The 144179-nt window shown below is 38.0% G+C and overlaps 1 protein-coding gene across 2 annotated transcripts; it reads left to right on the top strand.

The window, feature by feature from the left end:
* Nucleotides 1–60361: 60361 nt before the first annotated feature.
* LOC108712411 (protein INSYN2B) lies at nucleotides 60362–138096 on the top strand. Of its 2 annotated transcripts, none has more exons than XM_041588753.1 (4): nucleotides 60362–60547; nucleotides 111956–113971; nucleotides 117235–117309; nucleotides 137711–138096. In XM_041588753.1, exons 2-4 carry the CDS (start codon nucleotides 112683–112685, stop codon nucleotides 137895–137897), a joined length of 1551 nt encoding a protein of 516 aa, XP_041444687.1. In that variant the 5' UTR covers nucleotides 60362–60547; nucleotides 111956–112682; the 3' UTR covers nucleotides 137898–138096. The 2 variants fall into 2 exon arrangements, with proteins under 2 accessions (XP_041444687.1, XP_018110118.2); XM_018254629.2 differs by having other exon boundaries at nucleotides 60362–60569.
* Nucleotides 138097–144179: the final 6083 nt, after the last annotated feature.

The following is a 144179-nucleotide window of genomic DNA, read 5'->3' as shown; positions in this document are numbered from 1 at the left end:
AAACTCACTGAACAGTTTTGTCCCATGTGCCCCCCCCCCCCCCTTATAGTCACTGACTAACTCAGTGTTAGAGAGCTGAAAAGCAGGAAGTAGTGTTCTGGCTATTATGTTACACATCCAGTCACTCCAGCCTTTATACATTACATTTTTGGCTAACTAACTAAATTAGAAACATTTTTTATTTTGCACAGCCTATCTATTTACCCAGTTTTTATTTTTTCACTGAACTGTTCTAAAAGTGTCATTGTCCTCCACTGAGCAACAGCACATTATTCCTTTCCCTCCACACGATCATCAGTAATAGCACAGAATAAACTTTTTTTGTAAGAGTAAATGTACAAGACAGATAATAAATGTATGTGTACAAGACAAAATCTCCAGAGAAGGTGAGTAGAAAGCTCAAGCTAAGATGTTCTTACCATGCACTGACTAGTAGCTCATAATTAAAGATTTCCATTTCATACTGGTCTGCCAGTTGCTTGCACAGTGCAATTGCTTCTTCCCACTTCTATAATTACATAACAAAACATGGAACTAGGCTCCCTGCACACATCACACTTTTAGAGACTTCCTGTATATTTTATATTTGTAAATGCAAAAAGGTGGCAAATTAAAATTAAACCTGTCTCTAACATTCCTAATACATTAACAGTTTTGTCAGTTGCAAATATAGCTTGTGTGTAGAAACCAGTTAATTAGTGATGGGCGAATTTGGGGCGTTTTGCTTCGCCTAAAAATGAGCAAATTTCCTGCAAAATTTGCAAAACGGTGCTGGCGTCTCGTTTTTGAGGCCGGTGTCCATTTTTGGCAAAATTAAGCCGGCGTCCATTTTATTTTGACACCGGCGAATTTTCACTTCGGTTTTGAGAAATTATTCGGGCACGGCGAATCACGGGAATTCACCGCGAATTTGCGCCTGGAGAATAAATTCACCCATCATTACTGTTATTATAAATCTTACAGGGATTATAATAAAAATAATCCAGATGCTACTGAGAATCATTAAATGGAGGACACAAATGACATTCAAAATTTGGTCTGTAGTGTTCAAATAGCAAACGACAGAAGCTCTTGTCTTATTTCAGAAGACAGCATTGCTAAATATAATTGCTTGTTGTTTAATAGAGCTTTCGTTGCAGTTGGATTGTAAATTAATCTTTGGACAGATACAGCAAACCAGATGGCACCTACTAAATATATTATTGGATAGAGTGTTGGCACTTTGGCTAACTGGCCCTGGTAACTGTATTCATTTCCATTACACAAAGAACAAGATCTGGATTGTGATCACACAATTGATCAGACTCTATTTATTAGTGCTGTACTTCATATTCATGAATAGGCTCTAGGTCTATTCCTGATACATGTGGGGGTGTCAAATGGGAATGTTGGGACACATCATAAATCAGAAAAAGGAAGCTGCTTACTTTAGAATAGATCATCTCCAGCCTCATTTGCTGGCAGGCTGTAAGGTCATTTAAATTCTCTCCTTCGTTTTATAAGAACATAAATATTGAGGTATAAAAACTGAGGGACTGGAGCTTAAAGGAGAACAAAACCTTAAAAAGGAATTTGGCTAGAATTGCTGTATTTTATATATTGATCATATCAATCAGCCTAAAGCTTCAGTGTCAGTAATGATCCAGGCCTTCAAAGTTGTTGCAAGAGTTTTTCATCTTGGATTTTGTTAAGAGTGTCTGTGACATGCACATGCTCAGTGCGCTTTGCGTGACTGTTGAGAAGCTAAGCTTAGGGGTTGTCGCAAATCATCAAGCAGAAAATTAGGTTTGCCTGTCCGATAAGCTGATGCTACAAGGCTGATTACATTCAGATGCTAATTGTGGTGGTTTCTGTGCTGCCATGTACTAATAATTATTTACTAATCAGCCTCAGCCTTATATTGCGACATTTATATTTTGATGTGTACTGTATATTTTGAGTTGGTCCCTAAGCTCAGTAAGTGACATGTGCAGTGAATCAGCAGAAAAGAAAATGGAGAAGAGATGGGAGGCTACAGGGGCAACTTTAGAGGCACAGACCTTTACTGCTAAAGGGCTCAGGTTGTCTTTGCCCGGTATAGAAACCCAAAACATAATGTTAGGGATTCGGCCTTTTTCAGCAGGATTCTGATTCGGCCGAATCCTTATGCCCAGCCGAACCGAATCCAAATTTGCATATGCAAATTAGGGGCGGGGAGGGAAATCGCAAAACAAGGAAGTAAAAAATGTTTCCCCTTCTCACCCCTAATTAGCATATGCAAATTAGGGTTCGGATTCGGTTTGGTATTCGGCCGAATCTTTCGCAAAGGCTTCGGTGGTTCAGCCAAATCCAAAAAAGTGGATTTGGTGCATCCCTACATAACGTACAACATTTCTGCCATACTTTTTGTTACACTTCAGTTCTCCTTTTTTAAAGGAAAAATAGCCCTGTATTTATATTATCAATACTTAGTTTATCAATCTATGACTATCAATGCCCATATCAAATATTGAAAATAAAATCACGTTGGAAATCATACCTTTCCTTTGTCAAAGTAGCCAAGAATGACCCCATGTAATGTTTGTTTGAGGTGGCAGTGTGTTTGTGAACTCTGGAATTCAGTCTGCATAACCTGAGGGAACACTGCTCATCAGACCACTATGGAAACATTACAAGAATTAATTAAATAAGAAATGCACTGGTTAGCCGTCCAATCTCACAAAATCATACTGTACATATAGATGAAGTGAAGTGATCTCATTATTTTTGTCATCTTCAGAAACTTATTGTTACAACAAAACATCACTTCTCACTAAGATTGTTGCAGTTATTATGAAATGAAAAGTGAACGAGGGCTTCTTCTTACAGAAGCTGAGTTGCTGTGGTCCGTGATCAACTAGTAGTAAAGAATATTTTAAATAAATAAGTAGATTGCACACCTACCAATAATCACATGTTTAAACACCATTCCCAGTATAATCACTGTTGGCGGTGCCCATAGGTAGAACTTATCTGGTTCCATTGGATAAAACTGGGATATTTTATGGAATTTGGGATAGGAATTTGCAAAAATAGGTTCACTTTCTTATTGTATATTATGAGTTATTTTATTCTGTGATGATGGTATTTTTAATTTCACTGTCAGTGATTAGTATGTACATGAGTGCACAGGTCACTGTTTTTTTCTTTTTACAATCTAAAGCTTCCTCAGTCATGTCCTTTCCCACTCCATCTGTCCCAGAATCGCTACATAATCGTTCTTTCTGTCATGCAAAAAGCAATGTTTTAAAAGTACTATAATGATCTTTCATTCAGATTGTGTCTATCTCAAATTCCATTTGATACAAAATTAAAGGACTTATTAAAGTTAAGCAATAAGATATACTATAAGGGGCAGATGTATTAAGGGTTGAATAGTAAATTTCAATTTTCAAAATTTTTTTTGGTTTCCAAATTCACACATTAGAATTTCAATCCCCTAATTCAAATGTGAATTTGATTGTGAGATGTATCACACCTCAACCATGGAAAACATTTCTCATTTTTATATGCGCCTAAAACCTGCCAAGTTCATTTACAAGTCAATGGCAGAGGACCATTGAACTACTTGAATATGTTAATTTCCTTCTTGACATTCGAGTTTTTTTCGGAGGAAAAACTAGAGATTCAAATTTTCGGGTCGGGACTATTCGACCGAATATTAGACGTTTTAATTTTTTTCTTACATATCCTCCCATTCTAGTTCTGAGTATATTTGAATTTATTCTAATTTATTACAGTAAAAAAAAAAATTCACATAAATTTGAAATTTGATAAACCTGCCCATTAATTCTAAAGATAGAAATAATTAACTAGAAGTTCACAGGATAAACTAAGTGAATAAAAAATGCTGTGTTGTAGCTTAAACATAAGCAGATATAACATTACAGGGTTTCTATGCCATAATTCTTGTTATCTATTTTCTTAAGCTATTTATGGGCCACTTGTACGGCACTAGAAATACATTCTCTTCCTTCCACAATACCGGGTAATCGCTTCATTTACACCAAGGACACAATGTATGTTTTAAAATCAGCCGATTCCTGTACTTAAAGATAATGAGGCCAACTTGTGACATTTCAGGAAATACAAAGTTTCTGTGTTCCAAAATTATACAAAAATATGTAAATAAATCATCTACTGAATTTAACAAACACTTTCTAGTTACTAAAGAATAAATTCTGATATAGATCAGGGGGCCGATTCACTAAGGGTCGAATTTCGAAGTAAAAAATACTTTGAAATTCGACCCTCGAATTGAAATCCTTCGACTTCGAATATCGAAGTCGAAGGATTTAGCGCTAAACGTTCGATCGAACGACCGAAGGATAATTCCTTCGATCGAACGATTAAATCCTTCGAATCGAACGATTCGAAGGATTTTAATCCAACGATCGAAGGAAAATCCTTCGATCAAAAAAAGTTTAGCAAGCCTATGTGGACCTTCCCCATAGGCTAACATTGACTTCGGTAGGTTTTATCTGCCGAAGTAGGGGGTCGAAGTTTTTTTTAAAGGGAAAGTACTTCGACTATCGAATGGTCGAATAGTCGAACGATTTTTACTTCGAATCGTTCGATTCGAAGTCGAAGGTCGTAGTCGAAGGTCGAAGTAGCCCATTCGATGGTCGAAGTACCCAAAAAATACTTCGAAATTCGAAGTATTTTTCATTCGAATCCTTCACTCGAGCTGAGTGAATCGGCCCCCAAATGTAATAACCAAAAAAGGGATTTTATTTTCAGCCATACATGTCATTCATTCTGAGAGACAAAGTATAAGCTTGATGTAAAAGAAACTCCTTTTTATTTTTCACTCTGACAATTCTCTCTCCCCCTGTCAATGCAGTTAAACTGATAAGCAGCACAAATAAAATAAGTGGTCGCTGGCACAGAGTGGTACAGGAATTAAGTAGAGACCAATGCTACATATTACCAATACTCATCAACATTTATTTCAGTGGAAAATGAGTGTCTAAGATTCTGAAAAGAAAAAGGGAGTATAAAGTATTTTTGGAAAGTGGATGCATAGTGATAGGTGAATAATTTCACCAGAAGCGAATTTGCGACGAATTTCCACGGTAAATTCGCCGGCAAGTCAAAAAAATTTGGACGCACATCGGAAAAAATGATTGCGTCATAACCTTTATGCATCAACACCCATTGACTTTAGCCCCGGCGTCAAAATTGACGTGGGGGTCAAAATTTCACAAATTTTACACTGTTTTGCGAATTTTGGGGAAATGTGCACATTTTTCACCAAAGCGAAACAGGAGAAATTCGCCCATCACTAATGCTCAACTTTTAACTAGACATAGTAGTCCCCTATTTTAGTAAATAGACATTTTTTTTACAAATTCCCTATGCTTTGTGCCCAGTAGGTAAAAAACTAGTAATTTTTCACTGATACTTTATTATTTATATTGGGAAACTTTTAATGCAATTAACATATTTATCTATTATCTATCTGTCTTGTGTACAATATGAAAAGGAACTGACAAACAGAAAAAATATTATCCTTTATCTAAGTTATTACACATATATATAAGATCTATTATCCAGAATGTTTGGGACCAGGTGCTTTCCAGTTAAGGGATTTTTTCTATAATTTGGATCACCATACCTTCAGTGTATCCCTTGAATTAAGAAAAAAAAAGATTTTGTTTTAAGATGTAAAAAACATGTTTTAAGGACCAAATATGAAGCTGCAGAAATCTCTTCCTGAAACCACCTAATATTGTAATAGTACTGTAATATTATTTACCAGTCAACACTATAATCCTATTTTTCTATCATATACAGGTATGGGACCTGTTATCCAGAAAGCATGGGACCTGGGGTCTTCAGGATAATGGATCTTTCTGTCATTTTGATCTTCATACCTTAATTCTACTAGAAAATCATGTAAAAGGGGCCGATTCACAAAGGGTCGAATATCGAGGGTTAATTAACCCTCGATATTCGACTGGGAATTAAAATCCTTCGACTTCGAAGGATTTTAATCCAACGATCGAAGGAATATCCTTCGATCAAAAAAACTTAGGAAAGCCTATGGGGACCTTCCCCATAGGCTAACATTGAGTTTGGTAGCTTTTAGATGGCGAACTAGGGGGTCGAAGTTTTTTCTTAAAGAGACAGTACTTCGACTATCGAATGGTCGAATGGTCAAACGATTTTTAGTTCGAATAGTTCGATTCGAAGTCGTAGTCGTAGTCGAAGGTCGTAGTAGCCCATTCGATGGTCGAAGTAGCCCAAAAAACACTTCAAAATTCGACGTTTTTGGCCCCTAAGTAAACCCAATAGGCTGGTTCTATTTCCAATAAGGATTCATTATATCTTAGACTGGATCATGTACAAGGTACTGTTTTATTAAAATAGAGAATAAAATCAGTTTTAAAAGTTTTTGCATTATTTGGAGAAAAGTGATTCCACTGGAGATGGCCTTTCCGTAATTCAGATCTTTCCAGATAACAAATCTCATATCTATATATATATATTTCTGCCAACAAAACCAACACGTTTCCTCTCTATTGCTTGGACCAGTTCTAGGGTCTTGATTTTTTTTAATTGTCCATATGTATTACTTGTCTTGTAATCATCTTGTATCATTGTCCACATTTTCCTAAAAGCATCTGTCCAATATTGTTTCATATATAAACTGTAGATTGTTGCCAAGTCTAGCCTGAAGTAGAATATCCATTATTTTCATGATGCTTTTCTGTTAGTTTTCAAATGCCATGATGAAATTACATTTTTCCACTAGTTTCAACATCATTACGGTATAATAAACTGCCACCAATGTGCATAAATAAAATGCAGAAAAAAGAGTACAAAAAGAACACCCAAATAACTAGCAGGAACATTTCTTCAAAATAACATTTTGCCAGTTGAAAAATAAAGACTTTGTAAAGCCTGCTTCAACGTCCTGCAACTTGTTATTGCTTTCCTGTACTTCTGTTACACTTTATTCCTTCTATATTACTTTTCATGTCTCAGTAATAATTAATCGGGCGTGTAAAAATGATTTCTTACCTTCAGGAAATGAGAAAACAAATGATGGCAATTTTACTCTACACGTACATTAAGTTGAAACTGATCAAAACCCAGAAGAAGCTGTTTTAACAACTAAAGTGCTGCAGTTTGTAGGCCAATCACATTTTGCATAAAAGTAAGTGGTAACAGCAGTGACTATAAATCTACTAAAAAAAAACTTTGGCGCCAGGGCCCCCCTTACAAGTTAAAAAGAAACACTGGGGCCCCAGGGAATATTTTTTTAAAAAACATTTGTAACATTATTTAAAATAATAGATTGGTGGCCAGGGGTTTAAAGGAAAACTATACCCCCAAAATGAACACTTAAGCAACAGATAGTTCATACCATATTAAGTGGCATATTAAAGAATCTTACCAAACTGTAATATATATTTAAGTAAATCTTGCCCTTTTACATCTCTTGCCTTGAACCACCATTTCGTGATGGTCTGTGTGCTGCCTCAGAGATCACCTGACCAGAAATACTACAGCTCTAACTGTAACAGGAAGAAGTGTGGAAGCAAAAGACACAACTCTGTCTGTTAATTGGCTCATGTGACCTAACATGTATGGTTTGTTGGTTTGTTTGTGAGTACAGTGAATCCTACGATCCCAGGGGGCGGCCCTTATTTTTTAAAATGGCTGTTTTCTATTTATGATTACCCAATGGCACATACTACTAGAAAAGTATATTATTATGAAAACGGTTTATTTACATGAAGCAGGGTTTTACATATGAGCTGTTTTTTGCAATATCTTTTTATAGAGACCTACATTGTTTGGGGGTGTAGTTTTCCTTTAATAAAATTAAACAAAACACATTGGTGTTCAGCAGAACTAAACTCGTTGCTTCAGGACTTTAACTTCAGCTCCTTTCGAGGCTTCAGGACTTCAACTTCGGCTCCTTTTGTGGCTTTGGGTCTTTTTGCTGCTTCGGGACTTCAATTTGGCTCCTTTCTTGGCTTTGGATCTTTTCATGGCTTCGGGGCTTCAGCACTTCGTCGGTTTCGGCACAGCTTCACTGTTGTCAGCTTCGCTGTTGGCACTTTTAGAAATAACCGGGCCCCCCTTGACAGCGGTGAAGCCGTGCCGAAACCTCCTTTAGGCTGGGCCTGGTACAACAGTACCCCCTATGAACCCCTGATGGCAGCCCTGACTAAGACCACCATATGTAGGGCCATATTTATAGAGAGGCACCCGAGAGCCTTTTCCTATGACGGCAGCTTTTGGGGGGGGGGAGCCCTGCATGCTTATATAATTGATACATTTTTTTAAGAAACCCAAATGGTGCGGGAGACTTTCTGCATCAATCCAATGGTGGAGCTGGGGGGTGAGGGGCACAAGGCTTATAACAGTGAAACCAGAAGTGATGTTTGTCAAAAGTGATGTCACGCATACCTATGTCACTTCTGTATGTTGGGGGCATCATTAGGTCCAGTGTCTAGGGTGGCACCGGACCTAAATATACATCCCTGATGTGATGAGGTATGGTGGCTTGCCAATTTTATACTCTTTATAGTATAAAAAAATGGCCACAGACAATATTGGATAGTTACAAAAAAGTCTTGCGGTTTGGAAATTTGTTGCATGGTTTGACACCCATTGACTTCAATGCATTTGACAACTTTTTACAGTTCACAAATTTTTGGTTCAGAGATTCGCCCATCTCTAATACTCATAATTGTTTTTGAAATTTTTGCTGTTGAAAAAGTAATTGAAGATTTATATCAGTAACATATCATGTTACATTTCCTGTATATAAAGAGTCCAGTTAATACACTTACATTTTTTTTAAAAAAAAAAAAGCCCTACATTGTTTCAAATAGTTTCATATATTGCCAGTCGCCCCGTCCTCCTTCAACTTCATTATGATTTCATTTTCAAACTGCAAGAGAAAGAAGGTAGATTTCTTTTTCTATTAAAAACAAACATCAATTTGTCAGCATGACACAATAATGACATTTTGTAGTCTGTGAGCATACCAAATGTTACTTTCAGAATGTGTATCAAAAAAAGGCATGTCAATAAGAAAAATGAAGTCATCACATGGGTCTGGAATTGCAATGAGGTTGATGATGAAGGGTATTTTTAACTATTTCTTAGTCATACAACGCACAGAGCATTGACCAGTTCTTGCATTTTACTGAATCCAATTTTAGTAAACTTGGCCAGTTCTTCCAGGGAGATCTGCTTCAGGTAGTTTTCAAAAAGTAACATTGATTCTTATTTCAGCTTATATTAGGGTTTTGACTGTATCATTTTTGGACTTAGGGGCAAATTCATCAAGGGTCGAATTTCGAGGGGTTAAATCCCTCGAAATTTGACTGGGGAATAGAATCGAATCAAATAGGCAATTCGGGCGAATTTACGCACTGGCGAATAGACGAATTGGCGAATATTCGCCAGGCGAATAAGCGCTCGATCGAATATTCGCTCGAAGCATTTCCATTCGATCTAATGCCTTTTTATTCGATCAAAAACTTGGAAAACAAGCCTATGGGACTTTCCCATAGGCTTTTAAAGCAATTCGGTAGGTTTTAGGTGGCGAAGTAGGCAGTCTAGGTATTTTTAAAAGAGACAGTACTTCGACAATCGAATGGGCGAATAGTCGCAGCGTTTTTGCGCTCGATCTATTCGAATCATTCTACTCAGGCGAATTTACGCCAATTAGATAGTCGAGGAGCACAAAAATTCGAAGTTTTTTTACTTCGAATCCTTCACTCGAAGTTAGTGAATCGGCCCCTTAATGTATTCCATTCCAGCTTATAAAGAGCACATGTTTATAACACTACATATTTAAATACATGTTCACAATGGACAAAGCTCCATTAATAAAGTGAAAAGAAAGCTTTATACACACCAATAGGCGACAATTTCAGAGCTTGGATAGTTACAGTAGTTGCAGGTAAAATGTATTAGGTAACCCGTCATTGTACCTTGCCTAATAGTTTGTAATTGTTTAGAGGCAAGTACAACTTTACCTATTGCTTTACATAGTTGAAGGCTTAAATAATTGTCCTCTTAATTTGTCTATATTATTAAATAGTGGGGTTTCACTTAGCGAATGTGTGTGGTGGATAAAAAAGAAAAGAATAACTGCAGTGTTAGGAAAGGCAGTGAATTTAAGAAAATTAGAAATATTGTAGATGGATGAACCTAATTATAAAGAAAATATGTTGGTAGCAAATGCTCGCACATTGTTTTTGGCTGTAAAGCAGGAGATGGAACAGCTCAAAATAATGAACAGAGCAAAATCAAGAACAAACGTCGCCTGGAAAAGAAGCACAGATAAGTGGAAAAGAAAATGACTTTCCTTAGAGCAACATAATCAATGGCACAATTATTTCTGACACTGTACTCCAAATACTTTAGCATGCAGTATACAAACCTATATACTGTATTTTTTATTTTGCATTGTATCCATAGAAGAATAGTCAGGCACACTATTTAGTGAAAAAAGAATGGCATAGACGTATGTCCTCTTAACTGACATATCCAGAATGAGAGGTCCAATTTATTTCTCTTCTCTTAATTGCTCCCTATTATAGTAGGTGCAGAAGGTGACAGATGGCATAGCAGATCTGTAGGGTTTTTCTGACTTTGGGAATACATTTTAGAGTGGTTTTGTGGAATGTTTAAAACATATTTTGGATTTAAAGGACGGTTCAATGTAAAAATAAAAACTGGGTAAATAGGCTGTGCAAAATAAAAAAATGTTTCTAATATAGTTAGACAAAAATGCAATCTATAAAGGCTGGAGTGAGCGGATGTCTACCTTCCTGCTTTGCAGCTCTCTAACTCTGAGTTAGTCAGTGACTTGAAGGGGGGCCACATGGGACATAACTGTTCAGTGAGTTTGCAATTGATCCTTACCATGCAGCGCAAAAGCAAACAGGGTAAATACCCCTGGAAATGTATTACAAATACATCTGGAAATGTATTTAACTAGTCCAAGACAATGAGTTTACCATTTTTCAGAACATTTTTCCATTTATTATAATCAACACCCAGGGGCACATTTACTAATGGTCGAATATCAAGGGTTAATTAACCCTCGATATTCGTCCGTCTAAGTAAAATCCTTTGACTTCGAATATCAAAGTCGAAGGATTTACCGCATTTCCTGCGATTGAAGGATCGAAGGAAAAATCGTCGAACGATTTTCCTTCGATCAGAAATTTGTTAGAAAGCCTATGGGGACCTTCCCGATAGGCTAACATTGATGTTCGGTAGGTTTTAGGTGGCGAAGTAGTTGGTCAAAGTTTTTTTTAAAGAGACAGTACTTCGACTATCGAATGGTCGAATAGTCAAATGATTTTTAGTTCGAATTGTTCGATTCAAAGTCGTAGTCAAAGGTCGAAGTAGCCAATTCGATGGTCGAAGTAGCCAAAAAAAACATTCGAAATTCGAAGTATTTTTTCTTCTATTCCTTCACTCGAGCTAAGTAAATGTGCCCCCCAGTATCCATGAGCTCAGTTTATATTTCCTCCAGCATTACCTCACTTTCTCTGGGGTAAACTTTCTCAAATATGAATTAAAATCTTTGACATAATATGTAGCACAAAAGTCCTTTGGAATATTTTCAAAAATATTTTCCAAGCTTCATCTTGAGAAGAAACATCTCAAAACTTTTGGCAACTTAAACCTAGCTAGCTTTTTTTTTTTAATCAATGGGAGTGTTTGTTTTTTTAACATATAGACTATTTTATAATTCGAAAAAAAGCTGCCACATCTTTGCCATGTATTAAACATAACCTTTATCTATTTTACATTTTTAAATTTATTCAAATTGTCTGTGAAAATCAATTTAACTTCTATATGTGTTTTATTATTTGAACAGAGACAAGGATTTTTTGCTACTCATATACAGAATTATGACCCTATTTTTTTTTTATTTTTTTTGCTCATACCATCTAATGATAGAATGTTAACATCTTTAATTCTGCAGTGCTGCTCAAAGTTCAAAGCTATGGTAGTGTATCAGGGCACAGAAGTATTTTTCTATTGCTCTTAGTATGCGGTGCGTGTTCCTGATGTTCTTCCAAGTTTCTTGTATTATGGAGATCTATTAGTTTTTTCCCAGGACATAAAGAACATGCCAAGAGTACAGAATACATTTTATAATGCAAACAAGTACTTTACAGGATTGGAAGGGAACAGATGTACAGGAACAAGAAGTTTTTTAAAGTTAATTTTGTGCCACATGTTGCAATGTTATAAGACTGACCAAAGTCACATCTGCCAGTGGCAACACAAGCAAGTACAATGCAAACAACATTATAAATATATATATCAAGTTTTATATTTGCCCCTATTGACACAAGTAAAATATACAGTACATTACTGAGTTAACACTGTAAAACCTTTCAGTCTCCACTGTGGTTATATTCACACAGCATATATCATAAGAAGTGGCATCTCTAGAATTGGAAAAGAATAAAGGAGACTTTGTTGTGACCTAAAACAAACATGTAGAATGAGAATTAGAGACAGTGAATAAAATACAACTCATTAGATGAGGGTTTGATTTATGATCCGGGCTCCCCAGCACAGCCATCCCTCCATCCATAAAGTATGGCAGGAACTATGCAAACTATCCCTGGGCCCTATGGGAACATATTCCTCCCTCAACACTAGGGATGTCGCGGACTGTTCACCCGCGAACTAATTCGCGCGAACATCGACTGTTTGCGTCCGCCGAATGTTCGCGAACGTCGCGCGACGTTCGCCAATTTGGGTTCGCCTTAGCTGGCGCTTATTTTTGACCTCTCACCCCAGACCAGCAGATACATGGCAGCCAATCAGGAAGCTCTCCCTCCTGGACCACCCCCACACCCCCTGGACCACTCCCCTTCCATATATAAACTGAAGCCCTGCAGCGTTTTTTCATTCTGCCTGTGTGTGCTTGGAAGAGCTAGTGTAGGGAGAGAGCTGTTTAGTGATTTGAGGGACAGTTGATAGTAACTTTGCTGGCTAGTAATCTACTTGATACTGCTCTGTATTGTAGGGACAGAACTCTGCAGGGATTTGAGGGACATTTTAGGTTAGGTAGCTTTGCTGGCTAGTAATCTACCTTCTACTGCAGTGCTCTGTATGTAGCTGCTGTGGGCAGCTGTCCTGCTGCTGATCTCTCATCTACTGACTGCTGCCTGTAACCCAATAGTCCTTGTAAGGACTGCTTTTATTTTCTTTTTTGTTTTTTTTACTTTGCTACTGTAAGAGCCCAGTGCTATTAGTCTAGCTGTGTTGGGGAGTGGGACTGGTGTGCTGCTCCTCCTAGTAGTTCACCACTACCAGCACCAACCAGAGTCAAAATTGTTACAAAGTATCTTATTTGCACCTGTTAGCTGTTCTGAGCTCTCTGCCAAAAGCTAATTAAGTTAGAAACTGTTTTTTTTTCTGGCTGTTCAGTTCAGAGAAAAGAGGGACTGGTGTGCTGCTCCTCCTAGTAGTTCACCACTACCAGCACCAACCAGAGTCAAAATTGTTACAAAGTATCTTATTTGCACCTGTTAGCTGTTCTGAGCTCTCTGCCAAAAGCTAATTAAGTTAGAAACTGTTTTTTTTCTGGCTGTTCAGTTCAGAGAAAAGAGGGACTTTCCAGTACAAAAGAGGGACAGGGGGTTGAGTGGTCAAAAGAGGGACAGTTGGGAGGTATGCAAGTGCCACCTAGCTGTGTGAGCTTTTTCACATTCTGTCTAAATAACAATAATAATTCCGTGTCCGTAAACATCACCTGAGTGATGTTTTTACAGCAGCAATAATATATTCCGTATCCACTACTGTATACGTTGCCCTTGCAGGCATTGTTTGCCCAGTCTTTAACCAAGTGCCACCTAGCTCTGTGAGCTTTTTCACATTCCGTGTCCAGAAACATCACCTGAGTGACGTAGTGTGATTTCTGCCCTTTACAGCACAAAATGCAGCGCTGTGTCAACAATGTATTTTTCAGATACATTTTTGCCCTTGATCCCCCTCTGGCATGCCACTGTCCAGGTCGTTGTACCCTTTAAAAAACTTTTAAAATCATTTTTCTGGCCAGAAATGTCTTTTCTAGCTTTTAAAATTCGCCTTCCCATTGAAGTCTATGGGGTTCGCGACGTTCGCGAACCGTTCGCATTTTTGACGCAAGTTCGCGAATATGTTCGCGAACATTTTTTCCGCCGTTCGCTACATCCCTACTCAACACATCATTTACCAATACTGGAACTTCATGAGCTGGGAAATTAAGCCCACTGGTCCCCTACATACTTTTCTTAAGTATTGCCTTGAATAATTGAGAGATAAAACTACCTTAAATTTTCAGCAGTGACTCACACAATTAATTTCACTCACCTCCTAAGAGACTCCTGTTTTCTATGCATAAAAATATGCTGTCATTATTTTGTATATTTAACTTAACTCTAATAGTTTCTCACTACTTTCTGTTTAATGCTGGGGAAATACATTTCAGAGTAACTGAAAACAACAAATTATAAGGCAGAACTGAATACCTATCGATAAAGACTAAAGATGCTCTTGCAAGCAGAATTGAATTTGCAATTATTTAGAGAAACTTCATTGCGTAAAGCAGGTAAATAACACATTTTCCTCTCCAGCAGATTTACATTTTTGCTGCTTTTAAACAACAAAAAATGTACACTTTCTTTTTATGTCCAGAATATAGTATTCCCTAATAAATTTACCTCCATGTTTTGATGATACTTCTTATCTTTTTTATCCTTTTCCACTAAAGCATTTAAGGATTTACAAGCTTTTCTACATATGTTTATATGGGGTAACAAATGTCATCGAATATGCAAGGCAACGTTAACAACCTCGAAGAAAAATGGAGGTTTGGGAGTCCCAATTAGTGATGGGCGAATTTGGGTCATTTTACCGAAAAATTTGCAAAACGGTGCCGGCGTCTAGTTTTTGATGCCGGCGAATTTTTGCGGCGGTTTTGTGAATTTATTCGCTGGCAGCGAATCAACGGAATTTGCTGTGAATTCGCGCCTGGCGAATAAATTTGCCCATCACTAGTCCCAATCCTACAAAAATCCTATGAGGCGGCACACATATGCCAGTTACTGGCCTGGTCTCATTGGGACCCCAACTCGACATGGTCACACATAGAAAAGGACATCTCTCAGAGAGGTCACCTCAACTCAAGAATATGGTCTCCTAATAAAGCCTCTATAACCGACCTTCTTAAAACTACACAACAAACTTTAATGGTTTGGAATAAATTAAAAATCAGAGCTGGACTAAAATCCACATATTCGCTGAATACTACATACTTGAATAACTCAAACTTTATTCGTGGGAGCCAACAGGACTTTTGCACTAGATGGCAACAAACAAACCTCTTCACAGTAAGAGACCTGATTGACAAACCTGCAATTACTTGTCTGACATTTGAAAATCTGAAACAAAAAACTCCAAATACTACAATAAAGCATTTGAATACTTTCAGCTACGTCACTTCCTCCAGACTTATATCTTTCAAGCAAAAACATCACCACCTACACCTTTTGAAACTCTAGCAACAGTGGATCTACCACAAAAAGGACTAATATCAAAAATCGACAAAATGTTGACAGGGCCACCAGCGGTCAGAATTCATAATCATCCATTCCAAATGGAACCTGGCTCTCACACAACAGCCAACTGACGAGGACTGGACTTTGATATGGCCAAATGCTGGAAAAATGGTTGAATGCATTAAACAAAAAGAAAGTGCATACAAAGTTCTTATGCACTGGTACCAAACAGCAGAAAAGATGCATGCAATCTTTCCGAACCATTCCAATTCTTGCTGGAGACAGCGTGGTAAAGTAGGAACCTTGCTTCATATTTTTTGGACTTGTCCCAGGATACAGAAACTTTGGGATGATAAAGCGGACTTACTAACTAAACTACCCAACTGCATCGTTACTAGGGATCCAATCACTTACCTTCTGGGAAAACCTTTCCCTGAGCTACCTAAGCAGACCCAATCTCTGGCCAACCACACACATGGCCATAGCAGCCAAATGGAAGACCTCAAATCCCCCAACAGAATCTGAGGTAATAACCAGGGTCAATAACAACAGAATTTTTGAGGAAAGAATAGCTTTTCTATAAAATAAAACTCCTAATTTCCTGAATCTTTGGTCTGTTTGGGTGTTCAGAGGCCTCACGACACAAGTGTGAATTATATTTATGGGTTTGTATAACAGAAATGTACCCTAACAAAATTACAATTGCAGAACATCCTTACTATTCCTCTTTTTCTTTCCAACTTGAAGGCTGAAAGTTCCTATTATATTTTTTCTTTGCTTTGTATTTCAATTTTACTTTCTGACCCTGTTTTATACCCCTCCCCCAAAAATCTTTGCATTGCTATATACTTGTGAAGTTCTCTTTTTATTGCAAAATAAAATCATAATGTAAAAAAAGAAAAATCTTTTTTATCACTATTGTTTTTTTCATTTGTGTGGTTCTATTTATTTTTTAAATTTGTCCTGAAAGCCTGGAATAGCAAGTTCATCATCCCCACCTTGTTCCCGTTCTTCAACTCGTTCTAAAATTAGGTATTTTACATGAATAACATTTCTTTTACACACAGCCCATACATCTCAACACCTTCCTTGTGCCAAAAAAAACCGAATTATGTTCGGGAAAGTATGGATCTTACACTCCGATTAAACTACTACTCTTTATTGTTCCTGAAAGCCTGGAATATCAAGCTCCTCATTACCTCATTGTTCCCATTCTTCTACCTGTTCTAAAATTATGTATTTTACATGTATAACATTTCTTTTATAAACAGCCCATATACCTCAGGGCAGATTTACATTGGGTCAAATATCGAGGGTTAATTAACCCTCGATATTCGACTGCCGAATGTAAATCCTTCAACTTCGAATATCAAAGGATTCGAAGGATTTTAATCCATCGATCGAATGATTTTTCTTCGACCTAAAAATTGATAGAAAGCCTATGGGGACCTTCGCCGTAGGCTAACATGGCACCTCTGTAGGTTTTAGGTGATGAAGTAGGGGGTCAAAGTTTTTTCTAAAGAGACAGTACTTCGACTATCGAATGGTCGAATAGTCGAACGTTTTTTAGTTCGAATCGTTCATTTCGAAGTCGTAGTCGAAGGTCGAAGTAGCCAATTCGATGGTCGAAGTAGCCGAAAAAATCATACGAAATTCGAAGTTCTTTTTTCTTCTATTCCTTCACTCGAGCTAAGTAAATGGGCCCCCTCAAGTCCTAATATTTACTAGTAAAACCACATGGACCATCCTTGGTTTAAAACAAAACTAGATTAGAGGTCATTTTAGGGGCTAGTCTCTATGGAATTAATAAACAGTTGCTCCATTTTCATGTTTGACTACAATGTGCCCAGTATTCTATTGATCAGAGTTTTCAGCCGTTACTCCTCTATCCTATTGATTTCAAATGTAATTGCTGTACACAGGCACCTTTGTCAATTTCCCTGTTAATTGCAAGCTCTGACAATGCAGGCATCTCTGTTTCAAGCAAACACATCCTTTTGCAAACCAAATGGATTTCCAATTAATATCATTGGGCCTCTGCAGTGTATGCTTGTAAAATGTCCTATCACTTCCAGCCAAAGCTGTGATTGCCTGTAAATCCTCAGTATTGCTGTTTACAGAGAAAGATATTGTATATATTCTCCCCCATATGTAATAAAAGTTTGCCCAGATGCAGTAACCCACAGAAACCAATAAGATATTTGCTTTTAAACAGGTGACCAGTAATGATGGATGAATTTGTCCTGTTCTGCCTCGCCAAAAAATTCACAAATTTCCCGTGAAATTTGCGAATTGGCGAAAAATTTGAGAAAATCTACGCCGGCGACAATTCCGGCACCAGCGCCAATTTGACACGAATTAAAGTCAATGGCCGTGCGTTTATTTGTCGACGGCTTCAAAATTATCACAGGGAAATGTGGAAATTTGCAGCAAATTTAGTGCCTGGCGAATAAATTTGCTCATCACTAGTGACCAGTAAATCACCAATATAAGTGATAAGAGCATTCACAAAAGCTGCCCCTTTTATTGCATTTCCCTATGCGTCAATCTTAATCAAGTTATACATCTGTTATACATACACATAAATAATATATATAGTTATTATATATAAATATAATGCTATGGCTAATTTACCGAGGTGATAAATTACCCCAGTGTGCAGTTACCTATAGAAACCAATACAATGATTTTTTTCATCGAAAATGAAGTAGACTGATCAAAACTACTTGCTGATTATTTACTATTGATAAAGGAACTTGCAAAGCTGGGCCAAGTAGTACAATACTACCTGTCCTGGCACTTCACAGCCTGTTCCACGCAGGTTGGCACCCACAATCCCCAAACATAGCTACCCTCCAAATGTCACCCACTCATTCCCTCACTTCTTTGTCTAATGATCTCCAACATTGTTCAGAACTGTGTGCCCTAGACATGTGCCCTACCCCTCGTTTCAACCACGGAAGCCAACTTGGCAGATTTAGTAAGTGCAAAATTTGCCATATATTTATTATAGACCGTTTTCTTGAAAGATAATGACCTGCCTAGCTGACTACACTGCATAATTCACACGGTAACTTACAGTACTAGATTGGTTTATAACTTGATTATGATCATTGTTCTCAGGCTCATGGGCACATTTAGGTTTAATGAGAGTATTTGTTTAAAAAAAAAAAGGAATGTGAGTCTAGAATAAAGTATTTTTTTTAAATAAAATCAGCATAAAGAATGTTAATGCATTTAGCCGGAATCAGAAAAATGTTACTCATTTTGCATATAAAGGTAAAGCAATGCTACAAGACTAGAGACAAATATAAAACTAGGTCACAAATGTGACAAGCGTACACTTATTTTTCTAACTTACAACATAAATCTTCTGCCAGACAGAGCCTACGTGAGATAGATCAGGTAAAATTCAGGGCAACATGAATAATATATACATTTATTCCTAAATTATAAGGTGAAAAAAAAATCAAATCAGCATGCTGTTCCTTTTCTAGGCAGCTTGGCTTCTCACTCCTTCAATTTGGCACCATTTTCAGCCTAAAATAGATCCTGAGGAAAGCTGGTCAACTGATGGGTGAGCTGCGACAGCTCTACATATAATGGTTTATATATTACATCTTAAAGGAGAAGGAAAGGTAAAAACTAAGTAAGCCTTATCAGAAAGGTCCATCTAAATATACCAGTAAACCCCCAAAGTAATGCTGCTCTGAGTCCCCTGTCAAAAGAAACACTGCATTTCTTTCCTTCTATTGTGTACTCATGGGCTTCTGTATCAGACTTCCTGTTTTCAGCTTAAACCTCATTGGCCTGGGCAAGAGCATGCTCAGTTTGCTCCTCTTCCCCCACCCCCCTCCCTTCTCTACTGTAATCTGAGCCCAGAGCAGGGAGAGACTCAGGCAGGAAGTGATGTCACACCATGTTAATACTGCAGCTCCTATCCTAAACAAACAGACAGCTTCTAGAGCTTTTTACTCAGGTATGGTAAAACATTCTACAGAATAAATATAGCATTCTAGATTGCACTGTTGCAGCAAATCTATTGGCAATAAAATGTCTCCATAGCTTTCCTTCTCCTTTAAACAAATAGAAAATGTTGTACACGGTGGAGTGCTTTACATCAGGCTAGGTGAAACTGTTTTATGCTTAATTTTTCCCAAGTATCTAGCTTATATTTCATTAAAATGATGTGAATGATGATGGTGATGATGATGATGAATAAACAAAGTATGCATTGTTTATGTTGTGTGAATGTGTATGCTGAGGGATGGTTTGTATTCACTAGCACAGCATTGCTGCCTTGTAGCACTAGGGTCCTAGGCTTGATTCAAGCCAGGGCACTCTGAAAACATTTTGTATGTTCTCCCGGTGTTTGTTTCCTCAGGGTACTACAGATTCCTCCCAGACTCTTAAAACATACTGGCAGGATTATTGGCTCTTGATATTATAGTGTGTGTGTATGATAGGGACCTTAGATTGTAAGCTCCACTGGGGTAGGTCTTGACATAAATGATAAATAATTAGTGATGGGCGAATTTGTCCCGTTTCGCTGAAAAATTCGCAAATTTCCTGCGAAACACTTATTTTGACACTCGCGTTAATTTTGACGCCCGCGGCAATTCTGATGCTCGAAATTTGATGCTGGTGTTAAAGTCAACGGGCATCCGAATAATGTTGACGCGTGGCGGTTTTGATGCAAGCAACTTTTCCGATGTGCGTCCAAAATGTTTTGATTTGCCGGGGAATTTTTGAGGCAGTTTCGCAAAATTTATTCACCGTCGGCCAAACTCACCGGGAATTCGCGCCTGCCGAAATTTTTCGCTCATCACTATAAATAATCTCTGTAAAGTGCTAAAGAAAATGTTAGCACCATAAGAATATACAATATATAGTTTTGTATTTAACATATGAAAACTTTAAAACCATGCAAGACATAATAATTCCTATTTTTCTCTCTTGTGGGGCAAACTTTTCTCATTAAAATGCTACATTTTTCTGGCAGATTTTTTTCACCTTCATAAAAACTTGTTGCATTTTTTTCTCATCCTTATTTATAGCCATTTGTGCTGTCCAACGTAAATGGTTAACTCAGATATTTATGAAGGCTAACTTCATAGAAATGGATTAAAACACATTAGCTTTTATTTTTTAAATGTCATAACTACTTGTCAATTCAATTCTGTTTTTTGTTTAGCTTTTTCTCTACCTTGAGTTTATCTGCTATGGCTATTGACCCATGAGTCAAGAAACAGATTTAATAACACAGACTTTTATTAAAATCATTATTTTTAAAACTTATATTTCTATCCAGGCACTTCTACTCATCTTTCAGTGTAATATCTAGGGGGTTATTTATTAAAGTCTGAATGCTATAAACGTGAGGGATTTTTTTTACTACAAAGTCCAAATTTTTATTGAAAAAAAAACCACTAAAAACTCAGATTTATTAAACTCAGAGGATGGAAAAAGTCAAAATCCGAAAATCCTCCATCTCAGACCTGCCGAGGTTATATATAAGTCAATGGGAGAGGTCCCTATACTATTTACAAGTTTCTGTGGTCTGCACTGGAATCAACACTAAAAATCTGACTAATTCTGACTTTTCAGGAATAAGCCAGAAAAAAATCGAACAATTCAGATTTTCGCTCGTTTTTATCCCTGATCCAATTAAATTGTGATTTTTTTAATAATAAATAAGGTCCAATAGTGGATTCTAGTTTGGTCAGACTTTTTCCATTTAAATAAGGCTGAATAGTTTGAATCCAAAAATATTAGAATTTCAAAGTAATTTTTGAGTACTTCGACCATCGAATTTGTCAAATTCGATCGAATCGATTTATTCGAATGATTCGAAGTAAAAATCGCTCGACCAATCGACCATTCGATAATCAAAGTACTGTCTCTTTAAAAAATCCTTCGATTCAATACCTTGCAAAATAAAAGTTACCGAATTGAATGTTAGCCTATGGGGACATTATAGATAGCACTTTTTATAATCAAATAAAAATCATTTGATCGATCGCTTAAAATTGTTCGAATTGTTAGATTAGAATGATTTCTATTCGATCGAACCTTTTGCGCTAAAATCCTTCAAATTCGATATTCGAATTCGAAGGATTTTATTCCGAAGGGTTTTTTAACCCTCGAAATTTGACCCTTGATAAATCTGCCCCTTAGTGTTTTTTCTGCACAAAATACATTGAGGTCAATGAATATTTTGGCTGGTGTTTTTTTATGCAAAATGCAATAAAATCATTAGGCATTTTTTTGTGTGCATTTTTCACGGCCAAATTTTTGCTGTGGTTTCCCAAGAAACTTAGTCAATGGCAAAACACTGAAATATGGCACAAATCCATGGCTTGTGAAAACTTTAGCTCATTACTAAGGGGCATAATTATCAAAAACTTGAATGTCAGGAAGGCTATTAACATCCACAAATGAGACACTGAACCATTGACTTCTACATGAACTGGGCAGGTTTTAGATGGAGTACTAATCGAATTCGAGTTGTTTCCTGGGTCATCTTAAAATCGAATTGATTATTCTCGAATTTGTGAGTTTTGAACAAAAATCCAACTCGAAAGTTTGAATTTACAATTTCGAACCTAAATAAATCTGCCCCTTATTGTCAAATTTACACAGTGCTTAACTCAGGTTTATTATTAGGTTTATTAAACATTCACTATTCTCATGCATGGAATGTCCTATATATAAGTATTCTTTTGAACATTAAATACACACTGTACAGTGTTGAATTCAAAGTGAGGAAGGGTTAAAGGGCTGTAATGCACAGTATGAAAAGCTTTTTCTCATGTCTTTCTAAATCAGTTTTAGATTTGTCCTATCTTTTTGTCCTTCTTTTCAACAGTTCTAAAGATCCCGTATTGCATCAAACCTTTAATGACCTCTTACAATCAATAAAATCCTAATAAACAAGGAAAATGGCAGGAAGTAGAGCAGTCAGTGTTCTGTCTAAAATGAAAATCCTTTACTGCAGAACTTTGCTTTAGAAATATAGTGACGTAATGAATGTTCTCCTCCTTTGACTACAGCATTACATTTCCAGACTTGAGCTGAAAATACTGGGGCTCATTAATATAAAACAGGGCGCTCTGTAATTTGTTTTTTAAGACATTTATAGAATATGAACATGAATAACAGCACAAATGTTCAAGTAAATGTGCAATCATTACCTAGAAATGAAATTGTAATATTATATAGAGTGATACTCAAACATTTTAGAGGTTAGTCTTCTTTTTTTGTTTGTCTTCTATTTGTTGTTTTTAGACTGAACAAGAAATGTAAAATTGTTTATTCCCATATTCTGAAGCTAAATTGTTTTTTATATACTTTTCTAGATATTCAATTCCTTTACTTTTCATTTACCAGTTTTTGTTTTTTGAAGTCATGCTTCAAATCAAAACACCACGTGCATAAAAAGTACAAGAGGTGTCCCAACAGCTCTCCTTTAAAAAGTGAGAGCCTACCAGCTAGCAAAAATCCCCCACTCCCAGGCCAAAAGGACTATAGGACAAGGGTCTTCAGATCTCCCTTCACTGCAGATCCTAGGGAGACAACTTCTTATCCTTAGATGCACCACTCCTAGGATTGAAGCATATCTTTATCCCAATCCCCATGGCACCAAGGCATTTAGGTTAAAGGGCACCTGAAGGTTCTGTCTTGTCCACCCAGTATTCAGTAAGGGAAGGAGCCTAATGGCCACACATCCCCCTGTAGAGCTTCAGTACTCAACTCATAGGAGACAAGAGCGCCTCAATCCAAGATGAAGAAAAAAACAAGTAAAAGTCTTGGGGCACTGTTATATTATTAGCTTTCCATCTCCTTTAATACTAATAATAAGGTTAGTTACATTGCACATGTTCTACATATTATTCCAGGTTGTTCAGCAACTGGGTGTTTCTGATAGCATTTTAAATAGATTTAAATGAAATAAAATTGGCTGTGCACAGGTTAGTTTTGTTCTTGACATGAAAAGAGATAATCAGGTTGTGTTATCTTTTCTTGGCAACAGCTGCCTGAACAATCCTTTCTCTGCAAGATGCCAGGCTGCTGGCTCATTGCACTTAAGTGATAGAGGGTTTGTCCACAAGCTGTAATATATTCACTTTGTCAGCTTTCTGCAGGCATATTATTTTATAGCCTGGATAATGTTGTGCATTGCACAGAAACTGAAAATGTGTTGTTACCGTATATACTCGAGTATAAGCCGAGTTTTTTAGCCCCCAAAATATGCTGAAAAACTCTCGGCTTATACTCGGTTCAAGCACAAAAACGGTCGCCCAACGGTCGCCCAAGAATAGTCGCCGGCATCCAAGAATACTCTCCAAGAATATTCACCGGCATCCAAAAACGAGACGCCGGCACCTCCAATGGGAGCAGAAACCCTCAATTTTTTGACTGAAACTTACCAGAAGCTGCTGCATTTCTCACCCTAGGCTTATACTCGAGTCAATAAGCTTTCCCAGTTTTTGGAAGTAAAATTAGGTACCTCGGCTTATACTCGGGACGGCTTATACTCGAGTATATACGATATATGTTTTCTCTGCACAGACCCAAAGATTTTGCACAATACACTGGAACTTTATTTTGCATATTTCACACCCATAGCACATAATTGGAAATTTTCTTTGTAGTTTTGCCTGTTCTTGTTTAGCTGCAGTATCTATTTTATTGTTATAGTTGCAGTATCTCTATTGATGATTTTTTTTAGTTACAGTGTTATGAAAAAAATATAATTGCTATCCCATATTACATTTTATTGTGGATAAGCCTATTATATGCCTATCAACACTACACACTGCACCTTGCACTGGATTTTAAATTGGCTGTGAGGTGCAGAGTGCAGCAAAGATCCAGATGCAAAAACTTATTGAATGAGTTAGTGATCTAGAACATGTATCCAGTTATTGGTAAATGGCCCCTTATAAGCAGTGGGAGGTTAACATCACAATATCCCTGCAGACGTCTTAAGACTAGTGATGATCGAATTTTTTCGCCAGGCATAGATTCACTGAATTTTTTTTCTCCTTTGTCGCATGAAAGCCAGCGCAGATCAGGATATCTTTGGGACTTCTACATAAACTTGGCAGGTCTGAATTGGAGTACTTTTTTATTCAGAATTTTAACACCCTCAGGGGTTTAAGAAAATTCGAAAAACTCAAGTTTTTGGCATTCGGACTTTAATAAATAACCCCCAAAATTGTCGCTGAGACAAAACAGTCACCATAAGAAAAAACGCCCATTGACTTATGCATTTGGACAAAAAAGTCACCAAGATAAAAAAGTCGCCACAAGAAAAAACGCATTTGAAGTGAGAAAAAATTGTCACTCTAGTAAAAATGTTTTTCACGCTAAAAAATGTTGACACTCACTGATGAATTTTAAGGGGTAATTTTAAGTGTAAAATACTTCGAAATTCAACCTTCGAATTGAATCCTACGAAATTCAAATTCGTAGGATTTTTAGCATTGTACGATCGTATTCCGATCGTAGTATGATGGTACGATTGTACTATGATCGTACTTCGAATCGTATGATTCGAACGATTTTACGATTTTCCTTCGAATGGCAAATACTTAGAAAATTGCTCTGGAAGGTCCCCATAGGCTAACATAGCACTTCGGCAGGTTTAAGTTGGCGAAGTATTGAAGTCGAAGGTTTTTTAAGGAGACAGTACTTCTATTATCAAATGGTCGAATAGTCAAATGATTTTTACTTCGAATCGAAGTCGAAATAAATTCGAAGTTGCAGTATTCCATTTGATGGTCGAAGTATTGAAAAAATTATTTCGAAATTCGAAATTTTTGTACTTCGAAAATTCACTACAACCTTAGTAAAGCTGCCCCTAAATGTATACACTGTTTGCAGACAATTATTTATGGGGTTATGCGAATCATGTTTCTAAAAGCCACAAGAAATTACCATTATTGTGCCCCATGAAAGTAAATGTGGAGTTTTTCACCATACATTAATACTAACCTTTCACTTTTTGTTTGTAAATGTATTTACTGCTAAATGAAACAACTACCAGACCCGGATTTGTGGCGAGGCCACATAGGCCCGGGCCTAGGGCGGCACATTTTTGGGGGCGGCATGCCGCCCAGCCGCTCTGTGGGGAGCCTGTGTGGTAGTGCGGGCGGATGCTAGGACCACGCGGATAGCACGGCCTAGGGGCGCCCGCCCAGCGAATCCGGCGCTGACAACTACCACTGCTCATCCTGACTACATGAGGATGCTTCCACTTTGCCGAGTGATTTGATAAATAACAAAAATGTGAAGTATAAATGAAATGGTTGTGTGTTGGGGGCCTCTGTACTTGAGAAGGATCTGGAGATTATTTTTTTGGATAACAAGCTGTGTAAAGTACTGTCTTGCATGAAAAGGTGCACCAAGTAAAATACAGAAACTACAGAAAACTTTTGCATCTTTATAGGTCATTGGTCACTTTAAGTATGCAGTGTAGTTTTGAGCTACAGTATTTAAACGGATACTGTCGTGATTTTTACAATGCATTTTTTATTTCTAAATTAGACTGATTACACTGCAAATAATTCACTCTACAATATAAAATGTCATTCCTGAAGCAGCGAGTGTATTTTTTTAAGTTATAATATTGATGTGTAGGCAGCCATCTCAGGTCACTTTGTTTGGTCATGTGCTTTCAGAAAGAACCAGCACTTTAGGATGGAACTGCTTTCTGGCAGGCTGTTGTTTCTCCTACTCAATGTAACTGAATATGACGTAGTGGGACCTGGATGTTACTATTGAGTGTTGTTATTAGATCTACCAGGCAGCTGTTATCTTGTGTTAGGAAACTGCTATCTGGTTACCTTCCCATTGTTCTGTTATTAGGCTGCTGAGGGGGCAATGGAGGGGGTGATATCACTCCAACTTGCAGTACAGCAGTAAAGAGTGACTGCAGTTTATCAGAGCACAAGTCACATAACTGGGGGCAGCTGGGAAACTGACAATATGTCTAGCCCCATGTCAGATTTCAAAATTAAATATACATTTTGGTGGCTTGAACAATAATTTGCTGTGGGGCCCAGTATTATCTAGTTATGCCACTGAATGGCTGATTATATTAATGCCTTTAAGAGGGGGCTTGGATGATTTCCTAAACAAGTATAATATCCAAGGCTATTGTGATATTAAATTAGTTCTACAGTTAGTTTATTATATGTATTAGTGTATGAATAGTTTACAGTAAATGTGGTGGAGCATTGCACTGGGGTTTGATGGTGAACTTGATGGACTTTTTTCTTTCTTTTTCTCAACTAAATTAGCTACGTAACTATGTTACATGCAATTATCAATAGCAACCAATCAGCAGTTAGCATTTGTTGGTTACTGGCTTTAAAGCAAACATTTTATTGGATGCTATGGGTTACTGTTACCTGGGCACTTTGTTCCTTTAATTACATATGGGTGCAAATGTAGCACCGGTATTGAAACTATTTTATGCTTTAGGAAAAAATACCCTACAACAGTGTTTCTGAATATTCATTCTTTCATACTCACCTAGTTTGTACCACATGTCACGAATGGCAAACCCAAATAAACATCGCATATCTCCATATCTAATTTATAGAGAAATATATATAATTAATGAACGGACTTATGTGCACAATACAACATAGTATTTATCTGAGAAAAAAAATGCTAACTTATCCAAAATTTCATTGAGTTTACATGAGAGAAGTTTTCAAGCTGCAGAGAATCTTGGGTAATAAAAGCAACTGCCAGGTGAAAATAATTCTTCCAAAGCTGAAAATCAAATAAAAGAGAAGTGGCGGCCACTAAATAATTTATAAGACAGATGGAACAGGGCACCAAGGAATAATGAATCAAAGAAAATACACAGGGCTGTAGAACTTTTTTCTTTTAATTGCTAACCTTTCTCTATTAGATTTTTAAGCTAAAATGTCAGTAAAATACAGAACAATATGTTACATTAAGAAGCCAAAAGGAGCAAGATAAATAGCTTATCAAGAATTCTTAGAGCTAAACTCCACAAGCGCTTTTGTAGGACGGTGTTGGATCGTCAAAATGCATCTGCCAAGTCGGATGGTGTCGAGACTGATAGAAAAATCTGATGCATAAAATACATGTAAAATGTTCCATCTGACATGACTGTTGGATGTGAATGCTACCTGCTGTATATGGCAGATTTCTCAAGGCTCAAGAATAGGGTTGGGCGAATTTGACCTGTTTCGCTTCGCCAAAAATTTGCCGCCAGCGAAATGTTGCCGACGCCCATTAAGTCTATGGGCGTCATTTTCACGGCAAAACAAGGCGAAAAAATTCGCCCATCCCTACTCAAGAAGGATAATTCCCTAGGTTAACTTTTTCAGCTTTGAATGGCTGCCCTCATGGCTGCATAGAAGCTTTTTTATATTAACTGTAGTTGTGTTTCTGAAGCAAACACACCAGTTTTACCAGTGCAGCGCAACAGTACATTATATTTTCATCGCTCTAGGACACTTTCACTTTTTGGTGTTACTGTTTCTTTAAGTAAATGAAAGGTTGAACTGTATGTCAGCAATACAATCTAATAAACAACTATTTAATAAGCCAGTTAAAATAATATGGGTCTATTTATTAGGGATGCACCAAATCCACTAGTTTGGATTGGCCGAACCCCCAATCCTTCGCAAAAGATTCGGCCGAATACCGAACCGAATCCTGGGAAGTGGGAGTGGGAAGGGGAAAACATTTTCTGCTTTCTTAGAAAAAGTCACTTGATTTCCCTCCCCACCCCTAATTTGCATATGCAAATTAGGATTTGGTTCGACCAGGCAGAAGGATGCGGGCAAATCTGAATCCTGCTGAAAAAGGTGAATCCTGGCCAAATCCCAAACCGAACCCTGGATTCGGTGCATCCCTACTATTTATATTTACACAGTTACTACTTCATACTCCATATCCCTAATGGAAGAAAACCAGAATTCACTTCAGGGGAATATTTATCAAAATCCGAAAAATTCTGAAAAGTTTCGGTAAAATAGTGTCACCAAATCCACACAGATTTTTCCCCTTATGTAACAATCCGTTTTTCTATTAATTTCCTGTGAGGAATAAAACTCTAAAATCGTGAAAAATGTTGAATCGTATGAATTTCTCAAATTTGGATTACTGGATTATTGCACGATACCCATCGCAGATCAAGATATCTTTGGGACTTCTCCCATTGACTTCTACATGAACTCGGCAGGTCTTAGTTGGAGTAGTTTTTTATTCAGACTTTTAACTCCTTCAGGGTTAAATAAATTCTGAAAAATTCAATTTTTTTCCCATTAAAAATTCATTTTTTTGGCATTTGTGCTTTGATAAATAACCCCCATAATGTAGTTTTTGCTTTCTAAAGGTGAATACATATCTTCTTTAAGTGCAAGTGTGAAACTCAAAAAAATATTTCAAATATTTCACAAATACTTTAATTCATTTGGTTTTAAATGGTTCTTTATTTCTTCACAAGCTGAAGGAGACAAATATATATATAAAAACAGAAAACTATAGGAACACTAAATACAAAATAAGTTTGCAGAAATTAATTTGATTATCTCCTGCCCATTGAGCATTATAGTATGAAGATGAAGACAGAATTACTTGACAGTTTGTGCAAATATTTAAGGAGAATAACGGCTTTGCAATTGTTTCTCATCTTATATTTCCAATAGCTGGCATTGTAGATCAGCAAAACAGACATTGTTTGCCAAGTTTCCTAGCAATTCAATTAGGTTTAGCTTCAGCGTATCAAAGGTCGTACGGCATCCCTTGACACCAATCAGTGTTGAAAATGGAAGAAAATGTCTAATCAATAGGCTGGGGAAGCAAACTCGTTCTTGGAGGTAAAGGAACTAAGTTTTAACAGCTAGACAAAATACTGGACTAACTAGACTAGACGCTTAAAACACAGTTGCCGGCTGTCTCTAGACATGAATCTAATATGGCTAGTCTCAACACTAAATTATTTTTGACATGTAATTGTAAAAAGTGTTAAACCTCCTGTTACAACACAAAGTAAAGTATTGGAATTAAGGGGAAATTATTAAAAATGAATTTCAAGTAATTGGAGCAGCAATAATGTACTGTATAGTCTAAGATCTAATTCTCCAATAAGGACAATAGTCTAGTCACATCCCTACTCAGTTGTGACTATTCCATTTACTACACTGGCAACAGAGAGTCGTCTTTGGTTAAGTAGACAAACTTTCCATATCTGAGTGCTGAGCAATTTTTATCTTAAACTCGTGTTCTACTATTTGAATACTTCAGCAACAGAAAGGACCTCTTGGGTCTTGTGCTAAAAATAAAAAGTTCCGATATTAATGTCCTACCAGAAATAAAAAGAAAATTATATAAACTATGTACATTGCATAATCAAAATTGATTATAGTGTCTCTAAATATATGGAACAGCAGAATTTATTTTGTCATGCTAATTTATTTTATCTTAAATCCTTTCTTGCATCTTCTAACCTTTCAAAATTACGTGCACTTACTTCTCTTGTAAATATTCTTGTACTTTGAAGCAGTGCTTAATGTTGAATTTTAACATTATGGGGCAGATTTATTAATTTCCATGGAAAAAAGAAATATGATCACATAAAAAAGTGACAAAACCCAAGCAACTTTTTTCCCTGCAACACTCAAGTTGTGGTTGTGTTTTCCCATGGAAGAAAATCGCATCTAGATGAAAATATAATTGTTCTGTTTATTTTTAGTGAATTTATTTTGAGCAGAGCACAACTACAAGTTTTCAGAAAATATTCCCAAATTACTTTTTTGACTTTTTTTCTCAAATCATGAACCACTTACATTGTTACACAATAACATCACAAAGTAATTGAAGTTTAAAAAGAAATATTTCCATCAAATTAAACTCGTTGTCTATGTAATAAAGTCTATGAACTTTATTTTATGTATTATGAAGAAAAGAGAAGAATTCCAAAGGGACCAGTTGTCCCTTATGATGTTAAAAATCCTTCAATTTCACTTCTGCTACTTGGCTAACAGAGATTACATTTTTTTTCCACTGAAGTAAGATCTATCTTTACAGATGGGTACCACATGGTGGGATTCCAGGAGTCCTAATTCAATTTATGGCCCCTCTATCTGGTGCTTTATCTTGACTTCATGTTTTTGTGTACTCTGTGACCAATTTGAGAAATAAAATGATAAAGAATATTGTGTGAAGCTGTCAAGCCATGACATTATTATTATTATTCCTCTATGGGGAAGAGGGTTTCAACATGTGTTCAGTAAATATGGTTTGAACTACATTTTAATCACAATTTAATTAAATTATGGGTTTTCTTATTTTAATTTATTTTTAAGTGAAAAGGGGCAAACAGTGAAATTAAAGGTACTTTATTTTTGGTCCTTTCAAGGGAGATAATCACTCTACATAATGGATTCTGTTTGTCTGTGCACTGGCAATCTACCTCCCAATGACCAAACATGGAGTAACTTCAATGTCCCCTTTTATTTAGCTGTAGAAAAAATAAAAACCACATATCTTGAATGCTTAAATCAATAGACAACAAGTATGTTCAACACAGGATATATTAATTGAACTCCTATTGAAAATGAGGTATACTGCCCCTTGATTTAATGGAACTCTCCATATATCCTCACTGCAAGTGACAATCACAGATCAACCTTCAAACAGAGTAAATAAAGTGCAGTTGCTTTAAAGCTCCATCTATGGGGCTGATTCACTAAATGGTGAAGTGGCCAATGCTAGAGACAATTCGCCAGAAATTCCATCCACAGGGACATCGCCTATTTACTAACTGGCGTAGAGGACAATTCGCTAGCAAAAGAGACCGTCTCTATTGTATGTTCGCACGCTATCGCCAGGCAAATTTTTGCTCTGTTGAGCTCATCCTGTTGAAGTAACGCAAGCGAAAATTCACAAGTGTTCGTCTGTTGAGATGCAACTTCGCATTTTAGTGAATTAGCTTTTTTGTAACGAATTTGCCCCTGGCGAAGTGGCGTGCAGTGTGAGGCGAATCGGTCGCTGGTGAAAATTTGCCTTTAGTGAATCTGTTATCTGTTGATAGGTTGCCATCTGATCAGGCAAAAAGATTACAACCACCAGCCTTCCTGCGCCAGCCTGTTAAAGGAGCTAACATGAAGTGGAATGGATGTCTAGTTTTACTGCTTTTGCGTAAATTTTAAAGTAATGTACAAATTGTCACTTAATTAATTGTTTTTAATTTAATGCTATTTTTAGAAACGTGAAAAAATTTATTTGTCCACTTTAATATGTTTTATCCTCGACATTAAAAGATTTTTACACTATTTCTTACCCTTCTTATAGCTTAGGCTAAATTTTATACAGACCCATTAGATTTATATCAAGCTTAACCCATTTTTCAATACTAGGCAAAGACATGAATCCTAATACAAGACCAAATCACATTAGAAGGAAATTCATTTCAAGTTATTTTTAATTGAAAGGAATACTTAACCACGTTGAATGGTTATAATAAGGGATTGAATTTATGGGTTTTTTTTATACAATATGCATCAAATCATATTCTTGTGTTTCTAAAATCTCCGTTATGAAGAAACCCATTTTACAGAAAGCTCTGAATTACAGAAAGATTGTCTCCCATAGACTCAATTTTATGCAAATAATCCAAATTTTTAGAATCAATTTCCTTTTTCTCTCTTTTTATTGGATTTATTTAATGTTTACATGATTTTCTAGTAGCCTTTGAATATCCAAATTATGGACAGATCTGTTATTCAGAAAATCCAGGGTCAGAGCACAGGGCTGACATCAGAAATCACTGTTCAACAAAAAATTTTGGGCCCCGCCCACTACCACAGACCATGCCCTAGGGCCCACACACCCCCACACCACAATAAAAAAAAGCCATACAAACATGGGCACTAAAAACACTTTGGTGGCCAGGTTTTCCTCTACAAGTTAAAATAAATTGGTGGTCAGGGCCCTTCATAAAAGTAACAGAAAACTTGATTCATTGTGGATAACAAATCCTATATTTGTACTTTATACATGTTTGAACTACATTTACACTTTGTAACATTTCTGATCTTAGAATATAGTTCTCTCTCTCTACCTATAGTATCTCTTACAAACTATTAAATCTCAATAGATTTATATCAGCACATATATTGATACCCTTAGAAATTCCTCCTCATAAGTACAAATGAGACTTTGCTGGTGGTCAGAGAATTTAAAATGCATTGGGTCAGAATGTGAGTGACAGAAATAAAATGCTTAGTTTGATATTAAAAGTTGTTTAGCTGTATCATTAGAAACAAATAAGAAGTTGTAAGGGAGAATTTCTAGTACTCACTCCAATGCAGGCACACGCGAGCAGAGGGAGGGGGAGAGCGAGCTCAGCTGCAGGGCGCTAGGGTGCCTCAGCCCGGAATCCAGGCCTGGAAACAGGACCAGGACTGGAACAGGACTAGGACTGGAATGAGGACAGGAACAAAAACAGGAGCCAAATGGGACCAGAAGAAGATCAGGACTAGAGGTATGGTGGGTTCATTGCCATCTCAGGGGTGGGTGGAGGTGCTGGTGTTCACCATATTATGCATATGCCAAAAGCTCAGCAGGGTGCAGTAAGGGTAAGTGCCTTGTTTTACTCCCTTATCTAGTCTTGTATGAGTTGACATGTTCCTGCTACAAGAGAATGTTGTCATGTCATATGGAATTGCTTTGACTATTTGTTGTAATGAAATAAACACTAATACATATTCATTTTAATAAAATACAAATTACATATCTAATGCAGACTGGTGGACTAGGATATTATGTACAAGATGTATCTTAGCACCTGAACACTTTTTGCATATGGAGTGAGGTTTGTTGAAGTGCCAGAACCACAATAACATAAGTCACTACATCAGCATTAACTGATATAACTGAATCAATATTACTGCAGTCTATTGAGCATAGTTTTTCCTCCAATATGTGTCTATTGTCCTCTCCCTGCATATTGCACAAGAGAATCAGAAAAGTGACATTTTCATTTGAAACTTTGAGAACACATAGTGCTGTTTCCTTAATGTCCTTCTGCATGTGAATTATAGGAGTATGGCAACCAACAGCAACAAAGCAGTCAACAAACCACAAGTGATGTCTTCCTCTGACAGCCAGCTCACTGCCCACATCTTTTATACACAACCACAGTCTGCCCCTGATGGGATTGCACAGGTGCTGCGGAATTGTAATTACTTCTGGGAAATCAGCATTGGGACCATAAAAACATATTTTATTTTGGATGCACTAAACAAATGGTTTCACAGATAATTATAGGCTGTGTTTGTTATTTTAAAAAAGTTATTGCATGTGACTTAAAAATTAGGACAAATGAAAAAAGCTCAGCTGTGTGTCCTCCACGAAAAAAAACCCCACAAAATGTTTCTTATGGGATTCTTTTACATTCAAATGTAAAAAGAGTTGGGGAGCAACACGAGCGTAAAAAAGTTCCAGGAGATGCCAAATAAGGGCTGTGATTGGACATTTGATAGTCCCTATGTGGACTGGCAGCCTATAGCAGACTCTTGTTTGGCAGTACACCTGGTTTTTATGCAGCCAAAACTTGCCTCCAAGACTGGAATTCAAAAGTAAGCTGCTTTGAGGCCACTGGGAGCAACATCCAATGGGTTGAGGAGCAACATGTTGCTCATGAGCCACTTGTTGAGGATCACTGCTTTAAGCTTTAGGTGTGTGCATTGTGCACCCAGGGCCGCCATCAGGGGGGGGACAGGGGGGACAAGCGTACCGGGTCCGGGCATGAAGGGGGGCCCGGCAGCACTGCATTTTTTGTTTTTAACTTATAAGGGGGCCCCTGCCACCAATGTTTTTTTAATTTTTTTTTTTGTTGAGGCCCCAAGTATTTTTTAACCTATAAGGTGGCTCCTGCCACCAATGTTTTTTTAATTTTTTTTAAAAATAATTTTTTTTGGGGCCCCAAGTATTTTTTAACCTATAAAGTGGCCCCTGCCACCAATGTTTTTTTTAAAAAAAATATTTTTGTTGGAGCCCCATTTTTTTTTTAACTTGTAAGGGGGCCTCTGCCAACAAAGTTTTTTTTTTAAAAAAACTGTTACAATGCTTATCCCTTTTCTATTGGAGTATAGCAAACCAGTGTATTGGGGCAAGGGACCTGAGGCTTTATAACCTGGTAACAGGTTGAGCAGCTGTATGATATGAATGTCACTTGCACCTGTGTTTGCTTTAATAAATTTAGTTTCAACAGAGTATATTCCAAAATATTGCATAAAACACTTTATATGTAAAGTACTAAGGGCCGCCCCCAGGGATCCTATGATTCACAGTGCACACAAACAAAGAGCATACCTACATGTAAAAACAATCAAACCAATTAATGCAAAATGTTAAGGGGGAATGTAATAAAAGTCGGGAACGGAAAAAATATTCGCAACGCGAAAAGTTATGCCTCTGTGCGAACAATTTGCATTTGTGCGAATTTAATAGAGCTTTTGCGAACCCGGAAACTGTTTAGCGACCACTTCCGACAGTGGAAGAAGGTTTACGAATTTTATAGTTTGCGCCAGTGCGCAGTGAATGTAATAAAACTTCTTAATGAAAAAGTTGTTACGTTTGCTCCAAAAGATTACGACACCATCACGCATTTCTTAAAAGTGGGCAATGTGCAATTAAAATTCGCAATGTTTAAGGAAGAGTATTACATTGCAAAATGAGACTTTTTATTCTTATTTGTGCTAATTGTTTTGCTCTTTGCTACTTTTATTACATTCCCCCGATGGTCTTTTACTCCTACACATTTACAGCTGCAGTTTTTCTGGTCAAGTGATCTCTGAGGGACTCACAGACCATCACAAAATGGTGACTCAAATTAAAAGGTGTAAAAAGGCAATATTTACTGATATATATATATATTCCAGTTTGATAAGATTCTTTAACATGCCACTTAATATGATATAAACTATATGTTGCTTTAAGTATTAATTCTAGGAGTATAGTTTCTCTTTAAGAATATGATTTCTACAAATTTGGAGAGATTAGTTATTTCCTTACTGAGCGTTGTTGCATCTTCCTTTGATAACCTTCTGTTTTATGTTATATATAAAATACATGTTTTTTGCCATGTTTAAGAAATGATATAGCTAAGTGATAGAAGGAAAATGTAATTAAACTGATCACTGAAAAATTGCATGAAACATCACACTGCTCAAACATTTTGTATTTGAAGCAGCTAAATGGTACTTTAAAATCAACAGCAGTCTATCAGATACCAACCTAAGAATTAAATATTAGCATTTTGCCCTACCCGACATACTAGTGATATAGGGACCCCTTGTACAACATCATACATATAATGTAAAGTAAAGGTTATGTGGAGAATGTACGCAAAACTTTCCCTGCTGTCTCCTGTGTTCTAACTCAAACACATTTATTTGTTAAAGGGGAACTCCGGTTTCCAAACCAAAATTTGATAAAGAGGCCCACATAACAGAGAAACTCCTAATAAATCAATCACAGTTACCTGTTGATTCACAAAGTATAAATAAATGCCATTTTCTATGCTGAAATCCAGCTGTTTAACAGTTCTTCTCTTTCTGTATCATTTGAAATCTTGGCAGGGAAGGAGGGACTAAACACCGATGTTACAAATTGTAACAACTTCTCCACAGCTTACAGACAGCATTCTTTATTGAAATCACCTGCTGATACAAAGTAACAGTAGTCAGCCAACTCAGCAAATTAGTCAGATAGATCAGCAAGAGAGCAGGGGGCTAGGCTTAGGGAACTGTTCCAAACCATTAAAAATCGTGAAAAGTCTGCATATTTTTTAATTGATGTTTATTGCCAAGTTGCTTGAAATTATGTTTACTTTTCAAAAAGTTTAAGTTATGTTTGTTTGGAGTTCCCCTTTAAGCTAATGAACAGTATCTTGGGTTGTTACCTTTTGCCCTGATCTGACACCAGGCAGGGGGCAGGGTTATGATATAATGGGGACAGGGACGTGAAGTGTCAGGGGGCAGGTTCCAATATCAGGGACAGTGCTATAGCGTGGCGATCAGCCAATCGCAGCGTCAATCATAGGGAATCCTGCCCTGTTTTCCTAATTTGTAAAACCGGGCAGGCAGTTTTGACCCGGGCAGCCCTTCAAAAAAACAGACTGTCGGGGTCAGAACCAGAACCCTAAAGGTATCTATTTTATTGGGGTTTTTATGTTGCACTTCTTGCTAAAGTGTATCTAATAAGTAGGCTACAGTTACTGCACATTATGTTTTTCAGATTTTATTACATGGAGGCTCAGAAACCAGTGCAATTTTGCATCAGAATTGATCCATTAACAGCTCTATAGCATCGGCTTCTATAACATGTGGACCTCATATTCAGATGATTTGCAACAACCCCTAAGCTTAGCTTCTCAACATCTGCCAAGAACACATGAAGCATGTGCAGTGTCACTGACATCCCCTAACAAAATCCAAAATGTTGACTCAGCTTTAAAGACCCAAATACAAAAGACTGGTGCAACAAGTTCAGTATATAAAATACAGCATTTATAACCATATTTGTTTTTAGCGTTTAGTTCTATTGATGAGCGAATCTGTCCTGATTTGTGTTGCTGAAAGATGTGTCACACAGCAGAAAGTTGCAAAATGCATTCAATTCTATAGGCAGTTTTGTCACAGAGACGCTTTCCGCTGCAACTTATCCCAGTTTCCGATTTCCACATAAGAAGTATCTAGCAAATGTTTAATTATATGTTTACGTAGGTGGTTTTAGTTTAAGGAGTTTAAGCAGGTGATTTATACAAATTTGGAGAGACAAGTTACTGAATTTCATTTTCTAGTGATTTGCAATAACCCTTAAACTTAGCTTCTCAACAGCTGCCCAAAACACACTGAGCATGTGCAGGGCCACCGACATTCATTACAAAATCCAAGTTGGTGAGCTCATGGGCACCAATTTGAAGCCCTGGCTTATATCTGTATAGAGATGCTGGACATTTAGGCTGGTGCAGTTAGTTCAGTATTTAAAATATGACATTTCTAGCCCTTGGGTGTTTGTAGGGTTCATTACAAACAGCTACCTGCTGTTTTGTGATGTAAATAAATAGAGCTTCAGTTTGCGTGCTTGCCTTGCACTTTATTGAGGTTATTTATTAAAGTCTGAATGCCAAAAACTCAAAAGATTTGAGTATCTTTGATTTCAAAATCTGAATTTTAAAAAAACTTAATTTTTTTTGGGATTTATTATACCCCGAGAGTGGAAAAAGTCTGAATACGAAAATCCGGCATCTCAGACCTGCTGAGGTTGTATATAAGTCAATGTGATAAGTCCCGAAGATATCCTGTTCTGTGCTGGGTTTCATGCAAAAATCCAAAGATTTCATGGGTTTTCAGAAAAAAATCTAAAAAGAAATCAGGGTTTTCGGCCGGAAAATCCGAAAAATTCATGATTCCAATTTTTGTACCATTTTCACGATTTTTTTTTTCCAGCACTGTAATTTTTCGGGAAAATGTGTTCATAAATAAGGGGAAATAAACCTTGTGAATTTGGTCGAAGTATATTTCAGAAAACAATGTAGACATATAAGTTCTTGTTAATAACCTTAAGAATTATTTATCCACACAAATTTGCAAACTGTAAAGAAAGGTCCTGCATTCTCATATGCAATAATTTTAAGAAGAATTATTTTTTCAAATCTTTCCCTGACCTTGAAGCGTGCTCCTAAGCATACATCTTGTCTCTAAAATAGATCTGTTTCTGCTGATCTCCATAAAAGCACTTGAACAAAATATATTTTCTGGAAGAACTATTTTAATCATGCCTGCAGGACTATACATTGTTTAGTAACATATGCACAGCTCTGCACACTAATAAAGCTTTAGCTTTTACTCACAATTGCTCGGATGGAGTCCGTTGGCATTTTGCATATAATAACAGTATGACACACCAATGAATAATGAAAGTGCTGGGCTCTTTGATAGGGATGCAGTTTTTTGAGAAGTAAAAGAACAAAAAGTAAAATGTAATCATGAAAGAGATGAGGATGACTTAAAGAGGTTTGGGTTGTTTTTTTTTATTAAAGGAATCAGTTAATTCAGCTAATGGCTGTGCAAAAGATTGGTGCCAAAATGAATGACATTGAGAGAGTTAAGTCATGTTGGCCAACTACTATGGTTTGTTTCTATTAAAGAAACCAGGGTAGAAGATTAAAAGATCACTTATTTTAAATATACAGAAACTGTCTTTTCATTAGGGCTGGGATGTACTCATACTGATTCAGAGGTATACAAACCCAGGACTGGAATGTTACATTAAGCATTTGCTTCTACCATAAGTGCACTAAGTGATTCTAGTGGGTTTGTAAGCACTTCCATACACTTTGCAGATTTGTTATGTGATTTCATATACTGTATGCGATGTTAAAGTGGTACACAACTGCATCAACATAAATGCCTTAATGCTTGCAGAGATGATAATAGAGATACAAATATAATTGTAATGCAAATGTAGTTTATTAATGATCAGTAAATACCGAATGGTAAGCGAGAGCATGCATATTGTTTTATTGAAGACAAAAATGCTGAGAACTGGGGTGTAAAGGGTGGATAAAATACAGATGGGAAAGTTTCTCTGCACTGACGATAATGTAATACAATAATAAAACCAACCCTCTCCTGGGAATTTCACGGTGTTACACAATATTAAAAATGTCCCTGAAAAGTATACTGTAAGTAAATATATAATAAACTGTAACAACTCACTCTGGTGGGGGTTGGCGGGGACGCCCGCCGCACTCCAGACTGGGACGCCCACCGCACTCCAGGCGGGGACATGTCCGTCTTCTGCAGCGCAGACGCCGGTTTCTTAGGGAGCGTGCGGCGCGCCTCCTTGTAATTTAAAGGCACAGGCGCGATTACGTTAGCGTGCAATGGCGCGAAATTCAAATGGTATTTAAAGGTACATTTCCTTTTACACACTGCCTGTGATAGGAGTTTGTTCCTGGTGCTATTTGAGCTTTGTGCTATTCTGTTTGAGCCTGTTTGATTCCTGTTGTGACCCCTGCCTGGCTATTTGACTATCCTGACTTCTGAATCCTGACCCATGCCTGATTACTGACTTTGAATCTGCTTAACCCCTCTGACTGACTTCCTGGTTTGACCCTTGCCTGCCTGACCGGCCCGGCCTGATCTGACTACTCTATTGCCTAACGCCTTGTACTACGACCTTTTGCCCAAAGACTTTGCTTTACAGTTGTGCCCCTCTGCCTGTCTAGAACCCCTTGGCTTGCACCTCTCGTTTTAAGACATGGCGGCATCTGAGTGCAAGTGAGGGCTCCTCCCGAGGCCAAAAGCACGAGCACGAGCCAAGACCAGGGTGCTCGGCATCGGTTCTAGATTTAGGGTGCCAACCATTACATTTTCTGCAAACCAGTAATTCAAAAATAAGCACTTGCTTTGTGGCCACTGGGAGCAACATCCAAGGGGTTGGCGAGCAACATATTGCTCACGAGGCATTGGTTGGGGATCACAGAGCTAAGAGAATCCTTAAATTAGTGACAGGTTGTGATGAGCGAATCAGTCCCATTTTGGTACGCCAAAAAAAACGCAGAAATTCCCGAAACGCATTGAAATCAACGGGCGTCAACATTTTTTTCCGGTAGTGATTAGCGGATCTGTCCCATATTGCTTTGCAGAAAAATTTCGAAACATCGAAAAATTTCTGAAATGTCTTGAAGTCAAAAATGTTTTACAGTCAATGGATATTTTTCTGGTGGCCACAATTTTGTCTCTGCAATAATTTTGTCTCGCCAACTTTTTTGTCTCGGTGACGTTTATGTCCACATGCATTGAAGGAAATGGGCACTTTTTCTTATGGCAACGTTTTTGTCTCTGCAACAATTTTGTCGCTGCAAAATTTTTCAAGGCAGATTTTTGACGCAGTTTCACAAAACACTTCACAGATGGAATGTAAAGTCTCACCGCGAATCCATGCCTGGCTAATAAATTCGCTCATCACTAGTGGCAGATGTTAAAGCCAGGGTTTCCTGCACTGTACATAGAACTTGATGTAATTCATCAAAAGCAGGTTGAACACTTGCTGCTCAGTATTAAAAAGCATGAATGGGCACAATTTCCATTTGTGAATAACACCAAATCACACATACTTTTGTGCCTATTTTTCATTTTTAATGAGCCCTAATGTTTTGAAATTAGGGTTACAAAGTATCTGGCTGAGAGTAACAGGATAATGGCTGTAGAAGTGCAAAACAAGTTCTAACGATTGCAACCACAACATTTCCAGCAAATTCTTATTAATGCACCTTACAAAATGACAATTTCAGGCAAACCCATTTCAAAACACAGACATTTTCAGCAGGTGTAGTTATTAAGAAAGGAAATTAAAGAACATGGAAAACGTAGGCCCCACCAATTTGCTGGCAATCAAGCAGAGAATGTATTCAAATCTGGAATTCAATATTCATTTGTTCTATAATGCACTATAAATTGAGTATAAAAACTTGCAATGAATTAATTATAAAGCATGTTACAAGATTCACCCGGTTTAAGATACTCAATAAAATTGACTCGGAATATGTAAAGATACAGTAAAATAAAACTGCTGATGAAGTCAGATTGCATTTATCTTTCACATGCACAAAAGAGAGTATTACCTCTGAAACAAGTTCAATAGTCTACAACTATAATGCTATATAATAATAAAATGCTGAGCAGGGGTGTAACAACAGCGCGCTGACCCCCTCCGCCAGAAAAATATTAGGAGGGCCTGGTTCGCATAGGGACTCTCCCAGGAGCCCACCAGTCCCTGAAAACAAAGTCCAAGTCTTATAAGTATGACTAAAGTGAAGCAGACTGTGAGACTGCACCCCAGGATTTAGTCGAGCAGGAGGAGTGACACACAATGAAGGAGATCTTTTGATGGAAAGGGTTTTGCAGTGTTTTAGTATTGGATGCTTGTGTTTTTTAAATGAATATGCCCTTGGAAATTTTAAAAAAGAGAAAGTTATATTATTTACAACCAGAGACAGTTAAATTTGTTTTAGTGATAATGAAGCTGAAATGGAAAACTACTTATCTCTGTTAGTGTTACAAGTAATTATTAGCCCAAGACCCCAATGATAAACTCTCGTACATGCATACTGTAAATGGGAAAAAGATCTCCAAAAAACCTTCACTGCACAGCAATGGCAAAAGATCCTCACAGCATCGCAAGGAGCAACAAAATGATCTCTGAAATCCTTATAATCGTTAGATTCAAAGTATATGTAGGGATGTGAAAATCTTAGACACCCTTACACTTTACAGACAGGCACATCCCTAGTAATACGGACACCTCAGTGGGTCCTTATGGGGACCTTGTGCTTATGTAACCCCCTGCAGTTCACACAGTGTACACCAGATGGCACTGTGCCAGAGTATAAAAGGTTTAGGAACCATGTGCTCTGGGTCCATTGCTTTAGCCCAACCAAGCAGGCTGGAAAGGAATGGGTAGTGCGCCTTGGCCCTAGTAATTAGACAGCTATACTCGTTTTATAGATCGCTCTAGGAATGATAGAGAGGTTATTTAGTTGAGCAGCTCAAGGCTCCGCCGAGGAGATTAGAGGGATTAAGATCCCAGGGTATTACTGACCCAGAGAAAGGAACCAAGTGTTGAGATAGGGATGTCAGGAGTTACCCTAGTCTGCCACTGGAAGATATCCTGAAAACTGGGCAATACTCATCACATGCTGTCAACTTACTCTCTGCTATATATTCCCTAGCCTATACGTGCTGTGAGTATATGCTTCTTTTATGCTGCTGTGTATGTTCTATGCTCCATTGTGGATCAATGTGCTAAATGATCTCTGTGCTATTGTTCAATAAATACTGTTCTTTGTTCAACCGTTAAAGAACTACTGGCGCCCATCATTGTGCTATAGCACCAGGTTACAGTTACACTACACCCTTGCCTCCACACCGTTGCGAGGGCTTACCCCTGAGAAAGAGTCCCAGCCCACCAAGGAAAGTAGCTTAAACTGCCCTAGCACAAGTCAGTTTACTATAGTGCTACATATATAATTGATCAAACGATTTTACTTCTACCACAGAATACACAAAATCGATGAAAAAAGTTTGAATTCGATATTCGAAGTATTTTAATTCGATTGGTCGAATTGCGAAGTATTTTTTACTTCGAAATTCGACCCTTGATAAATCTGCCCCTAACTGTGTCTGATGTGTACAACTGCCTAACTACTGCTTTCTCACTTTTGTACTGAGCAAATAAAACTGAAGTTTTTAAAAAAGAAAATGTTTTAGTAATATTGCTTTGTTAAAATTAAATTACACTGATTTGTACCCATATACAAGCTTTCTTTGCTGCCCTTTCTGAAGCTACTAGTCCAGAAGGCACATAGAAAAAGTACATGGAATTGACTATTACTGAGTAAAAGGTGATGAAAAGTACAAAAATATAGACTTAACTACGTGTATGCCATAAGCAATGTTGTGACATGAATATTCTGTAGAGCATGTAGATATTTGGAATTCAGTACATGATATAAAACTAATTATTGAGAGGAGCAACAGCAGCTCAATCTGTTCTGTGTTTAATCTGTATGTTATTAATTATCTTAAACAAACTGGCAGGGTTTTAACTTCATTTTCAAATAAGCAATTTTTTTTATTCTGTAAGTGTGCAGCAAATGTTCTTTAGAACCAGCACAATATTGAACAATTGCTGCAAGAAACAATCTGTAGAACCCAGCTGCAGAGAATACTGTCTGTGTCCCATTAGCCATTACATACTAAATACTGTCTGACTGGGCACTGTATCATCCCCAGATGGCAAACGTATGGGATGAAAGTGCATCTGAACTGATTCACAGAATATAAAGAATGCAAGGCAGTCATGATAATAGGGATTCGGTTATTAGAATAGTTGGTAAGGAGAAACAGACAGTTAAATTTATTGAATGATGTATGGCAAGCACTTACAGATCCCATGATGATGTATTAAAGGACCAGTAACAGCAAAAAATTGGTTAGTATGCTACGAAAAAAAAGACATGACCACATATTAAACTTTAAAGTCGCTAAGTGTTTATTAAGAAATAACTTACTGAAAATCTGCTTGCGCTTATCTGCACGACGATCCATCGTGCGGTGCTCAATTTCTCCTCCCTGCCTTCCTTATAGGAGATAGCCAGGGAGGAGAAATCAAGCGCCACACAAGCGGATTGTTGCCCTGTCTCCGTTACTGAAGAGGAGCGCAAGCGGCGTCTCGGTCAGTTATTTCTTAATAAATTTATGTGTTGACGGATTTTTTTAGAAAAGTTTTGCTGTTACTGGTCCTTGAATAAAAGAAAATAATGTTTTATTAAGAAATTATTTTAGGTACAGAAGGCCTTACATGTTTTGAGCAATAGACAAATAAAACCCATACATAGGCATATGATATAGCATAGTGTTCATCAACCAGTGGTTCACTGTAACATGTTGCTCACCAACCCCTTCTTCCAGTGCTGGTGCTTATTTTTGAATTCTTGGAGGCAAGTTTTAGTTGCAGAAAAAAACAGGTGTGCTGCCAAACAGACTCTCCTGTAGGATGTCAGCCCACATAAAGTCTACCAAATAGCCCACACAGCCCTTATGTGGCACCCCCTGGTGCTATTTTTGTGTTTCTGTTGCTCTCCACTCTTTTTACATTTGAAAGCGGCTTACAGGTAACAAAGGTTGGGGAAGCTGCTGCTTTGGCTGCTTCAGACCAAGTAGACATATTCTCTGCCCTTGTATTGGCCCATCCAGATGGCCTCCCCAGCAGATATGTAGCTTGCATAGGCCTCTGTTATGATCTGGTCATTTGTCTGGGTGACAAACAATTGGATCAGCCTGATTTGGTGCTGCACTTCAACTGGTTTGGAGACCTCACCAAAAGAGTAGATGTTTTATGTGTATGGCCAGTTTTAAATATATATTCCATGTTAGAGAAACAGCAGGATCTTAGATAATAGATAATGTGTGACTGGTGATAGGCGAATGTTTTCACCTGCCATGGATTTGCAGTGAAATTCCCCATTTCGCCCTCTGCGATATTTTTCACGAAAACTGCAGCAAAAATTAGCAGCAGAGCAATTTGCAGAGAAAAAATGCCCATAAGAAAAAATGTCCTTAAGAAAAAACACCCATTCACTTTAATGCATTTGGAGCAAGAAAAATTGTTACGTGCATAAAAAATTGTCATGCATAAAAAATAATTTGATGCTCACTGTTTTGAAAATTTTTGCACAGTTTTGTGAATTTTTCTGCAAAGCGAAACGGGACCGATTCGCTCATCACTATGTGTGACCAGGAAATTGGTCTTGGAAAGGCTAGGCTTTGGATTTCTATATAACCAGGTGTCATAAGGATTGGCTGAACATCAGTGGTGATGGTTAGATGTTTTGGCAGATGGCTAGAATGTTAGAGAAGATTACTGTGCAGGAGTTTGGTACAGATGTCATTATGCAGACAGAAACGGCTGAAAGTGAGTTTTCAAATTTGCAGCATGTCATTTTATTACTTTTTTAGAAATGTAACTGTAACTTGTCTCTGGGATAGTTTGTCAGCAAGCAGGAGATCAGTTGCTTTACTAAGCTCATCTGACATTGTTACAAACTGCTGAAAAAATAATTGAAATTTTTTCCAATGTACTTCTAATAGTAGAAATAAGAACCCTTTGAGAACCATGTTTATTCTGTAACTTTGTGGTATTAATTGGTATAACCAATAATATCTGCCACTAATAAGCAGCACTTATGTGTTGCCACAAGGTGCAAGAAATAACATAGTTTTTGACGATAATCTTGGACATTTGGATCCTACAGAAGTATAATATATATTTTTGTATGCACATACTTGCACAATCCCAACCAGAAAATTAATTTCCAATTGATTCAGACTTTAAACCATGAACCTACAGAGTTTGCTATTCTCCTGGTACTATGCATGACGAATGTCAAAGGTTGGTGAAGCTTGTAAATTTGATGGATTATTATGCCTTTATTCTTGCCTGTGGATAGACAATATACAAGATGCAGACTGTATTGGGCAATGAGCTTTAACCATGGAGCAGATTTATGGTGTCTTATTTTATCAACTGAGCTCCAACTACCTCGTATAGATCTCACCATGCATATTACTCTTCCTTATTAAATGTAGACTCCACCAGTGCAGTCAAACATTGAGCATGTGAAAGCAACTGTAAATGTATACTTCTATCCTGCTTAATGAATATGGGGGTCAGGGCCGGAACTAGGGGTAGGCAGAGTAGGCACGTGCCTAGGGCGCAAAGCTCAGGGGGCGCCAGGCACGTACCTGCTCTGTCACCTACCCCGTGTCCGGTCCCGTCTCTCCTGGACTGGCACTGGCATCTTCCACGCAAATGCAAAATAAGGTTGCCACATTACAGGGACACCTGTAATAAATGCATGTTGCAGAATTTTGGTGCCATCTGCTATAATGTAACATCTTTCAATTAACCTTTTGTACACACACCACAATAATAGGGAAACGATGGGTCTCTTTGACAGAGCACAACCACAGCCGAGGTTGCATAAAGTCAGATGCAGCCATTGCATGAATTGGCCCCGTCCATTGAAAGAAGCACCACTACATCTATCCTGCCTTCTGCTGCACATTGTGCTCGAGTGCCACTAGGCACTTGACACTAGGGAACCCTGGAGCACATTGAAGGGTCTCTATGTATCTATAGTGAGTATGTCATGCTACCTCAAGGGTCTGAAAGCTACATAACAAGTGTTGTGACTAGGAGAACGTATAGTTGAAGATGATCCAGATCTGGCTTCAACTGTGCATTATCCATGTCATGAATTGCAGTGAAGGGAAACTGAGTAACCCAAAATGGTACCTGATGCTGGTACAATTTTAAAATTTAGTAACATTTGCTGAGCGCTGTTTGGTGGTTTGTTAGTTTGGTTGCTTGGTTATATGATATTATATTGAAATATTGAATCCAAATATTCAGCTTTATCTATATGATATTCGATTTTAATGTACTTATTTTAATCTGTTAAACAACTTAGATGGCTTCACCAATCATATTTACGCTTCATTTTCCTATTAGGCATTTTCGCTACAAGTTGTATTGGTGTGCCTCATTGTTCTTCTTTGATCCTTTGTTAAAATTCCTGCTTGTTTAACTTGGTAAACAATAAAAACATTTTCAACAAAATGGTACCTGCCAATGCAGCTGTACTACTCTGCAATTTCCATACAGGAAAAGCAATGTCTTCTATTATTATTAACATGTATTTTTAGAGCACCAACATGTTGTGCAGCGCTGTCTCTATTGCTGAATCCCAAGGGGTGTAGTTTCTGAGGGGGTAGGGGGATTTGTGGAGGAACCTACAGTAGGGTGTTAGTAAGTTTTGTTTTCTATTAATGACAAACCTCAAACTTTCATCTACAAGTATTGTAGCAAATCTGTGATTGTCACCCATGTCTTGTCATAATCATTTAATTACCTGTTCTGCACCATGCTCAGGGTAATCCAGTCAGATAGATAAACATTCTTTCCAATTAGATCCTTGAACATTATGACTGTCTCCATCAAGACGTCTTATTAGAAGTTAGAAGTTTTAAATTGTTCTGTAGTTAGAAAAGATTTGATATGTGAGGGATAGTTCATCTTTTGGTTACATTTTAGTATATTAGGCAGCAGAATGTCTTATTAATCGTTTTTTTTATTTTACATATATTATTACATATTATATTTTGTTTGTTTGTTTGTTTACCTTTCTCTTCTGCAACCTGCAATCTAGGGGGGGGTATTTATTAAAGTCTTATTTTTTTTCTCATTGGCCTTTTAAAGGGGTAAAACACCATATTTGGTCAGAGTCATTTTCAAAAAAACTGAGAGATATTTTCAAATTTTGATAAATAAACCCCTAAGAGTTACTAAATATTGAATCCAAATATTCAGCTTTATCTTACTCCCAAGTAATTAACATACAACTAGTGATGGGCGAATTTATTCACCAGGCGCGAATTTGCGTAGAATTTGCGCTATTCGCCCGCCAACGAATAAATTCGTGAAGCGCCTGCGAAAATTCACCCGGAAAAACGGGCGCCGGTGTCAAAAACGAGACGCCGGCGCTGTTTCGTGAATTTTTCGACGTTTCGCAAATTTTTTGCCGTTTCGCGAATTTCACTGGAAATTTGCGAATTTTCCGCCGAAGCAAAACGGCGCAAATTCGCCCATCACTACATACAACACGCTTCCAGGAAAATGTATTACATTTATAATTTTTTAAGAAAAAACTATAATTTCAGACTATCACGACATACATGGATACACCAGCCTACAGTATTTAAAATCTGATTCCAAATAAATGTTGATGGGATAAACTGGCATAAAATTGCCAAAGAAAAGCCCCTGGGAGACTCACATTTATGACAAATGATAAATTCACATCAGTAACAGCTAAAGCTAAGATAAGAAGTGCAAAGTTTTAAAACAGATTTTTGTAAAGGGGGAAGCTAGCAAGACTTGACCTTGATTCACAAAGGAGAAGAGCAAGACAGATCTAATAGATGTTATAGTTAGTTATGATGAAGTGTTAAATATTTTAAATTGCATAAAAAAATAAAAGCTCCACCTGAAGAACATAGTATTGCTCTAAAAAAAACGTATTCCTATTGCATTATGCTTTTTTCATGACCGAAATCTAAAAGTCATCACGATGAGGTTCAGTGTTTGGATTTCTTGACAGCACAGAAAAGAAATGTCAGTAAAGCCTTCATACACATCTCTAAAGCCATGTCTGAGATTTTGGCTCAATGCACACTGCAAAACATTATTGTATTTTAAATGCTAAAACAAACAGAAAAATGTTTATTTTTGCAAAAGGTCCCACCAAAGGCATCACATATTACTGTTCTAAAATGAAATTAAAAGTAAAGAAGGTGGAATCTTTCTTAAATTATTTCTTAAATATAGTGGCATTTTGCTTGGTGCTGCACCTGCAAATGTGGATCATGGGATGAGGATCATGATCAATAAACAGTTGTAAGCAAGTCATATGTCCTTTGACAAAGTGTTGAGACTGTGTTAGGTTTGCCCTAACATTTTGGGACTTCTGCAAGTAAATTTGTCCAGGAAACCAGGGTGCTTGCCTTGGTCCTACATGTATTGATGTGGTGCTGCTGCCCTAGTTGAATATTTGTGGAGCACTTAATTGTGGATGCCCCTTTGGGTGGTGGTTTTAAAGGGATACTGTCATAGGAAAAAAAAAAATCAAAATGAATCCGTTAATAGTGCTGCTCCAGCAGAATTCTGCACTGAAATCCTTTTCTCAAAAGAGCAAACAGATTTTTTTATATTCAATTTTGAAATCTGACATGGGGCTAGACATATTGTCAATTTCCCAGCTGCCCCAAGTCATGTGACTTGTGCTTTGATAAACTTCAATCACTCTTTACTGCTGTACTGCAAATTGGAGTGATATCACCCCCCTCCCTTTCCCCCCCAGCAGCCAAACAAAAGAACAATGGGAAGGTAACCAGATAGCAGCTCCCTAACACAAGATAACAGCTGCCTGGTAGATCTGAGAACAACACTTACCGGTAATAGTAAAAACCCATGTCTCACTGAGACACATTCAGTTACATTGAGAAGGAAAAACTGCAGCCTGCCAGAAAGCATTGCTCTCCTAAAGTGCAGGCACAAGTCACATGACCAGGGGCAGCTGGGAAATTGACAAAATGTCTAGCCCCATGTCAGATTTCAAAATTGAATATAAAAAAATCTGTTTGATCTTTTGAGAAATGGATTTCAGTGCAGAAGTCTGCTGGAGTAGCACTATTAACTGATGCGTTTTGAAAAAAAACATGTTTTCTGATGACAGGATCCCTTTAAGTTACATTTTAGTATGTTATAGAATTGTTCAACTTTTCAATTGGTCTTCATTATATTTTTATAGCTTTTTTTAATTATTTGCCTTCTCCTTCTGACTCTTACCAGCTTTCATATGAGGGTCATTGGCCCCATCTAAAAAACAAATGATCTGTAAGGCTACACATGTATTGTTATTGCTTCTCCTGTTCATAGTGCCAACAAATGATCTGTAAGGCTACACATTTAGAGGGTTATTTATCAAAATCTGAAAAGATGTCACTATTTTCTGAAATTACTCCGACCAAGGGGCAGATTCACTAAAGGACGAAGTGGCTAACGTTAGCGACAATTTCACTTTGCCACCTCAGTCCATGCGAAGTGCTAAAAAGAAGCTAGATCTTCCTCAATCTCACGTACATCATATCCTGGGTGCTGAAAATGCATTAAAGTTCTAAAAACGCTGGTGACTTTTCCTTTTTTTGAAGCGGGATTGGCTGCAAAACTCCTAACAAACTTTTTTTGGGGAACCGGTTTTCTCCAGACATTTCCTAATATATGGAAGATTCATTTTACTGTAGGCTCATGTGTAGGGCATAATATCAATGGGACATCTGCCATTGACTTCTACATGAACTTGGCAGGTCTGAGTTGGAGTAACACCATCAGTGTTTAATAAATCTTGAAAAAAAAAAAATTTCCAAGACAAAATGGTGCTTTTTCCCTTTAAAAGTCCGACCAGAAAAATTAGGAGCTTAATAAATAACTCTCTTGTTATTGCTACTTTTAATTACTTAACTTTCTATTCAGAGCCTCTCCTATTCATATTCCAATCTCTTATGCAACCAGGATGCTGAATAAAAAGCTAAAAAATTCAAAAACCACTAATAAAAATGAAAACCAATTGCAAATAGACTCAGAATACCATCATACGTCATACAAAAATTTTATTTAAAGGTGAACCACCACTTTAAGAAGGTTTCTTGTATAACATTCAACTGCGCAACATTGCCCAAATACGACCATATCTCAGTTCAGAATCAACTAAAACCCTTTCAGTCTCTCATCATCTCTCGCCTTGATTACTGCAACCTACTCCTCGCAGGTATTCTAACAAGTCACCTTTCACAACTCCAATCTGTTCTAAATGCAGCTGCTAGACTCATTCATCTATCTCACCGCTCAACATCAGCTGCTCCCACATGCATGTCCCTTCACTGGCTCCAAATCTCCTCTAGAATCAAATTCAAATTACTAACACTCACTTTCAAGGCCTTTAATAATGAAGCCCCTCCCTATATCTCATCTCTGATCTCGAAATACTCTCCTTCACGCAACCTTCTCTCTGCTTCTGATCTTCTCCTCTCATCACTTCTGCCCATTCTCATCTACAAGACTTCTAAAATCCTAATGTCTCAATTTTACCCTAACCTTTAGTTTGTAAACTCTAATTTGTAGGTCCCTCTAGTCCTGTTGTACTCTTTAACCCTATTTGATATTCTCCATTTATTCCCTGTTTATTATAACTAAGGTAAAACACTGTGTATCTTGTCGGCGCTATATAAATAAATGATGATGATGATGATATCATATGCACATTGTGCTGATGAATAATATACTTTTCTCTCTGGGTGTTATACACAGAATTTAGTGCTAACCATACAAGCAAACACTTTTATTAAGGCTGTTGCTGATGGAAGCATTAGGGAATTAGAAGTGTAATGTTCTACTTTATTAGGTGAAATAAAATTATTTTATGTATTATTGGTGTGGAATGGATTTATGTGAAGTGTGCAGTGCTAATGTATCTACTCCAGAGGGCTGGTTAATTATCTGTAAAAAGTGCCACTCTATTTGGGCCTGGGTTTTTTTTTCCTTTTAAGAGCTCCTACAATCGCCTTTGTATTTTAGCAGAGTTATTTCGCAGGAAAAGTGTGTAGTGCTGATTAGTCATTTGGTTCAAAATAGCTGTCATACATCATCTGGTCTGCACTGGGAGTCAAAATAGTTCCTGGCATTCCAAGTACACAGAGGTAGTGATAGGTGAATAAATTCAGCAGACACAAATTTTGCCGCAAGCAAATTAATTTCGCAAAACTGCAGCGACAAATCGGCAACAAAAAATCCAACCCATCAAAATTGGCACACGCATAAAAAATTTTGTGTGTCAAAATTATTCAGACGCCCATGTTTCGCAGCAAACAAATTAATTTGCGAAACTTGTGAAAAATCCACTGCATCAAAATTGGCGCGCATAAAAGTTGACACACGTCAAAATTATTCGGATTGACTTTAATGCATCTGAACCAAATAGTCGCACGTATAAAGATTGTCAAAATTATTTTGATGCCCGTTGACTTCAATGTGTTTCGCAAATTTTTTGCCGTTCCGTGAATTTTGTGGTAAATTGGGCACAGATTCACCCATCACTACACAGAGGCCCAAATAGTTCTCCACCAGCCCATTAAATAGTGACTGCCTATTGGATCTTACAGCAGCCCCTCTGGCATTTGCCAGAACCTACAGATTGCCAGTCCGGGCCTGCATACATGCCACAAAATGATTTTATATCGTACTGTATTATATATAGTACAGGTATGAGACCTGTTATCCAGAATGCTTGGGACCTGGGGTTATCTGGATAATGCATCTTTCCATAATTTGGATCTTCATACCTTCAGTCTACTAGAAAATGTAAAACTTGAATACACCCAATAGGCTGTTTTTTCTTCCAATAAGGATCACTTATATCTTAGTTTAGATCAAGTACAAGGTACTGTTTTATTACTACAGAGAAAAAGAAAATCATTTTTAAAAATTTCATTATTTGAATAAAATGTAGTCTATGGGAGACAACCTTTCCGTAATTTGGAGCTTTCTGGATAACGGATTTCTGGATAATGGGTCCGATACCTGTAAATATTATAACTATTTTAGTACTCTTGAGCTAATACAAAAAGTATGGTTACAATTATGCTCATATGACTGCTGTTAAACATTACATATAACATATATTATAAAATCCAACAAAATATTATACATGTAGTCCTCTATTGGTTGCTGAACTCTAGAGTCCAAGTTCCACTACAGTTATAAAGAAACAGTCTAATTGCCAAAACACACTCATACAACTAACATTGTGTTAGATTTGACCATCTAACGTCTACTATAAAATGACAAAAGCTATCACAATTCCCTATGGGGTTCAATGACCTTCACTGAGAGATTCATTTTGTGACTTTTCACCTTTATATGGTGACAAAACTTCTCAATAACTTTTGATATTCTTATTATTGAAGGCAGTTACTTCTATCATCATCATCTATCCATCCATCTATCTATCTCTACAATATTAATAATATATATTTTATAACATATATTGTATCACATCCCGCTTCCTTCAAACACCAGCTTGGAAAGGTCAAAAGTAGTGTCATCATCTATTATCAGCATTATTAACACTTATCTGTCTTGTTACTGCAATTTGTTAACAACAAGGAAAATGCTTTGTGAATATTAAATGATCTGTAATTTCTTTCCCAAGCAGTTCATTTCATTACTGCTTGGAAACAATTACCAATCATCAATGTAACTGCCCCTAAGCAACAATTGTTCTTGCCTAACAATGATTATTAAGCACAGCTGATACCTTTTCTATCTTGGAAATGAATAGCGCATGATAAATTACATTAATAGTTCACTCTCCAGCAATACCATTTTTGGGTAATATTAGTTAACCCTTTCTAAATTTAATTTTTTTGAAACAGTAAAAGTGGTGTATTAAAGTAAAGAAAATATAATATAGTGTTGTGCTGCACTGGTAAATGTGGTATGTTTTCTTCCGAAACACACCTATAGTTTATATAAACAAGCTGCTGTGTAGCCATGGGGGCAGCCATTCAAAGCTGAAAAGGGAGAAAAGGCACAGGATATACAGCAGATAACAGATAAGCTCTGTAGTATACAATGGGATTCTTCAGAACTTAACTTTTATCTACTGTGTATTCTGAGCTTGAATGGCTGCCCCCATGGCTACTCAGCAGCTTGTTTATATAAACTATAGTTGTTTTTCTGAAGTAAACACTACAGTTTTGCCAGTGCAGGGCAGCACTACATTATATTGTCATTCCTTTAAAACACTTTCATTTTTTTGGTGGTACTGTTCCTTTAACAATTTAAACCCTTAAATCTTGTAAGAATGGGTAAAACGTTGACTTTATTCTGCATAGATACTTAAGATACAAAGGGATCAGAATTTAGGGGATAGAACAGACAATGGACCACCTTAGATTTTCTTTTTCAGGAAACATAAAATTGATCCCACAGGGTATTTCGATTAATTAAAGATGTAATTCTGTGGAAAATCAAGGCTGCGATATCAGCACTTCTTCTCTCTGAAGAGTCTACTTGTCAAAACAATAACATGAATAATTATACTCAGACAAAAATGAGGGGGAATTTTCAAATACAAAATTAGAAACACATTGTGAAAATATATCCAGGATCATCGCCAAGCTGCTACCAAATATGTTTGACGGTAAAGACAATTTTATTTTCCAACAAATTATAATTTTACATTTTAATCTGAGTGTACGTAGATTTCACATTTTGAAGTAACAAATATAAATCCTATTTCGCTATAGTGTATACATGGGCAGTGGCCGGCTGCATATACAGGCAGTCCCCGGTTATGTACGAGATAGGGTCTGTAGGTTTGTTGAATTTGTATTTAAAGGAGAAGGAAAGCTCCAAGACAGTTTACTGACAACATATTAGCCACAATAGTGCAAGCTAGAATGATATATTTATTCTGCAGAATGCTTTACCATACCTGAGTAAACAGCTCTAGACACTGTCTATTTTTGTTTAGGATAGAAGTTGCCATATAACCTTGGTGTGACATCACTTCCTGCCTGAGTCTCTCCCTGCTCACTTACAGCTCTGAGCTCAGATTACAGCAGGTATGGGAGGAGGGAGGGGGAGAGGAGCAAACTGAGCATGCTCAAGCCCTGCCCTGGATGTTTCAGCTGAAAACAGGAAATCTGATACAGAAGCCCATGTGTACACAATAGAAGGAAAGAAATGTGGTGTTTCTTTTGACAGAGGACTCAGAGCAGCATTACTTTGAGGGTTTACTGGTGTATTTATATAGACCTTTCGGACAAAGCTTACTTAATTTTATCATTTCCTTCTCATTTAAGTTGAAACATATACATTTATGTGTTAAATGCAACTTAAACAGATGTTTGTCTTAACATAGTATTTATTTTGACAGTTATGTGCTCTACAGTAGACAAAACATATTGGGGCAGGTGGTTTATTAAAGCTAAATGCTAATAAAGGCCAAGCAAACCACAGTATGTTACTGTAATAGCCAGTAACTGTACTATACTTACAAACTGTGCACTGTAACTGGAGCAATAAGTGCAGGCAAGACTGAAGGTCTTACTTCACAGTTTGCCATAGGTATGCATATTTGGAACAGCAGTTTAGGATTTGTTCTTTTTTACATTGATTTTAGGAAAGCTTTTGGATGGACAATGGGGTGGCAGTGGGTGTGATGTTCTTGGATTTTGCTGAAGCGTTAATACAGAGAAAGTGATATGAACACATTCCTTTAACTATAATTAGGAACATTTCAGTGTTATGAAAAGTGCCCCAAAGCTTGCCCCAGCTCAGACACACTTACCCCATTCTGCAGCTCCGACCAGATTAATGCTGCTTAAGCACAGAGAGCTGGATCTCCGTCATGCTGTACTGGTTGCAGCATGATCCTTCAATAGATGAAATACTGTTCACTACAGTACACCACAGGTGTTGTTAATGGAGTGCTGCAGTGGTCTGTTTTTTTAGGTTGGCACCATAAGTATTGTCTCGATGTTTGCTAATGATACAAAATTGAGCAAAACAAGTGGGCAGTAAATTGGCAAATGGGGTTCAATGTTGACCCAGGTAATCTCAGGGTACTTAGCGAGCTTAGCTCTGTGATTTCCAAACCTTTTTACTTAATTTTTCAGGATTCATTGAGGTCTGGCATGGTGCCGATAGACTGGCAAATTGATAATGTGGTGCGCTATTCAAAAAGGGATCTCGTTCTCAAACTCAAAAATATAGGTCAGTTAGTCTGACATCAGTAGGTAGGAAAGCTTTTTGAAGTAGTATTATGGGATAAGATACTGGACTTCATTGCAAGTCATAATATTATGGTTTTATGTGTAATAGATCTTGCCAGACTAATTTTATTTATTTTTATGAGAAGATGAGCAGGGACCTCGATTCTGGAAAGGCAGTGGATGTGATTTACTTAGACTGTACTAAAGCAATTGATAAATTGCCACACAGAAGGTTACTGGTTAAATTAAGGAATGTTGGCCTGAAACATAGTATTTGTACCCGGATAGAGAACTGGCTAAAACATAGATTACAAAGAGTGTTGGTAAATGGAAAATTTTCTAATTGGACCAGTGTTGTTAGTGGAGTACCGCAGGACTCTGTACTAGGTCCCTTGCTTTTCAACTTGTTTATTAATGACCTGGAGGTGGGCATTGAAAGTAATGTTTCTATTTTTGATGATGATACAAAATTGTGCAGAACTTTAGAATTATTTGACTAAACTGGAAAACTGGGCAGCAATCTGGAAAATGAGGTTCAATGTGGATAAATGCAAGGTTATGGCAAAAATGACATAAATGCAAGTTATACATGCAAGTGTGTTGGGAGTTTCCTTAAAGTGGACCTGTCACCTACACATAAAAAACTGCATAATGAAAGTCCTTTCAAAATTAAATATGGAACCCCAAATTTTTTTTTCGTTAAAACATCCATACCTGTTATAAAGGTGTTTAAATATCTAAACTGTCAATCAAATATTACCTGCCCCGCCTCTATGCCCGTGGCATAGAGGAGGGGCAGTCAATTACTTTCACTTTCCATTCAGCACTTCCTAGATGTCACTGCTCTCCTCACATTCCCCCTTCCCTCCTCAGGCTCTATAATTGTATAGGGCACTGCACATGGACATTAGGTCCCTCATTCTGGTTCATACACAAGATTTTGGGGTGATACACAATTTCCCTTAATAACCGTGTCCACAAAATGGCAGCTGCCTGCTTGCTGTGATTGTATAATTCCAAAACAGAAGGAAACAAAATTTAAATAATAAATACAGTGTAAGTTAAGTTTATTTTGCTCAACTAACATGATAGAAAAGAATTTGAAATTATTTCTTAGGGTGACAGGTCCCCTTTAACTGAGAAGGATCTATGGATTTTTGTGGATAACAAGTTGTGTAATTCTGGGCAGTGTCATTATGTGGCTACTAAAGAAAATAAAGTTCTGTCTTGCATAAAAAAGGGCATAAACTCAAGGGATGAAAACCGAATTTTGGCCCTTTATAAGTCCCTGGTAAGGCCTCACCTGGAGTATGCAGTGCAGTTTTGGGCTTGAGTCCTTAAGAGGGATATAAATGAGCTGAAGAGAGTGCAGACGAGCAACTAAACTGGTTAGACTGTCAAAGTTGGGGTTGTTTTCTCTGAAAAAAAAAGAAGCTTGCAAGGGGACATGATTACAGTTTACAAGTACATTAGAGGACATTATAGACAAATAGCAGGGGACCTTTTTACCCATAAAGTGGATCACCGTACCAGAGGCCTCCCCTTTAGACTAGAAGAAAAGAACTTTCATTTGAAGCAACGTAGGGGGTTCTTCATAGTGAGGACAGTGAGGTTGTGGAATGCACTGCTGGGTGATGTTGTGATGGCTGATTCTGTTAATGCCTTTAAGAGGGGTTTGGATGATTTCTTGGACAAGCATAATATTCAAGGCTATTATGATATTAGAATCTATAGTTAGTATAGATATGGGTATATGTAGTTTATGTGAGTTTATAGAGGGGTCGTGTCATGAGTTAATGGCATTAATGAAACACAATTTTACCTCTTTTTAGGTCCCTGGTAAGGCCTGACTTGGAGTATACAGTTTTGGACTCCAGTCCTTAAGAAAAATATTAATGAGCTGTATAGAGTGCAAAGACATGGAATTAGACCAATAAAGGAGGTCGAAAATTTGGGGTTGTTTACTTTGGAGAAAAGGCACTTGCAAGGGGACATATAAAAGATCAAAGAACAAGGGGCAGTGAGGTTGTGAAATAACTGTTTTTTAACAGGTTAATAACTACATTTACTACATTTTAATTACTATGCCTTTTAATTAAAACAGAGGATAGAGGATAATTAATTCATATAATGTGCCTGTAAACCAATACAGGACATGTTCAGCAAAGAATATTAACAAGATATTTTGATGGTAAAAATATGTCACAGAGCCACAAATCAATGCCAGCCACTGAAAATACACCGAGTTTATGACTCTGACTAAATAAATCAATGCAAGTAAAATATCTTTGGGTTAGAAACAATTTCATTTACAAAGTCAAACTGCTTCTGTTTGTCCAAGAGAGACTTTGCCAATAAGTCAACATTCATTTTTAAAGTAAATGTACTGTATTTCAGGAGTTTATATTGTTAGCTAGTAAAGAAATCAACCACAATAAATAATGACTTTGAATGGTTATTTGACCTTTGTTTCCTTTTTTTTGTTGTTATTGTTGTTTCTTGATACGATCTCCCCTTTAAGTCCCCCTTTAACATAAATAAAAATAAAACAGATACCAGACTAACGAGCTTTAGCTAAACTAAGGGGCAGATTTACATAGGGTCGAATATCGAGGGTTAATTAACCCTCGATATTCGACTGCCGAATGTAAATCATTCGACTTCGAATATCGAAGTCGAAGGATTTAGCGATATTCCTACGATCGAACGATCGATGGAATAATCAAACGATTCGAAGGATTTTTATCCATCGATCGAAGGATTTTCCTTCGATCAGAAAATTGTTAGGAAGCCTATGGGGACCTTCCCCATAGGCTAACATTGGCCTCAGTAGGTTTTAGGTGGTATCGAATGGTCGAATAGTCGAACGATTTTTACTTCGAAACGTTCGATTCGAAGTCGTAGTCGAAGGTCGAAGTAGCCTATTCGATGGTCGAAGTAGCCATATTCGACCATTCGAAATTTGAAGTATTTTTTCTTCTATTCCTTCACTCGAGCTAAGTAAATGGGCCCCTAAGTCCTATATGAGGTTGATGCAATATATTATGGAAGTACTTAAAGGCTCATTTAGGTGAGCAAAGTGCAATTCCAAATGTTATTCTCCATTTTATTTACCCACAATAAATTCCCCATAATCATAAGATATGTGTGAAGTGGGGGTTGAGTTATTTACAGAAAACAGAGTTGAACAGAGTTTGCGTGTGATTCTTTGGGCTTAAGTCTGGAGTGCCTATTGAAGTGGGAACCCTAGAATTACCACCACGTTCATGATGGAAGTATCTCCAGGGTATCCTTGTGTCAATAGGTGCACTTTGGGCACAATCATCTGATCACACAGGGCAGGTGCACTGGTGCAAGCACAACTGTGACCATTTTAGGGGGGACTCCTCAATTTGACCCTTCGCCTTGAGCTATCTCACTGCACCCCATTATTGAATACCTTAATGAAACCAGGAGACAGAGATGGGTGTAAAATGGCCACAGCATTAATTCACATTTTATCAAATAAATAGGACCTTGCCAGCTTAACCCAAGGCAATATTCGAAAGGCAGAATTTAACAAGAGATTGCTACTATGCGAAGCCGCCAACATGCCGTGTCCTACCGCTGCTGTGACAAATAAAACGTATTTACTTAAACTTAAATTAACTTAAATATAATATATGTGCACTGTTTTGATCCTGAGGAAGGCAAAAAAACCCAGCCCAAAACCAATGCCAATTATGCTTCAAAAGGGAAAAAATTCCTTCCTGACCCCAATGGCCTTCAGAAACATTCCCTGGATCAAGCGTTTCACATTAATTTAACACAAATGAATACAAAACAGACTCTCACAATTATAATGTTTAAAGATACAGAAACCACAATATAACAGCGCTTTCAGGAAAACATCCATATTCAGTTATAAGTAGATAATATGAGAACATAAAGTAGAAAACTCCTGACATTTCACAAAATTTGCAAAATGGGAGAGGGTGGGTGGGATGTTTGTACCTGCTCAGAAGATAAGGAAGTGAACTGCTTCTTCCCCTGACATCACATCCCTCTCTTACTCCGCCCCTGGGTCTGGCCATCTCCTGCTTTAACTGATTCCTTCTCACCTAAACACAACTACATGTGATTCTGCACATCTCTGATCTAGACCAGTATAATTTGGCTGCTGGCCATTCAGATCCCTTGTCATGCAGCGCCTGCGTTTATAGCTCCAGGGCTTTCCTTTCATACAGTAAATGATCCCTTATATATTATATACTTGACAGGTATGGAACACTATCTGGAATGCTTGGGACCTGGCCTGGGGGTTTCCAGATAAGTATAATTTTCTGTAATTTGGATCTTTTTAACTAAAGTCTGCTACAAATCAAATAAACCTACAAAAAAGGGATATAAGCAGCTTAGTTTCTATTATTTTATTATAGATATCGGTAAATTCATTTACATTTCAACCTTTATATTCACTCTGGACACAGCCTGTATATTATCTCAAAAATTACCTTGATTTGGCAAATAAATAAATCCATAACAATTTAAAAACATGTTATTAACAAAAACACAGTTGAGATTTAGGTACCTGAGGTGTTATATAAACAAGGCTGTCATTTGAGGAAATGAAGTTCTTGTAAGGTACCAGAGTAGAACATTCTGCAAGGTCAGACATTTCTAAGTATCACTTGCACCGTGCAATGCCCAAACATGCTCGCTGTGTCCTGAGCACTGCATGGAAGTCTCTTCAAATTCAGCTGCTGGCCACTAGAGGTCTTTCAGTTTCATATGGAGGACGCTGCTCAGTTTGCAAGCTTTTTATTATTTATTCCTATGTGAGCACAAGCGGCAGACTTCTTGCATGCAAACAGAGATTTCTTCTGAGATAAAGGACTTACTGTGCCATTTTTATTTTCGGGAATCGCATTTAGTTGTTAATCAAAGCTTTGCTGAGAAGATAGATCTGTTCTGCAGGTAATAATCGTACATCTCTCAGGTATGGATATGCTTTAGGCACTGGCTTGATAATGCTACAAAGGGCAAAAGGCTTTTTCAATCAGTATTAATGGCTCACTTATGGCAAAAAAAGTCTTCATTGCTGCTAATTCTCCTTGAAAAGCATGCTGCTGGCAATATAGTATGACTTTTATTTATAGTGCTTTTTCTGTATCTGTTTTAAACAATGTTTAAATAGGCATCTATAGAAAATATATATATATATATATATATATATATATATATATATATATATATATATATATATATGTGTGTGTTCATGTATTTCTATGTAGATATACAAATCTATATATGTATTTGTCTACTCTGTTATGCAGTCCTTGTCAAGAACAATTTCATACATGTTGGAAACTCCAGCTAATAAGCATTCTTCAATGGTCCGAATATTTATTTTATTGTTTGTTTTTTTTTGCATTCTTATAAGTGTATCACACACTATTATTTTATTAAGAATCTCATGTATAGAATGGCCAATTTCCTAATATCAATTACTGAAGCAGCTTCTGCTGCTTCTGCGATTCAAGTCAGGTAGAGATAATTGAGTTTGATCAGGTCTACAATTTAACTTGAGCACGGAATCTGACATTGTAGCTGTGATTGAAAAATAGATAGAGCACAACTTGTATAATCACATTTGTGCAAACTCATTACTGACAGTGGCTTGTCATATCCCTTTCCCCATTGCTCACTTTTCTCTATGACCTGGAGGGAGGCAGGGGAAGAAAAGTGCTGGCAATGCTGGGCAAAGTTTCTTTTTCTAAATACAAAGACTGCAAATGCTGTATACTTTGTATAGCATAGATATGATATTAGTCATGTCTGACAGTGCCCTGTACGTTTGTTTTTTATATAGAGAGTTAGGCAAGTAGAAGAATGTATCCATTATAAAGCACAACTTTAAAATATATCCCATACTGAGTGAGCTCTAAACATATACAGGTATGGGATCCCTTATCCGGAAACCCGTTATCCAGAAAGCTCCGAATTACAGAAAGGCCGTCTCCCATAGACTCCATTATAATGAAATAATCCAAATTTTTAAAACTGATTTCCTTTTTCTCTGTAATAATAAAACAGTTGTTTGTACTTGATCCCAAATAAGATATAATCAATCCTTATTGGAAGCAAAACCAGCCTATCGGGTTTATTTAATGTTTACATGATTTTCTAGTAGACTTAAGGTATGAAGATCCAAATTACAGAAAGATCCGTTATCCGGAAAACCCCAGGTCCCGAGCATTCTGGATAATAGGTCCCATACCTGTATATCACAATATTTATGTTTTTGTGCATCAAGCTACATTCTTTCCAGTAATGACCTTGTTCTGGTTTCATCATTTCTCATCACAAATCAATAAATCTGTTAAGGGATAATGCAATTCCTGTTCTTCTACCATGAATAAGCAGAATCAAACTTGTCTCTATTCAGTATATATGGATCACTTCCTCTGAATTTTAAGTGGCTACGCGTTTCAAACGATTCATTTATTTACTGCCCTGTTAGTGTGCATCGTATCAATGGTATACCTCGCCATATGACAGAGAGGATTTCTAGTATACAAAGGAAGTTTCTAAACTGTTCTATAGGTCAGATTCTATCTAAAGAAATGGTTTGTCCTATGAAAGACAGAAAAGGTTACATGAGTTGGTCTATGATGGACTTTAACCCAGGGGGAACAAAGTGACCTGAGTATTGTTTTGTCCCTTACACTGCCAATGATTTGAACAAAATAATAATCATGGCCTGCTGTAATAGTTTTAGGTTGTCAGGTATTCCTAAGGAGCCACAGTTGTTACTTTACTACTTTATTTGTATATGTAATAAATTCACACTAACATGTAAATGAGCCATTGCTTGAAGGTGACTCAAATGCAAGCGAAGGGAAAAGGGTGACGTTTCGGTTTTTTTCCCCTCTGCTCTTGGAGCTACTTATCAAAGCTGGCACAAAAAGGCTCAGAATTGCACCATGTGCAACTGCCATTCCTTCTTATAACTAAGCAGCCACTTTATGGAGGAGGCTCTAGCTATCTTTATAGCACATCCTCTTATCTGAAATGTATTGTTTATATTGTTGAGTCTTTACTAGGATTGTCATCAGATCCTTTAAAAGATGTAATCTTCTTTAAATACGATTTAATGAGCAGCAAAAACTGCCAGCACTTAGTAGAAGTGCACAAACATAGCAGCATTTTGAAAAAGGAACATTAGGGGATAATAGTGTAGCTTATTCGTCTAATGCCATATCTCTAAATTGTCTTTAATCTGTATCTTTTTTTAAGAGTCTAACATAGTTGAACAAGGCCTTCTTTACCTCTTGCATATTTTTGTAAGTATATACATTTGATATGTACTTACCCTCTGTTGTACAGTGCAGAACAATATGTTGGCACTTTATAAATATATTTTGATAATAACACAGGTATGGGATCTATAATCCGAAATGCTTGGGACCTGGGGGTTTCTTAATGAGAAAACCTTCTGTCATTTGGATCTCCATACCTGAAAGCTGCTTAAAATTGTTTAAATGTTAAATAAAACCAATAGTATTGCTTTGCACCAATATGGATTCCTGCAGCTTAGTTACCATCAAGTACACAGTACTGCTTTATTATTACAGAGAAAAGGGAAAACATTTTTTGAAATTAGAATTATATACTTAAAATGATGTCTATGGAAGATGACCTTCCCATAATTTCGAATTTTCTGGATAACGGCTTTCTGAATAAGGGATCTTATACCTGTATAAGCATATAAAATACATATAATGTAATAATAACAGCTTATTCTCAAAAGCGCAGTTTTAGAAATGACTGAACATAGTGGGATGCATTGCTTGGTTCAGGAAATAAGCTACTTTCTGAGAACGTGTATTTAAAGGTATATACCTTTTGAAAAATATGATCAGAGGAAAGCAGTTAGCTCCTGAAAATTATCTTATAATAAGAACGTTTTTTTTCTCTCTCTGAACATAGTGTACCATGCCCCATGTTAATAATAAGGTTTGCACACAGTCACGATCATGTAACAACACTGAGCAAATTTGCACCTGGGCAGTAACCCATGGCAATCAATCAAACATTTGCTTTTTTATATCCTACATGCCACTGGCAAAAAAACAAAGAAACACAATGAATCACTGATTGGGTGCAGTGAGTTACTGCCCAGACGCAGAGCCTCACTCTACAAAAAAGATCAATATTTTACTTCTTTCATGAATTACTGTTTTAAAAATGATGGTCTTTTAAACAATAATATCAGCCCATTCAATGGAGTGTGTGCAGTATCACAGAATCAGTTGCCCAAAGATACAGACATTTTGCAGAAATATTTTTTTATTGGCTGATGCTAAAGCTTTTAGTGGCTGGTTTGCTCCTAGAACACTTATCACATGACATTTTCTGGCATCAAAGGTAAAAAAAAAAAAGTTAATTATGTGCCAGATTTATTGTGCAGGCCAATGATTTTCATTTTTCCATTGTTGCATCAGCCAAAATATACCATAAACATGGTATTTGGGCAAACAAGGTAGAATGGCATCACACTGCTGCTTAGAACTAGTATTGGTCATTAAAAAAAATATACTTTTGCCACTGATATTGCCTATTACACTACCATAACTGTCAACATTTTATCTTTCCTTGGGAATTTCTCCACCCTGGTGTCACATTGCGAAAGGAGGCATCTGATTAGGACAGAAGTAGTGCTGAAAACAGCAGTTTTAAGTATATGGCTACACCAGTCACAGACATATTGTCCTTCAATAGAAAAGTTCATAGGATGACTCAGAAGTGGTGGGAGCCCATCTGATAATTTTTTTAAATAACAGATTAAGCCAATCTTACCATCTGTAAGAAGCTCACATGGGACTCAGGCCATCTGTGGCTCAACCTCCCATAATACCAGTCTCCAATTTAAATGTCTTCAGTACTGATATTCAAATACTTCAAATGCATTGCAGCTGGATTTCCCAATTTCATGCACCCAATGGAATTCATAAATGTTTCTGTTTATTTGTATCTAATACATTACAAAGAACAAGTTTTAAATTGGCATCCAACATGACATATGCTTGATCACATTCAAATCTCAAATTATGACATAGCCGATGTTTTTTAGGTCAGGTCAGGTATATACAAAATTACAAAAACTACTAATGTTGGGATGTGTTAAAATTAACATGCCTTAAAATTAACCTTTTATAGGAATTTTCAAATGTCTTAAAAGTTCAAATTTATAGTAGAACTGTAAAATGTATCTGTTAAGTGCTTATAGATATGAGTGTTCCCTGTTTCAGTTCAGCATGTGAAGTATAGTATCTGGGGTTTAGCAGGTTTCTGCTAAATCTGTATAAGTTTGTAGAAATGTTTAACTTGAGGTACTTGGAATGAGCACAATTTTTAGAGAAGTTTAAAAATTTCAACAATTTTGGAGCTTCTGAATGTTCGAGAAGATTTAGTCAGAATGAATGAGGTGTGGCTAACATATTCCTTATGGTGTTTATGGACTACATTTTCTTTTTTATTTGAATTTTTTCCATATACAGTTGCGCTTTTTAATTAAAAGGCAATAGTGTTTATTCATACAGAAAAAAATGATTTCCTCAAAAATTATATAATTGCATTAATTTTTAAAATATTTACTTGCTGAATTTTTTTTTTAAAATAGCTTGAATGTTCAAAATACACCTTGCATTGACTTCTAGGTCAATGACAGATGGGATGCTTTGTTGCCCATGATTAAATTTGGGTACAGTGCGCATTGCAGCTAACATAGGAAATGATATTGGGACAACCTATGTGATGCAAGGTGTTGCACCACATATGTTTCCCCAATGCTAATTCCCATGTTAGTCTTTGGAGAAGAAACAACTGAGGTTTTGTCACCCTCTAAACCTGAAATAAATTTCAGCCAACAGAATTTCCCAACAGTCATTGCCCTAAAACAAGGTTTTAGTTGACAAATGTTTTCGTTTCAATCTTAGATTTTTTTATTCATCTCAAAAAATTCAAGTTAAAAACTCAAATTCGTCATGATTTTCTCAGCCCCGTACTGTTCATTTTTATTAAAGGACATGTAAACCCCCTCCACAAAAAATGTAATCAGTGAACAGCCTCTTTGAAATCTTTAGATAAGTGCCACTCTGGTTGTTAAAAGGTGAACAGTAAGGCTGCAGCATCCCCTTAATCACTTAGAAATCCTTCTACTCCTCTATCCCCCTCAGCCCCCTCCCTCAGGAATTTGCTTTGGCTGTTGACTTATGAGCATGCTCAGTTCTTCTCAGCTCAGATTACTAAACACACCCTGCAGTCTAACAGCCAATGAAGAAATAGCATTGCTGGTTCCCATAGAAACTCTGCTCTAGCTGTCTGACCTTTTTTTTCTTCTAACCACCTCTCCTGAGTACAGCGTAACCATTGCAGTGCTCCACCCCAGCAGAACTTTTTATTAAAGTATGCTGTGCCTCTGTAAACCTGCATTCCATGAACTTTACAGCATACATGTCCTGTTTCCACATGTCAGTGTTACTGATGATGTGTCAGAGGGAAAATGGCAGCCGAGTTAAAGCTGATATTTGTTTCAGGAAAATGTGATGGTGCTGGCAAATGGAAGGAGTACAAATGATGTGGACTGGGTGGGAAAGATATGCCCAATTTATATACATGGTAGGAAAATGTATGCTTTATGTGTCCTTTAACCAAAATAAGAAACATTTAGTCAAAAATCAAATGTTTCTGTAAAATTAAATGTTCCATTTGCTCACTCATTTTTAAAGATAATATTAGCCATAGGTATAAATTGAAAGCAGTAAATTTAAAGAATAGTAGATCCTGCTCATATTAATGCCATTTCATACAATCCTTCTATAAATACCTTTCAGAATTCAAAAATGCTGTTTCTGCAATTATTAGTAGCTGCTTAAACATGTGTTTCATAATGGATTTACACCCACATTCCACCTTTGAATGGCTCCTTTAGGATACACTGGGCTCAAAACCAAAAGAATCAAAAAACTAATTGAAGGGATCAAGTGTCCCAGGAATAGCCCAGTAACTATGCAAACACATTAATAAAATTTAACTCAGAAAGCATTTCCCTAGGCATATTTTATTAAGAGAATTTGAAGGATATCCAAAGAGTTTTATCCAAGCATTTCCTTAGGCTTTTCTATAAGGAAAAATGGAAAAGTATGTAGTTCTATTCATTGATGTAAACACACTCACTTTTCATCTGTATAATTTTTTGCAAAAGTACACTGAAATAAAACCACACGTGGTCGGTTTTAATTTCTGAAAGGATATTAAATGCTTAATTTGAAATCATAATTTGACTTTGGGAGTTTTAGCTCAAAAAAAATCTCCTTGAATTCAAATGTTGATAGATCAGCCCCTTAAAGTGAGATCAATAAGCAACAAAAATCAATAATCAACAAAATCCATCCATCAATAATCAACAAAATCTCGCACACATACAAGCTGAAATAAAAAGAATGCACCGATATGAACGTACCCTTTTCTCCTAAAAATCATCTGAGGATAAAAACTGTTTGTTGATAAATGCTGTGACATAGAGTCTCCACTGTCTCCTCTCTTCTCTTCTCTTCCTTCCTCTCTTCTTCCTTCTTTCCTTTATTAAATAATTGTAAATTGCAAAAATTGTTAATAAAAAACAAAACAAAATCCAAAATACTTTGCAAACAAATGAAGCATGGCAGTGCATTCACTTGGTTTCATTGAGTTTTCCAGTATGTACATATGTATTATTATTGTTGTTAATACCTCTTATAACAGAACCAGCATATTTAATTTGCACTTTACAGAACCCAAGGTCCCTATAATATGCACCCACACTATGACCAATTTGATAGGGCCCCCTGTTATTGAAATAGGAAGAACGGAAACTCAAACAGACCTTAGATATTATGCCCATGTCAAAATTGGTAATATACAAGAGAAGCCAAACAACTGTAACCCTTCTTATTAAGCTTGATGGTGTGTACAGAAAATCACTCAAACACATTTACAGATTATTGATCACTTAATGATGCTGACAAATGCAGGCATTTTGAAAAATGTTTTTTTTTTCTTTGACAGAGGCCAAGCAGATGACCTACAGCCAACAGCATCATCCATATAAACATGTTGTATCCAGCAGTTCACACAATACTAATTTGCATCAGTACCAGGCTGCATGAATAGCATTATTTCAAGTAATAAGTAGATCAGAAATATAACCTGTTAAGGAAGTAGATACCATTGCTCTATTTTATGCACAGGCATTGGCTCAGTTTGCAAGCTTTTGGGCCTCCCTGTTTCAAGATTGTTTTTTTAACTCAGTAATGGTAGGCTCAGCATTCTATAGGTCTTTATATTTTTTTATTTTATATATATTTGGAGCAGTTAAATCACTGTTTTTATTTTTGCTTACTTTAGTAAATACATAGTTATATAGATCAACAGTGAAACGGTCTTATATAATCATGAATCCAAGGTGATTAAATGTATGTTCTAGATTGGTCCACCAGGATACCAAGAAATCTCCTGGTGGGCCCAGATGTCTGTGCGCCATCCTGCTTACCCAGCACTTTACTGTGTATGACTATTCCATGGCCATTCCCAGGCAAAAATGCCGCTCCTGGTAACTAAGAGCCGAATTTACATTTTTCAATAGGGATGCACCGCATCCACTATTTTGGATTCAACCGAAACCCCGAATCCTTCTCGAAAGATTCAGCTGAATACCGAATCCTAATCCTAATTTGCATATGCAAATTAGGGGTGTTAAGGGGAAAATATTTTTTACTTCCTTGTTTCTTGACAAAAAGTCACGCTATTCCCCTCCTCGCCCCTTATTTGATTATGCAAATTAGGATTTGGATTCAGTTTGGCCTGGCAGAAGGATTCGGCTGAATACTGCTGAAAAAACCTGAAAAAAAAACCATGGCTGAATCCCGAACAAAATCCTGGATTTGGTGCATCCCTAGTTTTCAATTCGGAAATTCGGCTCTTCTAGTGCAGAGCGTGCAACTGCGCGCTCTGCACTAGCGACATGAACCCCCTCCTACCCCCGTCCTGGTCTGGAAAAGTGAGTGCTGTGGGCAGGGTCAGAGTGGGGGGCCCGGGGCCCACCGGGACTACTGTCCAGGGCCCCTTCCGACCCGCCCCCTACTGTGACGCGCCGAGTCTGCTCGTAAAGGCGCCTGGGTGCCTGGCGCATACGCAGAAGGTGCTGCGCTGATGGCGCTGCGCAAAGAAAACGTTTTTACAGATATCTGGAGATGTGTCTGGCCCGGCGGGGGCCCATTAAGGGTCGGGGCCCACCGGGTATTTTCCCGGTGTCCCGCCGGGCCAGTCCGACACTGACCGTGGGGAGGGGGGGCGGCAAAACGAAGCCCACCTCAGGCGTCAAAATGCGCAGGATCGGCCCTGGCCACTCCACATTTTGAATTTGAAGAAAGGATAATAGTATGTAAGTAAAAGAGAAGAGAATAAAGAAAAGAGAGGATGCAACATAATTTGGTGGGTGGGCCTACAGACATTTTCAAATGTCCCACTGGTACGATAGTATGAAATTGGTTAGGCTATTGTTGTCCATCTTAAAATCTAACAATTTAGAAATAGTGATGAGCAACATTTTCCACCAGGTTTTACTGCAAAAAAGTCGCTAAAGGACTCCAATGGGTGAAAAAAAAATTGATGTGCATCAAAAAAAATTGTTGCCCATAGACTTCAATGCATTTGACAAATTTGTTGCTGTTTCGCTAATTTTGGCGAAGCAAAACAAGTCAAAGTTTAAAAGAGACCTGTCTTTCATATCTAAGACATTTCTTTCTTTCCTACTCTAGACTTTAGAACACAAGTTGCTTGGAGAAGAAGAATACTTGCGCTACAAATCAATACAGTTTCAATGGTCAGAAATAGGAAGATAAATATATTATATTTTAATTTTAAATTTGGTCAAGTAGTTAGCAATACAAAACATTTGGGTTTCAACCTTTCACATTTGCATATGGATTAAAGAAACTACTCTTCACCTTTTTATAATCTGTCACAAACAGAAATAATATCTGTTGAAATCTTCACCACAAGAGATTCTTGGAATTATATTAAATTCTTGACTTTCCACCTACACCACTTACGTTATATACATGTAGATGTCAGTCTTTCTTTCATACACACGCATGGACACACAAACACACACATATACAGTACATAGTATAATATAAAGTAAATACATACTAATATGCTGTACTGTATCAGTGCTACAACCACAAGAGTGGTTTATCTCTGTATTTTTAGGCAGTGATTACTTCACATCTTTCATAGCTACACTTTACTGACTTTTCTCCAAATCTTTTTGAAACTTTGTTTTCAACATATTTCACCCTTGTGGGTAAAAGAGATCCAAAGGAGTAATTGGCAACTTTTTTTTATTCACACAAATTAAAACAAATTTTCCTATACTTCTTAAAAACTCTAACACATTCGAAAATTATTAAGGGGCAGATTTAGCAAGGGTCGAAGTGAAAATTCAAAGTAAAAAAATTATAATTTCAAGCTATTTTTGTGTACTTCGACTATATAATTGGCCAAAAATCGATTTGAATTTGAAAAAAATGTGACTATTCGAATATCAAAATTTATCATGTACTGTCTCTTTAAAACTTCTACTTTGACCATTGCCATCTAAAACCTGCCGAATTGCTGTTTTAGCCTATGGGGGACCTCCTAGAACCTATTTGGAGACATTTGGTGGACTCTGAAAAATCTAAGTTTTTGGAGCAAATCCTTCAATTAGAATTAGATCGAATTCGGTAAAACTTTGACCTATTCACCCAAAACTTTGATTTTTTTAAATACATTTCGATTGGTCTTTTTTTATTCGAATTTCGAAGTTATGGGAGTTCAAAAAAACTCTCATTACTTCTAAATTCGACCCTTGATAAATCTGCCCCATAGTGTAAAAACCATGAAAACCTCTAATGCAAAAAATCAAGTTGTCAAGGTCCTTTAGAAGTCAATGGGTGCTGTGCTGATCTTATTAGATGACTTTTAATACGATTTCTAGAGGTTTTAGAGGTATTCTAATTTTTAGTGCATTGTACAGTGATTTTTTTTTTTCATTCGTACTTTTTACGTTCAGATCTTTTAATAAATTCCCTGACATTTATGGTTTAGAGAAAAGGATTTTAGTCGTAGTTTCAAAATTCTCTAAAACCACTTAAATGAGTATGTTGATAAAGAAGCCTCTTAGTGATGGGCCAATCTGACCTGTGCCATGTTGGCAAAAATTTGCGATACGGCACAGAATTAACAAACCGCATTTCATCTAGGTGCTTTTTTATCTGTGAAACTAGACAAACACAGCAAAATAGTTTGCTCATTCCTATTTACACTATGATAATTGATTTATAAAAACTATGCACAATAAAACTAGATGAAATATGATCATTTTGAGTGTAGCCTTTACTAATTAAACAATAGTGCATCTTTGTTCTTGGCTAGTTCCTAACATGGCTAGTTTAGTATAATAATATAATCAATGTAATGTAATAATAATATCAATATAAAGGCCAGTGAACCTAAAGTAAACGGTGACACATGTAGAGGCTAATTATGAGTGGTATTATATGACTGTGTGACAGACCTTCCAGCACAAGCAAAAGCGAATACAGACCAAAGTGAATAGTTCTAAAGAAAAGATAAAAGTAGCTCAGTCTGCAGGAACGTCACTGCAACCTTTTCCAGCTTGTTCCATTTTGCAGTCATTTTAGTTCAACTGCATCTTTGAAATAAAAAGCAACATTAAATCATATTGTCGATAAATGCTTTTGTGTTGCCTGCTCTGTTTCGGACAACCTTTTGATATCATATCTATATCTGTAAAAGCTAAAGTATAATATCACAGGGCAACTAGGAAAATTGAATAAACAGATAGACTGGTATGATACATTCTCGTTTAAAATCCTTGAATAATGATAGTTTTCCTATAAAATTACATTACAGCATTACAATTTCGTTCTTATGAAAGAAATCTAAAAGGAATACAGCCTGGAACAATAGGTCTTAGGTTAAAATAAAGAAAACATGAAACTTTGCAAATCCATGAGAATGGATATATGAAAGAATATACAGAATATACATTCTATATTACATTCTATACATTAATGTTGTCAGTGTGTTTAATCATTTATTTTCCTCATATATAAAATAAAGGAATAGGTGTTTGTTGACTTTCACTGTATTCAAAAAGAAGGTTTAGCACAAACACTGTGTCCGTGGTTGTCTGATGGAACACACTAAAAAGTTATTAGTGGGAACGTTTAATTCAGCGTAATCAAAGCAATTAATTGAAATCATCTCAGACCCATCTTCCCTGGTCTGGTAACATCTGATTGGAGATTTGACGTAAGCACTGGGGAAGCTATTTTACAATTTGTCAAGAGATCCCATTCAATATGCCTTGGACAATGGCAGCACCGGGTAATCTGCGTGATTTTATGGTTTATGTTACACACTTGTGAAATGGATATGATTGTTAATGAAAATATTGGAAGGTTTGAGAGAATAAGAGGCGGCATCCTGTATATCATGGAGTATGGCATCATGTATATTCATTAGCATAGTTTTACAAAGGACAGATCAAACAATTGTACTTTTTTCTCATAATGTATAGAGTAGGAAGTTAGACATTTGGGGCACATTTACTAAGGGTCGAATATTGAGGGGTAATTAACCCTCAAATTTGACCCTCGAAGTAAAATCCTTCGACTTCGAATATTGAAGTCGAAGGATTTACCGCAAATACTTTGATTGAAGGATTTTAATCGATCAAATGATTTTTCTTCAATCAGAAAAAGCTTAGAAAACTTATGGGGAAGGTCTCCATAGGCTAACATTCGGTAGGTTTAAAGTGGCGAAGTATGTAGTCGAAGTTTTTTTTAGAGAGACAGTACTTCGACTATCAAATGGTTGAATAGTCTTTCGATTTTTAGTTCGAATCAAAGTCGTAGTCGAAGGTCGAAGTAGCCTATTCGATGGTCGAACTTCGAAATTCAAAGTTTTTTTGATTCGAATCCTTCGCTCGAGCTTAGTAAATGTGCCCCTAGGGCTACATACCAAGGCTATCAATACAGTGAGAACTGGCCGAAGGACCATGTGCAGACGTCAATGGTATATTCTCTAACTGATTTATGAGTATTACTTTTATTGATAGACAATTATGTATTACAAATAAATCCATTCTGGATGTGCTATCATTACCAGGGGAACAGGATAAACCAGCCATCTAAGCGTTTAAGTAGAAGATGAGATTCAATATTGATAAATGCAAGGTTATTTACTTGGAACTTAATAACCTAAGTTTAAAAATATACAGACAAACTCATTCCATTTCCTGTGATAAAGGGGCAATGGTCAAATGAACTACCAGTAAAATCACATTTGTCCTGTACATTTTGGAGGAACTGCGCAGTCTCCTGGCCTCAACTTCCAAACTCTTTATAAGCTTAGTGACCCATTTCAGCTTACTCATGCTTTTGTGGAGAAAAAAACTTGGAAGTCTTCATACGTTTGCCTGAATGAGCTTTTATTTATTTTTTATTTCAATGAAGAAAAACATAGACACCTACAACCTACCAAAGGTTTTCAGATCAGGCAAACTGATAAACATTGCTGAGCTTTTTTCAGCAAAAAAATCCCTACATGATTATTAAGTTAAATTTTTTCAAAAAACACAGACAAATCTTAAATGGGCCCCTATGTCTCTCAAGTTACTTTCTTTAGTCTCTGGGCGTTACTTCCACTGGCAGGTAGACTTCTTGCCCTGTGTCATGTTCAGAGAGCTTACTCACTTTCTCAATCAGAAGAACCATCTCTCCTTCTCACACACAAGTAAGAACCCATAGATATGGACACACAACTTTTTTTACTTCCAGTATCAGCTCTGCCCTCAGCTACCACCTATTCCCCTGGTTAGGAGGGGCAACTAGGGATCCATCTACAGCCCGTATTGTGTACCATAAATTCACACATTTCGGTGCATTTTAGGCTGTTCCACAGATCCGCCCACCCCTGGTCTGATGTTCTACATTCAGAGAGGAGATTAATATATTTGTAATCCTGACCTAAATACAAACCTCTACGTCCACAGCCCTTTATTTCAAAAGAAGAATCCATACCATTTTATACTAAATAGTCAAAAGCAGATATAAAGGGTGCCATAATGAATGCCTCTTTTAAAACAGTGAATACCATATGTATACAGACTTTTCAAGATGCATTTCCTTTATCATCAACAAGTAGGGTGTATACTGTATACAGATTTTTCAAGATGCATTTCCTTTATCATCAACAAGTAGCTCATTTTGTCATTGGAATTTTGTCAATACATTTTGGTGGTAATGCGATTAAGTTGCAAGGTTTGCATCAAATTCAGTAACTCAGCAAATGTTGTTAGCAGAACGTGTGATCAGCTTCAAAGCAGTTATCTGATTGGTGGCTTTGGGTTACTGGACTCTGCTACTCTTCCTACATGGCCCATCTATATGATATGATAAATCTCTTGCAGTTTTAACACACGACAAATTCGCACCAGGGCACTAACCAAAGGGTGGCCTCTGGTGCACTTGGTTTTCTATGGGAAACAAATCCCCTGCCATCTGTCTATAATGCCCTATTTGAAACGACTAATTATGACTCATCATAAGCATCTATTTTCCATAGAAAACAGCCTACCTTGATAGTCTACCCTCATAATTGAATTGTTCCATTCATCTCACCAGTTTAGTTGCACATCTCTGCATTCTCTCTAGCTCATTTATATCCTTTACCTCCAGTATCAGGGACTGGAGCCCAAAACTGCACTGCATACTTTAGATAAAGCCTTACAAGGGATCCCTAGATTACTTTTTTCCAGCAAGACAGTACTTTATGTTAATAGCCAATAAATGACACTGTTTACTCACTTTCAATACATGAATAAATTACGCAGGTGTAACTCTAAGCAGAGTTACACCTGTTGTTAGCCACAAATATCCCAAGATCCTATTCTATTAGAGGAGAAGGAAACCTAGTCGGCGCAAAAACCCTCCCCCCCTCCCGCGATCTTCTTCCTGCTTTGACCGGCATTTTGGCGCATGCGCAGTAGGAGCATTTCCCGGGAAGGATCTACTGTGCATGTGCCAAAAGTCATGAAGTTTTCCGATTTCACTTCATGACTTTTGGCACATGCGCAGTAGATCGTACCAGCGAAATGTTCCTACTGCGCATGTGCCGGTCAAAGCAGGAAGAAGATCGCTTGGAAGAAGATGGCGTCGGTGAACTCTGTAGACTGGACCTGCGCAGAAGGGTAAGTAACAAGTTAGGGGCATTTGCCCAGCGGGACAGGTAGGCCAGGGAGGAGAAGGGAGGGGAAGCAACACAGGGGAGGGGGGGAGAGTTTTTGCTCCGACTAGGTTTCCTTCTCCTTTAAGGAGGCCCCCAACACACTGCAATTTAGTGTATAACTCAAATAAAAAAAAATTCTAGCAAAGTGAATAACCTTGCACTTATCTACATTAAACTTCATTTGCCAGTGTCCTGCACGGTTTTCCAATTTAGTTAAATTACTCACAAGGGCAGCGTCCTGCGTGGAACCTATAGTTGGGCACAATTTAGTATCGTCAGCAAAAATAAAAAAAACTGTATTTTCATTGCCCACCTCCAGGTGATTAATAACCAAGTTAAAAAGCAAGCATGACAACAATAAGTTATACAGTCTATTTTTGGTTATATGAACACTCATTTTATAAATTGACTTACAAGACAGTATACAGTAAACTGTTCTACTTTTGTGAGTGTATCATACAGAGAGTTGCTTAAATTTTCAGTTGTGGGCATTATTGGATTGATTTTTGCAGGTGTGACATTACTTTGGCATAGCCTTTGCTCTGTGCATGCTTGTTATCCAGGCGATACAGATATTTTATAAATATTTATTTCTATATTATGCTCTGTTGCTGTGCTGTGGTGTTGATAGAGGACTCACATCTAATTTCAAAACTACACAACCTTTACTACGCTTTTCCTTACAATCCTATCTAGATTAAACCAACTGCTATCAAAAGGTCCTGCAATTTCAGTTGATTTTATCAAATGCCACAATTGTGAATTATGAAGCATGAATTATTCATATTTAGAAATGTCAAATATGTTATGTTACTGCTGAGAGAGTAAAACATATTCTTTTTGAATTTATTTTTATTTGGAATTAATGAATTCTGCCAACTTACTGCTGGATTTGACCTTCCTAGTCAAATAAATTGTAAACATTACATAACATTTATGGAATAAGGTTGCAAGCTATGGAAATGCAGAGGTTACTTTACTAAATACCTATTAACCTATATCTATAATAACCAGGTAGAGACAAATAGATTCACAAAAATCTGCTGTCAACTGCTTACACTCTTTGTTTGTTCAGTTCAGAGATACAAACTAATACACAAATCAAATTGGCTCTATGGCACTGATCCATCTAGTGTCCATCCATCAGATTATGGTTTAATGGTAAACCAGAGGTTCAGTTAAGTCACATTGGGGTTTAATCAGCCACGTTTTCTAGTTAGGTAGACCCTATTTTGACTTATTGCTAGCATTTTAATGTTTTTTTGTTTTGTTTTTTGTTGCTGCTCTGAAAAATATAGTTAGACAACAGATAATAACCACTTCCCCCTTATCTACACATGAGATGTTTAATATGCCTTATATGTAATTAGGGTATCCCAGTAATAATGAATGTCTTTTGGAATTTTTGTGGAGAGGGCAAAATAAAATATTGCAATTTGACCACAGGTCAAACAGGATAACTTAATTGGTTTGGTCCATCTAAAAGAGCATTATGTAGAATTCTGTTCTTGTGTCCGTGTCTGGATGGGCAAATTACTTCATACCCGTATACTCAAATCTGAGAAACAGTGTCCTTGTTCTCACAATTCTAGCATCCTCTGGCAAAATTGCCTGGTTTAGGATGGTAGCAGACCAGTAAATATGGGGTTGCACAAAGATTGTGCCACTAGCACACAGAAAAAATAAATAGTTCTGTACATTGTGATATAACTTAACCCATAAAAAAACCCCAGATCATGAGCATTCTAGATAACAGGTATCATACCTTTATGTATTTTAGATACATGTATCACAACATACAGGTGCACTATACCTTTATGACCACAGGAGATACATGGGCAGTTCCAAAGTCACACTGTCTGAGTCAGCTTTGTCTATTAGCAGCCTCCTTCAAGCACAAAAACATACTGAACCTTGTATTTGCTGAGAACCAGCAGGAATCTCCTTATCTAACTCACCTGTAGGCTTACGAGCAAAGGCAAGCTTCACTTACTTAAGAATCATCATACCAGCATGTGCAAGCAAGAGAATTATTCAGGAACTTGAAGGCACTAATTATTATTATCACAAATTTAAAGCACCAACATATTCCATAGCACCATACAATAAATGGGTGTATACATTAAACATACAGATTTACATATAAAGCAACTAATAATTGGTACAAGGAGGCCTCTGCCCTCATTAGGCTTAAATTTTATTCTGAAAGGCAGTGGCATAGCAGAGGGAGAGGGGTTGCTGAGGTGTGCAAGCCTAGCAGTAGTATTCATTATGGATTGAAAGGGTCACAGTCTCTGAAGGGAATAGAGTGTGACTGTATTCAATGTGTGATAGGATGAGAGAGAGAGCGAGAGAGAGAGAGAGAGAGAGAGAGAGAGAGAGAGAGAGAGAGAGAGAGAGAGAGAGAGAGAATTGTGGTGGCATCTTGGGTGATAAATTAATATTGTCAAAATATTTGTACACACTCTTAATCATTAATGTATCTCACTTAAACACATACAGAAACTAGATGTGGATACCTAGTTCTCCCACTGTTGAACTGTATTCATTAAAGTTCCAGTTTTCCCAGCTCCTGATCAAAATAAGGATGGAGTAAAGGTTTATTTTTTTAATGTTTTTATGGCATGAGACTGGCAATAATATGATTCAGACACTGCATATGACTTCCCTGTTCAAGGACAGCAAGCTGCTTTTATAACCTTTCATTAATGATCTGTGTCTAGATTTTATAATCCATTCAAAGCTGTAACTGTATGTCCAGCCCATGGCTTTAATAAGGTCAATTTCACGAGCATAACGACTAGCTTTTGGGAAACGATACATCTTCACAGCAGAATTATTCCTATGGCTTACAAGATACAGACGATGAACTCATTATGTTCTTTAGCAAAGTTGTTTTTTTATTTGGCGAAGGGGAGATGAAGTAGTTACCCAATTAGCCATGAAATTGAATTTACATTTGTAGAAAATGCAATCCTTAAATGCATAAGGTCCGAGTATTAATCAAATGTCAGAGTTCATCAATAATTCCTGCTTCAACGTCAGCCTCTTTTAATTCAATTAAACTTCCGATGCTCTTTAAGATCTGATATGATTTGTAACATTTTGTAGCAAATACTTCAATTTAATGCAGATGTTGGTATAAATTCTAATAGGTGAATGTAATAAAAGTAGCAAAGAGCAAAACAATTTGCACAAATAAATAAAAATTCACAATTTAATATTCTTCCCTAAACTGTTATTGGACTGCGAATTTTAATCGGACACTTTTAAGAAGTAATTGAGAATGATGTAATCTTCTGCAACAAAGTTTTATTACATTCAGGGGCACATTTACTATTGGTCAAATATCGAGGGTTAATTAACTATCTAAGTAAAATCCTTCAACTTCGAATATCGAAGTTGAAGGATTTACCACAATTCGTTTGATCGAACGATCGAAGGAAAAATCGTTCGATCGAACTGTTAAATCTTTCGAATCGAACGATTCGAAGGATTTTAATTCAACGATTTTCCTTTTGATCACAAATTGCCTAGAAAGCCTATGGGGACCTTCCCCATAGGCTAACATTGGTGCTCAGTAGGTTTTAGATGGCTAAGTAGGTATTTGAAGTTTTTTTTAAAGAGACAGTACTTCGACTATCGAATGGTCGAATAGTCGAACGATTTTTAGTTTAAATCGTTTGATTCGAAGGCGTAGTCGAAGGTCAAAGTAGCAAATTCGATGGTCGTAGTAGCCAAAAAAATACTTCAAAATTCGAAGTATTTTTTATTCTAATTCTTCACTCGAGCTTAGTAAATGTGCCCCTCAGTGTACACTTGCGCATACTATATAATTTGCAAACCATCTTCATCTATTGGAAGAGGTCGTTATACGTTTCTGGGTTCGCAAAAGGTATATTAAATTTGCGCAAAGGAAAATTTCTTCATTTAAAGGCATAACTTTTTGCATTGAGAATATTTTTCCATTACCACCGAATTATATTATACCCCCATTAGTCGTCAATGTTTTTATACATATATTAGAGAGTAGCAGTCTTCGAGTGGACTGGAGCTTTTATCGATTCAGTGGATACTGGTGCACTGTTACCCTAAACTATTTGGGAGTAATAAGTACTAAGGAAAGAAACCTTAAGAAAATGTTATAAAAATAAAGCAAAAGTGTATTTTTTATTCAATAATATGTAAAGAAAAATGCAAAAAAAAAACAAAATCACAAAAAACATTTTACTATTTTGTTATTTACTGCTTTGCAAGTTTAGTACATTTCTCCTACATGGGATTCATAAGAATGAAGATAACATCTGTAAGCAGGGGGATAATCAAAGAAAAACTAGGCAAATATATGAATACACTGGGAAGGAAATAGAAGTGGTATAAAGGTGGCAACAGACGTACAGATAATATCATATGAAACAAATTTTTGTACTATAATCCATGCGTGTATGGTGGGAGATGAGCCTACCGATATCAGCAGAAGATTTGGATATCGGTCAGCTCGTTGGTCTGGCTTTTAAAGGCACCGAACATCGGCCATTGTTATTGCTGAATTGTCAGATACAGGTAGAATTCCATTTTTTCTACCGGTATATCTGATGATTCGGCTCTACACACGTGTATTGAAGCGAATGATCTTTCTACCATCTAATTGTAATGTCTATGGCCACCTTTAGTCTTTACACTGATGCCTAGTGGAGTACTGTAAATTTAATTTGCCCAAATACACCTATATGCATTCATGAATTTTGGAAACAATACAGTTTCAGCAGGACTTAACTGTGCAAAACAAAATGACTGCATCTATATATATGAGAGATACTTACTAGAATGAACAACTACTTGGTAGTTAGAACAAAAAGATTAAGATGCCAATATGCCAGTTTTAAAAATATAAAAATATTGTAGCTGTTGCTTGGTAAAACATAAATTAACACTTTAGAATTTAACAAATTGTTTTTCTCTTTGAAATTATTTGTTCCAATGCGGAAAATGATCCTCCAAATCTTTTATCACCCTGCTCCCACCTTTTCACAATAGTTTGCACCAGAGAACAAGAATTTGAATGGGTGATGGTTTTCAGAGCTCCTCAGAAAAAGCACAAAGCACTACCACTCCATAGGGCAGAATGGCATTGGGATGATCTTAGCAGGGACTGGAAAATACAGTAAATCATAGTGCCGGGAATTCTTCTGGACTTACAAATTCAAAATATAATGAATCTGCACTTAATGTTAAAAATGTAACAAAAGCGTTATTTAGATAATTGCTCACCACATCTCGGCATAACATCCCATTTAAACATATCATTATCCTACAATTTCCCCCTCTAGGGTTTCCAAGAAGCATCTAACTTTTGTATGTTGGCAACAGTTTCAGATGGTAATAATTTAGAAAATTTGTTTTAGAATTACCTAACATTTCTAAGCCACAGTAAGGGGCCAATTCGAGGGAAGGTATAGAAGAAAAAATACTTTGGATTTCGAAGTGTTTTTTTGGCTACTTCGACCATTGACTACGACTTCGACTTCGAATCGAAGGATTCACACTAAAAATCGTTCGACTATTCGACCATTCGATAGTCAAAGTACTGTCTCTTCAAGAAAAAACTTCGACCCCCTAGTTGGCCACCTAAAAGCTACTGAACCCAATGTTAGCCTATGGGGAAGGTCCCCATAGGCTTGGCTAAGTTTTTTTGGTCAAAGGATAATCCTTCGATTGTTGGATTAAAATCCTTCGATTATTCCTTCGGTCGGTCGATCGAAGTATTTGCTCAAAATCCTTTGACTTTGATATTCGAAGTCGAAGGATTTTCATTCCCAGTTGAATATCGAGGGTTAATTAACCCTCCATATTCGACCTTTGATGAATTTGCCCCTTACTGTAGACTTTAGTAGATCTTAGAAGTAGCTGAAGCTGCTTGTATCAACTAAGGTATCAAATATTTACAAAAATTTAAAACAGAAAGCAACTGAAACATTTTTTTTTCTGTTATCTGAAAACATTTTAACTGAAAAAAGAAAAATTAAAGAACCCCTTTTAATATTCAGCTCCATGTGCACCATGAGAGAATAGCTATAGATAATGAGCCATGTGTTCCAACTTGTGATGGGTGAATTTATTAGCCAGGCGCAAATTTTTCGACGTTTAGTGAATTTCGCGGGAAATTCGTGAATTTTTGGGCAAAGCGAAACAGTGCAAATTCGCCCATCACTAGTTCCAACATAAAGGACAGATACCACTATGCTGAAGATTGCATTGAGGGCATAACAGCACAAAACAACCAAAAATATATCCCATTAAATAGATCAGTCCTGAGGTTATATTTTCTTTATTAGATTTTACATCCCATAGTCAATGATATTCTGGAAAAAGTCTTTATCTTATCAGATTCACCCAACTTGTAGGATGCGATATGTTGCTCCAACACCATCCTACAAAGTATCCCATATAGTTTGGCTCTAAAGGAGCTGGAAGAATGGTGAAAATTTTTTAAAATTGCTCAGCAAGTTCAGTTGCTTTAGACTTATCACTAACAGATAGACCTTCTAAAATATACTTTTGGAATGGACCTGGTAGCTCCTTAAAATGCGATATACGGAATGTGCTATAACTAATTAGTTCAACACTATTGCATCCATGTAATGCATCTGCAAGGGTTAAAACGGTAAGGAAAGCCGTTTCACCGAAATGAGTACTGGCTATATTTAGAATAAAGTTGGATGCTCCATTGACATTTGATTCAATTATTCAACAGGTCTTGGATGGTGGAACAGTCATTCTTACTGAATGTTTTCAGCTTAAAATAAATATAAAGGCAAGTACATTTTTTTCAGAAAAAGTTATACATTCGCTGCGGCTTAGAAGATATTTGCCGTCACTTTAATCGCATGCTACAATGGTTGTACTCTTTCAGCCTTGAGATTCCATTAAGACAAGTGTTTATTGAAGTCGCCCTTCTGCCAAAAACCCCACGTTACCCAGAATATATCATGGGAATTAGACGCTGGAGAAAGAAACAGGTGATAAAAGTTAAACTTTAATCTCTTGTTAGTCGATGACTGGGGGATGCTTGTTTAATGCTTTCAGTGATTTGCTGGCTTTTTTTAAATTACTTACTGTATGCTAGACTATATTTATTTCCCCAGCTTGGTTGAAGATTTAGTTTATGTCACACTCATAATACATCTACCAAAATGATAAAATAAATTGAACATCTCACATACCGTGACTTGTACTGTTTATTATATTATTAATCTGTTTAGTGAGAAGATAAGTGTAGCACATCCTTTCTAGCGCGGCCAATAAACACAATACTATTCAACCTTTACATGAGATAATGCCGAAAGAACAAGTGTAAAGACAGAGACAAGCAGGCATACTGGTTATTTATTGTACTGTATTGTATTGCACTGTATAATACTTTGATAAAAGGCACTAAGATAAAGAATGTAGTAAGCTTTCATATCTCTCAAAAGCCCTCGCCAAAAGCAAGATTCTTATTTATAATTTGGTGTCTATAACTCACACAAATGCAAGAATAATATTATACAAAACAAAAAAGTTAATCCAATAAAAATGATGTAAACATTTTTTTTATATACCTTGACATAAAATTCCTTTGCCCAAATATCTCAGCAAGGTCCATGGCAGTCTAATGGATATGACTTGGTTTGGCAGATGTCAGGAGTGCTACTTGCCTGAATGTATACGGTTAACTATTGAGTTTGGTAGAGGAAGAGTTGTGGCCTGGACATAATTTTTATGGTTTGGGCAAGGACCCCTCATTGTTTATCGGATTCCTTTTAAATGTAAAAGTGTTCAAAAAAGAACTTTGATTTGTTAAATTCAATTTAATTCATTTTGAGCTTTAATGGGGGAATGCAATATGTTTCTGAAATTATACTTTTAAATACGGCACGCAGATATGGATATGAACATATGTATATGTGTGTGTATGTATATACAGTATATATATATATATATATATATATATATATATATCATGGTTTTTGATATTTTGCAATAACTAGGTACTCTGTTTGTTTTGCGAGGTTGTCAGTGAAAACGTATATTTTTGCTGGTTATTTCTAGGTATGTCTTAATACTGACAGTTTAGTATGCCTTAATATAATGTACCGTTAAGGTCAAACACTTCCTGAAGCATTTACAGATTACAGGGCAAAAGCTTTATTCAATTATGAGCTGAGCTAAGACTGATAGTAACATAAACTTTGTTGGTATTATGACAAATAAAAAAATGGCTTCCATCTGAAAATAAAATTCTCAAAGATAACATGATTCACATAATTCACATTTTCTATGAGATAGCTTATCTGTAAAGCTATATCTGTGTATTTTCTCTTTATAGTAATTTTCTTTTAAGCTTAAAAAGATAGCATTGACCATTCTATTTTCTTTGAATGCCTTAAGGCAGTGATCCCCAACCAGTAGCTCGTGAGCAACATGTTGCTCTCCAACCCCTTGGATGTTGCTTTCAGGGTCCTCAAAGCAGGTGCTTATTTTTGAATTCCAGGCTTGGAAGCAAGTTTTAATTGCATAAAAACTAAGTATAGTGCCAAGTAGAGCCTCTTGTAGGCTGCCAATCCACATAGGGACTACCAAATAGCCAATCACAGTCCTTATTTGGCACCCCAAGGGACTTTTTCATGCTTGTGTTGCTCCCCAACTCTTTTTACATTTGAATGTGGCTCACAGGTAAAAAAAGGTTGGGGACCCCTGCCTTAAGGTATTGTTTACTCAACTCTATTTCATCAAACAAGAATTGTTCTATTGTAGGAATGCCCAGAATATAAATATAAATGTATGTAAATACAGGCATAATTTAGTCCCTATAAGCAAATTACTACAGACAGAGAAATGTTGCTTTTCTTAACCACATTTTATTTATTACTCACATGTATCTATATTTTTCTTGTTTGTTTTCTTGTTTTTGTAGTCTCATACAACTATATATTGTATATAAAAAATATTTCAAAATTGTATTCATTTTGTTAGGAATAAGAAGAAAGTTGCAAGAAATAAGAAAGATTTTAAAGGGATTCCGTCATGGGAAAACATGTTTTTGTTTTAAAAAAAATGCATCAGTTAATAGCATTCTGTCAGCAGAATTCTGCACTAAAATTTGTTTTTCAAAGTTCAAATAGATTTTTTTATATTTACTTCTGAAATTTGACATGGGGTTAGACAAGTTCATTTCCCATGTGCCCAAAGTCATGTGACTTGGGCTCTGTCATTCTTTACTGCTGCACTTCAAGTTGGAGTGATATCAACCCAGTATGAAAGAGTGCCATTGTAAAGGAATAGGGATGGGATATATGGCTGGGGGCAGTTTTTAGGACAATTAAGGGATGATTTCATGGGGGACAGGCAGATTATGCATAGCCCTTTGGAATAAGACACAGGTATAATAGGGTAAGAATCCATAAATTACATTTAATCATATGGGCTACAGTATGTACAACAGAATGCAATTAACTAATGAGAAAAAGTGGATTGGTACATTCTCTGAAGTCTTGTTGTTGCGCTTGCACCATAATCTAAATATACACAGACATACCTGTAACTCTACACAGCACTACACAAGTAGAATATGGGAAACCATAAAATAAAAAAAAACATGCAGCTATTTCTGGTATTATCCCTGACATTCCTAGAATGCAAACTCTTGAGCTGGCGATAGACGCAAAGATCTCATCATACAAATCGAGGATTCGTACGGTTTTCAGAAGGTGTATGGAGAGTCCCGTAATTTTTCGTTCGGCGGAGACTGGTCGTTTGGTCGATCAGACAGGTTCGAACATTTTGTTGGCTGCCGATAATATCTCTGCGTGTATTGTCGATCATATGATTTTTAGTGGGAGACTGTCACTAGCTTTCAGAGACGGAACTAGGTGGGGGCGGGCCCTGGTGCAGGCCGTGCAGCCGGGCCCCGCCCCCACCCTCTACAGTGGGCGCGTGACTGCCGGGGGGCCCTGCGGGGGTGCGGGCCCTGGCCCAATTGCACCCCCTGCTCCCCCGGTAGATACGCCACTGCTAGCTTTGTCTATCTTACGATTGCTGTCAGGGGCAGAACATCGGCTGATCTGTTCTTTACAGGGCCGGATTTACATAGTGGGCGCCCCTAGGCCCACTGTTGTTCGTTACCACTGTCCCCTCCCCTTTATTTGTGCAAATTTTCATCATCTGGACTGGAGCAATGAGGATTGGCGCACAGGAAATTTAAAAAATGATTATATCCCCAGTGTTTTTGAACCAATGTGGGTGTGGTTGGGCAGCATGCCGCCCTAGTCCCGGGTCTAGGTGGCCTTTCCACAAATCCGGGCCTGGTTCTTTAACTACTTTGGTCGGAATGGTAAGACTTTGATCTGAATGGTTAGTGGCAGGTCGGGAGATGGGAAAGTCCCATCGTACATTGATTCGTACGATCGGATCTTTGCGTCTGTGGCCAGCTTTATTCATTACTTACATTAGCAGCAGTGAACATTGGCCTGTGTTCACTAATACAATTGGTAAACAGCCTAGAGCTAGGATCCTAGCATTGTGCAGTTGAACTAGGGTACAGTAACTATGAGTATTCATTATGTTTGTTAATGGAGGGTGGCTGAGGATCATACAGTATTCAAATATCCTGAAGACTTACCAAAAGGCAAAAGGAAATGAAAGAGGGCTCATTCAGTGAAAAAAAAATGTTATTGTTGTCCTCAAAATGATTTAACATTTTTATGGTTTTATGATTTTACATATATATGTAAAAATTGGGAATAGCTTAATATATAATAAAATAAAAATATTGTAATGGACAATATTACTGGGCAAAAATTCTATTTTGACACTTCTAATTCAATATTTTTATTGTGAATATAAATAAGGTTATTGATTTTTTTTATATACTTTCTGCAATGCCTACCAAACCAAAGCTTTTGCTGCTGAAAGTGCACTTTATGTAATGGGCATTTAAGAAAATAGATATTAGTCCTTTGCTTCTTGTCATTTTGATGAAGCCGCAGAAATAAATCTGTCTATTGAAAAATGTAATGAATAAATTCTAGAATTTAAGCACATTTCAGTGTTTTTTTTTAGAAGTTTCTTTAGATGGATGTTCCTACAGCACAAGATGAAAGCAGGTTTTTAACTTTTAACAAAGACTTACAAAAAAGACTCACTAAAACATAATTATGCATTATTAGCACATAATTTGTCTAAAGATGGGTTCTTTATCAATATATCCTTAGAAGCACCAATGTCTTAGATATTTTCCTCCTTTACATGAGAACCTTTAATTCCACACAAAAATATATGCACATCTGTAATAATTTCCATGTTTAACTTTCACCCAAGATTAATTTCAGTGAGAAAAAGTTATCTCATGGTTTATCACATGAAAACTCATGGACAAGATTCAGTTTGAGGAGAACATTTTTTTCTTCAATTCAGTTCCAGTCTTTTTCCCGTAGAATGTTTTCATGTGAGATACGTTTTTCTGAATTGAATTGTGTCTCAAATTGAATCTTGTCCATGAGCTTTCATGTGATAAACCCTTTTCTCACTGAACTGAATCTGGCTCATTGTATGGTATGCTGAACTGCTTTAACTCATTGCCCAAAGAGCTTGTGCAGACTTCAAACTGTTGTGCTCGGCTTTACAGTTTATCACATCTCTTGGCTAACCCCAAACATGTATAATGCATGGACCCAGATCCGCATCTGCACTACCAACTTCAAAGATGATTTGCTTTAGTTTAAGATTCCTTTAATGTCTTGTGTTTGGACAAGGCCCCTCTTAGCTCATTACAAGGTGAAAGTTAGCTGTATTGGTTATAGCCATAGTTCCAAGAAAAATTACAACATTTTGATGGGCAGCTGTCCTAATCTGTTGCCTTGTAGACTTTATGTTCATGCTTGAGTGTAGAACTACTTATACTATTTAATTTCCACTGGTCCATACAAGAGAATTCTTATTACGATAAGTACCATACTGTACTTCTCTTTAAAATGTTATTTCTATAAACAAATATGTCTTTATAGTACAATTCGTTTAAGTTGAACAGTTCAGCAATGACAATTCTACAGGCTTGAAAAAAAATGTCTATTGCCTTGGAGACAGAAAAGAGTTTCTCAAGATACAATGCTAATTGCTTGCAGTGACAGACCCACTCCACACTGTTCTGCAAGTTTAATTTCACAAATGACTCAATCTACTTTGTCTATCACTTCAAGTTTACAGCATATTTTATTTAGAGAGTATTTGTTCCTTTATATCTAAGTTTATGCTGTGGTTGTTTCTGCCATGGTAAATAAAAAATAGCATTCATTCAAAATACAAGTATGACAAAAATAATGAGCATTTGGAATATTAAATGTGCAGGGTTATTTTATATCATTTTTTCTGATTAAAATCTGCCTTTTACATGGCTACCAGTACTTATATCTAGAAAGGCTGCTTGGAAGGGGGCTTAGGGAGAACGAGTCAACACATAATACAGGGATGCCAAATGTGTCTTCTTCTAGGCCATCTACACACAAGCATATCTCCTGCATTTCCCTGAGGTGGCTCTTTCATGAGGTTTTATTCACTTTCATTACTCACTCCCATCTGCTGTGTACCTTAAGTTATAGATATTGTTGGTTTGATGAAAAGCAGAAGTCGTGTTATTATGAAGTAAATGTGATATAATTATGGGAAAGGTTAAAACAACAGAAACAGTACAAAAGTGCAATGAAGAGGCATACCTAACACCAAACCCAGTGGTCAAGGCAGGAGGCATGCAATAACAAGCACTTTGGCAGGCAACAGGTCAGGGCAAGCAGCAAATCATGTATTAGGCAGTGGTCAAGGCAGGTGACAGACAAGAATAAGTCCATGTTGCAGGCCAAGGGCAAACCAAGAAACCAGACAATCAAAGACACAGATTCGGGCTAGACAGAAAAGCAGACAGAGGATGCAGGGATGTAGGAAGGGGCTGGCTTAAATAGGCTCTTAACTATGTTACTACAGACACCTGGCCTAAATGGGACTGGAGGAGGAGACTGTCAGGATAGCAGAGATGATTTGAGTTTATATGAACTCTTGTCAGCTGTGAATTCCAAAAGGCCCCAGTGGCTTAGCAGAGAAAGATTCACTGTGAGGAACTACATTAAGAAATGTCCATGTGTAAGAGGCTTTATGGTTTTAAAAGCAAATGGCACTGCTGGGACTTACAGGTATAGACAAGTTAATCTTTATTCTTTTCTCAGTCATGAGTAGAGTTTTCTGCATTAATTCTCCTTTTACTAGATATGTCAAGTCTAGAGTCACGGCGCCTTTAACCCAGAAGCGGCCGGTGCACGTGACAGAACCAGGAGAACAGCAACTTAAGGCTGCAGGCATCCCTCCGAGCGGGGTAAGGGTAACTTCTCACAAAAGGTTTTACTTGGAAAATGAAGCAGGAGGCCTGGTGAGATTAGTATACATTAAGCCAACTAGCCTGAATGTTGTCTATAGTTTTTGAACATACAGGTAAATTTAATTTAGTGTACTAGAAAATGTTGGCATCTTTGGCCTTTCTGTTTAGGTTTTAGACTGGAAGGATTCCACCCAAGAATTCACAATACTGCCAGAGTTTTGAACAACTTAAAATAGGTGGAATACTTATGGTTCTTTTATGATATCTGTATAAGTTAACAATAGTTTAAGGGATGGAGTAGGGAAATTATTAGATGACATATGGGAATATTCAGAAAGTTTAGTAAAGGATTCCAACCCCGATAAGATGGGTTAGATCTAACTGTGCTATTAGCAGAGTAACCTTTGTCGTAGATATTAAATAAAGTGTTTTAGGCAATACAGAGCACATTCAACAACCCACTTATCTAATTCATCAAAATTGCTTATGTCTGTACAGTTTTCCCTTTATAACTATTTTAAGGAAGCTTTAAAGGAATTCGGTCTTTCACATTGAGAGTATGATAGCCACTCATTCAAAAGCCATAGAAGCAACAAGATGGGAATTGGGGGAAGAACCCATAACCCATATACAGTAATTCATGCACATATAGTCAGTGTGTCAACATATTCTGCAGTGCTTTCCAATGGAAGGCTGTACCATTTAAACAGGCAAGAGCCCAATAGAATAAGAATGTTTGCTATGTCAACCAAGATTCAATATAAGATAAAAAAATAATGAGTAGTGATGGGCGAATTTATTCGCCAGGCGCAAATTCAAAAAAATGTCAGATTTTTGGTCTGTGGGACACAGTTATCTTCTTGGAAGGAAAGCGAGCCATGGTCCAGTAAGTAGAAGACCTCACAAGAGTTTGCTTGGGAGTCTTGGTGCTGCATAGAGATTTCAAAATTTCCAAGAGTGCATGCTTTTGCATATGGTTCTTTTGTCAGTCTGCCAGGGGCATAGGTTCTGGAGTGTGAGTATATGTGTAGTGTGGTGGTTCAACCTCTAAGGGCTCTTACACACAGGTGCTTTTGCCTTGAGCTCCCCTGCACTCCATTTTAATGCGTTCAGCCGCATGGGAGCGCAGGACTAAACGCAGCTGATTCTTTCTTATGGGTGCATCCTCATGACGCTGCACTTGAGCACGGAATGCAGCATCTTGTGTTCCACCTGCATTCTGTGCTTACGTGCAGCATCATTATTACACGCCCATATGAACGAATCTGATGCGTTTAACCTGTGTGTAAGAGCCCTAAGGCAGTTGACCATGGTTGGCTGAATTGCTGGCAAATAATTCTCTCAAAGTGCGGAAAATATTGACACACAGTTTATTTGTTATCAGGTTGAGTGGATGTTGAATATGTATAGCAATGCACATTAGTATTCTATTATGCACCCTTTCTAAATGCACCGGATCATCATCTCAGATGGTGCAATTACACCATATAGTACTGATATACCATGATGGCAGCTCATGGGTGTCCACAATAGGTTGTGTCAATAGGGTTATTGTATAGTTTACCATAACCTCTAGAACTGTTAAATAAAGTAAAAACAGCAGTAAAACAACCTTAACTATTAAGTAAAAACAAAACCCACTTAAGAAATATTTTAAGAGTCAGTCATACACTGAGCTTGTTTTTAATATTGTTTTCCTTTCTAGCCACAGCTTTATAGTGTGATTTTTTTCTACATGTTCTTTGAAAATGTTAAAGTGTAATATTGCCACATGGAGATGCAAAAGTTTGAAATATTTATTATTTCTTCCTCCAATTTTGTGGTCTAGTTGCTACCCTGAGGCAGTGTGTATATATGGGAGGGGTGTAGGGTTTTGCTGAATTGCAAATCCAAAGCACTTTTTTTAACCAAAAAGAAGCAATTACGAGTAATGAACGCAATGTTTTTTTAAACAATTATATAAGAGGTAGTGAGAATTAAAAAATGTGCTACTTGAAAATAAAAGGAACCATATGCAGTAAATGCCCACTATACAATAGTAAAAAGCTTATTTTTTTTATTCTGTGTTCATGTATACTACTGCCCGTTTTTCCCAAGGACAGTCAATTCGCACAATTAAAAAATATTTAATAAAATAAACCCAACTGCATTAAAAAAAAGTTCTGCTGCCAAACGTCATTAACATTTATTGACCCCTTGCATCCACTACATTGGGAATCAGATGCCTGAGCAACTGTTAACCAGCAAGCAGAAGAAATATCTCAGAGGGGGATCAATTAGTTCTTTCTATCTAGGAAATTAACTGCCTGTGGAGGAATAGATATATGAAGACTTTTGGAACTAGCAAGAGTTGATTCACCAGTAGGGAGTTGTGTCATATCACTTGGAGTTTGTGTGGGAACTAAACGACTGGGGAGGATATTGAGCTCTTGAATAAAGGGTCAAATGAGACAGAAAGAGAGAAAGAAAGGGTCCTGAAGGTGGCAACTTATATAAATGGGCTGAAAGGTGCTTGTAAATTATATAAATGGGCTGAAGCTCAAACATGTGGTTGTCTTCATATTATTATCCTTGACACACAATCTAATCACAGTCTAATCTTCATCACACTCACAAACAAGCCCCGGGTTATCACCAGCAATTCTAACCATAACAATTTCGATCTCAGCCATACTGAGTGTTACAATTAGGGATGTAGCGAACGTCGGAAAAAAAGTTCGCGAACATATTCGCGAACTTGCGCAAAAACGCGAGCGGTTCGCGAACGGTTCGCGAACCCCATAGACTTCAATGGGAAGGCGAACTTTAACATCTAGAAAAGACATTTCTGGCCAGAAAAATGATTTTAAAGTTGTTTAAAGGGTGCAACGACCTGGACAGTGGCATGCCAGAGGGGGATCAAGGGCAAAAATGTATCTGAAAAATCTGCCTGTGTGTGCTTGGAAGAGATAGTGTAGGGGGAGAGCTGTTAGTGATTTCAGGGACAGATGATAGTAAGTTTGCTGGCTAGTAATCTGCTTGATACTGCTCTGTATTGGAGGGACAGAAGTCTGCAGGGATTTGAGGGACATTTTAGCTTAGGTAGCTTTGCTGGCTAGTAATCTGCTGTTCTCTTTAAACAACTGCCATACGTTGACCTTGTAGGCATTGTTTGCCCAGTTTTTTTGGACGCAGCCACTGAAGCACAGTTGCCAGAAAAATATGCCATATAAATGCTGAAAATAGTCATTTTTCGCCATACGTTGACCTTGTAGACATTGTTTGCCCAGTTTTTTTGGACGCAGCCACTGAAGCACAGTTGCCAGAAAAATTATGCCATATAAATGCTGAAAATATAAATTTTTTTGGTTGCAGCCACTGAAGCACAGAGGCCAGAAAAATTATGCCATATAAATGCAGAAAATATGCATTTTTTTGGTCGCAGCCACTGAAGCACAGTTGACAGAAAAATTATGCCATATAAATGCTGAAAATATAAACTTTTTGGTTGCAGCCACTGAAGCACAGAGGCCAGAAAAATTATGCCATATAAATGCAGAAAACATGCATTTTTTTGGTCGCAGCCACTGAAGCACAGTTGACAGAAAAATTATGCCATATAAATGCTGAAAATATAAATTTTTTTGGTTGCAGCCACTGAAGCACAGAGGCCAGAAAAATTATGCCATATAAATGCAGAAAATATGCATTTTTTTGGTCGCAGCCACTGAAGCACAGTTGCCAGAAAAAATATGCCATATAAATGCTGAAAATAGTCATTTTTGCCATATACGTTGAGTCAACGTATGGCAAAAAATGACTATTTTCAGCATTTATATGGCATATTTTTTCTGGCCTCTGTGCTTCAGTGGCTGCGGCCAAAAAAACTGGGCAAACAATGCCTACAAGGTCAACGTCGTTGACCTTGTAGGCATTGTTTGCCCAGTTTTTTTGGCCGCAGCCACTGAAGCACAGAGGCCAGAAAAAATATGCCATATAAATGCTGAAAATAGTCATTTTTTGGTCGCAGCCACTGAAGCACAGTTGCCAGAAAAATTATGCCATATAAATGCTGAAAATATAAATTTTTTTGGTTGCAGCCACTGAAGCACAGAGGCCAGAAAAATTATGCCATATAAATGCAGAAAATATGCATTTTTTTGGTTGCAGCCACTGAAGCACAGAGGCCAGAAAAATTATGCCATATAAATGCAGAAAATATGCATTTTTTTGGACGCAGCCACTGAAGCACAGTTGCCAGAAAAAATATGCCATATAAATGCTGAAAATAGTCATTTTTTGCCATACGTTGACCTTGTAGACATTGTTGCCCAGTTTTTTTGGTTGCAGCCACTGAAGCACAGAGGCCAGAAAAAATTAAACCAGTAGGGTTTGCACCCTAGTTTGTAACGGTGGCGGAGGGAGGAGGAGGACGCTAAAGGACAGCTGTGTGTGGAGTCATGAGGCTTGAAGAGAAGGACAGCTGCATAGAAGTCAGAACAAGTCTTCCGGCGTGCAGTAACCCTCCGAGATCCACCCCTCATTCATTTTAATAAAGGTCAGGTAATCGACACTTTTGTGACCTAGGCGAGTTCTCTTCTCAGTTACAATCCCTCCTGCTGCACTGAAGGTCCTTTCTGAGAGCACACTTGAGGCTGGGCAAGACAAGAGGTTCATGGCAAATTGTGACAGCTCTGGCCACAGATCAAGCCTGCGCACCCAGTAGTCCAGGGGTTCATCGCTCCTCAGAGTGTCGATATCTGCAGTTAATGCCAGGTAGTCCGCTACCTGCCGGTCGAGGCGTTCTTTGAGGGTGGATCCAGAAGGGTTGTGGCGCTGCCTTGGACAGAAAAACATTTGCATGTCTGACGTTACAGACTGGCCAAAGGGCTTTGTCCTTGCAGGTGTGCTCGTGGCAGGATTACTGGCACCTCTGCCCCTGGAATGTTGATGAGTTCCTGAAGTGACATCACCCTTAAAAGCATTGTACAACATGTTTTGCAGGCTGGTTTGTAAATGCCGCATCTTTTCGGACTTGTGGTATGTTGGTAACATTTCTGACACTTTATGCTTGTACCGAGGGTCTAGTAGCGTTGCGACCCAGTACAGGTCCTTCTCCTTAAGCCTCTTGATACGGGGGTCCTTCAACAGGCATGACAGCATGAAAGACCCCATTCTCACAAGGTTGGATGCAGAGCTATCCATCTCCGCTTCCTCATTATCAAGGACTGCATCATCCACGGTCTCCTCCCCCCAGCCACGTACAAGACCAGGGGTCCCCAAAAGGTCACCACTAGCCCCTGGGAAGCCTGCTCCTGTTGGTCCTCCTCCTCCTCCTCCACAAAGCCACCTTCCTCCTCTGACTCCACTTCTGGCACCTCTCCCTGCGTTGCAGCAGGTGCCTGGGTTCGTTCTGGTGATTCCGACCAGAAATCGTGCGCTTCCAGCTCCTCGTCACGCTGGTCTACAGCCTCATCTGTCACTCGTCGCACGGCACGCTCCAGGAAGAAAGCGAAGGGTATTAGGTCGCTGATGGTGCCTTCGGTGCGACTGACCATATTTGTCACCTCTTCAAAAGGTCGCATGAGCCTGCAGGCATCGCGCATAAGCACCCAGTAACGGGGGAAAAAAATCCCCAGCTGTGCAGATCCAGTCCTACCACCCAGTTCAAAAAGGTACTCGTTGACGGCCCTTTGTTGTTGCAGCAGACGTTCCAACATAAGGAGCGTTGAATTCCAGCGAGTCTGGCTGTCAGAAATCAAACGCCTGACTGGCATGTTGTAGCGCTGCTGAATGTCAGCAAGGCGTGCCATGGCTGTGTAGGAACGTCTGAAATGGGCCGACACCTTTCTGGACTGGGTGAGAACGTCCTGGAATCCTGGGTACTTGGAGACAAAACGTTGGACTATTAAATTTAACACATGTGCCATGCAGGGCACATGTGTTAAATTGCCTAGTCTCAACGCTGCCAACAGATTGCTTCCATTGTCACACACCACTTTTCCGATCTGCAGTTGGTGTGGGGTCAGCCACCGATCGGCCTGTGACTGCAGAGATGACAGGAGTACAGATCCGGTATGGTTTTTGCTTTCCAGGCACGTCATCCCCAAGACAGCGTGACAACGGCGTACCTGGCACGTCGAATAGCCTAGGGGGAGCTGGGGGTGCACAGGTGTGGAGGAGGAGAAGGAGGACCCAGCAGCAGAGTAAGAAGAAGAAGAAGACGAGGTAGAGAGCGATGGAGGAGTAGAGGTGGTGGCAGAACCGCGTGCAATCCGTGGCGGTGACACCAACTCCACTGTTGTTGTTGAGCTACCCATTCCCTGCTTCCCAGCCATTACCAAGTTCACCCAGTGGGCAGTGTAGGTGACATACCTGCCCTGACCATGCTTGGAGGACCATGCGTCAGTAGTCATATGGACCTTTGGCCCAACACTAAGTGACAGAGATGCGGTAACTTGGCTCTGCACATGTTGGTACAGGTGTGGTATTCCCTTTTTAGAAAAAAAATTGCGGCTGGGTACCTTCCACTGCGGTGTCCCAATTGCTACAAATTTGCGGAAGGCCTCAGAGTCCACCAGCTGGTATGGTAAAAGCTGGCGGGCTAAGAGTGCAGACAAGCCAGCTGTCAGACGCCGGGCAAGGGGTGACAGTCAGACATTGGCTTCTTACGCTCAAACATGGCCTTCACAGAAACTTGGCTGGTGGCAGATGACTGGGAATGGGAACAGGTGGTCAAGGTGGAAGGCGGAGTGGAGGGTGGTTCAGACGGGTCAAGGAGAGCAGAGGTAGAGCAGTAAGATGCTGGACCAGAAGGAGTGTGGCTTTTAGTTTGCCTGTTGCCTTTGAGGTGTTGCTCCCAAAGTGCTTTGTGCTTGCCGCTCATGTGCCTTCGCATAGAAGTTGTACCTATGTGGCTGTTGGGCTTACCAAGGCTCAGTTTCTGACTGCACTCATTGCAAATTACAATGCTTTTGTCAGAGGCACACACATTAAAAAAATCCCACACTGCTGACTTTTTGGAAGTGTGCGATCTGGCGGTAACAGTAGAAGTTGGCGGAGTTGGCGGTATTGGCGGCAATGGCGGGTGCGTTGGCCGGCTGAACACAGGTGCCGATACATGTTGTTGCCCTGCTGATCCCTGCGGGCTGTCCTCCCTGCTTCTTCTAAGTCTTATTCTCCTACTGCCTCTCTGACTCTCCGTCTCTCCATCTGAACTACCCTCCTCTTGCTCTCTTCTACTAGGCACCCACAAAACATCAATCTCCTCATCATCATTCTCCTCAGATGCATCAATTTCTTCTGACACATCACAGAAGGAAGCAGCAGCGGGGACCTCCTCCTCATCACTCATTATGTCCATCTCTATCGTGTTCTCTGCCAGAATTAAATCTGGTGTAAGGTCCTCATCTCCTTCATCTTCTTCTGGCAATAATGGTTGCGCATTACTCAGTTCAAGAAACTCATTGGAAAATAACTCCTCTGACCCCAGTGAAGAAGGGGCACCGGTGGTGGAGGAAGTGTTACGTGGGGTGGCCATAGCAGTGGAGGATGAGGAGGATGTTGTGGTAAAGTTAGAAACGGTAGAGGATGGGGTGTGCTGTGTAAGCCAGTCAACTACCTCTTCAGCATTTTGGGAGTTCAGGGTCATTGGCTTTTTAAAACTGGGCAATTTGCTAGGGCCACAGGATTGCATAGCAGCACGGCCCCTAGCACGGCCTCTGCGTGGCGGCCTGCCTTTGCCTGGCATTATTTTTAAAAAAACAACAACAACAACAAAAACTCAGTTGGTTTTTCTGGAAACGATAATACACACAGCTAGATGGCGGGTTGAAGAAAACACTGTGCAAATAATGCCTACAAAGTCAACGTATACACTACTACAGCGGTGGATACGGATTACGTAAAATATATGAATGCTGCTTGAAAAAAAGTAACTCAAGTGGTTTTTCTAGAGACGATAATATTATCAATATTTAGACAAAATGTGAACAAGGTACACAGCTCGATGGCGGGTTGAAGAAAACAGTGTGCAAATAATGCCTACAAGGTCAACGTATACACTACTACAGCGGTGGATACGGATTACGTAAAATATATGAATGCTGCTTGAAAAAAAGTAACTCAAGTGGTTTTTCTAGAGACGATAATATTATCAATATTTAGACAAAATGTGAACAAGCTCACACAGCTCGATGGCGGGTTGAAGAAAACAGTGTGCAAATAATGCCTACAAGGTCAACGTATACACTACTACAGCGGTGGATACGGATTACGTAAAATATATGAATGCTGCTTGAAAAAAAGTAACTCAAGTGGTTTTTCTAGAGACGATAATATTATCAATATTTAGACAAAATGTGAACAAGCTCACACAGCTCGATGGCGGGTTGAAGAAAACACTGTGCAAATAATGCCTACAAGGCCAACGTATACACTACTACAGCGGTGGATACGGATTACGTAAAATATATGAATGCTGCTTGAAAAAAGTGACTCCGGTGTTTTTTCTGGAGACGGTAATATTATGGATATTTAGACAGAATGGGAACAAGGTCACACAGCTCGATGGCGGGTTGAAAAAACAGTGTGCAAATAATGCCTACAAGGCCAACGTATACACTACTACAGCGGTGGATACGGATTACGTAAAATATATGAATGCTGCTTGAAAAAAGTGACTCCGGTGTTTTTTCTGGAGACGGTAATATTATGGATATTTAGACAGAATGGGAACAAGGTCACACAGCTCGATGGCGGGTTGAAGAAAACAGTGTGCAAATAATGCCTACAAGGTCAACGTATACACTACTACAGCGGTGGATACGGATTAAGTAAAATATATGAATGCTGCTTGAAAAAAAGTAACTCAAGTGGTTTTTCTAGAGACGATAATATTATCAATATTTAGACAAAATGTGAACAAGCTCACACAGCTCGATGGCGGGTTGAAGAAAACACTGTGCAAATAATGCCTACAAGGCCAACGTATACACTACTACAGCGGTGGATACGGATTACGTAAAATATATGAATGCTGCTTGAAAAAAGTGACTCCGGTGTTTTTTCTGGAGACGGTAATATTATGGATATTTAGACAGAATGGGAACAAGGTCACACAGCTCGATGGCGGGTTGAAGAAAACAGTGTGCAAATAATGCCTACAAGGCCAACGTATACACTACTACAGCGGTGGATACGGATTACGTAAAATATATGAATGCTGCTTGAAAAAAGTGACTCCGGTGTTTTTTCTGGAGACGGTAATATTATGGATATTTAGACAGAATGGGAACAAGGTCACACAGCTCGATGGCGGGTTTGAAGAAAACAGTGTGCAAATAATGCCTACAAGGCCAACGTATACACTACTACAGCGGTGGATACGGATTACGTAAAATATATGAATGCTGCTTGAAAAAAGTGACTCCGGTGTTTTTTCTGGAGACGGTAATATTATGGATATTTAGACAGAATGTGAACAAGGTCACACAGCTAGATGGCGGGTTGAAGAAAACACTGTGCAAATAATGCCTACAAGGTCAACGTATACACTACTACAGCGGTGGATACGGATTACGTAAAATATATTATGGCTGCTTGAAAAAAGTCACTCCGGTGTTTTTTCTGGAGACGGTAATATTATGGATATTTAGACAGAATGTGAACAAGGTCACACAGCTAGATGGCGGGTTGAAGAAAACACTGTGCAAATAATGCCTACAAGGTCAACGTATACACTACTACAGCGGTGGATACGGATTACGTAAAATATATTATGGCTGCTTGAAAAAAGTCACTCCGGTGTTTTTTCTGGAGACGGTAATATTATGGATATTTAGACAGAATGTGAACAAGGTCACACAGCTAGGTGGCGGGTTGAAGAAAACACTGTGCAAATAATGCCTACAAGGTCAACGTATACACTACTACAGCGGTGGATACGGATTACGTAAAATATATGAATGCTGCTTGAAAAAAGTAACTCAAGTGGTTTTTCTAGAGACGATAATATTATCAATATTTAGACAAAATGTGAACAAGCTCACACAGCTCGATGGCGGGTTGAAGAAAACACTCTGCAAATAATGCCTACAAGGCCAACGTATACACTACTACAGCGGTGGATACGGATTACGTAAAATATATGAATGCTGCTTGAAAAAAGTGACTCCGGTGTTTTTTCTGGAGACGGTAATATTATGGATATTTAGACAGAATGTGAACAAGGTCACACAGCTAGATGGCGGGTTGAAGAAAACAGTGTGCAAATAATGCCTACAAGGTCAACGTATACACTACTACAGCGGTGGATACGGATTACGTAAAATATATTATGGCTGCTTGAAAAAAGTCACTCCGGTGTTTTTTCTGGAGACGGTAATATTATGGATATTTAGACAGAATGTGAACAAGGTCACACAGCTAGGTGGCGGGTTGAAGAAAACACTGTGCAAATAATGCCCTACAAGGTCAACGTATACACTACTACAGCGGTGGATACGGATTACGTAAAATATATTATGGCTGCTTGAAAAAAGTCACTCCGGTGTTTTTCTGGAGACGGTAATATTATGGATATTTAGACAGAATGTGAACAAGGTCACACAGCTAGATGGCGGGTTGAAGAAAACACTGTGCAAATAATGCCTACAGGGCAAATAATGCCTAAAAGGTCAACTTATACACTACTACAGCGGTAGTAAAATAAAAAAAAGTAAAATAAAAAAAAAATGAATATTAAAAAAAAAAAATTAAAGTTGGTGCTGCTGAACTACTAGGAGCAGCAGATTAGCACACCAGTCCCACTCCCCAACACTGCTAGACTAATAGCACTGGGCTCTTATAGTAGTAGTAGTAGTAGTAGTAGTAAAACAACAAAAAATAAATAAAAGCAGTCCTTACAAGGACTACTGTTATTGCAGCAGTCAGCAGATGAGATCAGAAGCAGGACAGCTGCCCACTGCAGCTACATACAGAGCACTGCAGTAGAAGGTAGATTACTAGCCAGCAAAGCTACCTAAGCTTAAATGTCCCTCAAACCCCTGCAGACTTCTGTCCCTCCAATAACAGAGCAGTATCAAAACGATTACTAGCCAGCAAACTTTCAACTGTCCCTGAAATCACTAACAGGCAGCAGCTCTCTCCCTACACTATCTCTTCAGCACACACAGGCAGAGTGAAAAAACGCTGCAGGGCTTCGGTTTTTATAGGGAAGGGGAGTGGTCCAGGGGAGAGCTTCCTGATTGGCTGCCATGTACCTGCTGGTCTGGGGTGAGAGGGCAAAAAAAAGCGCCAACAATGGCGAACCCAAAATGGCGAACGTCGCGCGACGTTCGCGAACTTCCGGCGAGCGCGAACACCCGATGTTCGCGCGAACAAGTTCGCCGGCGAACAGTTCGCGACATCTCTAGTTACAATGCTTTACATGGGATAATTAAGAAAGTGTGTTGCTTTTTGATTGGATTGAAATCCAAATCCATCGAATTGCTTAATTAAATAAAGAACATACCGCACCTATCTGAATAAGAATTGATGCATGCTCTATGACCCCACTTGCAGTTATTTGGGGAGCACCAAATACACTTGTATTTAAAGCACATTGCTGTCACTGTTTACTCTTGAAGCACACCAGGAATACAGGCTAGCAAGTAAAAATGGCATGCCGTGACAACAAAATAGATAGACCTGGCTCAATTTATATATAAAACCATGTATCCTCCTCTGTGTAGACTGATTGTTTTACCAGGGCTGTTCAACTTGTGCCCTACAGGAAGGTTGTTACAGCTCTCAGAATGCTCAAAAGATAATTAGACTTCTTGGTATGACATCATCAGTAGGGATGAAGTCTATGGGCGACAAAACATTTTTGTTGTGCGCCGAAATTTTTTTGATGCACGTCTTTTTCTTTTTATGCACGCCGCCATACAAGTCTAAGGAAGTCATTTTTGCGGCGAAACAAGGCGAAAAAATTCAACCATCCCTAATCATCAGTTTAATATAATCCAGCTCGCACGGATGTGACCCATTACTTAATCATTCCACTATATGGAAACACTGATTTTTATGATCTGAGAAAGCTAATATCTGGTTTAATACAGTGTTTGAGAGCGCGCATGCATTCAGTAGTTAAAATGTTGATATCCAGTCTAAAACTCTGCAGAAAAAGGATGATACATTACCAAGTAAACAGAACTGGATTGTGTAATTACATTTATATCTAGAGGCATATTTTTACTGAGCTCTGCAAATTTACTTTTATGGCCTGACTGACTTTTGATATTTGATTGGCATTCTATGCTTTGCTGTACCGAACCTTAACCTTTGCGCAATACAGAATCTATGCTCTAATGATGCAGCCCATATAATTGTGTTGTTGATATTCATATTTACAGAACAGCATAAAAATGATCAGTGCAGTTGCTGGAAAGCAATGAATTGTAAGTAATATAATTGATGGATTGTTAAAAGCTGCAGTTGGTTAAGAACGTTGGATAGTGTAGTAAAGTTGGTTATTGAGACCATATGATTACACCTAGATACACTAAAAATGCATAAGGTGTTTTTGTTACTCTATGTGAATTAAAGCATTTCAATCTACACTGCCTTGGAGGAGTTTGTGGAGTGCGCACCAAAAAGCTGAATAGTGGTGCAATATTTTCTCCCCAAGCTCCCGGTTTGTGGCGCAGCACCCGCACCACCAACGGAGAACAGTGAGTGAATTGTGACATTGAATTTTATATCACATATATTTGGTGCAGTGATTTAATTGCTATATACTAAAGACTATGGGGCAAATTTACTAAAGCGCGAAGTGCCTAACTCTAGCGCAAATTCGCCAGCAAAGTGAACCTACTCTAGCGCTACTTCACACCCTTATGCCAGGCAAAGTTGCGCTATGGCGAAGGGACGTAACTACGCTAATTCACTAAATTGCGCATTTTACTGAACGTTACCTCTTGCGCCAGACTTACCTTCGCCACTTCAGACCAGGCGAAATGCAAAAGAGTAGATAGGGCTTGCTTCAAAAAAAGTTGAATTTTTTTCTAAGTCCCAAAAAATGCTGGCATCTTACAATTTTAAGGGTGATAGGCTGAAAAAGATTGAAATTTTTTTGGGGGGTACCCTCCTTCCTCCCTACATTTCCTAACATATGGCAAATCAACGATACAGTGAGCACATGTGTAAGCCAATAGAACACCTTTATTTTATTTTTTAAAGGTTTCCTGGGCTTGTGTAGTGTAATGTAGTTGCTGCAACATATCCTCCTATTATATTTTAACTTTATTCAAATTAGGCAACGCTAGCGTAACTTCGCTTTGCCTGACAAAGTAACGGTAGCGCAACTTTGCTACCGTTCGGCTCCCTGAGCGCAACTTTGCATTTTAGTGAATTTGCGTAGCGCTGGCGAAAATACCCCTGGCGAAGTGCGGTGAAGCTGTCGCTGGCGCAACTTCGGATCTTAGTGAATTTGCCCCTATGGGAGATGCTAAAGGGAACAATAAACAAATTAAGTTTGTAGTACCTGTATTTGTTTGACATCAGTTGCTAGAAAGCAAAAAAGCTGCAGTTGGTTAAGAACCTTGGATAGTATGGTAAAGTTGGTTATTGAGATCACTTGGATGCAGAGAGGGCTAACTTGTTGCTGATGAGGATAATGTATGGGTGATTTACAGATGATCACTTCTGTCACTTAGAGGACTGCTCAAGAGACAATAGAGCCACAAGGTTTTAATCTAATTTAATATATATATATATATATATATATATATATGTAATGTTGAAAACTTTTGCAAAACAAAAGGCAAAACCTTAGGTAAAATTGAGGGAAGTATAAGAGGGTAAGAGAAAGTTAGATTCCATGGTGTCTACAAATTAATCCTCATAAAATGTCTGAAAAAAAGCTTTGTAAAGTCAAAGTTTAGGCCCAACTTCCTTTCTGTACAGGTATGGGATCCATTTTCTGGAAACCCGTTCTGAATTATGCGAAGGCCGTCTCCCATAGGCTCCATTTTATTAATTCATTTTTTTTTTAATTATTTCTCTTTTTCGGTAATGCTAAAACAGTAAATTGCACTTGATCCTAATAAAGATATAATTCATCCTTATAGCAGGGCAAACAATTCTAAAGGGTTTAATTCATATTTAAATGATTTGTAGTAGATCTAATTATGGAGATCCAAATTATGGAAAGATCCCTTATCTGGAAAACCCAGGATCCAAGGCATTCAGGGTATTACATCCTATACACCAGACACCAGAAAATTAATGTGACAGGAATGACAATATAATATAGTTTTTCACTGCACTGGTACAACCAGTGTGTTTTCTTCAGAAACTAGAATAGTTTATATAAAGAAGCTGCTGTGTAGCCATGGGGGCAGCCATGAAAAGCTGAAAAAGGAGAAAAGGCACAGGATACACAGCAGATAACAGATGGGCTCTGTAGTATACAATGGGATTCTTCAGAACGTATCTGTTATCTACTGTGTATCCTGTGCTTGAATGGCTGCCCCCTTGGCTACACAGCAGCTTGTTGATATAAACGATAGTTGTTTCTGATGTAAACACCAGTTTTACCAGTGCAATACATTGAAACACTTTATCATTTTTTGATGTTACTGTTCCTTTAAGTTACTGTTCCTTTAATCATCACTACTTGCCAGTAGTGATGATTTAATATCCAAAATTACAGGGGATGGAGAGTTATACTGTTTATACAACTATAGAATAAATGGAGGCCCATTCTCTGTTTTATTTTGGTCTCCAAAGTCAGGATTTCAGTGTTACATATTTAAAAGTATTCTCAGAAAACAACTGACAGATGGAGAGATTTAACAAAGCCTAGAAAAACAGGCTGGAAAGTCATTTTAACATAAGGTGCTTAGATATAAACAGTTTAGTGTCTAACAGTTAAACACAATATGAACACAATGCCAAAAAAAAATACAGTGACAAAGAGCAAGTTATAATTTCCTTGTATTTATTACAGGGAATTTGAGATTATATGGTACACTTAAGGGAAAAGCCAAGTTTTGCCTCTTGGCAACAAAGGATCTGAAATAGAACTGAAAGAAAGTAATCAAGTCTTCATTCTCTATACAGATTAAATATTTCCTTTTTTAGGTTTATGCAGCAAGAAGTACATTTGGGGAAATCATTAGTGTATATTGTCTTTTTCTCACCTGGAACATTGCAAAGACAAAAATATGAAGCCTACACATGGCTGAACTAAACTCTAGATTTCTTTTTATTATTTTCAGCCAGGAAAGTAGCTTATTGTTAAAGAAAACTTTAGAAGTATGCCATCATCATTTGGATCTTTGCTTTGCATATAATAAAAAACCAGGACAGTGTTATATAAGCCTTAGATAGAGATGAAAGCTGCAGAAGAACAAATTTTTATGCCATAAGGGCAAGGTCACACGTGGCGTTTTTACGTTGGGTTTTTAAAAATGTACAGCCTAGCGTAAATACACACGAAACGAAGCCCTATTGAAAATAATGGAATAAGCACTATAGCAATTCCCATGGGGCGCTTGCGAGCCAACATCCGCCACAAGACGCCAGTATTTGCGTTTTTTAGCAGAAACGTCAATACACCAAGGAAATGCCATATTATTGAACTATGGGATCCGCAGGTTTGGAAATACACGTCGCTGAAATATGCTGCGTATATTCAACACGGCGGCCAAACTCTCACGAGATGGATTTCACAGATACGTATTTACTGCGTTGTATGCAGGTGACGTCATTTTGTTGCATATTGACAGTACAACTACATTTTGTATGTAAATAGTTTTCCACTTGACTTTTTTTTAACGTTTACTAAAATTCTTTTGAGCGGATTGTGGGGAACGAAAAAAAACAAAAACACATGCTGGGAAAAGTACAGGCTAAAAAACTCATATTATCATGCATGTGTGGTTTCATCGTGTATTTACGCTCGGCAGTAAAAAAGGTCCTTGCCCTTAGGAACGGAAAACAGCTATTTGGATATTCGTTTTTGGAAGCTCTTTTTAACAGTTCGATATAGGAAGTAAATATTTGCACATAAATCTTATTGGACATTGTTAGGTCCCTTATAAATTGCTATGCATGGTTCTTGCATTTTTAAGTCATTTGTAATATAAGAGGACACAATAGCGAAGGTTTAAATGCAAGAAATCAGGTGCAAAACATCATGTTTATCTACAATACACCTGCCTTGTGGCTTCCACTGACAGACACAACTATTGTTTTGTATGCAGCATTTTGTGTGTTCTTTATGGTTGGGGTGGAATCGTGATCAGTTGCTCTGGAGTTCTGAACTAAATTAGGGAAGATGATCAGTCCAGGGTTCCCATTAGTAAGCTGTTAGCTATATGTTATTTACATGGCCACTGTGTATGCTGTATGTAGGGTTGCCACCTTTTCTGAAAAAAAGGTACGGGTATGGGGTCCGTTATCTGGAAACCCGTTATCCAGAAAGCTCTGGATTATGGAAAGGCCATCTTCCATAGACTTCATTTTATCAAAATAATCTAAATTTTTAGGAATGATTTCCGTTTTTTACTGTAATAAAAAAAAAATCTTTACCTTGTAATTGATCCAAACTAAGACATAATTAATCCTCATTGGAAGCAAACCCATCTTATTGGGGTTATTGAACATTTACATGACTTTCTAGTAGGCTTAAGGCATGAAGATCCAAATTATGGAAAGATTCGTTATCTGGAAAACCACAGGTCTTAAGCAATCTGGATGACTGGCCCCATAGCTGTATATTAATTTCATTCAATAAAAAGTCATCAATGTTTTGGCTCCTGCTTGGGATCTTTTTCAATGAACCACAGTTAGCAGAATTACAGTGTATACATATACATTTGTTAACATTAAAATGTCATGAATTGCACCTGTTATCTGTATTTTGTTTCAAGTACTTGGCACGTACGTCATGTAGAATGTAGACAAAGGCACATGAGAAGAGTCGGGGACATTAGTCGCCCGAAGATGAGGCGTTTTTTTGCTGGGCGACTAAATCTCCCTGAATCTTCTCATGTGTCTCTGCCGAAGAGTCAGAAACAGACAGTGTGAGACTTGCAGAGCAAGGAGAGGCTTTTGTTATTATCTTATCATACATTTACTTGTGAAGGGATCAATCTGTATACAAAGAAACAAAGGATTCATTTTCACTAATTAAAACATATGTTGCTTCTGTTGTGTTTCTCCAACCTTGTCAGAATGTTTGATGTTTTTTGGAAATAAACTGTCACTTCTGATTACTTTCCATCTGGACAAATACTTCCAAAACACCCCCCCCCTCCCAGTTTGAAATACACACACACAATTTAATGAATAAATCATTTACAGTACAAGTAGGTACAAAAGAAAGGTAGGAGAAACCTATACAAAATTCTTGCTTATAAGATATTTAGAATAAAATGTTACAGTTCTAAATTATACAGTTCACATTCCATCTTGGTAGGAGGGTCACAATAAAGACCATACGGGGGAATGTAATAAAAGTCGGTAACGGAAAAACTATTCACAATTTTGTGCAAATTTCATATAGCTTTTGTGAACCCAGAAAACTGTTTAGCGACCACTTCCGACAGTGGAAGACCGTTTGCAAATTTAATAGTTTGCGCCAGTGCGCAGTGAATGTAATAAAACTTCTTACTGAAAAAGTTGTTATGTTTGCTCCAAAAGATTACGACACCTTAAGAGCGCGCAATTAAAATTCGCAATGCAACAGTTTAAGGAACAATATTACATTGCGAGATGTGGATTTTTAGTCTTATTGGTGCAAAATGTTTTTCTCTTTGCAACATTTATTATATTCCCCCCATAGTGATCTTTTTTGCTGATATGATTGCTTTTGTAGGTAATTGGTACTTTGAGCCAGTGTCGGACTGGCCCGGTGGGACACCGGGAAAAAACTCGGTGGGCCCGACCCTTAATGGGCTCCCGCCGGGCCAGACCCCTCTCCCGATCAGTTTGTTTAAAAAAAAAAAGTTTTCTTTAGGCACCGCAAAGCGCCATCTGCGCATGCACACAGCACCATTTATGCAGGAGTGCTGAGTGGCGCCATCACGCAGGCGCACTCAGCGCGTTGTGGTAGGGGGCAGGGGAGTCGGAGGGGGCCCTGTACAGTAGTCCTGGTGGGCCCCGGGCCCACCAGTCTGACCCTGCTTTGAGCTCTTAAAACTGACTCTTAAAACTGACTGTTTTTGCCAATCTAACTGTCCCTTTCCAACCTGTCAAGAGTTACTTATACAGTACCAACAGACTACTGCTACATAAATATGGCAGCCCCTATAGCTATACATTGGGGGAGTAGATAGGTCATGTAAAAGCACTGGGCAAATACTTTTATGTCAAAGTTATAAAAATCTTTGCAAAAACAATGTAATGATAGATGTGGAAAAAATGCTTAATTTCTGGTGTCAGTATCTCTTTAAGTATAAAAGAAAAATGAAGTGGCTCAGCCATCAGTGGTTAAAATGTTATTATTGTATTTATTCTGCAGTCAGAGTCAATAAGGTGTAAACACACAACAGTGGATCTCAGGAGGTGTTAGTGTAAGGCTCTAAGTTCCCATAAAATCATATTTTTATTCCGTAAACATTTTTTAATAAAACAAAAAGTTAATGCAGGTATTTGGCCAGCACTTGTTTCTTCCATGTTTAGTCCTTATTTAAATTTGACTTATGCATCGTAAAAATACGAATTCAAATATTAATGAAAAATGGGCAGATTTGGAAGTTAAGCGATAAAAGAAGAGGATGAAAAAGGTTGACAGAAAGGAAGAAATTAGTGGAATTGTTGTATGGATATGAACTGGATCAAAAACAAGGCAGCATTGAGACCAGCAAGAAGCAGAGGGGGGAGGCAAAAAATATACTGATGGGAGAAAGACATATTAAAATTAGAAAACAATGGGCTGTTTTTTTTTTGTTTTTTTTTTACAGGTTACATGTTTTTAAACTAGAAACTGGCATTTGAGAACAGGCTTTGTTATCCTTCAATAAATCCAGACTACAAGTCCACATGGATCTGTGAGCCCACTAGGTTATCATTCTCTCTCTGACAACTGTAACCTTCAGCAAATATTGCTGCAAAAAAACAAAGGCCTTACAGCTTCCAACTAAGTAAATGTAATTAAAATTCTATATTTTAGACAAATGCTCGCAGCTCTGTTAATGCTATATATACCTATAACATACATCGCTAACTGCAAACCAGTTTTACAGTCATTTTATTTGTATTCATTTTATCACACAGCCATTTAAATAAAATAATCGTCTTATTTGGTGAACCAGCTGTTTGTTATCTAAATATAACTAAGCTCCAGCAGGGAGATTAGAGACAAAGAAGTGAAAGAAAAGAAAGAGGACAATTAAAAGAGAATTTATATTCCCAATTTTAAGATGATTTAAGCATTCTTCTCAGTGTAACACCACAATATCATTCTGCACATGCTAAATATAACCTGTCACAATTTTATTTTTAGTCTTCCTACAGTAGAAATAATAAGATTTGGATGTTTAATAAATGACAGCAACATAGTAAAGAAATTATTATGGCAACCAATTGCACAAAAGATAAAATAATAGATTGTTTCTGCCCCAGATTTGCAGAAAATGGCATAATTAGGGTCAAACACCCCACCTACTCTTTCTTGATTTAGTGGCACTAATTTGGTTACCACCTAGGCTTTTTAAAAGGGTTAATACGCAGCATTATTAGTACAGTGGCAGTTGCTAAAATACCCATATTTGAAAACATCACATTCTGGACAGCATTTACAGGATACATTTTGGGCAAGACCTTCCCTTGATATCATGAAAGACCTTTCATTTTTGGCATGCTTAAAGTTACATTTTTCATCAGGCAATTGCAGTCAAATAGGCAATTGAATTAATTTTAGTTTACAATAGTGGGTACAGTATAATGAAATTATTTAATTTAAATATTTCCTAGAATATACACACAAAGCATAATATATTTATCTGTCACTGACTATAACTGATGCCATTGGTACCGTAAGATTTGTGCCTAAAAATGTTTAAAGGAACAGTAACACCAAAAAATAAAAATGTTTTATACTAATGAAAATATAATGTAGTGTTGCCCTGCACTGGTACAACTGGTGTGTCTGCTTCAGAAACTCTACTATAGTTTATATAAACAAGCTGCTGTGTAGCCATGGGGGCAGCCATTGAAAGCTGAAAAATTCACAGGACACACAGCAGATAACAGATAAACTCTGTTGTATACAATGGGATTCTTCAGACCGTATCTACCGAGTATCCTGTGCTTGAATGACTGCCGCCCTGGCTACACAGCAGCTTGTTTATATAAACTGTTGTTGTTGTTGTTTCCATAGCAAACACACCAGTTGTACTAGCAGAGGGAAGCAGTACATTATATTGTCATTCCTTTCAAACACTTTCATTTTCAAGTGTTACTATTCCTTTAAACCACATGATTTCAGGGCAAAATCCACCTGACCAACATTAGTGCATTTCCATTATAGTATGGTATAGTATATTAATATAAAATATAGACATCTCAGATGTCATCTCTGCAATTAACTAAATCCTGCTTGATACCTCATTACACCCACCGGCGCGAAGATTACCCGCATCCACCCTTCCACCCTTCTAATCCTTTCTCGTTTCTTGCCAAATGTATCAGCACCTGACGCACGTTTCATTCTCTATACGCGAGCTTTGACAAAGGCTAGAGTGGTGCCAAACAGGTGCCTCTACAAATAGCCAACCGTGTGTCAATGATATTCAAAACCACCAATCACAGAAGTGAAGGGCGGAGTCAGGGAGCAGCAACTGCTTGCATTATGTGTGATACCAATTCTCTCCTAGTATCAATTATCTCCCGAATTGTAACATTGATCAAGATGCAACAGGAAACCATTAATAAATAATAGACATCAAATTGTCAATGCAATCTCAGATCATGCTCCTAGGCGTATTCATGATCGAATTATTATCATATATAAAAATTGAGTCGTGAAGGTCAAGTGTGTGGTGGCCTGCTATAAATACATCCCATATGGGGATTATAAAACAATAGTTAATTAACCATGGGAATGGTTTTACAGAATGGATCGTCCAATGGAACTATCATTAATCCCACATATCACATGTCTTGGGATCAAAAATATTTTACCAAGATATTAAATGAAAATGTTCATGGTAATGCTTTCATTTAAACCATGTGGGCTTAGAGCATTTAATATGAAAATAAATTTGTTCTCTTTAGCTAGAAGGGATGACTCCAAATCCCCCCCCCCCCTAATCCCCAGGGTCACCCTGAATAAACCAGTGGCTTTCAAGTCTTTACTGGAGTTATTATGAAACTCAAGGAAATGTCTGCTGACCGGAGGCAATTTTCTATTAGATTTTATCCAGTTCAAGGCATTAGCTATGCCGGACACATGTTGAAGAAGCCTTTTCTTAAAGACACGGTTAGTTTTGTCAACATGTATATTACACAATCTGTAGTACATGTAAAATTGTGTGTAATGTTATAATTTTTACCAAATGTATCAGTGACTGTAAATAAATTATACATGTATTTGCAGGCTCTACAGTCACCACATGGAAAAGTACCATTTTTTGCAGGTTTTGTCCCATGTTTAATATAATGGCTTCTGACCAGACGATCTCGTAGGTTTGGTGGCCTACGACTGCATGTTAGTGGATGAGGCCCTAGTGTTGCTGACAAAACTGGATCTGTTAGTAGTATATACCAGTGTTATTTCAACACATTGTTAATAGCTGACCATTGCTTGCAATAGGTACCAATAAACCGGGTGGGTTGCTCCTCTATTTTATTCTTAACTCTTTACCGATTGAATAGATTGTGTAAGAAAACCTTACCATGGTGGTCTAGTCTCCGGCGGGGACGCCCGCCGAATGTGTCTCTTCTCTCCAGTGCCGGCTTCCTCTAAGGGCGCGCGGTGCGCACTTCCATTTCTTAAAGGCACAGGGACGCTGGCGTGTGACGTCAGTGTGCAATGGCGCCAAATTGAAACTGTATATAAGGGGAAGTCTGGTTTGATATCATTGGTTTGATATCTTTGCCCGTTGTTAGGTTCTATTAGTATGTTCCTGGGTGTATATTCTTTGTGAATTCTGATTGATCTGTGTATTGACCCTTGCCTGCCTGTGACTTCTCTGATTTCTCCATTCCTGATCCATGCCTGCCTGTTAACTCCGAACTCTCCAATCCTGACCATATTTTTGAAATGTGCTTGGCTTGTGTTTTATACTGCTTTACTTACATTTAATTACACTTGGGTAAACAAATAAATAGCATTACAAGGGGAAATAGAATAACAGTAACAAAAAAGTATGAACATTGTACAAATTGAAGCTGATCTCACAATCCATTTTAACACCCAAAACATATCTACCGCTTTCAAAGAACAAACCAAAAAACGTTCTCCAGAATGCTCGGGACTGGGGTTTTCTGGATAACCAACCTTTCTGTAATATGGATCTTCATGCCCTAAGTCTACTAGAAAATCATGTAAACATTAAAGGGATACTGTCATGGGAAAAAATTTTTTCCAACATGCATCAGTTAATAGTGCTGCTCCAGCAGAATTCTGCACTGAAATCCATTTCTCAAAAGAGCAAACAGATTTTTTTATATTCAGTTTTGAAATCTGACATGGGGCTAGACATTTTGTCAATTTCCCAGCTGCCCCTGGTCATGTGACTTGTGCCTGCACTTTAGGAGAGAAATGCTTTCTGGCAAGCTGCTGTTTTTCCTTCTCAATGTAACTGAATGTGTCTCAGTGGGACATGGGTTTTTACTATTAAGTGTTGTTCTTAGATCTACCAGGCAGCTGTTATCTTGTGTTAGGGAGCTGTTATCTGGTTACCTTCCTATTGTTCTTTTATTTGGCTGCTGGGGGGAAAAGGGAGGGGGTGATATCACTCTAACTTGCAGTACAGCAGTAAAGAGTGATTGAAGTTTATCAGAGCACAAGTCACATGACTTGGGGCAGCTGGGAAATTGACAATATGTCTAGCCCCATGTCAGATTTCAAAATTGAATATAAAAAAATCTGTTTGCTCTTTTGATAAATGGATTTCAGTGCAGAATTCTGCTGGAGCAGCACTATTAACTGATTCATTTTGAAAAAAAAACATTTTTTTCCCATGACATGTATCCCTTTAAATGAATCCAATATGCTGGTTTTGCTTTCACATATCTTAGTTTGGATTCAGTACAAGGAACTGTTTTATTAATACAGAGACAAAGAAAAGAATTTTAAAAAATTGGATTATTTGGATAAAATAGAGTCTATGGGAGACTGCCTTTCTGTTATTCTGAGCTTTCTGGATAACGGGTTTCTGGATAACGGATCCTATACCTGTATCTTTATAAGGAATAGGATAAAACGGAAACTCAAATATCCAAACAGCTATCATGAAACTGCAGTTTATTCAAATATTTTTAAGATGCTGACTAGCAGCCAAACATAGTTACATCAAGTCCAATCAAGTTCAATCCCTCCAGAGATTTGAATTTTTTACTGAATTTATTTTAAGATAAATAAATGTAATTTTTCTTTCTTACAGACAATGTTTTCTGGGCTACAGTTAATGTGTGGAACACGAGAACAAACTCTCTGCTGATATATCTGAACAGTTTACAAACCAATACAAGTCGTAAAGCAATCCAGAGCAGTTACAAACAAAGATTAATGCAACTTTGCTGGCTTTAGTTCATCATTAAAAGGAAGAAATTATGCCAGCTACTAAATTTGCGCAGTCTACTAACGGATATATTTTTGAAGGCACAGTTTTTTTCCAAGAAATTAATGTTTTTGCACTTATTAATAATGCCGCAAAGAAGAAGGAAGAAGTATTTAAATGGCTGTAACGGCAAGACTTAGCAGAAATAACTCACAGTGAAATGTTGCTATGTACTATAGAAAGTGCTATTTAAAAATAAAGTCGGTGACAATTTAGCTCTCAGTGACAGTAATCTCTATATTACTCATATTTATTCAATATTTAATTACATGTATAACATCAACACTCATCAAATGTGAAAGAAAAACACCAAAGTAGAGTCACTTTTCTATAAACACCATAACTTTGTACAGATGAAACTACATCTTATTTGTTGATGAAACTTACGCCCAAAGAGTAGATTATATGAGAAAAACAAAAACATTGCAAGGGTTTGTTTGGAAATATCGAAGAAAATAAGGCTCTAAAATGAGCCCCTCAACAAAGCATTTTATGGACTTGGTTAATTCATGGCTTTGTTCTCAGATACATTTTTAATTGATCCACTGGAATGGGTCACAAAGAAACAAATTGTCTAGCCAACGAGCCCTACGACTCAATGGAACAGAAACCACTGAGGGTGCGGCCTGCACTGCTGAAAAGAAAAAGTCTTGACTCTGCCGACTCTATAAAGCCATCTAATTACAGGAGAAACAAGTCTCAGCAAGTACGCTTTAAGGAAGACAGCACAAGCACTACGTCTCTAGGTAGTACCCCTCTAATAACAGAGCCCAGTAAAAACACTCTGCTATTAAATGGAAGGGAAGAAAGGTGCCACAACAAATCAATGTGTTTGCTGCCCAATCCAGAATCTCAATGTGGACCTCAAAATATTGCTATACAGACTTCCCCAAGCCTGAGAAAACATTTCCCAAGTTTTAAGACGAAAAAACTTATAGTTAGCAACCCATTAAAACAATTAGCTACAGAGCCAAACTGTTTCCTGAGTAATGGAGATCTTTCAGAAGAAGAGGTGACATCTCAGCTTTCCCATTTAAGAACAGCCGGCCAATTAGATGATGGTTTCAAACAAGTGAATAGACATGGCTCTGTTAAACAAAAATTTTCCAAAGCACAAAGCAATGGACCTATCAATGAAGGCTCAGAATTGGAATTTGATGAAACGTTTGAGAAAGTCCCAGCCTTCACGTTAATACCTGATTATAAGACTGAAAGCACTTTCAAGGTTTATGGAAATGCATATTCAGAAAGTTCTCATGAAAATACTTCACCAACGTTGTATGTCACACCAGCAAAACAAAGTATACTCAAACACCAACCTGGCTTTTCGCATTCAAAGCAAATTGAAAATGAAAAATCACCCCCATCATTGAAAACACATATTGACTTGAATAGAACATCTTTAACACCTTCTTTAAATAGCAATGTCTGTTATCATCTTCACTCAGAGCACCAGCCATTAGAAAACTCCACTAAAAGTTCAGAAAGTGTACCCCAAGTCAGTAATAATCAAGTATTTGTAACATTTGGGAACAACAGTGAAATACAAACTAATGCAGAAACGGCTGTAGCCACAGAGACAAATACAATTCATTTGGATTCTTCACAGCCTTGTAGTAGCATACAAAGTACCTCATGCTCTCCAAAGACCGAAGTACAATGTGATACTAATAAGGAAAACAAAGAAGGAGACCCAAGCCATAAGGCACATGGTGAATTGTGCTCCTTACAAGATAAACTGCAGACAAAAGAAGAATCCTTGCACTCAAACCAAGAGAAGATTAAGATCCTTTTGAATGTAATTCAAGATCTGGAAAAGGCCAGAGCTCTCAATGAAGGGTACGGCACCATTTACAATCTAAAAGAGGGATATAATGAAAATAACATTCAACAAAAGTTTTCCAACACTGAACAAATATTCCCAGGTGCACTTATCATTGTAAACAATTGGCAATTGGATCTGATTAGTCTTCTGCAGGTAGAATAATTAAAGCAAATGTCAGATTGGTTGCTGTTGGTTACTGCTCATATTTGTTCGGTAATAGTAAATGAGCCTCAATAAGATGTATACTTATAGGTTACAATATGCAGTCGGGTACATGTAAGTGGTTATTTACTAAAGTCCGGTCTTGATTGCCTAGGTTGTATATAAGTCAATGGGAGAGGTCCTTATCCTATTTGGACGTTTCTGTGGTCTGCGATGGAATTAGCCCAAAAATCAGACTATCCTACAATTTGGGTAAAAACCTCCAAAAAATTGTACGTTTCTAATATTCGCATGATTTTATCGAGTTTTCCCCCAATCTGATTAAATGGTGCTTTTTTAATAATACAGGTCCAATCATGGATTCTAGTTTGGTCTGACTTTTTTTAATTAAAAAATCTGAAAAATTCGGATTTTAGTAAATAACACTCTTATACTTGTAAAACATGCAGGTATAGAGAAACCATAATGGCAATCTAATAAACTGTGTAATTTCCAAGAAAATTAAGAAAATAATAAAGAATACAGAAAAGCAATCTCATGCCCTTTGCATAATGACCAATTCAGTCTTATGCAATCCAAAAGTAAATAAATATTTGTTTTTACTAATAGGCCATCAAAAGAAGGATTAGACTCTATTGGGGAAATGTAATAAAATTTGCAAAGAGCAAAACCTTGCGAATAAAAATGTGCCTATCGCAATGTAATATTCTATTCATTGCATTGTGAATCTTAATTGCGCATTGCGAACCTTTAACACCTGCTCTGGAGTTTCGTTAAATATGTTGTTGCAAAAAATGGTTTGGGATTGCTAAATTTTATTACACACACTGCAAATGTTGCAAAGGAACTCATTGAGGTCTCTAATCAGTCAGAATTTGCTCAAACATGGTTGCTAATATTCGCAAAAGTGTTGACAAATATTTTTTGTGATAACAAAATACAGTATATTACATTCCCCCTTATAGATTCTATCTGTACCACTGCAAAGGGGATTATAGTAAAGATGAAAAAGACAAAATATCACTATCTTAAATATACTTTAGTTATGTGTGAAACCTTTTACTATATAATATAAAGAAAGGGACACATTCCTTTTTTTTTGTAAAGGAATCTGGTTTGTAAAGCTAAAATGTTAAGTAAAATTTACTCCCAATTTTTGCTTTAAGATATAGATAAACCACCATATAAATAACACCCGAAAAACAACATTTCTGAGCAGCAAAGTGCCGGACACCCATGATTACCCATAATTGTTATTAAAACGGAAGAAGAAAAATTTCCTTGTGACTTACTATAGACTCAATTTTACTTAATCACTTATGGATTGTATAGAGGTATAATTGCCAAACAGTATTATTCTTTAAATAGAGCAACCGTAAAACCCCACACATATTTCCAAAAATGTATGTAAATAAATAAATATAAAGTGCAACAAGTGCCGAGTGCCAATTCAATCATGTACAATAATTCCCAAGGTGATTTGTGTTCAAATCAAGGAACTTTTTTGCCCACCGTGATGCTAATTACCCAGGAGCACCTTTGCTTCTAAAAAACAGTATGTGAAACATATTCCCTTAACGTTTGGACGAATACCCCATTGTGGCATCACTATCTGTATTCTACAGAAATGTGTCATTGAGTTTGTTGTACTGCACTATAAAATTATTTATTTGTACATCCTTTTCAGCAAAACAGTTTTATAATCAATACCTTTTGAAAATGATACAATATGTACTTTAAGAGCATCAAAAAGAAGGCTCATTAGTGAATGCAAGTGCAATAGAGGTGGACTAACAGAATTAGCCAGGTATCAGCGACATTCATAAAAGCATGAATGTGTCCCACAGATGCTCCTTGTACTTTCATGTAATTGTGGAGCACCAATGTGCCTGCTCCGATAAACTGTATGCAAGTACAATCATTGAGGCCAGTGACCCTGGAATTGCTGCCAAACTAGATGTGGTGGGAATTCCACAGTTTCCCTGCAGGTTGCCTATACTGAAATGGCCAAGGATATCATAGTTGTGCTCACTAAACAATTGAAACTGAGTCATCTGAACTCAATGCTGGCCACAACTTGTGTGTGAGTCTTGTAAATGTGCAAGGCAATTTGCATGTGTTTTGGCGCATATCATGCAAAATGCACCCAAGTGGCCATAATGATACATTTAGCACCATGTACTGCATTTGTAAATGAGCCTTGCTATCTATTTAATGTACTGTTGGTGTCCTGTAAAGGCAGAATGAGAAGGATGAATAGATTTTATAGAGAACTAATATATAAATATTTTTCACATAGTGAAATCCATTAATTGACTTCAACAATAAGGGGCAGATTTACTAAGCTTGAGTGAATGGTTCGAATGTCAAAAAGTTCGAATTTCGAAGTAAATTTTTGGGTACTTCGACCATCAAATAGGCTATATTTGACCATTCAACAACGATTCGAACGATTCGAAGTAAAAATCGTTCGACTATTCGATCATTCGATAATCAAAGTACTGTCTCTTTAAAAAAAACTTCAACTTCATACTTCACCAAATTAAAGCTACCAAAGTGCAATGTTAGCCTATGGGGACCTTCCACAGCACTTTTCGAAGTTTTTTTGGTCGAATAGAAATCCTTCGATCGTTTGCTAAAAATAGTTGGATTTGTTAGATTCGAACGATTTTTATTTGACCGCAGGATTGCCAAATTTGTTGAAAAAACGTTGAATTCGATATTCGAATTCGAAGTTTTTTAATTCGATGGTCGAATCTCTAAGTTTTTTGTACTTCGAAATTCAACCCTTAGTAAATCTGCCCCTAATTGTTATTCTGTAGCACAATAAATACAATAGCATTTAGTGTATCACAATCGGATACGTCATAATCCTCTAGATAAGGTTATGGTGAATAGGAATTGTTTACCTAAAGTTATAACCAATTCCCTCATTTGCTACCCGACAATTGCCAAGTCCTTCTTGAAAAGTGAATATAAATCAGGCAGGGGATTTGAGATTAAGGTATTGTGTAGATTTACATTTGATCACGGGTGGCCATTAAATCCTTTGAACATGTTTTTATATCTGTTAAGCATTCACAATACTAATGAAATGAACTCTCTAATTGCACAGACGCCACTTCTACCGAACTGGACAAGATCTAAACAATTGCAGCACTTGCCAGAGCACAGCTTGCGTTATTTACAGGTAGGCAAACATTATTATTTTTACTGTTAAAAGCAAGTCTACAAATTAAAAAAAGGGGAAAGCAAACGTTAAAAAAAGGAAAAAAGATAGGAGGATAATCATTTCAGGCATAAAAAACTTCAAGTGTGCCACTGGCCACAAAAAAATAGGCAGGCAAACCGTCTGTATAATCAAGCTCAGCACTGATTAAGACCCCGACATATATGGTTTCTATGTTGTAACAATGCACTTCTTAGTATTTTTCCAGTGTTATGGAATGGCCCAATCTCATTGGTGAGATGGTATGCAAGTGATTTTGGAGTAAACAGTTCAAAGCTCAGCACCAATAGGAGAATGTTTTGTATATGATACCCACGCGAAAAGGACGGCACTCCGTTAAAAAAGGCAGATTTATTGCAGGATGCTGTAGAGATACATGGCCGTATGCGTTTCGGGAACAGATTCCTTAATCAATGTTTTGTATATGGTTTACATCATATTAAGTGGCATATTAAAGAATCTTACCAAACTGTTTTGCACCTGTAACACCTATTTGGGCCACTCGGGGTTAATTCACCAGCTAGAACACTAGAGCATGGGTTACACGCGACTTACACCCAGGGCAGGGCCTTCGCTAAGTGGAAGTGTTCCCTCTATGGTGTAGTGCAACTACATCCCCCCAGGCTACTGTGCACACAAAAACAACTTTGGCGCCAGGAGGTTCTTAACAATCAGGAACGGTTTATTATGCCAAAAAGGGCAAATGACCACAGGTTTCAGTACTCACGCAGGAGTTGAGGAAAACAGCATATTGAGAGTTCACACAGATCAAAGGCAGTCTCACACAGAGAGTACACAGGCAAATGCAGTACAACATTTCCCTCCTGGAAGTTGTCAGGCAAGCAGCTTCTACCCTACAGTCCCTCTTCACTGAGGTCCCTGACTGGAGGCAACACACAGAGCCTCTGGGAAGCTCCTCCCTTACTGCAAATCCTTGTTGGAGCTTCAGCTGCTCTTTCTCTCTATCCTATCTGCCTTTCTCTCCTAGAGAGACTATGACAAGTCTGTCCTAGTATATCTGTTCCTCATTCACGGGGTTTCCTGGTCCCCGACTTGGACACATGCCTTCTTCTGGGCCTATTGCACTCAGTCCCCCTGAGCACATCCAGCTGGATCAGCATCCAGAGGCAAAAGAGGAAGAGGCCACTCCCTGCACACACTATATAGGAGTGAGTCAGAGCAGTGTCATCAAATCTCTCAGCCTATCACTGTAAAGGTTATTCTGTAACAGGGATTCTACCCAATAACCCAAGGAAATGGTGAAAAGATTAACTCTATAGGGCCTGCATCCCTATAGGGCCCTACACACCTTTAACATTGAGACACCATTTTGTGATGGTCTGTGTGCTGCCTCAGAGATCACCTGACCAGAAATACTGCAGCTCTAACTGTAACAGGAAGAAGTGTGGAAGCAAAAAGACAGAACTTTGTCCGTTAATTGGCTCATGTGTCATACCATGTTTGGTTTGTTGGCGTGCACCGTAAATCGCAAGATCATATTATTCACAATTATGTCCACTTGAGAATAGAATATCTGTTTGTTTACTTACATAAATGAAACACCTCACCCTATGGCAAAAAAATTATAGTGAAGTTAAAAATGATGAAATTAGTTTTCGGTGCATATTCATATCCTCTGCGAAGATCTCAGCAGAACAATTAAATACGCTCATGTTGCATTCCGAAACCAGCTCTTTCCGCAGCTGTTGCAAAACGAATTCTCCTCACATAATTGATATGTTGATGAAAACAAAACTGTGCTACTTTTAAGGTTGCCACCTGTCTGGATTTGACCCGGACAGCCCACGGTTTTCAGAAGGGCTGCCCGGGTCAAGACAGTCTGCCTGGTTTTCCAGATAGGGCAGGCCGGGCAGGATCTCAACTGATTTATCAGCCAATCTCTGATCGGCATGTCATGGCCCCACCCAAGTAATGTAGCACACTCCGCCCGCAATGTCACTGCCCCGCCCCTGTGACATCATGGCCCAGCCCCCTGCCTGGATCGTGAGCCGCACAGAGGTGGCAACCCTAGCTACTGCAGCTGGGTAGATATTAGTTTTGTGGAAACAGAAATGTTAGCGCATAAATAAGAGAGTGGCTGTTATTGCAGGCCTACAACAAAACTAGTCACATTCAAAATATTTTGAAGTTGCACAAAAGAAAAAAAAAACTAGGGATGCACCAAATCCACTATTTTCAGATCTGTCCGGATCCCTAATCCTTTGGGAAAGATTAAACCAAATGCCGAACTGAATCTGAACCCTAATCTGCATATGCAAATCAGGACAGGGAAGGGGTAAAGAAAATCGTGAGCTGCGCGCGCAGTTAAAAATCATGTGACCTAAAGTTCCCACATCCCTGAAATGGAATATATTGGGAATGTCAGTTATCCCAGCATGGATAATGGTGCCATTTTTTTCCCAATAATTCATATTTTAAGGTTGATTCATTTTAGAGACACAAGAGAAAGAGAGAACGTCGCACTCTGGTACTATTAAAGTCTGCTATGAATATCTACCCATATGAAACATTAATTCATGTCAATATCCGTATCAAGCACACAGGTATTTAATTAAATCATAATCCTTGCATATCATACACAAACACACACACAAGACAAGCACATTCGGACTCACACATTTACATGCATACACAATGGAATTTGTGCTACAGTGTCTGCCTTATATTTCTTACTTACATAAAGATAAACCAATTCTTGTGGCAGCTAAAATTGTGACAGTACATAAGTGTTAATTAGCACAATTATGGCAACACAAAAAATGCTAATTGGCATAATACCAAAGAGACCTGAAGAGTTGTAAAACTTTCATAGGCAGTGACCTTTTCTATTAATTACAATTTTGCCTGGTTTCTATTCTGACAAATTAGCATGCTGCTAAAGAAATGCCATTAGAACGCTTTTCACATTCACTGCACATCAAGTGATAGAAATTTTTTTTTTTTTAGTTAAAGAAAACTTTTTATCTTACATAATTAGCAGAACAAAAGAGACTATAGCAAACTTTTTGCTATAAACATTATGGGGCACATTTACTTAGGGTCGAATATTGAGGGTTAACCCTCGATATTTGACTGTCAAAGTAAAATCCTTCGACTTCAAAGATCGAACGATTTACCGCATTTCCTTCGTTCGTACGATCCATCGATGGAACGATTTTCCTTCCTATGGAAAGCCTATGGGGACCTTCCCCATAGGCTAATATTGATGCTCGGTAGGTTTTAGTTGGCGAAGTAGATGGTCGTAGTTTTTTTTAAAGAGACAGTACGTAACTATCTAATGGTCAAATAGTCGAACGATTTTTAGTTCGAATCGTTCGAAAGTCGAAGTCATAGTCGAAGGTCGAAGTAGCCAAAAAAATACTTCAAAATTCGAAGTATTTTTTATTATATTCCTTCACTCGAGCTCATTAAATGTGCCCCTATATGTTTATAAACACATTTGCAACCATATATATATATATATATATCACTGACTGTAATACAGATGTTCCTCATGGCCTGTGGCATGTAGATTGTTTGGATTGCCAGTGTTGTTAGGAATAAAACAACAGAGATCAAAATGCATCTATCTGCTTGTCACCACTTTCACGGAGACATATGTGAAACAAGTAGTGATGAGCAAAAACTTTCCCTTAGATTTTTCTGCGAAAAAAAACCCACCCGTAGTGGCAAATTCACTAACCTCCGTAAATTCGCCAGCGACGGCTTTGCTCACATCGCAACACTTCGCCAGGTGTAGATTTGCCAGGACAGCGCTAATCCGGAGCTGCGTCCTGGGCACCGAACTCTGGCAAAGTTTCGCTAACGTTACTGTGCCAAGCGAAGGGAAGTTGCGCTAGCGTTGGCCAATTTGCATACGTCTGAAAGTTAAAGTACAATAGACATATATGTTGCAGCAAATACATTACACTACACAAGTCCAGGGAAGCTTAATAAAATAAAATAGAGTTGTTATATTGCCCTACACATGAGCCCACTGTATAGTTTATGTTCCAAATGTTAGGAAATGTATGGGGGAGCCCAGGTACCCAAAAAAAATTTTACGGACTTTTGCAGCCTATCACCCTGAAACAATTAAAAGACGCCAGCGTTTTTTGGGACTTAGAACATTTTTCAACTAAGAATTGAAGAATCCCTCTACATTCCATTGCACTTCGCCTGGTCTGAGGTGGCGAAGGCAAGTCTGGCGGAACAGGTAACGTTCAGTAAAATGCGCATCTTAGTGAATTTGTGAAGTAACGATCTTTTGCCAGAGCAAAACTTCGTCTGGCGTAAGAGTGCGAAGTATCGCTAGAGTCTATCTCCTTTGCTAGCGAAATTTTGCCATTATAAATACGTGTCAAAAACATTTTATCGCTTGTAAAACTAAAAAATTGTTGCCCATAGACTTTAATGCATTTGGGAAACTTTTTGGCATTTCTGGATTTTTCGGCAAAGCAAAATAGGTGAAATTCATCCATAAACCCATAACTAGAAACAAGCTCGCAACATATTTTTTTTTTTGCAATTATAAATACTGGAAAACTGGTTTGTTTAAAGGGAAACAATGAGCACTGAATAAAGAAACCCCGCCCTTCACTAAGCCGTAGCATTTGTAAAAAACAGAAGCTCATTAAACAGTGAGGGATCATGTTTAGGCTACCATCTTGGATTCAGCTTCTCCTCTGCTAGGCTAGTTAGAGTTCTTCATAGCCTTGCCTGCATGTACTGCTTCCTCATTCCTGTCTCATTCTTTGGAAGGGTTAATTTCAGCAGTCCTTTAGATGTCCAGGCAGCTAATTATATTAAATATATCATTATATATACTAATTGATCTGTTAGACTGGCATTACTTAGCTTCGTTTCTATCAGAGAATTAGTGCCAAGAGACAGGATTTTTACAACTGATCAGTGATTAGCTTTTTCAGCCAGCTGCAGATTGAACAGTGAAAGCAATTACCTGATTGGTTGCCATGGGTTACTGCCCAGGTGCAAATGTGCCTAGTGTTCATAAATGAGAAACCTAGTAAAGTAGACTAGCATACTAAGCAGAGCTATATATTCAAGTGTTTCTTACCTATACACCTTGGCAATAATTGACCTTTTTAGGGCAGAGACACACGCTCAGATTTGGGGGGATTCAGTGTCGGACCGGGCCAACTGGGCACCGGGAAAAAAACAGCCCAGATCTGCTTCCCAGTTGCGCGCGACTCCTCTTTGTCGGTGGTCATGGCAAAATCAAAATTTCACGAGTGAGCACTAGCATTGCGCAGCGCGCATGCGCACTGAGATGGCGCTGCACGCGTGCGCACTCGTGCGCACTGGCACACATACACATACCCGGCACCGGAGTGACGGAGCTGCAGGGGGTGCAGGAGGGGGGCCTGGGGCCCCAAGCTCCCAGTCCGACCCTGGGGTGATTTAGTCGATAAATCACCTCTTCTTCGGGCAACTAATCTCAGCAAACTGCCTCCCGCCCGCTAGAATGTAAATCGCTGGCGGGATGGCATTCGGAGCGATTCGTTTTCCAAAGTCCCCTGAAGTTTCCTCGTGAGGCAGTTCGGGGAGAATAGTCTGCCCAAAGAAGAGTCGCTAGGCGACTAATCTTCCCGAATCTGAGCATGTGTCTCTGCCCTTAAAGGAAAACTATACCCCAAAAATTAATACTTAAAGGGCATGTAAAGTCTAAAATAGAATAAGGCTAGAAATGCTGTATTTTGTATACTAAATATAAACATGAACTTACTGCACCACAAGCCTAATCAAACAAATAAGTTAAGCTTTCAAAGTTGGCTAGAGAGGGGCACCATCTTTTAACTTTGTTAAACATCTTTGCAAGATTAAGACTGTGCACATGCTCAGTGTGGTCTGGGCTGCTTAGGGATCGTCATAAACAAAGCTGCTTGAGTTCTGCATGGCTGGTAAGTAAGGTGGGGGCTCCCCCTGCTGTTCATAAGTATGATTGTTTCCCTGCTCAGCAGTTAGGGACCATCTGACAATTCCTATCCACATCAGTAAATGAAGGGAGAATGTCACTGCATACAGTCAGGTTTCTTATAAAAACGGTACACATTCTTTAATTGAAGTATATTGGAGATAGGTTTCTTTTTTTATTAAAGAAAGTAAAAATGGGATTTTATTTTTTTGCCTTTACATGCCCTTTAAGCAACAGATAGTTTACATCATATTAAGTGGCATATTAAATAATCTTACCAAACTGGAATATCTATTTAAGTAAATATTTTCCCTTTTACATCTCTTGCCTTGAACCACCAGGCTTGATAAAGGGCCCTGAGGGGCCTGAAACGTTACCCTTTTGCGGATACATATGGGCTTAATAAAACACTGATTTCAAAAAACAATCTAACAGTGTGGTTCTGGATTTTTGACTACTTGAACCACCATTTTGTGATGGTCTGTGTGCTGCCTCGGAGATCACCTGACCAGAAATACTGCAGCTCTAACGGAAGAAATTTGAAGCAAAAGACACAATTCTGTCTGTTGATTGGCTAATGTGACCTAAGAAGTATAGTTTGTTTGGTTTGTTTGAGTGCACAGTGAGTTTGATTCCAGGGGGCGGCCCTTATTTTTTAAAATGGCAACTTTCTATTCAGGATTACCCAATGGCACATACTACTAAAAAAGTATATTATTATCAAAATGATTTATTTACATGAAGCAGGGTTTTACACATGAGTTGTTTTATGCAATATCTTTTTTTTGGGGGGGGTATAGTTTTCCTTTAAAGGGGTTTTCACGTTTAAATATTAGCATCATGTAGATAGTTTGCAATTCATCTTCGTTTTTTGTGTATTTTTTAGTTATTTCAGATTTTGCTAGACAGCCCTCCAGTTTGGTATTTCAGCAGCTAGGGCCTTAATTACCAAGTAATTAAAAAAATTCTATAAACACTGTAATGAAAAAAAAACCTAAAAGTTAACTTAAAGGTGAACCACCCTTTTATCGTTAAGATTCAGAAATTATATTTGCTTCTTAGGGCCGAGAGACAGAAAAAAAACATGCTGACAATGAAAGCAATATTTAGTTGGATTGTTGCAGAACCATGTCAGTAACAGTTTCCCTAATTTCTATGGCATTCTTACTGATTCATGTTAAAGTTCTAATTCATGCCCAAACAGTCTCAGGCAGATTGCCTGCAAATGTCCTTATGTAACATAGCAACCCCATTGTGTCAGTATGCTCCACAAAAAAGAGATCAGCATGTGGTGGTGGCCCACTTGCAGTCTGGATTTCAGCTATGGCACCATACAGAGAGACAACATAACGCTATGCCAGCAAACACATTTACCCTATAATTTTATAGTACAATACAGTGTAACAGAGTAAAAGCAAGTGAACTATAAAAGGGCCTTTAATACTGTATATCTGTTGTCTATTTATTTGTCAGAGGAATATAACTTGATAGAGAGTGTTGTAGTTCATAAAGGTCCCTCATACTCTTCTTGAACAGAAAAGGCCACCAGTATATGTAACTCTGTATTCACATACTGTACACAAGCCCAAAAGTTTTGTTTTTGGAATATTTTTATGCTACACGTCAATTGCTGTCATGTTTTTATGTCCAAAGCAGGGTCAGACTGGGCCGACGGGACACCGGGAAAAAACCCGGTGGGCCCGATGTCCCAGACCCGATCCTCACCAGCTCACCCCCAGGCCATAGAGAGGGTAGGATGGTTGGCGGCTGCCCTATAGGGGGTGCAGGCGGGCCCCATGGGGCGTGTGGGGGCCCCTTGGATGGCAGCCCCCATGGGCCCTGCACCCACCAGTCCGACCCTGTTTTCGAGAATAGAAAATCATTTAAGTTATAAAAACCCAATAGGCTGGTTTTGCTTCCAATAAGGATTCGGATCAAGTACAAGCTACTGTTTTATTTTTACTTATTATTATTATTGCCTTCACTAAGGATTAATTATATCCTAGTTAAGATCAAGTAGAAGGCAATGTTTTATACTTACAGAGAAATAGGAAAGCATTTTTAAAAATCTGGATTACTTGGATAAAATGGAGTCTATGTGAAATGGCCTTCCTCTAACTGGATAAAGGGTTTCTGGATAACGGATCCCATACCCGTAGTGAAAAATGTATTTGTAGTTGTTGAATGAGTTCCCCTCAGTCCCTTTTCTCTCTCATTCCTGCGCAATGTTTCCAAACATTCATCTGCTGATTGCAGTGGCTTACAATGTCATCTAAATCCGAGATCCACTAATTAAGAACACAAGCTTGCGTGGGAAATGAGGACAGATGAATCAAATAATGTTTACAACTTTACTTAAAAACAACATTAAGGTTAAACAAATGTATTAACATGGAGCATGCATGTCACCTTAAAGGAGAAGGAAAGCTATGGAAGCATTTTATTGGCAATAGATTAGCAGCAATAGTGCAAGCTAGAATGCTATATTTATTCTGTAGAATGTTTTACCATACCTGAGTAAAAAGCTCTAGAAGCTCTCTGTTTGTTTACGATAGCAGCTGCACTATTAGCTTGGTGTGACATCACTTCCTGCCTGAGTCTATCTCTGCTTACTTATAGCTCTGGGCTCAGATTACAGCAGAGAAGGGAGGGGGGAAGAGGAGCAAACTGAGCATGCTCACGCCCGGGGAAGGGAGGTTTAAGCTGAAAGAAGGAAGTCGGATACAGAAGTCCATGTGTACACAATAGAAGGAAAGAAATGCAGTGTTTCTTTTGAAAGAGGGCTCAGAACAGCATTACTTTGAGAGTTTACTGGTGTATTTATATAGGCCTTTCTGATAAGGCTTACTTAGTTTTAGCCTTTCCTTCTCCTTTAAAGGATAAGTAAACATTTAAAATAAGTGTAAAATTGATGAGGGGCTGTTCTAAGCACTTTTGCAATGTACATTCATTAATTATTTTTCTTTAATTCTGAAATATTAAAGGATACATGTACTGTTAATATGAATGAATGTTGTTACAACAGCACCACATGCTGGCCATTTTCCCACCAGACTGACCGCCAAGTAGTCAAGGAACCTTTCCTAAGCAGAAGAACATCACTTACATTCATTTTTTATTTTATTTTTTTCACAAGATAGTAGGGGAAATATGCACTGTTATTATGAATGAATGAAAGAGCAGCATTTTTCTTTCTCCTGACAACTTCCTTGACTACTTGGTGGTCAGACTGGTGGGAAACTGACCAGCAGGTGGCGCTGTTGTAACAAAATTCCTACATATTAACAGTACATCTATCCCTTAATATCTTGGAATCAAAACAAAATAAATAAGGAATATACATAGAAAAATATCTTAGAATAGCCCCTTCATCAATTTTACATTCACTTATTTTAAAGGTTTACTTATCCTCTAAATGCATAAAAGCTATGGGATAATAGTGCAATTATTTCAGCTTTCCACATATCCCTTTCTAGGGATGTACCGAATTCACTATTTTGGGATTTGTCCAAATCCCAAATCTTTAATGAAGCATACAGATAGATCCCAATCCGAAACCAAATCCTAATTTGTGTATGTTACAGAATAGTTGGTTTATTTTTTGTGTAGCAATGTGGAAACAAGACATCCCTACAAGTGTTATGTGCCCATAAGAAGCCAGAAGGGCTGCTGTTCCCATCTTGCAATATGTTGTTTTACAGAAGTGGATGAGCTCAGGACTGAACCATTTAATTATGCCCGATATTGTGGATGGACATAAGGGTCACATACAGCACAAGGGAAAAGAACAGACAGCGCAAGGAATGGGTTGAGGGGGAATTTTTCACCAAGTTTTGCCATGACAATGATGCCCATAGACTCGAAACGGTGAATTAAATGGTTGCACGTCAAAAATTTGCCTTGCAATTTGTTGCACATCAAAAAAAATAAAGGTGAAAAGGGTCAAAATTGCCCATAACTAGTCAGGAGTATGATTGGCTGGGAAGGGAGGATAGGCTATTTTTACATTATGCATAGACAAGAAGGATGGTGCCATTTTTACCTAAATATCTTCTACCCACACACCCCCCCTGTTACTGAGATTAGTCTGCAAAGTGAAAGGTTAGGGTCAGGATGGACTTGAAGGTACTGTAGCTGCAGCCATGGGTTTTTTAAGGAAGAGGGTACAGGAACATGGCTGAAGGCAGGCCTGAGGCCAGAGACTGTGGCCAGAAGCCATTGAAATGTGGGGATGTGCTTGCTATAAAAAAGAATGGCTAGCCTCAGTGATTCAATTATGGGTTGCTCTTGATGTACCACAGACCGATAGTGTGGGGGAAAGCCTTCAGTGAAAACACAAAATGCAGAGAATTGTAGTCAAGCATGTTTTCTTTATTGTCACAGCCCTCAGTAGATCAGCAGCACATTTACATGGCTTAACCTCCCAGCCTTTTGCAGAACATTGCCCGTAACAGCACACAGCAAGGGGGGACACATGCTCACAGGGCCTCTTGGGCCCTGGCCGACTCAATCTGGATCTAGCCTTTCCTCTTAAACCATGGCTGGCAGGATTCCTGCTGGGAACACTATGCCCACTCACTCCTAGTTGGGGCCATAGCTGCCCATGCTAATTATCTCTCTAACTTACACTTCCTAGAGAGTGCTATTACACCACTAGGCCTCACACTACCTAGGCTCAGTAGCTCTCCCAGGAGATAACTCTATTACTGCAGTGCCCTCTGCTCATCTCTCCTCCCATGACGCATCTCTTAAAATCCCTTCCTGAAGCCTTCCCTTTTATAACTTGCTATTCTACACCCACTGGGGACTTTCTCTCACAGCTGTTATAGTCTAGCTCCCCCTAGTGGCAAACCTAGACATATATATTAACATTTATATTAAATCATTCACATTTCACCCTATTACAGTTGGTCCCAGAAATGCAGCCTTCAGTGGATTTGTGCTTGGTTGGAATGTTAGGGCGTAAAGGGGTGAGTCAAGGTTTTGCAAAAAGACCAATACCAAACCCAAAGCAAGTTGCCTGAAAAAAGAGAGCTAGGGAGCTGAACAGTCAGAATGACTGTTAGTTTAGAATTCTATAAGTGTCACCAGTACACGGATTAAAGTGCACAGTTTTAGTGGTTTACAGGAGTACTCCACTGCACCAGTGATTGTTGACTCAAGTTGTTCATTGTACAGTACTTACTTGTTTTTATTCAAGATACTGACCAGCACCCAAGGCTTTTGCATTTGCTTTTCTTTAAAAACACACACACAGTGCCATATAGTATCATCTGATAACTACACTACTGATATGCGACTCACAAATGAGTACAGCACAGGCCTTTAATGGAAGCGATTTATCAAATAAAACGGTATGCTGGTTTTCCCATTAGATTTATTGGGTTCATTACATCAGGCATGTATTTCCTTACCTTCAAATGCTGCCATTTCATGTGTAAACATTAGCCATTTCCAAAAAAACACAACAAGGCTCTCTAACCATCTATTTTTTAATATATCAAATGTAGTTAGTCGCAACGGGAAAGGGTTTCATTTTCTCCAGTAAAATCCATTCGTAGTGTTTGTTTTTAATAAAAAATATTATTTTACATTATCCCAGAATCACATTTAGGTAGGTATCTCTCTTCTATTCTTTGCAGCTTGGGTATAAAATGGTCTAAGACCGGCTCAGTGGCTGCGCAGTTCTGTATCTCATTTGTCTGCTCTTTGTGCGAGCGCCGCATTGAAAATGACAGGAAAATGTGTTTTAGGATCCAAGCAAGATGTATCATCCTTTGCAGAGGGATTTGAACAAATTGGCGGAACAGATGTCGAAAGGGCAGGAGAGATTCTGTCTAGTTAAAGGAAAAGTTCCTCTTTGATATATTTAATTCCTTTACACTGTGTAAAATCAAGGCAGCAGTCAGAATGTACCTTTTTTCATGGCTGAAAATACATAGTGGGCGCCCCTAGACCCGCTTCCGTTCATAACCCCTGTCTCCTTGTCTTCACATGCACACATTTTCATCGGGAGCACTGAGGATTAGCGAACCAGAAATTTAAAAACTATTGTATCTCATTAGCAGCCCCAGAACTTCCTAACAAATGTGGTTGGGCAGTGTGCTGCCCCCTAAAATCCTGCGCCATAGGCCTGGGACTTGGTGGCCTTTCCACAAATCTGGCCCTGCCTTCTTTATGTTGTTGTATGTTGAATCTTCAGCATGCTTTATTGTCCCCTAAGAAGCAGCTATGCACGTTTCTGGGGTCACTTATCCCTCCTGCAAATCCTTAAATACATAGGTTTGTGGGAAGCTCTTTGTGCCCTCCCCCCAACAAATTCAACTTCCATAGGACAAATTGCTTCTTTATCCAGGATCCCTCTACTGTATATAGTATCTGAAAGGCTGTATATTTGCTAAGACTCATTTTTATAGGCCATTCCTTTCTTTTTAGACAAGTGACAGGGCATATTGCAGTTTTCCATCAGATGTTATGTTGTAATTCCATCCCCAGTTTAAATGGTCTATTCCATCTTCCACTGAAACGTATCTAAGAGCAAAGGAAGAAGGTGTAATGAGAGAGTATAATCCGACATAGAAAAAGAGAAATAAATTGAAATATACATGGAGGAGATTTGCAGTACAGTCAGTACAGAACAAAAGAACATTTCCATATATAGTAAGGGTTGAGTGTTAGCTGCCATGTTTCTGCTGTGGGACTGTTGCCTAATATTCTTTAGATGGAGTTTCTCCTACTGAGGCTGTGAAGTACATTTAGACCAAGGTAGAGAAGATCTGCTCCTTTGAATATGCACCCAGTAGTAGGGATGTCGCGGACTGTTCGCCCGCGAACTAATTCGCGCGAACATCGACTATTCGCGTTCGGCGAATGTTCGCGAACGTCGCGCGACGTTCGCCAATTTGGGTTCGCCTTAGCTGGCGCTTATTTTTGCCCTCTCACCCCAGACCAGCAGATACATGGCAGCCAATCAGGAAGCTCTCCCTCCTGGACCACCCCCCCCCCACCCCCTGGATCACTCCCCTTCCATATATAAACTGAAGCCCTGCAGCGTTTTTTCATTCTGCCTGTGTGTGCTTGGAAGAGCTAGTGTAGGGAGAGAGCTGTTAGTGATTTGAGGGACAGTTGATAGTAACTTTGCTGGCTAGTAATCTACTTGATACTGCTCTGTATTGGAGGGACAGAAGTCTGCAGGGATTTGAGGGACATTTTAGGGTAGCTTTGCTGGCTAGTAATCTACCTTCTACTGCAGTGCTCTGTATGTAGCTGCTGTGGGCAGCTGTCCTGCTGCTGATCTCTCATCTGCATCTGTTCTTCAAACAACTGCCACCTAGCTGTGTGATCTTTTTCACATTCTGTCTAAATATCAATAATAATACCGTCTCCAGAAACACCACCCGAGTGACGTTTTTCAAGCAGCAATAATATATTCCGTATCCACTGCTGTAGTGTATACGTTGACCTTGCAGGCATTATTTGCCCAGTCTTTAACCAAGTGCCACCTAGCTGTGTGAGCTTTTTCACATTCCGTGTCCAGAAACATCACCTGAGTGACGTAGTGTGATTTCTGCCCTTTACAGCACAAAACGCAGCGCTGTGTCAACAATGGATTTTTCAGATACATTTTTGCCCTTGATCCCCCTCTGGCATGCCACTGTCCAGGTCGTTGCACCCTTTAAACAACTTTAAAATCATTTTTCTGGCCAGAAATGTCTTTTCTAGCTTTTAAAATTCGCCTTCCCATTGAAGTCTATGGGGTTCGCGACGTTCGCGAACTATTCGCATGTTTTGTCGCAAGTTCGCGAATATGTTCGCGAACATTTTTTCCGCCGTTCGCTACATCCCTACCCAGTAGCGCTTCATCTTCTTTCTGCTCATTCCCAGCATATCCTCTGGGCTGATGTCACTTGCCTGAGTTAAGGTTTTTCCGCATCTGGCCCTATGTCAGAAAAATTTTGAAATCCTTTTCAAAATCTTTAAGGGGATCTCTGTTTCATAACTATGGCTCATTTAAGTCCTCAAGTGCAGTGAGAAAAGAGCAATTTTGAGGGCAATTGCCATTTTGTTCCCATAATGCTTTTTTCCCCAGAATTCAAGTGTTGTTGCAAGGGGGAGTTGTGCCCAGTGCCGGACCCTTGCCCTCTTGCTCTTAACATTTGGTCTATTTCATGGCCATTCCCTATTTCTTTAAGGGGCTTAAAAATGAAAGAATAGAATATTGTAGAGATAAAAGACTAGGAGAATCAAGAGCTTGAGTGTAGAAAGGTGGAATAATAGTTTGGAAAGTGTGCCCATGGTCTAGGCAGGGTATTCTGGTGAGCCCCTGGCATCTCAGTCCGACACTGGTTGTGCCTGATACAATTGTGGCCAATGTGTTAAAATTAGCACAAATTGGACACAATGGCAGGGAATATATTTAAAGTCTGGTGGTGTCATTTCCAGAGTGCGGCACACAAGTGACATGTGCAGCCTATTCTTTAGACCCAAATGTGTTCTGCCTGGTGCAAAAATAGCTCCAGCGTTTCACTGCGTCAATAGTTGCAGCAGAACTTGATTCAGGGGAGCAGGAATACAGCAGGTTTGGCTCAACTATACAGAAGTGCAAGGAGTCCCTTCAATTGATGGGGTTTTACATGCAACCTACTACAGGAAATTTTGCACTAATGCAATTGCACATGCAGTCATAAATAAACCCTTTTTTGCAATAATAATAATAATAATAATAATAACATAATATAAGTCTAAGTAATGTATATATATATATATATATATATATATATATATAGATATATATATATATATATATATACATGTTCACAGAGTCCGCACACGCTATCTGAGTGCTAAGAAATCGGAGAATCTGAGAAAAGTCGGAAAACCTTGGCCGTAGTATCCAGCTGCAAAATAGCCTGGCTTTGAATTTTCATATTTTCATAAAATTTTGCCTGTTGAGTCTGTAACAATAAAAGATAAAGGGAAAATGGTGCAGTTTAATTTCATGCATTTACTAATGAAATACATATTTTTCTGAACACCTTCAAAAAGTTTAAATCCAATAATCTGGACAGATTCAGAGACATTGCTGACTTTCTATTGATTAAAATATTATACAGGTATGGGACTTGTTACCCAGAATGCTCTGGTTTTCCGGATAATGGATCTTTCCGTAATTTGGATCTTCATACATTGTCTACTAGAAAATCATATAAACATTAAATAAACCCAATAGGCTGGTTTTGCTTCCAATAAGGATTAATTATATCTCGGTTTGGATTTAGTACAAGATACTGTTTTATTATTACAGAAGAAATGGAAACTATTTTTAAAAAAATTTGATTATTTGGATAAAATGGAGTCTGGTCATTCTGTAATTCGGAGCATTTTGGATAATGGGATTCCTGATAATGGATTCCATACCTGTATATACTTTTCAAAATATAGTAATTCAAAAATGTCAATGATTTTAACATTTCAAATATTTGTAGTTGCAACTTTCTGGGGACTGAAACCCCATAACACTCGCGTATAAGCCGTCCCGAGTATAAGCCGAGGTACCTAATTTTAACTCCAAAAACTGGGAAAGCTTATTGACTCGAGTATAAGCCTAGGGTGAGAAATGCAGCAGCTTCTGGTTAGTTTCAATTAAAAAATTGAGGGTTTCTGCTCCCATTGGAGGTGCCGGGGTCTCGTTTTTGGATGCCGGCGACCATTCTTGGATGCTGGCGAATATTCTTGGGAGACTATTCTTGGACGCCGGTGACTATTCGTGGACATGGTGACTATTCCTAGGCGCCAGCGACTATTCTTAGATACTGGCGACTATTCTTAGACGCCGGCGACCGTTTTTGCGCTTGACCCGAGTATAAGCCGAGGTAGAGTTTTTCAGCATATTTTGGGGGCTGAAAATCTCGGCTTATACTTGAGTATATACGGTAATTCTTCAGTTCTGACAATCAGTTGGCTTCTTTTACATTTATAAATCACTGACAGTTTTTAATGAATTTACAGTAGAAAGATGCATACAATTGCATTTTTTTTCATTATGCAGAAAACATAATTTGGGTTAATATATTAAACACTCAAAAATGTGAATCCATTTCATGAATTACCTTTATCAGCAAAAATCAACATGTAGAAATGCAGCAAATATTGTCATTTGTGGAGTAGTCTAGCTATTGTTTTCATGAATAACACGAATAAGGCCATTTTCATATGAGCAATTTACAGATTCCTATTGAATCTTAGAAATGTTAAAACAGGATGTTCACCTTTCGCCCATCAAGCAGTAACAAATGTTCAGAGCCGTCTCACCAAATGATTATGCTGGAATGTAATTAGTTTCAAAATGTCTCATTTGTGAATGCATGGTTCTGGTAATAACAGTCATTACTCAATGCCTACACACATTTGCCTATTGCATTGTCACAATATCCTAGACGTTTCTCATATGTCATCTTTCATGAGCAAAGCATAAAGACAGTAAAAGAGAAGGCTACAGAGCAAATCAGCCGAGGGTAATGTTCAAGTTTGGAGAAGTTCCTACAAATTTTGTGATAGCATGTTTAGAAAATACATCCGTTTGAAATGTACAGGGAAGTGTGCATTTAATTGTATGGGATGCAAAGTTTTGTCTGGCAGTCAGAAAAAATGGATGGTCAGGGTCAGACTGGGCCGGGGGGACACCAGGGTATAAAACTGGGGGGCCACAGGCTCTTGTCGCATGAGTGACATGAGCACTGCTCCCCGCTGGGACACTAAGGGGCCTATTTATGAAGCCGTGAATTTTTCTGGTCAAGTTTTAAATTTGTTGAGATTTATTGTGCTCTGAAGCTGCTTTAAATTACAATCCAAAAATACTTCAGCTAATACCTGTTGAAATCAAGTAGAAGTCAATGGCAGATGGTCCCTTTAACAATTAGGGCATGATTTTTACCTTCATAATTTTATCTTAACTTATTTTTCAAAAAGTTTTCTTGCTAAATTAAGAGAATTTGGGTTTGGGAGAGATAGTCTGTTCTTTATTTTTGATGACATATGAAGACAATCACCTTGTTCATGTGTTTTGAGTTGAATAATGTAAAGGCAATTTACCTCTGTGTCCCTGTATAAGACCCCTTGCCTACCATTTTAAAACCTAATCTTCCCACAATTTAAGGAGAATTCTGTTGTATCTCTAGATACGTTCAAGTATTTTTGGAGCTTTTTAAGGATGAAGCTATTTTAGTGATATTAATGGTTTGGAACAATGGAAAATGGGTGCAATATTAGGGTACATTGGTCCTGTGGGATCTGATATCGAAATATGGGGATCAGAACTAACAAACGACCGGGCATATCTAGGCTTAGGAATTGCAGATGCAGCAGTGTTTGACTAAATATTCATTTTACAAAAAAGTATTTATCATAAGTGCATACATTCATAACAAATCGATTGCATAAAAATTCTACTATCTAAGAATTGTTTCCTATAGAACACATTGCTGGCACACAACAGCATTAATGTCTATGCAGCAGAAGATAATATAAGTGTAATGTGCAAGTGAAGAGCACCTATATAAACCACTGTTGGTGCCATCATTTTCATTATTCATAACCGTGTTCTAAAAAATGAATTCGGTATTGTAAAATAAACAAAAGGAAATCTCTGTTGGGATAACAAAGGAAACCAGAACACGAACAAGAACAAGCACAATACAAAATATTAATCTCACCATTGGTGTATTTTGCTCAATGATAATAGAGAAGTATTGTATTTTAGGTTTTTTTCAATTAACCATGTTAAAAGGTCATTTTAAAAAATAGAACTAAAAAGCTTTCATAGGGTTGAATGCCGGATATATTTTCAAACTATAATAATCTGAAAATTCTAATTAAAAACTTTGCCAGCAAAAAGCTTTGGAAGTCAAGTCAGTGGGAAGTGTGTGTAAGGTTTGTTTTTGAGGTGAGACTTTACAACCTTGTGGAAGAAAAAGTTGATTTAGATTTTTTTTATTTTGCATTTTGCAAAAAATTAACTCCCACATAGTTGCATAGTTACATAGTTACATAGTTAAATTGGGTTGAAAAAAGACAAAGTCCATCAAGTTCAACCCCTCCAAATGAAAACCCAGCATCCATACACACACCCCTCCCTACTTTTAATTAAATTCTATATACCCATACCTATACTAACTATAGAGCTTAGTATCACAATAGCCTTTGATATTATGTCTGTCCAAAAAATCATCCAAGCCATTCTTAAAGGCATTAACTGAATCCGCATCACAACATCACCCGGCAGTGCATTCCATAACCTCACTGTCCTGACTGTGAAGAACCCCCTACGTTGCTTCAAATGAAAGTTCTTTTCTTCTAGTCTAAAGGGGTGGCCTCTGGTACGTTGATCCTCTTTATGGGTAAAAAGGTCCCCTGCTATTTGTCTATAATGTCCTCTAATGTACTTGTAAAGTGTAATCATGTCCCCTCGCAAGCGCCTTTTTTCCAGAGAAAACAACCCCAACCTTGACAGTCTACCCTCATAATTTAAGTCTTCCCTCCCTCTAACCAATTTAGTTGCACTTAGTCTCTGCACTCTCTCCAGCTCATTTATATCCCTCTTAAGGACTGGAGTCCAAAACTGCACTGCATACTCCAGATGAGGCCTCACCAGGGACCTATAAAGAGGCATAATTATGTTTTCATCCCTTGAGTTAATGCCCTTTTTTATACAAGACAGAACTTTATTTGCTTTAGTAGCCACAGAATGACACTGCCCAGAATTAGACAACGTGTTATCTACAAAGACCCCTAGATCCTTCTCATTTAAGGAAACTCCCAACACACTGCCATTTAGTGTATAACTTGCATTTATATTATTTTTGCCAAAGTGCATAACCTGCATTTATCAACATTGAACCTCATTTTCCAGTTTGCTGCCCAGTTTTCCAGTTTAGACAAATCACTCTGCAAAGTGGCAGCATCCTGCATGGAACCTATAGTTCTGCACAATTTAGTATCATCAGCAAAAATAGAAACAGTACTTTCAATGCCCACCTCCAGGTCATTAATAAACAAGTTGAAAAGCAAGGGACCTAGTACAGAGCCCTGCAGTACTCCACTAACAACACTGGTCCAATTAGAAAATGTTCCATTTACCACCACTCTTTGTAGTCTATCTTTTATCCAGTTCTCTATCCAGGTACAAATACTATGTTCCAGGCCAACATTCCTTAATTTAACCAGTAACCTTTTGTGTGGCACTGTATCAAATGCTTTAGCAAAGTCTAAGTAAATCACATCCACTGCCATCCCAGAATCGAGGTCTCTACTTACATTCTCATTGTCTTGAGTTCTCCCACAATTGGCAATATACCTTGCAAACATAATGGTAGAATAGGAACCAAATTGATAAAAGATCAAAGACCCAAACTCACAAGGAATCTTAAAAATGTGTTTGGGTGATGCAAAAAAACCTTTCAAGGGACCATTTTCTAATCCACAAGGATGTCAACAAGTATCAAAGAACAGTCCCCATGTGAAATGACTCTGCATATATTGGGGGTCTGGTCTTGTACTATCTCATGTTACTAGTAGCAGAATGCAACAAAACTTTTTAGGGACTATCCTCTCATATGAGAGGATGTCAAAAAACACTTTTGGTTTACAAAACCTGGGTCCCCCTGCTCACGAGGTTGCCAAGTTGCCATTCTCTCTCTGGTGTCTCAGATGTCAACATGCAAAGGGTACAACCAAATGCAACAAATTACTATATGTACCAAGGCATTTCAATTGTGCCTCCTGTTTACCCCAAAATCATATGCCTTCCATATACCAATTATATTGGACCAGTACATCGTAGTGTAGAATTACTCATTGTGAAAAAGGACAAAGCTTGTACCTAGGGATTTTCAAAGTTGCTGAAATTCAATCTTAAATCTGTTTAACTACTCAACTCCCTTTCTGACCAATGAGATTGTCCATAGTATCTAAGAACTACTCAGCAGGACACTATGACAAAGCACACAATATGTCTACCTATGCATGTTGAAAAGTCCTGCTGTCCCTCAATCTATCATCCATTTTCATATGCCGACCTATCTTACTAAAGAGATTGTGTTATTTTATAGTATCTTTATAACTACCAGGAAGTGAATTGTTGTAGATGGGAAACCATATATTTAGAGGTTTTCAAATGTGCTGAGCTTGTTTGTGTGGTTTGTTTATCTGACCAATGCCACTGATTTTCACTGGGTTTCTGAAAAGTCTCGGTATTCAAGTGTCAAATACGAAAAAGTTGTGGTATTTGAGTTTTTTTCCACACAAGAAATTTTCTGGAAAATGTATTAATAATATGTGCGGATTTGGTCGGAGTTGTTTTCAGAAAATTTTAACAACTTTTTGGAATTTTGATAAGTAATCCCCTAAATGTTGTATTTTTGTATTCACTAGTGTAGAATATGACTTCAGGCAACAAGAAGGCCGATTCCTCCAAGTTTTGAAAATGCTGGAGCAAGTGGAACGAAGCCCTGTCCTGCCTCCTGTACAGAAACCTGATCCTGATAACGCCATTCCCGAAAAACAAGACTTAAGGAAAAAGGCAAAGAAAGTGAAAAAGAAGTGTTTTTGGTGGATTTAATATACAATAGATGAACTCGAAAATCCAAAGCTGCAGGCCTGATCTCTTTGTGGTATAAACTGTAAGCCAGTTATTTGTTTTTCACATTTGCTCACCAAAATAGATTTCCCTACAGGAAGAACCTGTTATAAAAAGTGGAGCATATACATTTTTTTTGTCTGTTTAATAAACAACATGTAAATAAAGTATTTACACATTTCTTTTCTGTGTCTTAATGTTCAGTTATCATTCAAGTATGTTTCACAGATTTCAATAGGGAACAAAAATCTTAGGGTGTGGGGCAGAAATGCAAACTTTTTGGCTTTGTGAAAAATGTTAAGGCTCATTCATGAATGCAGTGCATGGTTCAAAGTTGACTTTGATCAGTTTTCCAAAAAGTTTGAGCATCATTGTGGGCAGCTCTGGTGCAACATTAATAATGGCATTAGTTAGTAACTGGCATGGTGAAAGTCAGTAAATTTGCTAGTGGAGCCCTGGAAGTATTGCCTAATTTGGGCTGGTTTCCTTGCCACAATATACACTAAGCTGAGTACCTGAAGGTGCACAAAGCATGTAAGTCAACACAGGATGACACCAGGTGTGTAACTACAGAGGAAGCAGACCCTGAGGCTGCCCAGTAGGTACAAGGGGCCCATGAGGCCCGAATTAGTGAGTAATTTTAACATATATTGGTGAAACTAGACAACCTCTGGATATGGTGGGGATATCTAAAATTAATTTGCTGTGGTGCCCAGTAACATTTCGTGTTTATTTTAGTGTGCCTCACTTGTATTTGCATTCATAAATGAGCCCAGTTTTCTATAAAATGAGATGTGGTATAAGCAGAGTTTTTCAGCATCCAAAATGTGCTGAAAAAGTCTACCTCGGCTTATACTCGAGTCAGCGGGCAGTAGCTGAGATTGCAGTCACTTTTTATCATTCCTATACCAACAGTTCCCTTGGGGAGAGACTGCAAAATCACACAGCGCCCTCTGTTGGTTATATGAAAGAATAACAGTGCGCCATCTGTTGGTTATATGAAAGAATAACAGTGACTGCAATATCACACAGCACCCTCTGTTGGTTACATGAAAGAATAACAGTGCACCCTCTGTTGGTTATATGAAAGAATAACAGTGGCTGCAATATCACACATCGCCATCTGTTGGTTATATGAAAGATTAACAGTGACTGCAATATCACACAGCGCCCTCTGTTGGTTATATGAAAGAATAACAGTGACTGCAATATCACACATCGCCCTCTGTTGGTTATATGAAAGAATAACAGTGACTGCAATATCACACAGCTCCCTCTGTTGGTTATATGAAAGAATAACAGTGACTGCAATATCACACAGCTCCCTCTGTTGGTTATATGAAAGAATAACAGTGACTGCAATATCACACAGCACCCTCTGTTGCTTATATGAAGGATTAACAGTGATGGCAATATCACACAGCACCCTCTGTTGGTTATACGAAAGATTAACAGTGATGGCAATATCACACAGCACCCTCTGCACATGGTAGTGGGACAGTGGGACGATGCACCCAGTAATCCGTTTGGCAATTCTCTGTCACCATCAACTTTGCAAAGAAGTCGGGTTGATCACTGGGGGGGTCGCTTTGGCGGAATGTGAGCTGCTGGGAGACAGGGCTGTAGTTGTCTCTAGGCTTATACTCAAGTCAATAAGTTTTCCCAGTTTTCGTAGGTAAAATTAGGTACCTCGGCTTATACTCGGGTCGGCTTATACTCAAGTATATACAGTAAACATAATTGGAGGCAAAAACAATCCTATTTGGTTTAAGTAATCTTTGAATGATTTTTAGGAGACTTAAGGGCAGATTTATCAAGGGTTGAAGTCAATTAGAGGGAATTTTCGAAGTTTAAAAATTCGAAATTCAAAGTAATTTTTTGAACACTTCGACCATCGAATACTACAACTTCGAATTTACTTTGACTTCTATTCAAAGTAAAAATCGTTCCACTATTCAACCATTCGATAATCGAAGAACTTCGACTTCAATACTTCACCAGTATTTTTTATTGGAAGGAAAATCGTACGATCGTACAATATAATCGTTTGAATCGTACGATTCGCAGTGCGATCGGAGTATCATCGTACAATCATATTACGATCCAAATAAGATCGTACGATGAATAAAATACTCTGACTTCGAATTCAATTGTCGGAGGATTCTATTCGATGGTCGAATTTCGAAGTATTTTCCACTTCAAAATTTGACCCTTGATAAATCGGCCCCTTAAGGTATGGTGATCCAAATTAAGGAAAGCTCCAGGTCCTGACCTGATATACATATATGATCCGCACATCACAGGTCTTATAGTGGAAGTTTTATTTGGTGACTGACATTTTGACATCAATGAAAGTCATTTTTGTTGAGGTTGAGACATCAGTTCAGTCTCCAAATAAAAATTTTGTAATGACACAAGCAGTGTCTGTTACTATTTTTTGCCCATAGCAGCAAAATAATAGGAATTGTACAAAATTGTTTCTCATTATACTTTATAAGAATGGAGATCTTTTTGTCACTCATGAGTAACCATTGCTGTAAACAGGTGGACCTCCGTGTTTTCAGGCAATCGTTACTCATGTGTGCCATAATCCAGTGATTTCTATTAGCTATAAATAAAGTGATTTTTAGACAACTGTTTTTTTTTATCTATTTTTAATGGAAAATTCAATTGCCTAAAGTTAGTCTTTCTTTACTAATTTAAAACAGTTGTATATATACCATCTCCTTATTTGTTATGTCTAAGTCCTGATAAGTATAAATATAATTTATATCTGGGGACAATGTGGATAACATTCCTATTTGGTGACGCTTTTCACATTATTTGCTGTATCATTCATGGTTTTTAACAGGTAAAGCCTGTGTGAAACTAATGTTAGCTCATTAGAGAGAGTAGAGATATGGGGAGGTTGCTATCTAACCCATAGAAAAGCAGAAACAGGACTGAAACAAGTCATCCAGTCTCCAGTGAGAAATACTGTTGTTTACTTTGCTTATTTTAGCAGTTAAAATAACATACTGAGTAAATAAAAGCTGCTTATAATAAAGTACAGAGGTGTAATTAGACCGACACTGACACTGGTGACCTGCAGGCTGTCAATGGCTACTCTGTTAAAGGCAGAAAAAGCACTGATTTAAAACCCAGTAACTTTATACAGTACCAATTTAAATTTTCTTTGGTAAAGTAATTGGCAATTCCTGGGGGGTATATATATATATATATATATATATATATATATATTTTTTTTTTTCATAATTGGGGGTAGTACGTTTATTTAAGCCCTGTACACACACATACTTAAAAGTATAGGAGTGTAATAATAATGTTTTTCTAGCAAATTAATTGTAGGAGTATGCTATAGACCCCCTAATGTAAGTTAGGAGGAGGAGGCTAAGCTCCTGATGCAAATAGGAAGGGCTGCTAGTTTGGGTAAAGTAATGATAATGGGGCATTTTAATTACCCAGATATTGACTGGAGCAACAGTACTGCCAGATCAGTTAATGGGAAAAAGTTTATAAACTTGTTGCATGACAATTTTATGGCACAAGTTGTTGAGGAGTCTACCAGAAAAAATGTGCAAGTCATTGAACCCCTGGGTAATAGTGACCATAATGTTATATCATTTAATGTCTGGTGCAAAAAAACAAATAAATACTGGGGCCACAAAAACCATGAATTTCAGAAAAGCTAATTTTAGTGCCTTGAGGGCTGCCCTTCAGAGCATTGATTGGGGCATTACATTTTCAGCTAAAAACACAGAAAGAAGGCGCAGGTTGAGAGTGTTGCTCCATTAAATAATGGTACCAGTATGGTTGTAACAGATACAGAAAAGGCAAATGTGCTAAATCAGTTCTTTTCTTCAGTGTATACAACAGAGGAGTCTGAGTTCCCAGGCTCACTTCATAGCTGCACTGATGGCTCAAATCAATCTAGTCAGTGGCTGACTCAGTATATGATCCATAAAGTTTTAATAAAAATTAATGTAAGCAATGCTCCAGGGCCTGATGGCATACCCCCCCCCCCCGGGTTCTAAGAGAGCTTAGTTCAGTTTTAGACCAGCCCCTATTTCTGATTTTCTCAGATTCACTTTCATCTGATAAGGTACCTATGGATTGGAGAAAAGTTAATGTCATTCCAATATTTAAAAAGGGATTACGATCTCAGCCTGGCAATTATAGGCCTGTAACTTTGACATCTGTGGTAGGCAAATTATTTGAATGCTTGTTAAGGGATCACATTCAAAATTTTGTCCTAGTGAATGACATTATGAGCAGCAATCAGCATGGCTTTATGAAGGATAGGTCATGTCAGATGAATTTGATTGCTTTTTATGATGAGGTAAGTAAGATGCTGGACAGTGGGGGGGGGGGCAGTAGATGTGATCTATTTGGATTTTGCCAAAGTGTTTGATACTGTGCCCCACAAACGACTGCTTTCTAAACTAAGTTCTGTTGGGCTTAATGAAGTCGTTTGCACATGGATAGGAAACTGGCTACAGGATCGGGTACAGAGGGTGGTTGTTAATGTTACATTCTCTACTTGGAGTAAGGTTCTTAGCGGGGTCCCTCAGGGTTCGGTATTGGGTCCAATTTTATTTAACTTGCTTAATGACTTAGGGGAGGATAATGTAAGTAATCAGTGTTTGCAGATGACACAAAACTATCCAGCCCAATTAATTACCGTATATACTCGTGTATAAGCCGACCCGTGTATAAGCCGAGGTACCTAATTTACCTAAGAAAACTGGAAAAATGTATTGACTCGTGTATAAGCCTAGGGGCCCCATGTCAGATTTCAAAATGTGAATGTGACCCAGCCGCAACAATTGGGGGACACTGGGCAGGTACCTGTTACTGTCTGTGACTGACTGTGTCGCCGACCGGATTTCATGTTTGCTTCCCTCTGCCACCCCTATTTCATGTTTGCTTCCCTCTGCCACTTCCCCCCCCATCTGTCGCTCTCCCCACCCTGGCTGCTCTTCCCTCTGTCCTTCCCTCTGTCACCTCTGCTCTTCCCTCTGTCCTTCCCTCTGTCACCTCTGCCCCAGCCGGACTGCCTGTGACTGCCTGTGTCGCCGCCCGGAGCAGGTCCAGGAGCTCCGGGCGGCGCGTCCTTCCCTGCCGGCGTTCGCTTTCAAAATGGCGGCGCCCATGGCCGCCACGTGGGTAGCGGCCGGCGCCGCTACCCACGTGGCGGCCATGGGCGCCGCCATTTTGAAAGCGAACGCCGGCAGGGAAGGACGCGCCGCCCGGAGCTCCTGGACCTGCTCCGGGCGGCGACACAGGCAGTCACAGGCAGTCCGGCTGGGGCAGAGGTGACAGAGGGAAGGACAGAGGGAAGAGCAGAGGTATGACCCGCGTATAAGCCGAGTTTGAGTTTTTCAGCACATTTTGGGTGCTGAAAAACTCGGCTTATACGCGAGTATATACGGTACATCCAGGATGCGGCATCCTTGCAACAGGATCTTGACCAACTGGCAATCTGGGCATCTAAGTGGCAAATGAGATTTAATGTGGATAAGTCATGCACCTGGGATGTAAAAATATCCACTTATACCCTAAATGGGACTGCATTAAGCAAATCCATTATGGAAAAGGGCCTTGGAGTGCTTGTAGATGATAAATTTGGCTGTAGCAAACAATGCCAGTCAGCAACATCAAGGGCAAATAAGGCCTTGAGCTGTATTAAAAGGGGCATAGAGTCACGGGAGGAGGGGGTCATTCTTCCACTGTATAGAGCACTGGTAAGGCCCCATCTAGAATATGCCGTACAGTTTTGGTCTCCATCACTCAAACAGGACATTATTGTATTAGAGAGGGTACAGAGAAGGGCAACTAAGCTGGTAAAAGGTATGGAAAATCTTAGCTATGAGGAAAGACTGGCCAAATTGGGGATGTTCACGCTGGAGAAGAGGCGCTTAAGGGGTGAGATGATAACTATGTATAAATATATAAGGGGATCATATAATAATCTCTCTAATGCTTTATTTACCAGTAGGTCTTTCCAGCTGACACGAGGTCACCCATTCCGATTAGAAGAAAAGAGGTTCTGCCTAAATATTCGGAAGGGGTTTTTTACAGTGAGAGCTGTGAAGATGTGGAATCCTCTCCCTGAATCAGTGGTACAGGCTGATACATTAGAAAGCTTTAAGAAGGGGTTGGATGGTGTTTAGCAAGTGAGGGAATACAGACTTATGGAAGATAGCTCATAGTACAAGTTGATCCAGGGACTGGTCCGATTGCCATTTTGGAGTCAGGAAGGAA

This window comes from Xenopus laevis, chromosome 3S, assembly GCF_017654675.1.
Source record: "Xenopus laevis strain J_2021 chromosome 3S, Xenopus_laevis_v10.1, whole genome shotgun sequence".
NCBI classification, from domain to species: Eukaryota; Metazoa; Chordata; class Amphibia; order Anura; family Pipidae; genus Xenopus; species Xenopus laevis.
This window is presented reverse-complemented; position numbering and strand designations above follow the sequence as displayed.

What these genes read in the sequence shown, in the direction of transcription:
- LOC108712411 (XM_041588753.1), top strand. Translation starts at nt 112,683, where the DNA reads ATGGGTCACAAAGAAACAAATTGTCTAGCCAACGAGCCCTACGACTCA. An exon ending in GCCAGAGCTCTCAATGAAGG is followed by an intron (nt 113,972 to 117,234) that starts GTACGGCACCAT and finishes CTAATTGCACAG; the next exon opens with ACGCCACTTCTACCGAACTG. An exon ending in ACAGCTTGCGTTATTTACAG is followed by an intron (nt 117,310 to 137,710) that starts GTAGGCAAACAT and finishes TGTATTCACTAG; the next exon opens with TGTAGAATATGACTTCAGGC.